Genomic DNA, 144179 nt, shown 5'->3' on the forward strand with positions numbered 1-144179 from the left:
CCACTGTCACTTTATGAGGTCATAACTCTGAAACGCTTCAACGGATCCTGGTGATTCTGAGATAGTTTTCTCGTGACATATTGTACTTCATGATAGTGGTAAAACTTCTTCGATATGACTTGCATTTATTTGTGAAAAAAAACAAAATTTGTCGAAAATTATGAAAATTTAGCAATTTTCAAACTTTTAGTTTTTATGCCCTTAAATTAGAGAGTTATATCACATAATATAGGTAATAAACAACATTTCCCACATGTCTGCTTTACATCAGCACAATTTTGGAAACATAATTTTTTTTGTTAGGGAGTTATAAGGGTTAAAAGTTGACCAGCGATTTCTCATTTTTGCAACAAAATTTGCAAAACCATTTTTTAATGACTACTGCAGGCTCAATGAGGTGTCCAGTGTTGACGTGTACCCAATGTCCCGCATGGACGAACTCACATGGGATGTTATATACCTGGTCATGAGAATCAGGCAGTGTCTCTTAGGAGAGCAGGAACTCCAACTGTGCGGGTCAACTGCAGGGGAATCCTGCAGGGAAAGGACTCATATGGGCTGTGTTTTCTTGGTTTTACCTTTATGCCAGCAAGGCTCGGTTCATTTTGCTGAACCCGCCAAGGTTAATGCTATCCACAATAAACCAGCAGGTGATCATCTACCAGAACATTTCCTCTGTCTACCTGGGAAAGCAGCGGAGTGTGTCAACCCCTCACAACATGTACAGAAAGCTGCACACACACTGTACTAATTGTATATGTCACGGACATCTATATATCTATCTATTCTATGTGTATAACCCATATATCTGTATCTATGTGTGTAATCCATCTCTTCTAGACTGTCGGGTCCCCGTGTCATTTTAGAGTACGTGGCTGCTGAATTGCAGACTTTTCTTCTATCTATATAATATATATACATATATATGTGTGTGTCATTGACATCTATATATCTACAGTCATGGCCAAAAGTATTCACACCCCTGCAATTCTGTCAGATAATACTCAGTTTCTTCCTGAAAATGATTGCAAACACAAATTCTTTGGTATTATCTTTATTTAATTTGACTTAAATTAAAAAACACAAAAGAGAATGAAGCAAAAAGCAAAACATTGACCATTTCACACAAAACTCCAAAAATGGGCAAGACAAAAGTATTGGCACCCTCAGCCTAATACTTGGTTGCACAACCTTTAGCCAAAATAACTGGGACCAACCGCTTCCGGTAACCATCAATGAGTTTCTTACAATGCTCTGCTGGAATTTTAGACCATTCTTCTTTGGCAAACTGCTCCAGGTCCCTGATATTTGAAGGGTGCCTTCTCCAAACTGCCATTTTTAGATCTCTCCACAGGTGTTCTATGGGATTCAGGTCTGGACTCATTGCTGGCCACCTTAGAAGTCTCCAGTGCTTTCTCTCAAACCATTTTCTAGTGCTTTTTGAAGTGTGTTTTGGGTCATTGTCCTGCTGGAAGACCCATGACCTCTGAGGGAGACCCAGCTTTCTCACACTGGGCCCTACATTATGCTGCAAAATTTGTTGGTAGTCTTCAGACTTCATAATGCCATGCACAAGGTCAAGCAGTCCAGTGCCAGAGGCAGCAAAGCCACCCCAAGACATCAGGGAACCTCCGCCATGTTTGACTGTAGGGACCGTGTTCTTTTCTTTGAATGCCTCTTTTTTTCTCCTGTAAACTCTATGTTGATGCCTTTGCCCAAAAAGCTCTACTTGTGTCTCATCTGACCAGAGAACATTCTTCCAAAACGTTTTAGGCTTTTTCAGGTAAGTTTTGGCAAACTCCAGCCTGGCTTTTTTATGTCTCGGGGTAAGAAGTGGGGTCTTCCTGGGTCTCCTACCATACAGTCCCTTTTCATTCAGACGCCGACGGATAGTACGGGTTGACACTGTTGTACCCTCGGACTGCAGGGCAGCTTGAACTTGTTTGGATGTTAGTCGAGGTTCTTTATCCAACATCCGCACAATCTTGTGTTGAAATCTCTTGTCAATTTTTCTTTTCCGTCCACATCTAGGGAGGTTAGCCACAGTGCCATGGGCTTTACACTTCTTGATGACACTGCGCACGGTAGACACAGGAACATTCAGGTCTTTGGAGATGGACTTGTAGCCTTGAGATTGCTCATGCTTCGTCACAATTTGGTTTCTCAAGTCCTCAGACAGTTCTTTGGTCTTCTTTCTTTCCTCCATGCTCAATGTGGTGCACACAAGGACACAGGACAGAGGTTGAGTCAACTTTAATCCATGTCAACTGGCTGCAAGTGTGATTTAGTTATTGCCAACACCTGTTAGGTGCCACAGGTAAGTTACAGGTGCTGTTAATTACACTAATTAGAGAAGCATCACATGATTTTTCTGACAGTGCCAATACTTTTGTCCACCCCCTTTTTTATGTTTGGTGTGGAATTATATCCAATTTGGCTTTAGGACAATTCTTTTTGTGTTTTTTCATTTAAGACAAATTAAACGAAGATAATAATAACAAATAATTTGTGTTTGCAATGATTTTCAGGAAGAAACTGAGTATTATCTGACAGAATTGCAGGGGTGTCAATACTTTTGGCCATGACTGTATGTGCTCTATGTGTATACTGTATGTCTATTCTATTCTAACCTGTCACTCTGTGATTTTACTGTATGCGGCACATGAATTACCGGCTTTTTATCTATCTATCTATAATCTATCATCAATCTATTATCTATGTACCTATCTCACTATCAATTATCTGGTATTTATCTATTTTCTATCTATCTATTATCTATCTATTATCTATAATAATAATCTTTATTTTTATATAGCGCTAACATATTCCACAGCGCTTTACAGGTTGCACACACATTATCGTCACTGTCCCCGTTGGGGCTCACAATCTCAATTCCCTATCAGTATGTCTTTAGAATGTGGGAGGAAACTGGAGTACCCGGAGGAAACCCACGCAAACACGGAGAGAACATACGAACCCTTTGCAGATGTTGTCCTTGGTGGGGTTTGAACCCAGGACTCCAGCGCTGCAAGGCTGCTATGCTATCCACTGCGCCACCGTGCGTCTATCATCTGTTATTTATCTATTATCTATCATCTATTTATTATCTGTTATTTACAGTGGGGCAAAAAAGTATTTAGTCATTCAGCAATAGTGCAAGTTCCACCACTTAAAAAGATGAGAGGCGTCTGTAATTTACATCATAGGTAGACCTCAACTATGGGAGACAAACTGAGAAAAAAAAATCCAGAAAATCACATTGTCTGTTTTTTTATCATTTTATTTGCATATTATGGTGGAAAATAAGTATTTGGTCAGAAACAAACAATCAAGATTTCTAGCTCTCACAGACCTGTAACTTCTTCTTTAAGAGTCTCCTCTTTCCTCCACTCATTACCTGTAGTAATGGCACCTGTTTAAACTTGTTATCAGTATAAAAAGACACCTGTGCACACCCTCAAACAGTCTGACTCCAAACTCCACTATGGTGAAGACCAAAGAGCTGTCAAAGGACACCAGAAACAAAATTGTAGCCCTGCACCAGGCTGGGAAGACTGAATCTGCAATAGCCAACCAGCTTGGAGTGAAGAAATCAACAGTGGGAGCAATAATTAGAAAATGGAAGACATTCAAGACCACTGACAATCTCCCTCGATCTGGGGCTCCACGCAAAATCCCACCCCGTGGGGTCAGAATGATCACAAGAATGGTGAGCAAAAATCCCAGAACCACGCGGGGGGACCTAGTGAATGAACTGCAGAGAGCTGGGACCAATGTAACAAGGCCTACCATAAGTAACACACTACGCCACCATGGACTCAGATCCTGCAGTGCCAGACGTGTCCCACTGCTTAAGCCAGTACATGTCCGGGCCCGTCTGAAGTTTGCTAGAGAGCATTTGGATGATCCAGAGGAGTTTTGGGAGAATGTCCTATGGTCTGATGAAACCAAACTGGAACTGTTTGGTAGAAACACAACTTGTCGTGTTTGGAGGAAAAAGAATACTGAGTTGCATCCATCAAACACCATACCTACTGTAAAGCATGGTGGTGGAAACATCATGCTTTGGGGCTGTTTCTCTGCAAAAGGGGCCAGGACGACTGATCCGGGTACATGAAAGAATGAATGGGGCCATGTATCGTGAGATTTTGAGTGCAAACCTCCTTCCATCAGCAAGGGCATTGAAGATGAAACGTGGCTGGGTCTTTCAACATGACAATGATCCAAAGCACACCGCCAGGGCAACGAAGGAGTGGCTTCGTAAGAAGCATTTCAAGGTCCTGGAGTGGCCTAGCCAGTCTCCAGATCTCAACCCTATAGAAAACCTTTGGAGGGAGTTGAAAGTCCGTGTTGCCAAGCGAAAAGCCAAAAACATCACTGCTCTAGAGGAGATCTGCATGGAGGAATGGGCCAACATACCAACAACAGTGTGTGGCAACCTTGTGAAGACTTACAGAAAACGTTTGACCTCTGTCATCGCCAACAAAGGATATATTACAAAGTATTGAGATGAAATTTTGTTTCTGACCAAATACTTATTTTCCACCAGAATATGCAAATAAAATGATAAAAAAACAGACAATGTGATTTTCTGGATTTTTTTTTCTCAGTTTGTCTCCCATAGTTGAGGTCTACCTATGATGTAAATTACAGACGCCTCTCATCTTTTTAAGTGGTGGAACTTGCACTATTGCTGACTGACTAAATACTTGTTTGCCCCACTGTATCTATTATCTATGTTATTTATCTATTATCTATCATCTATCTATCATCTATTTATTATCTATCTATATTCTATCTATCTATTAGCTATCATCTATTATCTATCTGTTATTTATCTATTATCTATTTATCATCTACTTTAAAATACTTTAGTGACAATACAATTATTTTCCCGCACTTTTACTGAATTTTACATGTAAAAGAAAAATGCTCGTGTTCCCGATCACGAATCCGCATGAGCCACATTCGTGCCCAATTTATGTTTGTCGATCGTTTTACAAACATATTAGCACATGTCCTGTCATCACTTCTATCATGGAAATGCCCCTTTGACTAATGTTATCATCCATCCAATAGACTGTATGAGGACATGAGGTCCTGGTGATGGTCGGCCTGGAATCACATGATGACAATTCCCAGAACACTGCCCCCTATCAGTGGAAATGTGAGAAAATCCAATAATGACACCAAATGCTTGAAGACTTTATCCTGAGCACTAGATTATATAGTTCAATGTATCTTTCTACACAGAATGAGAAGATAAAAGAAACTGTCAAAAAAGATGAAATATGTTATAATGTCATATGATGAGAATTGGAAATGGGAAACGCTCAGCCAAACCTCTGTAACCACCGGCTGTAATCTAACACCTGGAAACTGCCAGGATTTTATTTCATTCATCCCTATTTGTGCCTCCATCATTATCAGCTGCTTTATAAGGGGCAGATAGTGAGAGAAAAAGTATTGGTTATTCCGCTGCATTGTGACATCATCACTTACCTTATATGGAAGCGGGCAGTGATGTCACAGGTGAGTGATGATGTCACAATAGAGCGGAACCTATCTAACCCTCCGTTCCATCTCACTGGCTCAGACTTGGTATTTGTGTCTCCTGACAACACTTACCTAGTTTTTCTCCTTGTGAGATTAGCGATTTACTTGCGATTTAGTTGTGGAATAGCTAATTACATCTCTATTAGTGGATTTTTTAAATCTGCATTAGCGGAATACTTCTGGATTTTCCTGAAGATTACTGACTGAGGACTTCTCCATCTGGAGGTAAATCTATTTTGTGTTATTTATGAAACTAGAAGCTTTCTTCTCATTATTTTTTCATGTATTTATGAAATTTGTATGAAAAAAAGTTTTTGCCTTTGTTGCCATTTTTCGTGATACAACAGAAAAAACATTTTCATGAATTTTTATTTATTTACAAATCATGAAACAAATCCAGTCCTCAGTGGCCGGATATAAGAGTAGGAATGGCCGAGAGAAAACCAGGGAGCAAATATCAGTGTCCAGCAATTTACAGGGGGAGGAGGGGAGATTTCCTTTATTAATAAATAGTAGTAATAATAATGGCAGCCAGCGCTCTACTTGTATGGGGCAGGGCGGGCTGCACCAGGGATTATAACGTGTAATATGGCTCCAATGTTATCTTCTCCCCTTCAGATCTCCCTCCTGACTCTGTCTGGTCCAGGACCACAGAGGGGACGTCAGCTCCTGACTCTGTCTGGTCCCGGACCACAGAGGGGACATCAGTCACCACCTACATAAGCTGAGAAGAGAACATCAGCGTGCACAGGACCCCGCAGAGCCGGACATCTGTAGAGTGAGTATAATGGCTGCCGCCAGGGTCCATCTTCTTACACTAATTAGATAAGTGGAGGAGGCCGGACCACGGCTGTCAGCACCGACTACTGAGTTAGGCCAAAATTGCACCTGACAACCTCCCGCATTTAACCACTATCATTCGGCTACTTGTTGGCTGATTGTCGGGTGTCTGATGCCATTAAGGCAGTTCTTACTGCTGGAAAATACTGACCAAATACTGAGCATGTGAACATGGCCTAAAGCTGAAAATTATTTGGTTTAGATCTGAAATAAAACTTGTGTCAGAGTATAATGTAGCCCCCCCCTCATAAAATATGTAGCTCCCCTCATAAAATATAATGCAGCCCCCTCATAGAGTATAATGCATCCCCTCCCATAGAGTATAATGTAGCCCCCTTAAATAAAATAATGTAGCCCCCTCGTAGAATATAATGCAGCCCTCAAATAGAATAATGCAGCCCCCTCATAGAGTAAAATGCAGCCCCTTCATAGGGTATAATGCAGTCCCCTTAAAGAATATAATGTAGCCCCCTCAAATACTATAATGCAGCCCCCCATAGAGTAAAATGCTGCCCCTTCATAGGGTATAATGCAAACTCCCATAGAATATAATGTAGCCCCCTCATATAATATAATGTAGCCCCTCCATAGAATATAATGTAGCCTCTCCATAGAATATAATACAGCCCCACAGTCCTACAGTCTTATGGCCACCAGTACTAACATATATATATATATATATATATATATATATATATCCCACAATCCTCACCTCTCCTCCTCATTCCCCCGCGGTTCCAGACTCTGCTCCAGTCTCAGCAGCTGCACTGCCATCTGCCCGGCACACAGTATGAGGTGACGTCATCGCGCACCGGCTGTGTCAGAGGCAGAGGGCAATGATGGAGCAGGGAGTATCATCTGACGCCCTCTCCTCTATTATTGCACCTATGATGCCGATACAGTTGAATGCGGCACATGCTGGGGGCAGCAGCGGTGGAGCAGCAGGCGACAGGAGGAAGGAGCCGACTGCTGCGGCTAAAGCCTGTGCCCGCTGCTAAAGAGAAATGAATATTCACTGCTCCCCACGCCCATGGCCAGTCCGACCCGGGCTCTACACACAGAACTGAGGAATAAAATGGTAAAAACTCATCTGTTCCTTATACTACAGGTGGAATAACGCTCTACTGCTGGAAGGTTCTCAACGTTTTACTTGTTGAGCGTTGAAAACTCCAAGTGTAAACTTTGTTCTGGATTAGGAATCTTATTTCCATCGGGAATTCACCAGATATTACTGTAAGTATTCTGAGGTCATAACAAACATTTCCAGCCTAAAAATAAAAGAATAAAATCTGACCGATCTATTGTTCCTTTTAGGGTTGATAAACGACTACAGAGCTGAAATCTTGACAAGAAGATCCCTGTCGATTACTAAGATCCCAGCTGAATTCTGTAGCACTACTAGTGACATCACATTTCTTGGATTTACAAGAAGAGTAAAGTAGTTAGACGGTAACGATACTTTTCTGTAACATTTAAGTCTAAGTTGCAATGTGTGACCATGATGTGAGGAATAGCGCCATTTCCGGCCATTATATGGCTTGTATGGTATTTTGTATTGTTCTACAGTTTTCACCCTACAGTCACTATCTCTAATTTGCATTTGTCTTTGAATCAGTGTCTCCCGCACAAAAAGTATTTTACCTCTTTCCTTAGGCAGCACAGAGCCATGGAGGAAAGTATATATCAGTACTGAGCATTGCAGCTGTGAATCCAGCTCTGGTCTAAGCTAATATACCTGCTAGAATCCTGCAGGACAATGATTCTGTGCTTCCTCCTGGCAGTGCTCCTCCTCTGCCTCCTAACTTGTGAAATCTCTGTGCAGAGCAAGACGGATTACAGGAGGTTATTCAGAGTTAATGAGCTCAGGAGACGGGAAAGGGGAGGAATTGACCCATAAGAATAGATTAAAGACGATTTCTCTGATATCATATGTTACAAAGTTTCTTATAATCACTTATACTAGTGATTTATACAATTTGTTGCCGGGCAGTTCCCATGTAAACACTTTCTCGATGTTTTGCGGCTTCATCTTCTCGTCCTTCCATACTACTTATGGTCACTACTTTTTGGCTTTTGCGGTTTATTGTCCTATAACTTTTCTCCATTTGTTGATTATTTTGCAGGACTTCTCGCGCACTGAGTGACTTCTGCGTGTTGCTCTGCGCTGTGAGATCTGCGACTATTGTGCGCCGGAAGAGCACTTTACTGAACACTTTTGAGGAGAAACCATGAGTTCTCGGGAATTGAGGCAGCTGATCATGGACAACATTGCATGGATGAACCGGCCAGAAAACCGAAGTAAGTGAACCTTTACAATGTAAGGGGTGTGTGTGGGGGGATTATACCGGGGTCTTTTTGTCGTCACCCCAGTAACAACAGGTTCCACTCTCTAGTTCTTTCCATAAGAGGAGTTAGAAATATTTCTGCCTGTATACTGGGGACAATGTTAGACGGGCAACTAAACTAATAACTCTGGGTATTGTAGTAGTGACGATCGGTGGGGTCCGGACCCTCAGACCAGCACACATCGCTCACAACAGGGGTCAACGTGCTTAGATAATTCTTGGGTCTGTGCAGAGCGGTGTACTGGCCCAGTAAAAAGTTATAGAGAAATAATAGATAGATAATAGATGATAGATACATTTGTACCTGTCATTTATGATATTTTCTGTAATTATAATACATGGTTTTTCTCTTCAGATCAGAGCCCTGTGATCGGAAGACTCAGGTCGTCTCAGACAAGAGGAGGAAGGATTGAAGATGACAGAGATTATTTACCTTCTCCAGAGAGAAGAAGAAGAGTTAGAGACCCATCCAGGCGCTCAGTACGAGAGGAGACCAGACACAGGAGCCGTTCGCCACATAGGCCGCTACCTGACCGTCCCATCTCTCCTGAGCCTTTACCACCGACCACGCGCCCTGACAATCTCAGGCCTGCGGAAGCTTTACCACCGACCACGCTCCCTGACAATCTCAGGCCTGCGGAGGCTTTACCACCAACCACGCTCCCTGACAATCTCAGGCCTGCGGAAGCTTTACCACCGACCACGCGCCCTGACAATCTCAGGCCTGCGGAGGCTTTACCACCAACCACGCTCCCTGACAATCTCAGGCCTGCGGAAGCTTTACCACCGACCACGCTCCCTGACAATCTCAGGCCTGCGGAAGCTTTACCACCGACCACGCTCCCGGACCGTCACAGTTCTCCTGATGCGTCACTACCGAGCAGCAGCAATAACAGGAGTGGTGGAAATGAAGCGGCAACCACCTCCGGGGCCGATCCTCAGCCAAATTTTATTCCACCATCCGTGGGCACAGATGCTGAGAATCAGGCCGGATTAGATTCAGATGAGGATACAACACCACCGCAGGCTGCACCCCTGCGGAGGAGAGGACGGCGGAGAGGAATGACAAGGATACGGCAAATAGAACGCCTTCCTACCAGGAGCGCCACAGGCCAGGAGGAGATTCCTTCTTGTGCCATATGTCTAGGTGATTATGAAGTAGGTGAGCAGCTTATTGTGCTGCCCTGCCGACATCTTTTTCATCAGAGCTGCATTACACCATGGCTCCGCCAAAACCGCTACTGTCCTTACTGCCGCCAAAACTGTTTCCAACAGAACAGACAGAGAAGAGCATAAATCCCAACATCTGCTCGTGTATCCATCCCCTATATATATTTATTTCCTTTATTAATGATTTTTACTAAATAAAATGTATATGTTTTTTATACTTATGAAGTCAGCACTCCATTTTTTCAGTTTTCTATGTTACCAGGAGTTTCTTCGTGTACGGCCATATTGATACATTTATAGAGGAACAGTCACACGATGCAACTACTTTTTACCTATTTATGCATCATTTCCGGAATTTTCTAAACTACATCGGTGATATGTCCGCCCCTGCATTACAGAATCCATTTAGCTCTAGTGGTCCCCATACTTGCCATTATCCGTTCTGCAATTTCTGGGGCAACACCTCTATTAAATCTGTGGACAGTTTGCTCCAATTACAAAACAAGCACTAAATCTATTGTACTACTTCTAATCTGATTTACTATGCTGCACGTGAGTGCCCATATATATGGGGCTGCATTACACTATAGAGGCTGCCTATGGGGGTGCATTATATTAGGGGCTGCATTACACTATAGAGGCTGCCTATGGGGGTGCATTATATTAGGGGCTGCATTACACTATAGAGGCTGCCTATGGGGGTGCATTATATTAGGGGCTGCATTACACTATAGAGGCTGCCTATGGGGGTGCATTATATTAGGGGCTGCATTATACTATAGAGGCTGCGTTATACTATAGAGGCTGCCTATGGGGGAGCATTATATTACATTATACTAGGGGGTGCATTATATTATAGAAGCTGCCTTTGGAGGTGCATTATATTAGGGGCTGAATTATACTATAGAGGCTGCCTGTGGCGGTGCATTATATTATAGAGGCTGCCTATGGGATGCATTATACTATAAAGGCTGCGTTTGGGGCTGCATTATACTATAAAGGCTGCCTGTGGGGGTGCATTATACTATAGAGGCTGCCTATGGGCCTACATTATACTATAGAGGCTGCCTATGGGGGGGGGGCATTATATTAGGGGCTGCCTTACACTATAGAGTCTGCATTATACTATAGAGTCTGCCTATGGGGGATGCATTATACTACTGAGTCGGCCTATGGGGGTGCATTATACTATAGAGTCTGCCTATAGAGGCTGCCTATGGCGGGTGCATTATGCTATAGAGGCTGCCTATGGGGGTGCATTATATTAGGGGCTGCATTATACTATAGTCTCCTTATGGGAGGTACATTATACTATAGAGTCTGCCTATGGGGGGTGCATTATACTATGGAGTCTGACTACGGGGGGTGCATTACACTTTAGAGTCTGCCTATGGCGGGTGCATTATGCTATAGAGGCTGCCTATGAGGTTGCATTATGCTATAGAGGCTGCCTATGGGGGTGAATTATATTAGGAGCTGAATTATATTATAGAATTGTTATCAATAAAAGATCCAAAAATAATTATGTGCTTAAACATTGGGCTTATTAGCCACATCAGCGCCACCAGTCCTTCCTATTTCTTATATTAGGTCGATGTCTGGGAAACAGATTACTGAAAATAAGGTCTTAGAATCTTGATAGAATCGCTGACCGTCTGAAAAACCCAAAGATTTTAATCAATGACCATTTTGACTAGAATCGGAGAATGAAGTATTGCTCGTTCCTGTCTCAGATTCACTTTCTGGTCTTTTCCTTCCTACTGAGATTCAATATTGTGTGTAGCTTACAAAATAAATAGGCCTTTTCACGTTTCTCTTCCTCATTCCCCTTTTTCTTATCTACCACTGTTTCTGGAGAGATGGAATCACTAAGCCGTAGGTCAGAGTGACAGAAAGGAACATGGATCAGCAAGGGCCAGGACCGCAGAGTATGAAGGATAAAAGGCAGACAAGCAAACCAAGAAGCAACAGAAGATACAGAGTCAGGAGTGCGGAGAAACACTCAGCTCCGGCGTGGAGCAGGAGCTGAGCGGGGGGAAAGTGTCCTGAGAACAGATATATAATGTGTCATCAGACGTATAATCCGCACTGATGTGTATAGAGGGGAGACGTGGCCTGTAATAACCATATAATGGACATGTGCCCCCCGTACAGGAGGCAGCGTGGAGCAGGAGCTGAGCGGGGGGGAAAGTGTCCTGAGAACAGATATATAATGTGTCATCAGACGTATAATCCGCACTGATGTGTATAGAGGGGAGACGTGGCCTGTAATAACCATATAATGGACATGTGCCCCCCCCCGTACAGGAGGCAGCGTGGAGCAGGAGCTGAGCGGGGGGAAAGTGTCCTGAGAACAGATATATAATGTGTCATCAGACGTATAATCCACACTGATGTGTATAGAGGGGAGACGTGGCCTGTAATAACCATATAATGGACATGTGCCCCCCGTACAGGAGGCAGCGTGGAGCAGGAGCTGAGCGGGGGGGAAAGTGTCCTGAGAACAGATATATAATGTGTCATCAGACGTATAATCCGCACTGATGTGTATAGAGGGAGACGTGGCCTGTAATAACCATATAATGGACATGTGCCCCCCGTTCTCACCTGCACAGATCGGACACGTGTTGGTGTCGGTCTCGGGGCAGCGCTGCGCGGTGCTCGGACTGTCACGCTCTCCTTGGTGTCCGGTGTCTCTCGCTGGTACGAGTCTGCGCTCTCTTCCTGATAAAGGAGACATTATCAGCTTGTTAGTAACGGTCACACGGCTCCCTGTGAGCGGAGCAGCCCCCCGCCTCGTGCTGCAATGTGCCTGCGGTCAGCAGTGAGGACCCCCGGAGGCGGGCACAGCGCAGTGTAACCCCTGGAGCTGTGCAGCATCAGAAGGCGAGGGACGGGGGCAGCCAGGTGCCGGATCCTCCTGCAAGGGGTCTTTCAACACTGAAAGGTGCCAAGGGAGCAAGTTCTCTCCATATTCTAATCAGCCCCTAATCGCCCGGACCCCCAAAGATCCCGAGATTCCCCGTCAGAATAGAGCTATGGGGGAAGCCATGAATTACGTCCTATGACTGATGTGTGAACACCCGGACAGTACGGGGGGCCGGGGAGGTGACGTGCTGTGGATGGAGACCCCTTTAGGAGCTTGTCACATTGGGGGTGTTAGAGCCCTAGGGGTCTCTGGAGACGTCCTACCTTCTTCGGGCCTCCTCCATTTTCAGTCGGCGATTAGGGGTCTCGTGTTCCTTCTTTGATGGGTGGAGTCTCGTCATGGGGGTCTCGGGAAAAGATCCTGCGGGAGCAGCCAGAAAATGGAGGGTTACGGTAACGTAAATGATCGGGCAGACCCCTGTATAAAAGCCGGGTGGCAGCTGTGATGGGGTCACTGCAGCGTGGAAACAGAAGTTTGCAAAAATGTCTGAATTTAAAGGGGCCGTTCCCTTCTGATCTAATGTGCCAGACAGGTGTTGTGGGGGTCCCACTGATCCCCCAGATGTCAGTCCTCCACAGGCGGATACTTACCGGAGGACACCGGGCTGTCCCCCTGCTGGCTGCCACGGTCCCCACATGGCGGGATGGAGGGGATCGGAACGGCAGTAATTGGAGGGCGGCGTTTTCGGGACTTGGCTGCAGACAGGAGCATGCGCGCGGAGCGTCTCATGGAGGCCGGGGGAGGGGAGGCCACGCTCTGCAGCTTGTCTCGCAGCTTCTGACTCCTACAGGTACAGACACGACATGAGGGGCAGAGGATTAAATCCCAGGACCCCCAGAAATAACAGCTCGCAGATGGCTGAGATTAATCAGAGCTCAGACCAAAGGTGCAGTAACCGCCCTCTCCAGCAAAGCAACGAACCTGAGATCAATGAGTCCGGCTGTACAACACTGTAGAAGAGCTGCAGTGTAAAGAATGGCGGAGGGACAGAGCACCAGAAGGGACGCTGCTGACTGCACCCACAGACCGCGAGATCCCAGGAGCGGGTGAGAATGCGCCCAGCGGGTACGTACCGGGCCTCGGGGTCCTGAGCGTCCAGGGTGGGCTGCTCTCCGGAGTGTAGGGGAGAGACCGGACAGGAGCAGCCGCCCTGTAAGGGAAAAAGAGCAGTGATGGGTAACAGACGGCCTGGAGCTCGACTAACGGCAGCGCTGCCGAGAGCACAACGGAGGAGGGCCGCTGCCGAGAGCACAACGGAGGGGGGCCGCTGCCGAGAGCACAACGGAGGGGGGCCGCTGCCGAGAGCACAACGGAGGGGGGCCGCTGCCGAGAGCACAGCGGAGGGGGGCCGCTGCCGAGAGCACAACGGAGGGGGGCCGCTGCCGAGAGCACAACGGAGGGGGGCCGCTGCCGAGAGCACAGCGGAGGGGGGCCGCTGCCGAGAGCACAACGGAGGGGGGACGCTGCCGAGAGCACAACGGAGGGGGGCGGAGGATCTACAGTCCCCTGCAGTGGATTCAGTCTCCTCCTACGGAGGGAGATCCATCATCCGGGGTCAGATGTGTCAGCCCCTCTGGAAACAAAAGGCATGCTGGGAGATGTAGTTCCATGATGTCATTAATGAGGGAAGTAGCCGGGTCGTCCTTCCTACACCACACGACGTACCCCAGAGCCTTCGAGCCGCTCCTCATCCTCTTCATCCGGGGTGGAGAGGACGCGGATGAACGACAGACCGAACTGCTCCTGCTTGTTGAAGGGCTGCGTGCAGGTGACACGGTCCCACTTCTCCAGGGCGGCTCCTGCGAGGAAGTCTCCTGCCGAGGGGAGTCTGCTCTACAGAAAAACCTGCAGTCCCCCCAGAGCAGCACACACTCCAGTCACCTCCAGAGCTGCATCCACTGAAAATATTCATATACTCCAGCCACCACCAGAGCTGCATCCACAGAAAATATTCATATACTCCAGCCACCACCAGAGCTGCATCCACAGAAAATATTCATATACTCCAGCCACCACCAGAGCTGCATCCACAGATAATATTCATATACTCCAGCCACCTCCAGAGCTGCATCCACTGAAAATATGCATATACTCCAGCCACCTCCAGAGCTGCAGTCTGTAAATTCACACATTATGCTCCACTCACATCTACAGTGGCATGTAACCGTTTATCCCCTGCTGGCCAGAATCACTGTTATTGTGAACAGTGAAGAGAGCTGAAGATGAAATGATCTGTAAAAGGCCTAAAGTTACAGATGACGCCTCTCCTTGGTGTTTTAGGCAATAAAAATATATATTATTTTCATAGTTTACATTTTAAAAATTATAAAAAGGAAAATGAGCAAATGAAAAAGTTTGTGCACCCTGCATGGTTAGTACAAGTATCAGCCTGTAAACGCTTTCTGTATCCAGACACGAGTCTTTCAGTTCTTGTGTGAGGGATTTTCCTCCGTTCTTCCTTGGAGAATTCCTCCAGTTCTGTGAGATTCCTGGGGCATTTTGCTTCCTCTGCTATTTTGAGGTTTCGCCACAGATTTTCAATGATGCTGAGATCAGGGGACTGTGAGGGCCATTGTAAAACCTTCAGTTTGCCCCTTTTCAGGTCTATTGTGGATTGTGACGTGTGTTTAGGACCATTCTCCATATGTAGCAGCCATCCTCTTCCTCTTTTCACCTTCAGCTTTTTTACAGATGTTTTTTTCAAAAATTTGTTGAAATTTCATTGAATCCATTCTTCACTCTACCCTTGAAATTTTCCCCAAGCTATTGGCTGCAACACAGTGCAAAGAATGATCCTCCCCCATGCTTAATGGTTGGCGAGATGTTATTTTCCTGACATTCTGTGCCCTTTTTTCTCCACCTTTTATCATTGTGGCCACACAGTTCTATTTTATCCTCATCGGTCCACAGGACTTGTTTCCAAAATGCATCAGGCTTGTTTAGATGTTCTTTGCAGACTTCTAAAGCTGAATTCCATTGATTGGATGCAGGAGAGGTTTTCCTCTGATGACTCTTCCATGAAGGTCATATTTGTGCAGGTGTCTCTGAACAGTAGAACAATGTACCACAACTCCAGAGTCTGCTCAATCTTTCTGAAGGTCTTTTGCAGCCAAGTGGGAGTTCTGATTTGCTTCTCTACCAATCCTATGAGCAGCTCTTGATTAAATTTTCCTTGGTCTTCCAGACCTTATCTTGACCTCCACTGTTTCTGGTAACTGCCATTTTTTAACTACATTACTAAATGAGGAAAAGGCAACATGGAAACGCTTTTCTATCTTCTTATAGCCTTCTCCTGCTTTGTGGGCTCCACCATTTTCCTTTTCAGAATGCTAGGCAGCTGCTTAGAAGAATTCAAAGCTGCTGTTTTTTGGTTAGAGGAGGCTGGGTTTTTATAAAGCTGGGAAATTTCCATCATCGGCCTTTCCTAACAATTATAGTGAAGAAGCCATAACCTTAACAGGCTAATTAAGGTCTGAAACCTGGGTCAAAGTTATCTGAGCACACATATATCCAAGGGTGCACAAACCTTGGCATCAGCCAGTTGTCCTTTAAGTAATTTTGAAAATCTAAAAGATGAAATTACCGTATATACTCGAGTATAAGCTGAGATTTTCAGCCCACTGAAAGTGCCCCTCTCGGCTTATACTCGAGTCATTGTCCCTTGGGGGGTCGGCGGGGGAGGGGGAGCGGAGGCTGTGACATACTCACCTTCTCCTGGCGTGGTCCCTGCAACTCTGGTCTCCGGGCGCTGACAGCTTCCTCCAGCGTTGAGCGGTCACATGGTACCACTCATTACAGTAATGAATATGGACCCGACTCCACTCCCATAGGGGTGGAGCCGCATATTCATTACTGTAATGAGGGGTACCATGTGACCGCTCACTACAGGAAGAAGCTGCCGGGGTACAGAAGTGCAGGGACCGCGCCAGGAGCAGGTGATATAACGCAGTGCGCTATATTCACCTGCTCCCCGTTCCACCGTCGGCGCCGCTGCCTCCTCTACACTGACGCTCAGGTCAGAGGGTGCGGTGACGCAATTAGTGCGCGCCGCCCTCTGCCTGAACATCAGTGCACAGGATGGGGAAGACACAGCGGCAGTCGGCGGTGGAATGGGGAGCAGGTGATTATAGCAAGTGCAGAGGGCCTGAGAGGTGAGTATGCGATTTTTTTATTCTTTTAATCGCAGCAATAGCATATGGGGCAAATGTCTGTATGGAGCATCTTATGGGGCCATAATCCACATTTGTGCAGCATTGTATGGGGCATATTTTAATATGGAGCATCTTATGGGGCCATCATGAACTGTATGGAGCATTATATGGGGCTCCTGATTCAATATGGACATTCAAAAACACTTAACCTATTGATGTCTCAATTAATTTTACTTTTATTGGTATCTATTTTTATTTTTGACATTTACCAGTAGCTGCTGCATTTCCCATTCCAGGCTTATACTCGAGTCAATAAGTTTTCCCAGTGTCGGCTTATACTCAAGTACATACGAGATATAGATAGATAGATAGAATTTTCCTTCTCACCCCAAATGGGGTCGGTCTTTGTTGTCCTTCCTCATTCTCGAGTCCTCCTGGGAGTTTGAGGGTTCTGCGCAGGATCTTAGCTGTTCCCAGCATTGCGCTTTTCTGGACAGAGCTCAGATGTTGCTCCTTGGATCTGTTGCAGCCATCCTTCCTCTTAGGGGTCACTGCTCCACGTGCTACGATCACCACTGGAATCACTGTTGCCTCCACACCTTCTCCAGTTCTCCTCTGAGGCCCTGGTGTTTCTCCAGCTTCTCATATTCCTTCTTTCTGATGTTGCTGCCTCATCTATTATCATTGCTGTCCTCTGCTCCTTGTCTACTATCACGTCTGGTTGGTTAGCCAACACCTGCTTATCCATCTGGATCTTTAGATCCCACAGGATTTTAGCCCTTTCATTCTCCACCATTTCTCTGGGGTCTCCCACCTGGACTTAGCCCATACACTGTGCAGATGTTCCTGTATACAGTTCCCGCTTCTTGGTTGTGGCGTTCGGTAGACGCTGTTCCTGCATTTCGCATCCTGCCATTGTGTGTTGGATGATATCTGAGGTTTCTTTGCATAGTCTGCGCCTTGGGTCTTGTCTTGTAGATTCCGGCTTCTATGGATCTGGTCCTTGGTGCTCACTCTTTTGCCGCTATGATCAGTGCCTCTGTCTCGGAGTCCTGCTTTCTCCAGCCATTGGTAGGATTTCTCCATGTCAGCCGCCTCCATTATCTGTCGATGGTACGTCCCATGCAGCGGCTTGTCTTGCCATGGTGCTTCATGGTCCTGCTCCTTCCAGATCTGTTGCTGCCTTAGGCTCTCTCAGCATCTCATCTTTTGGAGCCATTTTCCGGATGTATTCCTGGATACTCCTAGTTTCATCCGTGATGGTGGCTTGGATGCTTATCAGGCCTCGACCACCCTCCTTTCTGCTGGCGTACAATCTTTGGGTGTTAGACTTAGGGTGGAGACCTCCATGCATTGTGAGGAGCTCTCGTGTCTTCACATCTGCAGCTTCCATCTCCTCTTTTGGCCAGCACTGTTCACAATAACCGTAATTTTGACCAGGGGTGCACAAACTTTTACATGTTGCTGTACTACAGTCACACCTAAAGCTGCAATAAATAAAAAATTACATTTTCTGCACCAGCCACATCTAGAGCTGTTGTCACCATTTTCCTTTACCCTCTTTGAACATCCGGACCCCTCTGTGGTTCTTCATCAGTCTGGCGTCTGCCGGTGGCATCAGCGTGGTCGTGGGGAGGAGAGTGGTGAACCCCTTATCCAGAGCCCAGATGGAACGTCCCACGTCGATCTGTAGGAAGGCCGAACCACTGTTTCCTGTTCACGGGGGAGGACACAACACATGAGAGCAGAGACACCCAGTCACACACAAGCTGGAACACCAAGATCTGCTCCAACTGCGGCACCTATATCAATGTAGCCGATGTGACAGGCTCGATCCAACTGTAACTCCACCCGGAGCTGCCGGCTGCGGTCCCGGGGACAGCTGAGCCACGCTGGGTGAGGTTGTCTATCAGGAGATTCTCCACCGGATGTTTTGGGTCTTGCAACAGGTGGAAAGAGAAGTGTGTAACCTGCACGTCGAGGATCCTGCAATACAAATAGGAGAGCAGAACGTCGGGGCCACGTGAAGAACGAAACTGGGATCATAAACACAAAAGAAATGCTGTCACAGCAGGCAGTAAAGCGAGCGGGTAATCAGCCTGCAGTGTATGTGCCGCCATCTAGTGGCCAAAGGTAACACACACAAGAAGATGGAAATATTAGGGGGGTTTTGCTCAATTGAAAAACAAAAAAATAAATGAAGCAACAAGTGAGTTGTGTGAGCCCGAGAGACCGAGGTTTAGCCCTAAAAATAAGAATTGTAGAATAAACAAATCATGGACACGTCGGGCGCGGCCTCAGGAGCTGCAGAGGTCAGCTGTGCTACACTGCCGGCATCCGCCTGTACCAGGAGCAGCTCCCGGCCCACTGACATTAGGGCGACCACAATCCCGGCGGGGGAGACAGCGCGCCATGTTGTGCTCACAGTCACTACAGGCAGCCGAGCACTCTGGGGGGGGGGGCGGCGACCGCGCACTCTGGGGGGGGGGGGGAGGCGGCGACCGCGCACTCTGGGGGAGGGAGGCGGCGACCGCGTATTCTGGGGGGGGGGGCAGGGACCGCACTCTGGGGGGGGGCAGGGACCGCACTCTGGGGGGGGGGGGCAGGGACCGCACTCTGGGGGGGGGGGGCAGGGACCGCACTCTGGGGGGGGGGGCAGGGACCGCGCACTCTGGGGGGGGGCAGGGACCGCACTCTGGGGGGGGGCAGGGGCGGCACTCTGGGGGGGGGGGCAGGGACCGCACTCTGGGGGGGGGGCAGGGACCGCACTCTGGGGGGGGGGGCAGGGACCGCACTCTGGGGGGGGGGGCAGGGACCGCACTCTGGGGGGGGGGGGCAGGGACCGCACTCTGGGGGGGGGGGGCAGGGACCGCACTCTGGGGGGGGGGGGGGAGGGCGGCGACCGCGCACTCTGGGGGGGAGGGCGGCGACCGCGCACTCTGGGGGGGGGAGGGCGGCGACCGCGCACTCTGGGGGGGGCAGGGACCGCGCACTCTGGTGGGGGGGGGGGGGAGGCGGCGACCGCGTATTCTGGTGGGGGAGGGCGGCGACCGCGCACTCTGGGGGGGGCAGGGACCGCGCACTCTGGGGTGGGGTCAGCGACCGCGCACTCGGGGGGGGGGGGCAGCGACCGCACAATGAATTGGTCTCCAGCAGAACACCGCACAGAAACCGCCATTCACACCTCGGTAACAAGATGAACCGACCTGGGATGGGTCAGTGACTCCTGCATTGAGCCGGGGGTCGCACACGATTACCCCGGGGGTCCCTGTACCGGAGTCTGCGCCTCCACAGCTTTAAGTCTGAAATCCCCGCGCTGAGCGCGCTCAACCTATAGCCACGCCCCCACGTCCTTTATGCCACGCCTCCACACCCCGCCCACCAGAGCCCGCACTCAGGGTCTCCGTTAACAAGGTGAACCGGCCTGGGTGTACCAACATGGCAGCGTCTACACTGGAGTTGGTTTCTTGAGGGGGAGGAGTGAGTCCTTGGATCATGACGTCACCGGAAAGGGCGGAGCCTCCTTCAGTCCAATGAAGAGCCGATAACAGGAAGCTGCTGGTGGAGAAGAAGAGAAGTGAGGAGAGGACCGAGGAGCCGCAGCACGGAGCCGTGTGAGGAGAGGACCGAGGAGCCGCAGCACGGAGCCGTGTGAGGAGAGGACCGAGGAGCTGCAGCACGGAGCCGTGTGAGGAGAGGACCGAGGGGCCGCAGCCTGGAGCCGTGTGAGGAGAGGACAGAGGAGCTGCAGCACGGAGCCGCAAGGAACACGGACATGCTGCGATCTGAAAAGACGCGCAGCATGTCCGGAGTCGCAGGGCCGCCGCTTGCGTGTTTCCACGCATAGTGGAGAAGGGATTTCAAAAAATCCCCTCCACTATGCTGGAACATCTGGACGCTGCGTGTTTGATGCTGCGGCCCCACACAGTGTCAAACACGCAGCGTTTCCTGACCGTGGACACGTACCCTTAGGGTATGTGTCCACGTTCAGGTTTGCTTCAGGCTTTGGTCAGGATTTTATGCAGGTAAAATCCTGACCAAAAATGCACCTGAGGTCACTGGCAGGTCACCTGCGGTGTTCCTGCGTGTTTTGCTCATTGTAGCAACATGCTGCGTTCTGAAAAAACGCAACGCATGTGCGTTTTTGCGGGAAAAACGTATGCGTTTTTTAATGCACAGTGGAGACGGGATTTCGTTAAATCCCCTCCACTATGCTGTAACATCTGGACGCTGCGTTTTTGACGCGGCTCAACGCTGCGTCAAAAACGCAGCGTTTCCTGAACGTGGACACATACCCTTAGGCTACTTTCACACTAGCGTTAACTGCAATCCATCACAATGCGTCGTTTTGCAGAAAAAACGCATCCTGCAAAATTGCTTGCAGGATGCGTTTTTTCTGCATTGACTAACATTACGCGACGCATTGCGACGGATTGCCACACGTCGCAACCATCGCACGACGGCTGCGCCGTGTTGTGGCGGACCGTCGGCCGCAAAAAACGTTGCATGTAACGTTTTTTGCAGACGGACCGCTTTTTCCGACCGCGCATGCGCGGCCGGAACTCCGCCCCCTCCTCCCCGCACCTCACAATGGGGCAGCGGATGCGCTGGAAAAATGCATCCGCTGCACCCGTTGTGCGGCGGACACAACGCTAGCGTCGGGAACCTCGGCCCGACGTACTGCGACAGGCCGAGCCCGACGCTAATGTGAAAGTATCCTTAGATCCCACAGGATTTTAGCCCTTTCATTCTCCACCATTTATCTGGGGTCTCCCACCTGGACTTGGCCCATACGCTGTGCAGATGTTCCTGTATACAGTTCCCGCTTCTTGGTTGTGGCGTTCGGTAGACGCTGTTCCTGCATTTCGCATCCTGCCATTGTGTGTTGGACGATTTCTGAGGTTTCTTTGCATAGTCTGCGCCTTGGGTCTTGTCTTGTAGATTCCGGCTTCTATGGATCTGGTCCTTGGTGCTCGCTCTTTTGCCGCTATGATCAGTGCCTCTGTCTCGGAGTCCTGCTTTCTCCAGCCATTGGTAGGATTTCTCCATGTCAGCCGCCTCCATTATCTGTCGATGGTACGTCCCATGCAGCGGCTTGTCTTGCCATGGTGCTTCATGGTCCTGCTCCTTCCAGATCTGTTGCTGCCTTAGGCTCTCTCAGCATCTCATCTTTTGGAGCCATTCTCCTGCTGTATTCCTGGATACTCCTGGTTTCATCCGTGATGGTGGCTTGGATGCTTATCAGGCCTCGACCACCCTCCTTTCTGCTGGCGTACAATCTTTGGGTGTTAGACTTAGGGTGGAGACCTCCATGCATTGTGAGGAGCTCTCGTGTCTTCACATCTGCAGCTTCCATCTCCTCTTTTGGCCAGCACTGTTCACAATAACAGTAATTTTGACCAGGGGTGCACAAACTTTTACATGTTGCTGTACTACAGTCACACCTAAAGCTGCAATAAATAAAAAATTACATTTTCTGCACCAGTCACATCTAGAGCTGTTGTCACCATTTTCCTTTACCCCCTTTGAACATCCGGACCCCTCTGTGGTTCTTCATCAGTCGGGCGTCTGCTGGTGGCATCAGCGTGGTCGTGGGGAGGAGAGTGGTGAACCCCTTATCCAGAGCCCAGATGGAACGTCCCACGTCGATCTGTAGGAAGGCCGAACCACTGTATCCTGTTCACGGGGGAGGACACAACACATGAGAGTAGAGACACCCAGTCACACACAAGCTGGAACACCAAGATCTGCTCCAACTGCAGCACCTTTATCAATGTAGCCGATGTGACAGGCTCGATCCAACTGTAACTCCACCCGGAGCTGCCGGCTGCGGTCCCGGGGACAGCTGAGCCACGGCTGGGTGAGGTTGTCTATCAGGAGATTCTCCACCGGATGTTTTGGGTCCTGCAACAGGTGGAAACAGAAGTGTGTAACCTGCACGTCGAGGCTCCTGCAATACAAATAAGAGAGCAGAACGTCGGGGCCACGTGAAGACCGAAACTGGGATCATAAACACAAAAGAAATGCTGTCACAGCAGGCAGTAAAGCGAGCGGGTAATCAGCCTGCAGTGTATGTGCCGCCATCTAGTGGCCAAAGGTAACACACACAAGAAGATGGAAATATTAGGGGGGTTTTGCTCAATTAAAAAACAAAAAAATAAATGAAGCAACAAGTGAGTTGTGTGAGCCCGAGAGACCGAGGTTTAGCCCTAAAAATAAGAATTGTAGAATAAACAAATCATGGACACGTCGGGCGCGGCCTCAGGAGCTGCAGAGGTCAGCTGTGCTACACTGCCGGCATCCGCCTGGACCAGGAGCAGCTCTCGGCCCACCGGCGGTCACTGACATTGGGGCGACCACAATCCCGATGGGTGCAGACAGCGCGCCATGTTGTGCTCACAGTCACTGCCCGCAGCCGCGCACCTGTGAGCTGAAGGACACGATGTGACGGATTGTGACCGGCGCCATCCTGGGGACGCGGCTCCTGGACTCTGCAATAAAAGGGAAAAAGACAATGAGGCCGGAAATCACAGTCACCAGAGAAAAAGGGAAACCAGCGGGAACAGGTCAGGTGTGAACACGGCGCCTACAGCAGTGAGAAGAAACATCTGCAGCCGGGGAAGGAGAGAAAGAACGCGGACAGCTGACACCGACCACACACCGGACCCCCGGAGTCTGAGGACGAGACCGACCACACACTGGACCCCCGGAGTCTCTGAGGACACGACCACACACCGGACCCCCGGAGTCTCTGAGGATGACGCCGACCACACACCGGACCCCCGGAGTCTCTGAGGACGACGCCGACCACACACCGGACCCCCGGAGTCTCTGAGGACGACGCCGACCACACACCGGACCCCCGGAGTCTCTGAGGACGACGCCGACCACACACCGGACCCCCGGAGTCTCTGAGGATGACGCCGACCACACACCGGACCCCCGGAGTCTCTGAGGATGACGCCGACCACACACCGGACCCCCGGAGTCTCTGAGGACACAACCACACACCGGACCCCCGGAGTTTCTGAGGACACAACCACACACCGGACCCCCGGAGTCTCTGAAGACACGACCGACCACACACCGGACCCGGGAGTCTCTGAGGACACGACCGACCACACACCGGACCCCCGGAGTCTCTGAGGACGACGCCGACCACACACCGGACCCCCGGAGTCTCTGAGGACGACGCCGACCACACACCGGACCCGGGAGTCTCTGAGGACGACACCGACCACACACCGGACCCCGGAGTCTCTGAGGACACGACCGACCACACACCGGACCCCCGGAGTTTCTGAGGACACAACCACACACCGGACCCGGGAGTCTCTGAGGACACGACCGACCACACACCGGACCCCGGAGTCTCTGAGGACACAACCACACACCGGACCCCGGAGTCTCTGAGGACACAACCACACACCGGACCCCCGGAGTCTCTGAAGACACGACCGACCACACACCGGACCCGGGAGTCTCTGAGGACACGACCGACCACACACCGGACCCCCAGAGTCTCTGAGGACACCAACTAATGTGGGCGATGAATGAGTAGAACAGGCGGACATGAGAGGTGGTGAGTTCTCTTCCAATCAAAGTCTTCACACAGAGGCTGGACAGACATCTGTCTGGGATGGGCTAAGGCAATGTTCACATTTGCGTTGTTGGGCGTTGCATCAGAGACGCAATGACACAACGCCATGCAAAATGCATTGTTTTGCGACGCATGCGTCCATTTTTGGCTTGATTTTGGACGCAAAAAAAAAAAAGCAACATGCAGCGTCCTCTGTGCCCTGACGCTTGCGCCAAAAATGACGCATGCCTCACAAAACGCAAGACAACGCATGTCCATGCGCCCCCATGTTAAATATAGGGGCGCATGACGCATGCGTCGCCGAACCTGCGCCCGGCGCAAGGCAAATCTAAACGTAGCCTAGTGACTCCTGCATTGAGCCGGGGGTCGCACACGATGCCCCCGGGGGTCCCTGCACCGCTCACACTCCAGGACCCTGTTATTACGCACCTGCACCGGAGTCTGCGCCTCCACAGCTGCAGAAGTGTGAAATCCCCGCGCTCAGCCGCAGCCACGCCCCCGACGTCCCTTATGCCACGCCTCCACACCCCGCCCACCAGAGCCCGCACTCAGGGTCTCCGTTTGTCTCCTGACTCGGCGCCATGATGCAGAACACAGTCCGGCTGATTGTACAATGAATTGGTCTCCAGCAAAATACTGCACAGAAACCGCCATTCACACCTTGGTAACAAGGTCTGGGTGTACCAACATGGCTGCCTCATGACGTCATCAGTCGTGGTCAGGGGTCACGTGCCGGGAACCTGCTCTGTGTCCTGTGATTGGATGCGCGGCGGCGCCGGAAGATGTTCTCTGATTGGTTCATGTCTCCCGGAACAAGCAGTCGTGGCGAAAGATGGCTGCGGCGGTGCTGGAGGTGGAAGTCGGGGAAGCCGGGCTGAGGGAGGCAGCGGAGGAGGTGAGGAGAGGCCGGGAGGGCACAGACCCCCGCAGCAGTGGCGTAGGAAGGGGGTTGCGGCACAATGCGGGGGTGAGTCAGTGGTGTATCTAGGGGGGAGCAGCCGGCAGGGGGGCACATTCGGGCCGCCTAAAGCGGCGGTCCGCAGTGTCTCCCCCGCCGGCTGCATTCTGTCACCCCCCGCACTGGGAGTCGGCTGTTCTCTGTGCCGACTGTCAAGCTGCAGCGCGCCGGCTCCCAGTGTTCAATTGTACTCGGATCTGTGATGCGAGTACAATTGAAGCTCTGACTGCCGGGTCAGAGCGACGCCAGCAGCGTGATCAGGTCATGTGATCAGGTCATGTGATCACGCTGCTGACGTCACTCACCTGCGCGGCAGAGCAGGAGCTGCAGATCGACCAGGAGACACAGAGCGGTGGTAAGTGCTCCAGTGGAGCTGAAGACACCGAAGGTGCAGGGGGGGAATTTACTGTGAGTGGGAAAGGGGGGCATATATTGTGGGGGGGATTTACTGTGAGTGGGAAAGGGGGGCATATATTGTGGGGGGGATTTACTGTGAGTGGCGATGGGGGAAAATATTGTGGGGGGGATTTACTGTGAGTGGGGATGGGGGGCATATATTGTGGGGGGGATTTACTGTGAGTGGGAAAGGGGGGCATATATTGTGGGGGGCATTTACTGTGAGTGGGAAAGGGGGGCATATATTGTGGGGGGGATTTACTGTGAGTGGCGATGGGGGAAAATATTGTGGGGGGGATTTAATGTGAGGGGGGATGGGGGGCATATATTGTGGGGGGAATTTCATGTGAGTGGGGATAGTGGGATATATTATTGGATTGGGGATATTTAATATGAGTGGAGATGGGGTATTTATTGTGTGTGGGGGGAGATTTGTCATGGGGATGGGGGGATTTAATGTGTGGGGGAGATCTGAGGACACAAAATGAAGAGCAAAGGGGGAGATGGGGGGGCATATATGAGGAAACAGTATGGGGGATGGGTGCAGACAGTTTGGGGTCAAACGGGGGAATGTATGCGGACACAGTATGAGTAGCGATGTGAAAAACGTATGTGGACAGAGTACGGGGAGTGAGGGTGTTGGGATGTGTGCATGCGTAGCATGGGGGGACAGTGTAAGGGCACAGCCAGGAGGGGATAGTATACAAAGGAGGGGGAGTGTGATGAGAGAACAGTATAAATACTGGGCCCTATAGGGGGGACACAGTGTGAGAGGTCAGTGTGAAGAGGGGTCCGGTATGGAAATGAGAGGTCAGTGTGAAGAGCGTGTGTCGGGGCCGTAATAACGACAATTAATCCTCATTCACCAGTCATTCCAAATTAATATGTGTGCAGGGCATCTGGTACCGGATAAGAATAAATCAGACAGGTAGCTGGTTCAAACTTAGTTAATGCCCCGTGCATTCACACATGTCTGCAGCGATGGCACCAACTGCTTTATTCTAAAATACAAAACACTATATTGAGTGTTAGGGGAAGGCGTGCATTAGGCGGGGTTTAAACTAGCATCCAGTCTTTCTGATTTGTTCTGACATCTTCTGGTGGATCCTCCTTTTCTTCACATTCCTGAGTTATCTTTTTCAAGAGAAATAAACTTAACTCTTCACATTCTAAACTGAAATAAACAATGAACATTGGCAGCCATCTTTAGATACAATTACATTTGCATTAGCTAGCAGATAGGAAAAACTTATTGTTTCACAGTATAAAAGTATATCAGTACAAAAAGTGTATAAAGATTTATAAAAGTATAAAAGGTATATAAGAAAATACATTTTCACCTTGACAATCCCCCCTAAACACTAAGTTTTTTCCCTTAAAGAAGGATCCTTCGAGACTGTCCATGTGATGGGAAAAGGGGAGGTGGATTTCTTCATCCAGACACCTCAGAAACTCTCCCCTAGCGAGAGGCCTCCAGGCAGCTGAACCCTTCACTAACCTCACATGAAGTTCTCCCACTGTCCCTAAACTAAATCTCTTGGCATCATCTGAGAATGGGGGGTTTGTCTATTCTCTTGAGAGGAATATACTTCGGGATCTCCCCTGGATCAGTACCATCGTACTTTGGTGGATCTACTTCTTGATTGAGGAAGGTGCCAGTCGGAGTTGCTTTGGCAATAACCTTTTTATACAAGGGAATAACACAACAGAGAATTATCGATTCAACTATGAGGAGGGCAATCAATACTAAACAAACTTATTGAAGGAATCCCTTGATCCCACCTAACCAACTGGAGAAGAAAGATGTGTCTGCTCCAGCATACATGACACGTCGTCTTATTGTCCTAATTCGTTCAACTTCTTTAGAAACCTTCAGGTCTTTTGGATCTGCATTTCGCCATTCAGGTCTGGCTGTCTATATTTCGTCTCGTAAGTCTTTGGTCATACCGTCAATGAATGTATTTACCAATACTCTAACATCAAGTGGGTTTATGGGACTGTACTCCATGTCTTCCTATTTCAGCTGTAACCGTCCAACGTATAGCTCTACACTCTCTCCTTTGTCACATCTGTAAAAAATCTTAATTTGCGTCCTAGCACGTCACCTGTTTTTGTGCTCACTAACTACCTAGGCCTGCCTAGGTGCACTTAATACGTCCATCATATGGTCATTATTTGTCTGTAGAATGAGAAAGGTTGGTTCTCAGGGTCAGCCAATTGTTCCAGCATAGCTAGCTAGTCAGAGGGCCTCCAGGGATAATACTCCTGTATCTGTCTTACCCTACCTGATGTGGTTGGTTCTCTGGTGGTGGGGGCGACATGACATGCTGGTCTACAGCTCCTTCCCAAAAGGACTACTGTCAGCCTACTCCTAAAAGTTGATGTCCCCACTATCCACCAACCACAATCCTGTGTCAGCTTCTTATATCACTGCATGTGATCTTGTCTGGACAGGATTCAGTGTAATTCTCTTAGGTCGGGTTGCAGCACGGGTCATACAAGTATTAGGGCCCAAATCCTCAACTATACCCTGGAAGGCATCACAGCTATAACTGACAAATCTTTGTTCACTGTAATATATATAATTGATCCATTCAACATTTTTATTAATCTGCACCTGTGGGATTATAGAAGCAAAGTCAGCATAAATCTGGTTCTGGGCTTTAAACTGGTCAGGCACCCCCCTTGGCACCCCAATAGCATCAATATATATTATTGGATCTTCTTCATAACTCATGTAGAGCTGATCAAAACTTCTCTTTCTGGTAGGTTCATCAGGTATCTTTGGTGTACATATATTGTGTATGTTTAATTAGCAAATCAGTATCTAGAGAACTGTTCTCTTTGCAGAAACCTGTCTCGAAGATCCCTACTAGTGTACCTGTGGTGTCGTGGGAATTATAGCAGGTGTAATTGTCAGCTAATACGGTTACTTCTCCTGGGACCTTTAGTTTAGGTTCCTTATGAAATAGTGGGACATAATCTGGGCAATCAGTGGGCTTCAAACCTTTCAACAGATTCATGACACAGGCAGTAGTGTTGTCATCAGGAAAAAGCAATGCATATGTGTAGAGATGTGTATTCCCAGCAGCACAAGCAATACATCCTACAGAGATATTCTGGACTCTTACATTGTATCTCACCCATTCTAACCATAGGTTTTTCCTTGGGGCTGTTTGTGTTTCTATGGAGAAAACCTCTTGCCAACTGAGACCTGGAATGGGGATCACTTCATTGACTACATTTTGCAAACGCTCACCTGGGCCTAAATTCCCATGGTATCCACTACTAAATACATAATTATAATATCTTCCCAGTACAAACGTCTGCAGATCAGCAGATTGGGGGCTTTCAAGATTCAGGAGGAGGGGGTGACAACTTTTACCCCATTTACAGCCCCTAAGTGGTTGCGGAAAGGCTGTTAGATGCATTCTCTCACGAAGACTCCTACCCATCCTATCCTTAGAGAACATGGCTTCACTAGATTTATATCCCCAATCATCTCCCGTATTCCAGGCAGCATCTGACCAATAATAACAGTTATTGTTGTCATTTCTGGTAACACACATATAAAACTGGATGATCCCCTCTACCACCCGTCCAGTCTCAAGGCACTTGACTACATCACAGAAATCAAATCGCCAGATATTCACCGGGGCTGTCAGGTTTACCCAGAGAATAGTGGGGCCAGAATTCTTATTTACAATAGGGGCCGAAGAGGTAGGGGCGAGGATGGCCCTCAGTTCCAGGATCAAAAACAACAGCAACATTTCCCTTCAGTCACTACTGTGACTAAACACTGGTTCGGTCTCTTTTACAGTGTGAAGCGTGAATCCAGGTGCTCTTTCCTTCAAGTTTTACTGCAGTGGGGGTGACCAGGATCACCGTGTGAAGTCCTTCAAATCTCGGCTGGAGACAATCTCTGCACACAAACTTTTTCACATACACCAGGTCTCCTGGCACAAAGGGATGGTGTCCAGGAACCTTGTCTGGGTCTGGAAGAGAACTGAAGACAGTTAAATGCACTTTGGCAAGGTGTCCATGTAAGGCCTGCACATAGCTAGTCAAGTCCTGGTACTTGAGCTGCAACTGTTATGGAAAGAAACATTCAAGATTGGGGCCCCTGCCAAACAGAATCTCATACGGTGACAGTCCTGTCTTCCTGTTTGAGGTATATCTTACTGAAAACAAAGCTAGAGGAAGGCATTCTGTCCATGGTTTACCAGTCTCTGCCATTGCCTTCTGGATTTTAAGCTTAAGAGTTCCATTTAGTCTCTCCACTTTTCCACTACTCTGCGGATGGAGTATGCAATGCTTGACTTACCCCCAGTGCTGCCATTACCTCTGACATGATCTCTCCAGTAAAATGGGAACTCCGATCGCTTTCAATGACTTCAGGAACTCCATACCTGCATATGATCTCAGCCATCAGTTTCTTCGCCGTTGTCTTAGCCGTAGCTTTGGCAACTGGGTAGGCTTCTGGCCAACCTGAAAATAAATCAATGCAGACCAACACATACTCATACGTCCTTACCCTAGGCAACTGAATATAATCATTCTGCAGTCTCTGGAATTGGTTAAAGGGGCCGGGGAGTGTGTTTGGATGGGGTTTTCACTGTCCTACTCTGATTATGTGTGGCACATATCATGCAGCTCTGTACCTGCCTTTCTGCGCAGGTGGAAAACCCGGGGGCAATCCATTGTTTCTGTAGGGTGTCACACATGGCCGTCTTCGAGTGGTGCACATTCCCGTGCAGAACCTGTGCCATCATTGGGTACAGTACCTGTGGTAGGCAGACCTTTTCACCCCTCCCCCATAGTCCGGTAACGGTATCAGAGCAAGCCCCTATCCTTTGCCACCTATCTTTCTCCTCCTTACTTGCCTGTTCTTGTAACCGGGCTAAGATGTCTTTCAACACAAGTGGAGATGGTGGGGTGTCTAGGTGATGTACTTGAGAGGCCACAGGCGTGCTTGCTGCTTTCTTGGCAGCCTGGTCTGCCAGTGCTTACCCTTTTGTCCGTCCATCAGTGCCTTTGCTATGTGCCTTTACCTTTATGATGCCTGATTGGGTGGGAAACTGTAGTGCATTCATAAGTTGCTGGACTGCCTCAGCATGTTTAAAGGGGTGGCCATTTGCTGTCAGGAAAGTCCTGGCTCTCCAGATAGGCCCATAACCGTGTGCAATGCCAAAAGCATACCTGGAATCAGTGTAGATATTTACAGTCTTACCTTCTGCTTCTTGTGCAGACATATGAGCTGGCATTAACTCTGCCTTGATTACCTCATGTTCTGAGACCACAGCATATCTGGTACAGTAGCATCCTCGGTCATCTTGGTGACGGGATCCATCTACAAAAAGCTCAAAATCAGCATTAGAATAGGCACACTAGAGACCAGCCGTTTCCTGAGAGATCAATTCTAGACAATCATGTGGTTTGGAAACCTAATCTTGTTCCTCTGGATCCATTCTAGAAAGAAAAAGTGTCCTTTTTCATGTCACCTTCATGTCACCTACTCCTCCCCCCTTTGGATCCAGGGGAACTAGGAGAAAAGTAGCGGGGTTCAGCACAGTGCACCTTTTCGAAGTCACATTAGTAGGCATGAGAATAACACACCGAAGTCGCAGCTGTCCAGCCATGGACATGTGGCCAGGTTGTACTTGGTTAAGGATACTATATACATCGTGTGGGGTGGCCATAGCCTCTCCTGGTTGCAAGGGGCCATAAGTGGCAAGGTAGGCCTGACACTCTTGGGCTATGACTGGCCCCCCTTTGGCATAACTGTCCACGTCAATTGTCATCCCTGATAAATGAATGCAAACAGAACTGGCAATCTGGGTGTAATGGAATGCTGAAAAAGACATTGGCAAGATCGATAACCATGAACCAAGCAGCATCCTGAGATATCTGGGACAAAAGAGTATGTGGCTTAGGCACCACCGGAGTTTCTGGAACAGTAACCGCATTAAATACCTGTAGATCTTGTACCAGCCGGTACACAGGGGATTGGCTGGGTGGGGTCTTTTTCAAAGGGTATTGATGGACTTTAGAAAAAAAAAAGGGCACCAGGTTTGAGAAACACTTTTACTGGTTCTACAGGCATTATTGGGGGAGAATCTGTGTCTATCAGGACCATCATCTTGGAATTGTATCCTGGAGCAGAACTGTAATAATAAATCTGCCCCCAGTAAATTTACCGAACATATAGAAGAGATTACGAACTGAGCAGTAACTTCAGGGAAAGGTCCCACAGGGATAGGTTTTATAAGAGTATATTTATTGGGTCTGTCATCCACTCTAATTAAAACAAGCTCTTGATCTGGGAATTTGCATGGCGGGGCTGGGGAGATAATGAAATTCCCATACGGGGTTAAAGGCGTATTGGAATGTGAAGCTGGACTTGCATGTACAATAGGAGGGGGCAGTGGTGTTTGCCCATGGAGATAAGAAACACTGATCTCGCAGCTGCAAAGGTGGGGGCTAGTGATTTAACCCCTTGTCTTTTCTGCTGGGCTAAATTCTTTTGAAAACCTTTTACTATTTTCAATACATCATCCGGAGTGGAAATCTCAATATCGGATCTACTACAAAAAGGTATGAATGGGCTTTTTATTACAATGGGAATCCCAGATCTCTAAACACTACCATAAGACGCCCATAGAACTTCTCGGCAATCCAGGATATATATTGCTGTAAGGGGCACAGGGTTTACAGTCGGGAGTAGAGGTTTAATTTCCTGGGGAGGGACCATATTATCCAGCAGGGAGACCCCCCCCCCCCCTATCCCAAATTTTTAATTGCTTGCTTTACTCAACTCTTTTACCAATCTTTCAATTACACTGATACAAATCTCCTTATAAAACCAGGCAATATATTTCACTTTCAAATTCCAGATTATAATATTTCTTCATACTTCAAAACAATGTTGTCGCTTTAAACCAGACACAGATCCACCAGAGAAAATACAGAGAACACCGTTACAGTATGTGCTCTCTCCATTCCAAGGACACAGAGATAAGAGATCACAGCATTCCTCTACACAGAGAAAGGAGACAAGCAATTAGCGCAGCTACGCGTGTGACCCCTCCCTGCTAGACAGCACAGAATTCCTCAGCGTACAAGGGAGAATATTGAGCCCAGCTCTTTGCCCCCCTTGTCTCTAGCACGTAGCGTAGATAAGGAGAAGAGAGGAGAACTGACAAAAATCTTGCAGCGGTCTGCTCAGCCCCCTACAGTACACAGCACTGATACAAAGCTCCGTATCTTCTACAGTCACAAACGGCAGCAGCTTTCAGACTTAATTTCAACAAAACTTTCCTATAATCCTCCGTGGTCTGGGCGGAGCCCCAAGGACGGTCCGTACACACACACACAAGGCAGGTCTCCACCCAGGTTGGATTCTGCACAACACAAACAGGACACACCTACGCTTCTGGAGATCTCTTTCCGCCGCCATTACAGGGCGGTGGCTGGGACTACATTTTCATCATCAGTGGCACGGCGGCCATTTTACAATCTGTAAAATCACAGTTCACAGGCATTTTATAACCAAACACGGGCTCTACATTGTCTGATCCTCCCCTCCATCAACCTATTTTCATCCTTTGTTCTTTAAGCTTCACGCAACTCGCAGATGAGCTTCTGCTTGTTCTAACAATCCTTTATCTTTCAACATGCCTCGTTTGTTCTCTACGAGATTATTCCACATAGCCGGCTGTAGTCTCCCTGACGAGGGTAATCCTACATGCTTATACAATCTCTCAACATTCTTGACTGCCTTCTTGCCCTCCCGTGACCATTGTCTTGACTTCCACGGCATCCTCATCTAACTTGTGGGGCACTGACTTCTTCTGCTTTAAGAGACGCAACATGACTCACAGAATACTGTGATTTCCTGCAGTAAAACCACTAGCAGCGATATCAACGGTGGTGTCCCATACGGAAACTCGCTCAACGTATTAGAAAAAGATTTTCTGTCCCTAACTTGAACACCAACGATTAACAGACTATCCTGCTACGATATTCTAAACAGTCGGGAGGCGGTCTCCTAGTGAGAGCCCTCCACAGAAATACAGGTGGTCCCTGCTCGGGACGTCTTAATTACCTAGCTGGTACAATATCACAGAGGCTGCGTCTCCTATCCCTTCTCTAAGCCGCCCCACAATCTACAACTAGCTCAATTTTTCACTCCACTTCACTACTAGACAATAGTCACGGGTAGGATGGTTGAACGGAGTACAATGACCGGTGAGGGAGGTGTGGTGTACAGAGGTCGCACAGGATGCGACGTCTCTCAGTTGGTTCAGAGCGTGGCACAGGATCACGTTTGATCTCACCACTGGATCATTCACCTCCCGGACCCAAGGAGACTACAGACAAACCAATAACGGCTGAGACACTAGCAAGTGTGACACATACAATGTATATGATCGCCACTTACCGCGTGCAGAGGGTGATCAGTCCTCGAGGTCAGCCACTACGGGTATCATCCACAGACATCCAGGCATGGGTCCAGGGGGCCTCGGATCGCTGGCCACGCCCCCCGTTGGTCGCGCCAAAATTGTCGGGGCCGTAATAACGACAATTAATCCTCATTCACCAGTCATTCCAAATTAATATGTGTGCAGGGCATCTGGTACCGGATAAGAATAAATCAGACAGGTAGCTGGTTCAAACTTAGTTAATGCCCCGTGCATTCACACATGTCTGCAGCGATGGCACCAACTGCTTTATTCTAAAATACAAAACACTATATTGAGTGTTAGGGGAAGGCGTGCATTAGGCGGGGTTTAAACTAGCATCCAGTCTTTCTGATTTGTTCTGACATCTTCTGGTGGATCCTCCTTTTCTTCACATTCCTGAGTTATCTTTTTCAAGAGAAATAAACTTAACTCTTCACATTCTAAACTGAAATAAACAATGAACATTGGCAGCCATCTTTAGATACAATTACATTTGCATTAGCTAGCAGATAGGAAAAACTTATTGTTTCACAGTATAAAAGTATATCAGTACAAAAAGTGTATAAAGATTTATAAAAGTATAAAAGGTATATAAGAAAATACATTTTCACCTTGACACGTGTACCATAAGAGGGACAGTGTGGGGGTCATATTTTATGCAGACAATATAGTGAGGGGCAATTTCTTATTCCGGAGCATTATAATGACACTTGTATCTTTTAGGGCGTCATGTGGAAATTTTCTGCAAAAGAGCGGAGAAGATGGAAGTCTGCAGAGACGGCTGTGGATGAGAAAACTCATCATGGGATCTGGACAAGATGAAGAAAAGAAGGAGATCGGCTCCAGAGGCGACGTCATCTATAAGGTACCTGGATGTAAATGTTATTTGTGATACTAACTCTCATGTTTTTATTTATGTTAGGAGCATTAAAGGGGATGTCCAGATTTGTAATGAGTCTGCAGTCATTCTTTGTGACTGCAGACTTCTGACTTCTCACAGTGCGCCCTGCACACTGTCAGGATTCTCTCATGCCGGCGATTTACATACATGCGGTCACGTGCTGACTAGACATATGTGGCCTCACTCTATGAAAATGAACTGAGCGAGGCCGGGCACGTCTAGTCGGAATGTGGTCAGAAGTATACAAATCACATACTTGTGCTGACATGACCGTCCACCGGCAAGGGAGAATCCTAAAGGTGTGCAGTGCATTAGTTGTGAGAATTCAGAAGCTGCGATGTCAGGATTCAGCTCTGCAGGTTCCAGTCGTCGACACATGGACACGTCACTCATATGCGATTTTCTTAACAACGAGCTTCTCTTCTGCTTCTCTCAGTTTTTCTCTGAACATTGGGAGCTTAAGGGAGAGGAGCTCGTCGGTACATGACTGAGTGTGCAAATCGCATACGTTCTGGGGGGGGGGGAGGGGGCGCCAAACTCGGGAACAGCCCCGGGCGGCAAAAGCTGTAGCTACGCCCCTGCCCCGCAGACCACCATGTCTGTCACACTGCGCCCCCTCCTCCATCTACTTCACCTCAAGACCACCCAATGCCATATGCTGTCACCTCTTACTGACCCCTCATCCCCCTCCCCCGGTCCTGTCACTCCCCACTGACCCCTCATCCCTCTCCCCCGGTCCTGTCACTCCCCACTGACCCCTCATCCCCCTCCCCCGGTGCTGTCACCTCTTACTGACCCCTCATCCCCCTCCCCCGGTCCTGTCAATCCCCACTGACCCCTCATCCCCCTCCCCCGGTCCTGTCGCTCCCCACTGACCCCTCATCCCTCTCCCCCGGTCCTGTCGCTCCCCACTGACCGCTCATCCCTCTCCCCCGGTCCTGTCACTCCCCACTGACCCCTCATCCCTCTCCCCCGGTCCTGTCACTCCCCACTGACCCCTCATCCCTCTCCCCCGGTTCTGTCACTCCCCACTGACCCCTCATCCCTCTCCCCCGGTCCTGTCACTCACCACTACACCCTCATCCCCCTCCCCCGGTCCTGTCACTCACCACTGACCCTTCATCCCCCTCCCCTGGTCCTGTCACCTCTTACTGACCCCTCATCCCCCTCCCCCGGTCCTGTCACTCACCACTGACCCTTGATCCCCCTCCCCTGGTCCTGTCACCTCTTACTGACCCCTCATCCCCCTCCCCTGGTCTTGTCACCTCTTACTGACCCCTCATCTCCCTTCCCCGGTCCTGTCACTCCCCACTGACCCCTCATCCCCCTCCCCCGGTCCTGTCACTCCCCACTGACCTCTCATCCCCCTCCCCCGGTCCTGTCACTCCCCACTGACCCCTCAACCCCCTCCCCCGGTCCTGTCACTCCCCACTGACCCCTCAACCCCCCCCGGTCCTGTCACTCACCACTGACCCCTCATCCCCCTCCCCCGGTCCTGTCACTCACCACTGACCCCTCATCCCCCTCCCCCGGTGCTGTCACCTCTTACTGACCCCTCATCTCCCTCCCCCGGTCCTATCACTCCCCACTGACCCCTCCTCCGGTCCTGTCGCTCCCCACTGACTCCTCATCCCTCTCCCCCGGTCCTGTCGCTCCCCACTGACCCCTCATCCCTCTCCCCCGGTCCTGTCGCTCCCCACTGACCCCTCATCCCTCTCCCCCGGTCCTGTCACTCCCCACTGACCCCTCATCCCCCTCCCCGGTGCTGTCACTCCCCACTGACCCTTCATTCCCCTCCCCTGGTCCCGTCACCTCTTACTGACCCCTCATCTCCCTCCCCCGGTCCTGTCACTCCCCACTGACCCCTCTCCCCCGGTCCTGTCACTCCCCACTGACCCCTCATCCCTCTCCCCCGGTCCTGTCACTCCCCACTGACCCCTCATCCCCCTCCTCCGGTCCTGTCGCTCCCCACTGACTCCTCATCCCTCTCTCCCGGTCCTGTCGCTCCCCACTGACCTCTCATCCCCTTCCCCCGGTCCTGTCTCTCCCCACTGATCCCTCATCCCCCGGTCCTGTCACTCACCACTGACCCCTCCTCCAGTCCTGTCACTCTCCACTGACTCCTCATCCCTCTCCCCCCGGTCCTGTCACTCCCCACTGACCCCTCATCCCCCTCCCCTGGTCCTGTCGCTCCCCACTGACCCCTCATCCCTCTCCCCCGGTCCTGTCGCTCCCCACTGACCCCTCATCCCTCTCCCCCGGTCCTGTCGCTCCCCACTGACCCCTCATCCCTCTCCCCCGGTCCTGTCGCTCCCCACTGACCCCTCATCCCTCTCCCCCGGTCCTGTCGCTCCCCACTGACTGCTCATCCCTCTCCCCCGGTCCTGTCGCTCCCCACTGAACCCTCATCCCTCTCCCCCGGTCCTGTCGCTCCCCACTGACCCCTCATCCCTCTCCCCCGGTCCTGTCGCTCCCCACTGACCCCTCATCCCCCTCCCCGGTGCTGTCACTCCCCACTGACCCTTCATTCCCCTCCCCTGGTCCTGTCACCTCTTACTGACCCCTCATCTCCCTCCCCCGGTCCTGTCACTCCCCACTGACCCCTCATCCCTCTCCCTCGGTCCTGTCACTCCTCACTGACCCCTCATCCCTCTCCCCCGGTCCTGTCACTCCCCACTGACCCCTCATCCCTCTCCCCCGGTCCTGTCACTCCCCACTGACCCCTCATCCCCCTCCTCCGGTCCTGACGCTCCCCACTGACTCCTCATCCCTCTCCCCCGGTCCTGTCGCTCCCCACTGACCCCTCATCCCTCTCCCCCGGTCCTGTCACTCCCCACTGACCCCTCATCCCCCTCCCCGATGCTGTCACTCCCCACTGACCCTTCATTCCCCTCCCCTGGTCCTGTCACCTCTTACTGACCCCTTATCTCCCTCCCCCGGTCCTGTCACTCCCCACTGACCCCTCATCTCTCTCCCCCGGTCCTGTCACTCCCCACTGACTCCTCATCCCTCTCCCCCGGTCCTGTCACTCCCCATCCCCCTCCCCTGGTCCTGTCACCTCTTACTGACCCCTCATCCCCCTCCCCCGGTCCTGTCACTCACCACTGACCCCTCCCCCCCTCCCCTGGTCCTGTCACCTCTTACTGACCCCTTATCTCCCTCCCCCGGTCCTGTCACTCCCCACTGACCCCTCATCTCTCTCCCCCGGTCCTGTCACTCCCCACTGACCCCTCATCCCCCTCCCCCGGTCCTGTCACTCACCACTGACCCCTCCCCCCCTCCCCTGGTCTTGTCACCTCTTACTGACCCCTCATCCCCCTCCCCTGGTCTTGTCACCTCTTACTGATCCCTCATCTCCCTTCCCTGGTCCTGTCACTCCCCACTGACCCCCCATCCCCATCCCCCTCCCCCGGTCCTGTCACTCCCCACTGACCCCTCATCCCCCTCCCCCGGTCCTGTCACTCCCTACAGACCCCTCATCCCCCTCCCCCGGTCCTGTCACTCCCCACTGACCCAAAAGTGACTAATACAAGACTGCGCAATTTGCCCGGAGTAGTTATTGGGAGACACAACCCTCCTCACTTTGCGCTTCTCATAAATGAGGAGATAAGTGACGGATGGTTCCTCCTTGTACGATGTTCTGCAGCGTCATCATCATTTTAGCCTAACGCTCATGATCTCTGCTTGTAGTGAATAGTGGCAGAACCTGAACAGTCCTGATGCTCCTCACAGCTGAGGGTTTGTTACAGGTGGATGCACAGCTCCGACAATCCTCTTGGAGGGTTGGGGGTCCATTCACTGCGGGGGAGGGTGACCCTGCACCTGTCTGTCAGCGGGGAAGGAGATACATGTTCTCCTAGTTTAGCTGTTTGTTACAATGTATCAGTTTGTGACATTAGAGGATTATCCAGACTAGATACAACTGTAACAAACCCTCAGCTGAGAGCAGGATTTGGACAGGAAGGATTTTCAGCCTCTGGATGTCAGCTGGAACATTTTCATTTGCGGACAGCAAGCAGAGATCTAGTCAGCGCTGAGAAGGTTAAATCTACAGCATGAAGTTAGATGTCCATTCCCTGGTCGAGCTGTGAGCGGATGAGGGTGGTAGTGAGGACGCTGCTGGTTGTGCTCCGATCTCTGCTGTGTCTGAGCAGATGAGGGTGGTAGTGAGGACACTGCTGGTTGTGCTCCGATCTCTGCTGTGTCTGAGCGGATGAGGGTGGTAGTGAGGATGCTGCTGGTTGTGCTCCGATCTCTCGGCTGTGAGCGGATGAGGGTGGTAATGAGGACGCTGCTGGTTGTGCTCAGATCTCTGCTGTGTCTGAGCGGATGAGGGTGGTAGTGAGGACGCTGCTGGTTGTGTTCCGATCTCTGCTGTGAGCGGATGAGGGTGGTAGTGAGGACGCTGCTGGTTGTACTCAGATCTCTGCTGTGTCTGAGCGGATGAGGGTGGTAGTGAGGACGCTGCTGGTTGTGCTCAGATCTCTGCTGTGTCTGAGCGGATGAGGGTGGTAGTGAGGACGCTGCTGGTTGTGCTCAGATCTCTGCTGTGTCTGAGCGGATGAGGGTGGTAGTGAGGACGCTGCTGGTTGTGCTCTCATCTCTGCTGTGTCTGAGCAGATGAGGGTGATAGTGAGGACGCTGCTGGTTGTGCTCCGATCTCTGCTGTGAGCGGATGAGGGTGGTAGTGAGGACGCTGCTGGTTGTGCTCTCATCTCTGCTGTGTCTGAGCGGATGAGGGTGGTAGTGAGGACGCTGCTGGTTGTGCTCCGATCTCTCTGCTGTGAGCGGATGAGGGTGGTAGTGAGGACGCTGCTGGTTGTGCTCCGATCTCTCGGCTGTGAGCGGATGAGGGTGGTAGTGAGGACGCTGCTGGTTGTGCTCAGATCTCTGCTGTGTCTGAGCAGATGAGGGTGGTAGTGAGGACGCTGCTGGTTGTGCTCTCATCTCTGCTGTGTCTGAGCGGATGAGGGTGGTAGTGAGGACGCTGCTGTTTGTGCTCCGATCTCTCTGCTGTGAGCGGATGAGGGTGGTAGTGAGGACGCTGCTGTTTGTGCTCCGATCTCTCAGCTGTGAGCGGATGAGGGTGGTAGTGAGGACGCTGCTGGTTGTGCTCTGATCTCTCTGCTGTGAGCGGATGAGGGTGGTAGTGAGGACGCTGCTGGTTGTGCTCCGATCTCTGCTGTGTATGAGCGGATGAGGGTGGTAGTGAGGACGCTGCTGGTTGTGCTCAGATCTCTGCTGTGTTTGAGCGGATGAGGGTGGTAGTGAGGACGCTGCTGGTTGTACTCAGATCTCTGCTGTGTCTGAGCGGATGAGGGTGGTAGTGAGGACGCTGCTGGTTGTGCTCTCATCTCTGCTGTGTCTGAGCGGATGAGGGTGGTAGTGAGGACGCTGCTGGTTGTGCTCTCATCTCTGCTGTGTCTGAGCGGATGAGGGTGGTAGTGAGGACGCTGCTGGTTGTGCTCCGATCTCTCTGCTGTGAGCGGATGAGGGTGGTAGTGAGGACGCTGCTGGTTGTGCTCCGATCTCTCGGCTGTGAGCGGATGAGGGTGGTAGTGAGGACGCTGCTGGTTGTGCAGCGCCCCAGAGTCCTGGTCGTTGCAGTACTGTGGCTCCGCCACTAAGGGGAGCTATGGTACGTCCGATGGCACTGAAGGAGTTCATCTGACCAGGTATCACAGACACCAATACATTTCACAGCTGGGCCTCCGGGGGGAGCTAAGGGTTCTATTCATTAGGCCACTCCCCACCATTGTGGGTAAACTGGGGGTCAGGCAGGAAGTTAGTTCAGAAAGCTGACTGGATTGAACGAAGCAACACCTTGTGGCAGAGGGTGTTGTAGAGGAAGAGACAGTAGGGTCTCTGCCAGGGGTGGGACCCTGACAGAGGCTTGGCATTGGAAAGAACGTAACGGGTCCGCGCCAGCTCCTGGAAGCGGCGGGACTCAAGGAAGGACTAGAAGAGAGATATATTGTGCTGAGTGAGAAACGAAGTCAAAGCGAAAAGGAGAATACCAGTAGGGGTTATGCTGAAAGAGGCAGCACCTTACTGAGGCGCATTACCGGTGGCCGGAACGCCGAGGGAGTATTACAATATCTAGCTTCAAGCAATACTCTAAACAGCGGCAGGACAGTCAGTCTCAGGCGGGCTGTCTACCACATATCACCTACGAAGTCTTGGGAGGCAATTGCGGGAGAGGGGCGTCTCTAGGGTCCCGGAAGAACTCCAGGCCTATCCGACAAACGGGTGCCGTTCCAACCTGAATAACAGGGGGGGATGGAATACTAGAAGAACATCATTTAATCGAGTTGTGAGGGAACTTAAGAAACAGACACAACCGTTGTGGGGTACTTTCCGTGAGCACAGCAGGGAAGGACTACAACACATAGCGCTAGAAGGAAGGCACCGATTTCCACCTGGGAGGAGAACTCTGGAAGTGCCATTGGACCGGCCGGACTTGCGCAGCCTGGTGAACCGTATTCTGGACTGAGGACCCAGAGATCTCCAGTAAAGAGGTAAAGAGACTGCAACCTGGTGTCCTCGTTATTTACCGCGACCTGCACCCCACAACTGCACCACCATTATCACCACTAACTGTACCGGACGTCCCCCACTGACAGACAGGGCCACGGACCGGGTCTAGCCACCGTGACAACCCCAGGACTGAGACCTAGAGGCCCGGCTCCGGGTACCCCTCGGCCCTGCGGCGGTGTGGGGGCGCTCCAGTTGTGCTCAGATCTCTGCTGTGTCTGAGCAGATGAGGGTGGTAGTGAGGACGCTGCTGGTTGTGCTCCAATCTCTGCTGTGTCTGAGCGGATGAGGGTGGTAGTGAGGACGCTGCTGGTTGTGCTTCGATCTCTCGGCTGTGAGCGGATGAGGGTGGTAGTGAGGACGCAGCTGGTTGTGCTCAGATCTCTGCTGTGTCTGAGCAGATGAGGGTGGTAGTGAGGACGCTGCTGGTTGTGCTCAGATCTCTGCTGTGTCTGAGCGGATGAGGGTGGTAGTGAGGACGCTGCTGGTTGTGCTCCGATCTCTGCTGTGTCTGAGCGGATGAGGGTGGTAGTGAGGACGCTGCTGGTTGTGCTCCGATCTCTGCTGTGTCTGAGCGGATGAGGGTGGTAGTGAGGACGCTGCTGGTTGTGCTCCGATCTCTCTGTTGTGAGCGGATGAGGGTGGTAGTGAGGACGCTGCTGGGTGTGCTCCGATCTCTGCTGTGTCTGAGCGGATGAGGGTGGTAGTGAGGACGCTGCTGGTTGTGCTCCGATCTCTGCTGGGTCTGAGCGGATGAGGGTGGTAGTGAGGACGCTGCTGGTTGTGTTCCGATCTCTGCTGTGTCTGAGCAGATGAGGGTGGTAGTGAGGACGCTGCTTGTTGTGCTCCGATCTCTGCTGGGTCTGAGCGGATGAGGGTGGTAGTGAGGATGCTGCTGGTTGTGCTCCGATCTCTGCTGGGTCTGAGTGGATGAGGATGGTAGTGAGGACGCTGCTGGTTGTGCTCCGATCTCTGCTGGGTGTGAGCGGATGAGGGTGGTAGTGATGACGCTGCTGGTTGTGCTCCGATCTCTGCTGTGTCTGAGCGGATGAGGGTGGTAGTGAGGACGCTGCTGGTTGTGCTCCGATCTCTGCTGTGTCTGAGCAGATGAGGGTGGTAGTGATGACGCTGCTGGTTGTGCTCCGATCTCTGCTGTGTCTGAGCGGATGAGGGTGGTAGTGATGACGCTGCTGGTTGTGCTCCGATCTCTGCTGTGTCTGAGCGGATGAGAGTGGTAGTGAGGACGCTGCTGGTTGTGCTCCGATCTCTGCTGTGTCTGAGCGGATGAGAGTGGTAGTGAGGACGCTGCTGGTTTTTGTCTTGACGCTGGGGATGTTTGTTCTCCCACTGCTGATTGCGGAGTGTGAACTGCGCTGTAACCTTCACTCTGCAGCCAGGACCTGGCTCCGGAGCTTGTGATGATCCTCTGTTGTAATGTGCCGCGTCTTATTACTGGGCCGTGAGGTCTCATGTACGAGGACGCTCGGCCCTCTCTGTTTCGGGGGCTTCACTGTCGCTTTCTTCCCAGCAGGTGGACCTGTCTGACCTCGCCCCGGAGGAGCGATGGAGGTGAGACGTCATTACTGCCTTTATATGCGGCAGTGACGGTGCGGACCAGGCCGTGGTGGACGTTTGTATGGGACTGACAGCCTCTTGCGCAGGATGTACAGGGGTTGTCGGCAGTAGTAGATGCTGTGCTATTATGTCTGTCTGGTTGCAGGGTGGAGCACGCCAGGATGCACGCCAAGCACCGTGGCCACGAGGCGATGCATGCGGAGATGGTCCTCATCCTCATCGCCACGCTGGTGGTGGCGCAGCTGCTGCTGGTGCAGTGGAAGCAGCGACACCCGCGCTCCTACAATGTAAGAGCTGACGTACGGTAAGAGGGGGGTGTCTGCAGCGCTGTGCGGCTCACGGACCCCCGTCACTGCCCGCACCGGCCCCAGGAGGTGACGCGTCCTGTGCCAGTCTGGGGCAGGAGTCAGAGCAGTGGTCTGCAGCCTGGACACCGCCGACAGCTGTTATACTCCAGTCACATCCGGAGCTGCAGCTTCTATTCAGCTGGAGGTTTGCCCCAACTGCAGCTGTGGATGTGACTGGTTGGTTGATCACATCTTGGGCTCTGTGTGTTCTCGCAGATGGTGACGCTGTTCCAGATGTGGATCGTTCCTGTGTATTTCACAGTGAAGCTGCACTGGTGGAGATTCCTGGGAATCTGGATCCTCTTCTCTCTGGTCACCGCATTTATTACCTACAAAGCCACAAGGAAACCACTGGAACAAACCACCCCCAGGTGAGCGCCACAGGCTGCAAGCAGAGACCCATAGGCCGGCGTCACACTCAGCGTAAGACAATACGGTCCGTTTTTTACGGCCGTAATACGGAGAAATGTTCCCAAAATATTGATCCGCAGGCAGGGTGTGTCAGCGTATTTTGCGCATGGCATCCTCCGTATGTAATCCGTATGGCATCCGTACTGCGAGATTTTCTCGCAGGCTTGCAAAACCGACATCTAATGGATTTATGTGCTCAAATGTTCGTTAAAACATATATACAGTGTGTGTGTGTATATATATATATATATATATATATATATATATATATATATATATATATATATATATATATACTAGATTGTGGCCCGATTCTAACGCATCGGGTATTCTAGAATATGCATGTCCCCGTAGTATATGGACAATGATGATTCCGATTGTGCCCGTCGCTGATTGGTCGAGGCAACCTTTTTGACATGATCGTCGCTATGGCAACCATTATGACATCTACATCGATACTGTGCCCGTCGCTGATTGGTCGAGGCCTGGCGGCAGAATGTGCCCGTCGCTGATTGGTCGAGGCAACCTTTATGACATCATCGTCGCCATGCTGTGCCCGTCTCTGATTGGTCGAGGCCTGGCGGCCTCGACCAATCGGAGACGCGGGATTTCCAGGACACACAGAAAGACAGACAGACAGACAGACAGACAAACGGAAAAACCCTTAGACAATTATATATATAGATATCCCTAAACCAAAAACGCCCTCTCGGCCAGCAGAGGGCCTACCTCTAAGCCACAACATATAAACCTATAAAAAACCTGCCAGGTTGCAAAATAAAGAACCCAAATGTAAATAAAATTTCGCAACCACACAGAAGAGGTAGCAAAGAACAAATGATTTTATTAAGATGACATAAACATAATAATGCAGAACTTTTAAATATGGACAAAAACGGTGAAAGGGAGGACGTGCCACTAATACCACCAGCAAAAGGAGATGTAAATGGGTTGCTGGGGGCGGACACAACACGTTCAGGCTTCCTGACCCCACCACCACGCTGGGGAATGCCCACAAATGAGACCAATGGCAAACAGTGATATACCTAAATAGCTAGAACCTCCAAATGGATGAATAAGAGTAGTATACAACCATATGTGTAGTGTTCAATAATAAAAAAGTCACTGCGCCAGGTCAAAGACAGGGCATAAAGATGTAACTAGCACCGGTACCTCCAGGTCTGAGGGAAAATGTATGCATGCTAAAGATGGTAAAGAACATTACCTTGAGACATGGTAGCGACCGGGCACCAGCGTGGTGTGGGCAGGAAGAGACCTCGACGTACGTTTCGCCTTAAGGGGCTTCGTCAGGAGGCGTGAATAAATGCTGGGTAGGTTGGGAATTATATAGGAGTGAGGGATAATATACTATCCAATCGGCGCGCACCCATCATGATGCGGAAGTCCCCGGCCGGCGGGTGCAGCGGCGCACCATGTGGCGTGGGCGGGAGGACGAACGTCATCTCCGCCCATCCCCATGGCAACGCCGCAAACACCCGGCCCGGCCGGGGGCACCGCAGCGCATGCGTGGGGCGCGCTCAGGATGAAAAGCCGATGCCGCCACTATAATAATGCAGCGGACTAGATGGGAAGGAGTGAAGAGGATGGGAGGGAGGTATAATGCCAGCTCGGCACACATCCATCATGATGTGGAAGTCCCCGGCCGGCGGATGCAGCAGCGCACCATGGGGCGTGGGCGGGAAGACAAACGTCATCTCCGCCCATCCCCACGGCAACGCCGCAAACACCCGACCCCGCCGGGACCACCACAGCGCATTCGTGGGGCGCGCCGAGAGAGAAGAGCCAAAACCGAAACTGAAATACAGCGGACTAAATTGGAAGAAGAGAAAGAAGTGGTATGCTGTCAGATCCATCATAATGTGGAAAACCTCGGCCGGCGGATGCAGCAGCGCACCGTGGGGCGTGGGCGGGAGGACGGCGTCATCTCCGCCCATCCCCACGGCAACGCCGCAAACACCCGCCACGGCCGGGGGCGCCACAGCGCATGCGTGGGACGCGCTCCGGACCGAAGGATAGATAAATAAGGCTAATATCACAGATGGTAAAGCGGGCTATACAAGCAAAGAAAGAAATAAGACAGGCAAGAAAATGCACAGGCACACCACTACCGAGAGGCAATTAATAGAGCCACAGGGTAAAATACATTTCAATTACAAAATAATAATATACTAAGGTGTGCCCTGCCTAACATGGGATTGCAGAGTATGAACAAAATATGAAAATCACTAATAAAGAAAGAAAATAGAGGTAATGCCAAAATTTCACACTCTGCAAAACCACGCATCACCACATCAGGAAACTATAACAAAAATATACACTACTAAATAGGTGGCGTACAGAACAGCATAATAATACTGGTGGTGATGACACCACTCATTGTAACCCGATTAGCTGAAGTCCATAATAGATCATGAAACATTAAGATAGAATGGGACCCAGACAATGGTTAATAAGAAACAATAGTCCCAAAATTGATGAAATACTTCTTCTTCCAATAGGCACGGCATCCCGCTCGGCAAAATCCACCACGAGATCCCACCGTATAGAACAGATCACGAACAGAGAACAGGTAAGTATCTGAATAAAAATATGAAAGAGTAACACTCAATACCAGTATGAGACACACAAAAATAACTTCAAAAAAGCAAACAAAAAAAGACCCAGCACACATAAGGAAATTAACATTAAAAATTAATTAAAAACAGCCTGAAGTTATAGAAAAGGCTTGAAACTGATAGCCTCGTTGAGGCCAATTGGTGAAAGGGTGCACAGGTTAACCATCCAGCGTGTCTCCTTTTGGAGGAGCCTCTGTCTGATGTTGCCACCACGAATCCCCATATAGACGTGGTCAATGCCACAAAAGCTCAAACCCTTGGGGTTACTGTGGTGGAACTCAAAAAAATGTCTAGGAATAGACTTCAACAAAAGAGGCTCAGAACATGTAGCCGAATTTCTAATGTCCCTGATGTGTTCCTGAACACGAATTTTGAAGGCCCTCGTTGTCATGCCAATGTAAATGCGTTCACACGGACATTTGGCATAGTAAACAACGGCTTCTGTGTTGCACGTAATATGGTGCACAATCTTGTATGTCCTATTCCCAGCGGAGTTAGTAAACTCCTTAGTTTTAGGGATATATTTACAGGCTGAGCAGCTACCACACGGGAAGCAGCCCCAAGGGGGGCCCTTGGAAGTAACACCAAAAGAATCAAACGGGCTACTTTTAGGGGGAACATAATGACTACTGCAGAGTGTATCACGCAGCGTGCGGGACCTCCGCCATGTAATGAGTGGATGCGGAGTCAATTGTCCAGACAGGTCCTTATCTGTCAGGAGAACCGGCCAGTGTCTTCTGAAGATATCATTAATTTTTGACCAGTTCGAATTGAACTGAGTAATGAAACGTGGTGTTGAAGCGTCATTAGTTCCAGATCTCCTAGATGATCCTGCCAGAAGGGAAGCCCTGTCTGAACGTAAAGCCCGCAAGTGCCCTCGCTGGATATCCGCCTGTTTGTAGCCCCTATCCTTAAACCGACGTGTGAGCTCACCCGCCTGCCTAGAGAAAGTAGCATCACTGGAACAGATTCTGCGGGCCCGCAGAAACTGTCCAATGGGTATGGAGCTCTTAAGTTTAGGAGGATGGGATGAGGAGAAATGTAACAATGCGTTGGTGGAGGTGCTCTTGCGAAAAACATCAGTGGCTATAGAACCGTCCGACAACTTGGAGATGGCCAGATCCAAAAAGTCAATGGAAACCTGCCTATACTTCCAAGTCAGTCTAATATTCAGTGTGTTAATATTAAGGCGGTTAAGAAAGATATCTAGCTGCGACGTGGAGCCCTGCCAAATAAAGAAAATATCGTCGATATACCGTAGCCACGAGATGACGGATATGTCATTGATACACATATATATATATTCTGTATTTATATTTAATTCAGCGCGAGATATGTGAAAAGCCGGTAATTTAATTGCCGGCTTTTCATTTCTCCTTCACAAACCCGACAGGATATGAGACATGATTACATACAGTAAACCATCTCATATCCCCTTTTTTTTTTTGCATATTCCACACTACTAATGTTAGTAGTGTGTATGTGCACAATTTGGGCGCTGTAGCTGCTATTGGATTAATAATGGATAGGTGACATAATTGACACCTCTCCATTATTAATCTGGCTTAATGTCACCTTACAATAGCAAGGTGGCATTAACCCTTCATTACCCCATATCCCACCGCTACACGGGAGTGGGAAGAGAGTGGCCAAGTGCCAGAATAGGCGCATCTTCCAGATGTGCCTTTTCTGGGGTGGCTGGGGGCAGATGTTTGTAGCCAGGGGGGGCCAATAACCATGGACCCTGTCCTGGCTATTAATATCTGCCCTCAGTCACTGGCTTTACCACTCTGGCGGAGAAAATTGCGCAGGAGCCCATACCAATTTTTTCCGCCAATTAACCCTTTATTTTACAAAATACAGTGCCCAAATTTTGCACATACACACTACTAACATTAGTAGTGTGGAATATGCAAAAAAAAAAAGGATATGAGATGGTTTACTGTATGTAACCATGTCTCATATCCTGTCGGGTTTGTGCAGGAGAAAGAAAAAGCCGGCAATTGAATTACCAGCTTTTCACTAACACCGCTGCGTATTTCTCGCAAGTCACACTGCTGGTCCGTGTGGAATCCGTATTTTTCTCGCCCCCATAGACTTTCATTGGCGATTTTTTTATTTTTTATTTTTTTTGCGCAATACGGTGACAAACGCAGCATGCTGCGATTTTCTACGGCCGTACAAGACCATATATTACGGATGCGTAATATATGGCTGATAGGAGCTGGGCCATAGAGAATAATTGGGCCGTGTGTTATGCGTATTTTACGGACGTAGTTTATGCGCTCATACGTCCGTAAAACTCGCTAGTGTGATGCCGGCCTTATAGGTACAGGGTGGTGCAGGGACCAGGCGAGGCCCTGTGCCGACCAGAAATGAGATGGGTCATTCAGCGGCATGTCCACCTCTCTGTAACATTACACAGCACATGAAGGGTTAATGAAAAGTGGAGTCACTGTCTCCATACATTACTTATACTGATCCTGTATTACAGTCTCCAGTGCTGCACTCACTATTCTACTGGTGCAGTCACTGTGTACATACATTACATTACTGATCCTGAGTTACATCCTGTATTATACTCCAGAGCTGCACTCACTATTCTGCTGGTGCAGTCACTGTGTACATACATCACATTACTGATCCTGAGTTACATCCTGTATTATACCCCAGAGCTGCACTCACTATTCTACTGGTGCAGTCACTGTGTACATACATTACATTACTGATCCTGAGTTACCTCCTGTATTATACTCCAGAGCTGCACTCACTATTCTGCTGGTGCAGTCACTGTGTACATACATTACATTACTGATCCTGAGTTACATCCTGTATTATACTCCAGAGCTGCACTCACTATTCTGCTGGTGCAGTCACTGTGTACATACATCACATTACTGATCCTGAGTTACATCCTGTATTATACCCCAGAGCTGCACTCACTATTCTACTGGTGCAGTCACTGTGTACATACATTACATTACTGATCCTGAGTTACCTCCTGTATTATACTCCAGAGCTGCACTCACTATTCTGCTGGTGCAGTCACTGTGTACATACATTACATTACTGATCCTGAGTTACATCCTGTATTATACCCCAGAGCTGCACTCACTATTCTGCTGGTGCAGTCACTGTGTACATATATTACATTACTGATCCTGAGTTACCTCCTGTATTATACCCCAGAGCTGCACTCACTATTCTGCTGGTGCAGTCACTGTGTACATACATTACATTACTGATCCTGAGTTACATCCTGTATTATACCCCAGAGCTGCACTCACTATTCTGCTGGTGCAGTCACTGTGTACATATATTACATTACTGATCCTGAGTTACCTCCTGTATTATACCCCAGAGCTGCACTCACTATTCTGCTGGTGCAGTCACTGTGTACATACATTACATTACTGATCCTGAGTTACATCCTGCATTATACCCCAGAGCTGCACTCCTATTCATAGATAACATAGTTATTAAGGTTGAAGGAAGACTTTAAGTCCATCTAGTCCAACTCATAGCCTAACCTAACATGCCCTAACATGTTGATCCAGAGGAAGGCAAAAAAAACACACGTGGCAAAGAGTAAGCTCCACATTGGGGAAAAAAATTCCTTCCCGACTCCACATACGGCAATCAGATTAGTTCCCTGGATCAATGCCCTATCAAGGAATCTAGTGTATATACCCTGTAACATTATACTTTTCCAGAAAGGCATCCAGTCCCCTCTTAAATGTAAGTAACGAATCGCTCATTACAACATCATACGGCAGAGAGTTCCATAGTCTCACTGCTCTTACAGTAAAGAATCCGCGTCTGTTATTATGCTTAAACCTTTTCTCCTCCAGACGTAGAGGATGCCCCCTTGTCCCTGTCTCAGGTCTATGATTAAAAAGATCATCAGAAAGGTCTTTGTACTGTCCCCTCATATACAGTTAGGTCCATATATATTTGGACAGAGACAACATTTTTATAATTTTGGTTATAGACATTACCACAATGAATTTTAAACAAAGCAATTCAGATGCAGTTGAAGTTCAGACTTTCAGCTTCCATTTGAGGGTATCCACATTAAAATTGGATGAAGGGTTTAGGAGTTTCAGCTCCTTAACATGTGCCACCCTGTTTTTAAAGGGACCAAAAGTAATTGGACAATTGACTCCAAGGCTATTTCATGGACAGGTGTGGGCAATCCCTTCGTTATGTCATTCTCAATTAAGCAGATAAAAGGCCTGGAGGTGATTTTAGGTGTGGTGCATGCATTTGGAAGGTTTTGCTGTGAAGTAAACATGCGGTCAAAGGAGCTCTCCATGTAGATGAAACAAGCCATCCTTAAGCCGCGAAAACAGAAAAAACCCATCCGAGAAATTGCTACAATATTAGGAGTGGCAAAATCTACAGTTTGTTACATCCTGAGAAAGAAAGCACTGGTGAACTCATCAATGCAAAAAGACCTGGGCGCCCACGGAAGACAACAGTGGTGGATGATCGCAGAATAATCTCCATGGTGAAGAGAAACCCCTTCACAACAGCCAACCAAGTGACCAACACTCTCCAGGAGGTCGGCGTATCAATATCCAAATCTACCATAAAGAGAAGACGGCATGAAAGTAAATACAGAGGGTTAACTGCACGGTGCAGCCACTCATAAGCATCAAGAATAAAAAGGCTAGACTGGACTATGCTAAAAAACATCTAAAAAAGCCAGCACAGTTCTGGAAGAACATTCTTTGGACAGATGAAACCAAGATCAACCTCTACCAGAATGATGGCAAGAGAAAAGTATGGTGAAGGCGTGGTACAGCTCATGATCCAAAGCATACCACATCATCAGTAAAACACGGCGGAGGCAGTGTGATGGCTTGGGCATGCATGGCTGCCAGTGGCACTGGGTCACTAGTGTTTATGGATGATGTGACACAGGACTGAATTCTGAGGTCTTCAGAGCCGCCATACTGTGTGCTCAGATCCAGCCAAATGCAGCCAAACTGATTGGTCGTCGTTTCATACTACAGATGGACAATGACCCAAAACATGAAGCCAAAGCAACCCAGGAGTTTATTAAAGCAAAGAAGTGGAATATTTTTGAATGGCCAGAGTCAGTCACCTGATCTCAACCCAATTGAGCAGCATTTCACTTGTTAAAGACTAAACTTCAGACAGAAAGGCCCACAAACAAACAGCAACTGAAAACCACCGCAGTGAAGGCCTGGCAGAGCATCAAAAAGGAGGAAACACAGCGTCTGGTGATGGCCATGAGTTCAAGACTTCAGGCAGTTATTGCCAACAAAGGGTTTTCAACCAAGTACTAAAAATGAACATTTTATTTAAAATTATTGAATCTGTCCAATTACTTTTGGTCCCTTTAAAAACAGGGTGGCACATGTTAAGGAGCTGAAACTTCTAAACCCTTCATCCAATTTTAATGTGGATACCCTCAAATGAAAGCTGAAAGTCTGAACTTCAACTGCATCTGAATTGTTTTGTTTAAAATTCATTGTGGTAATGTCTATAACCAAAATTAGAAAAATGTTGTCTCTGTCCAAATATATATGGACCTAACTGTATTTATACATTAACATAAGATCACCCCTTAGTCTTCGTTTTTCCAAACTAAATAGCCTTAAGTGTAATAACCTATCTTGGTATTGCAGACCCCCCAGTCCTCTAATAACCTCGGTCGCTCTTCTCTGCACCCGCTCCAGTTCAGCTATGTCTTTCTTATACACCGGAGACCAGAACTGTGCACAGTATTCTAAGTGTGGTCGCACTAGTGACTTGTATGGAGGTAAAATTATGTTCTCCTCATGAGCATCTATGCCTCTTTTAATACATCCCATTATTTTATTTGGCTTTGTAGCAGCTGCCTGACACTGGCCACTGAATATGAGTTTGTCATCCATCGATACACCCAGGTCTTTTTCATTGACGGTTTTGCCCAAAGTTTTAGAATTAAGCACATAGTTATACATCTTATTACTTCTACCCAAGTGCATGACCTTACATTTATCCCCATTGAAGCTCATTTGCCATTTATCAGCCCAAGCTTCTAGTTTACATAAATCATCCTGTAATATAAAATTGTCCTCCTCTGTATTGATTACCCTGCAGAGTTTAGTGTCATCTGCAAATATTGAAATTCTACTCTGAATGCCCCCTACAAGGTCATTAATAAATATGTTAAAAAGAAGAGGGCCCAATACTGACCCCTGTGGTACCCCACTGCTAACCACGACCCAGTCCGAGTGTGCTCCATTAATAACCACCCTTTGTTTCCTATCCTTGAGCCAGCTCTCAACCCACTTGCACATATTTTCCCCTATCCCCATTATTCTCATTTTATGTATCAACCTTTTGTGTGGCACCGAATCAAAAGCTTTTGAAAAGTCCATATACACTATGTCCACTGGGTTCCCTTGGTCCAGTCCGGAACTTACCTCTTCATAGAAGCTGATCAGATTAGTCTGACAGGACCGGTCCCTAGTAAACCCGTGCTGATACTGGGTCATGAGGTTATTCCTCTTCAGATACTCCAGTATAGCATCCCTTAGAATGCCCTCCAGGATTTTACCCACAGTAGAGGTGAAGCTTACTGGCCTATAATTTCCGAGTTCAGTTTTTGTCCCCTTTTTGAATATTGGCACCACATTTGCTATATGCCAGTCCTGTGGTACAGACCCTGTTATTATGGACTCTTTAAAGATTAAAAATAATGGTCTATGGGGGGGCGAGGCCTAGAGCGCTATGTGAGCGGACGTGTGTCGGATCCCTCTCCCCGCACCGCTCTCAGTGATACCCTTTGTAGGCGCCGCCGAACGCTGAAATAGGGCAGGGTTGTGACGCAAGACCCGGTGAGCGGAGGAGAATACCCGGTGCTGTGTGGAGTGAGGAGCGGTGATGCCACGCCGAAAACAGTCGGCGCCTGCGGTTGGCGCGAAAATCCAAGATGGCGCCATGGCCGAGGAGGAGGTGGCAAGTGCCAGCGCTGCATACCGCAAGAGGCTGGAGGTAATAGCCCGGCTGGAGCGGTTTGCCCGCACAGAGGAGGGGGGGGTGCCCTGTTACTGGAGGCTGATGTTGAGGGTCCTGGAGCGAAGGGGGACCCACAGAGGCAGCGGAGAGGAGGGGATGATGATATCAGTGAGGTGGAGGAGCAGAGGTCCCCGTCGAGGGAGCAGGAAATGCATGGAGCTGAATGTCGGACATCTGCTGCTAGACCAGTGCAGGCTAATGTTTCTGCTGATGTGGAGCAGACCAATGCAGAGGAACCAACGCTGCAGAATATTTTTTCTGTTATATACTGCAAATCTGCTTTGGCCGCATTAAACCTAAGGGTGGATGACTTAAAAGTTGAAATGCAGTCCCTTAACTCTGCCATGCGTAAGGTGGAGAAAAGAGTTGAGGTGGTTGAGGAACGTGTGGGCGGTGTGGAGGACCAAACAAATGAACTGCTAAAAAGGGAAAAGAAATATATCCAACGCATTGCAGAATTGGAATTTTAAACTGATGACTTGGAAAACCGCTCCCGAAGGAACAATTTGAGAATAATCGGAGTGCCAGAAAAAGTGGAAGGGAGTAATCCCACTGAATATATTGAAGCATGGCTTAAAAATTCGGTGGGTGGTGATGGCCTCACTGATCACTTTGCGGTGGAAAGGGCTCATAGAGTCCCCACTCGGCCCCTGCCGCCTGGCTCTGCTCCTCGTGCTATACTGGCAAAAATTTTGAACTACCGTGACCGTGAAACCTTGCTAAGGAAGGCTAGGATCAGCGATGGCCTAAGTATAAATGGAAATCGGATCTCGGTCTACCCGGATTACTCGTCGTCAGTGCAAAAACTCAGAATGAAGTTTGGTGAAGTCAAGCGACGGCTCCGAGAACTGGACTTGAAATATTCGATGCTTTTTCCGGCTAAGCTCAGGGTAGTGGCGCTGGACCGTGTACACTTTTTTCAAAGTCCGGAGGAGGCAACGCAGTGGCTGGACATTAATGCTAAGAAAATTGTCACAGAACGGAACCGATGAGAATGATCTTGAGGATCCGTAATTTTGCTGTTTTTCCACTTATTGATATTTGAACGAGTTTCGTGGTTATCAGATAGAATGCACCCAAATGTTAAAGTGTTGTGTTCGGCGGCGCAGTAAATAATCTATATCAAGTGTGGTGGGAGGGGGTGAGATGGACGGTTAAGGGCATAGTTCTAGGTTGTTAATTAGTGCTCTCAGTTCTCATATAGAGAAAGAAAGTTCGGTTTATTTGAATTCTATTGAGTTTTAGATGGGGGGGAGTTGGGGTGGTACAGGGGGGGGAGGGAGGGGGATATTGGCAGAGACCTGGGGGAGACCTTGTCCATTTACTATCTTTTCTTGAAGAAACGGGAGGTGATGCTAATATTTTAAGTTGGAATGTTAGGGGGCTAGCGGACGCTACTAAGCGGGCAGCAATATTTCAGTACTTATTGAAACAGAGGCCTTCGGTGATATGCTTACAAGAAACCCATCTGGTAGAGGAGAGAGTGGATATGCTGCAGAAGCGATGGGTGCGAAAGGCGTATCACTCGACGTTCTCTAATTATGCAAGAGGAGTGTCAATTTTGATTCATATAAATATCCCATTTGAGGAGATTGAGGTTAACGTTGATAAGGATGGTCAATATAGATTGTTAGTGTGCAACATTTTCAGTCGTTCAATCTGTATTGCTTCATTATATATACCCCGGCCATACTCTGGCAGGAAAATTCAGGAAATACTGGAACTTATGAGAAGATGGGATGGGGTTCCCCTTCTAGTGGTTGGAGATGTGAATAATATAATCAATGACCACTGGGACAAGAGTAATCACGCACTGATGCGTAGAGATGGGAATGACACTCCTTTTGGTAACTATCTCAGTGAAATAGGGTGGATTGACTTATGGCGGGTACGCAATGTTAACACATATTCTTATTCTTGTTATTCGACTACATACGGCTCTATGTCCTGGATTGATGTTGCTCTGGGGAAGGATGTGATGAACGAACTGATACGTGGGGTGGAGTATAGTCCCAGGATCTTATCAGACCATAGCCCAATGCAGGTGTCTCTGAAGCTGGCTGATCAGGCTGGATCGGGGAGGACGGGATGGAAAATTCACCCCTCCTGGTTACAGCTCTTAGACATGGAAAAGGTGGGGGCAGAGATTGAGGAGTTTTTTAAGATCAGTGAAGGTAGTGCAGAAAGCCACGTAGTATGGGACACTATGAAGGCGTATTTAAGAGGAATTTTGTTTCGTGACATCTCAAGACATAAGACGAAGTCTAGATTACAGGATAAGGCGGTCTTTCAGGGGCTGAAGGCAGCTGAGGTGGCATTGGGTGTCCAATGTACACACTGTAACACACACACACACACATTCAGCATACTGAGGTAACAGATGAGTGGAAAAACCAAAGTGCGACTCCCGATAAGAATGATCAGCCCCATGATAGGGCGGTTCACATACAATCATTAAAAGGGTTGTCCACTACTTGGACAACCCCTTGATCAAAATGTTGGCCCCCATAAAATAACACTTACACTCCCCTCCAATGCCGGCTCCGTTCCCATGGTGTCTGCAGTCGCTCTCTGCGGGACTCTCGTTCGGTGTGGTGAAACATGACGCCGGCGCCCAATCAGCACAGGTGTCACTGCTCCCGTCTTTGGACAAATCGAACATCAGAGGAAGTCCGGGCTGCAGCTGATCTCCGACTTCCTCTTCATGTTCAATTTGTTTGCAAACATTGGACTAATCTTAAAAATGACCCATTCTAAGAGGGATAATCATAAAAAAAACCCCTGTATCTCTTACCGTAAATGTAAGGAGCTCAGAGACAGAATTGTGGCAAGGCACAGATCTGGCCAAGGTTGCGACAGAAATTCAAAAGTACTCAAGGTTCCTAAGAGCACAGTGGCCTCCATAATCCTTAAATGGAAGAAGTTTGGGAACACCAGAAGTCTTCCTAGACCTGGCCGTCCAGCCAAACTGAGCAATCATGGGAGAAGAATCTTAGTGAGAGGTAAAGAAGAACCCCAAGATCACTGTGGCTGAGCTATAGAGATGAGTAGGGAGATGGGAGAAAGTTCCACAAAGTCAACTATCACTGCAGCCCTCCACCAGTCAGGCCTTTACGGCAGAGTGGCCCGATGGAAGCCTCTCCTCAGTGCAAGATATATGAAAGCCGCATAAAGTTTGCTAAAAAAACACATGAAGGACTTCCAGACTGCGAGAAATAAGATTCTCTGGTCTGATGAGATGAAGATAGACCTTTTTGGTAATAATTCTAAGCGGTATGTGTGGAGTAAACCAGGCCCTACTCATCATCTCCCCAATACAATCCCAGCAGTGAAGCATGGTGGTGGCAGCATCATGCTATGGGGGGTGTTTTTCAGCTGCAGGGACAGGACGACTGGTTGTCATTGAAGGAAACATGAATGCGGCCAAGTACAGAGATATCCTGGATGAAAACCTCTTCCAGAAGTGCTCTGGACCTCAGACTTGGTCGAAGGTTCACCTTCCAACAAGACAATGACCCTAAGCACACAGCTAAAATAACAAAAGAGCAGCTTCAGAACAACTCTGTGATTATTCTTGACTGGCCCAGCTAGAGCCCTGACCTAAACCCAACTGAGCATCTCTGGAGAGACCTGAAAATGGCGTCCACCAACGTTCACCATCCAACTGACGGAACTGGAGAAGATCCTCAAATCCAGGTGTGAAAAGCTTGTTGCATCATTCCCAAGAAGACTCATGGCTGTACTATCTCAAAAGGTGCTTCTCCTCAATACTGAGCAAAGGGTATGAATACTTATTCTTATAACCATGTGATATTTTGATTTTTCTTTTTAATAAATTTGCAGAAATTTCTACATTTCTGTTTTTTTCAGTCAAGATGTGGTGCAGAGTGCACATTAATGAGAAAAAAAAGAACTTATTAGAATATACCAAATGGCTACAATGAAACAAAGAGTGAGAAATTTAAAGGGGTCTGAATACTTTCCGTACCCATTTTATATACATCCTCTCCTTCTCAAGCACTCCTCTTTGACCCACAGTCATATACAGCTTGGCCAAGGAGCTGGTCATTCATATTAATCGCACTTTGTTTTTTCTCTCATCTGTTACAGCAGCACATTAAGTCATTCATTCCTACACATATGATTTCCCGTCACATGGCAGGACGGGCTCCACGCATGCACAGAGTAGCCTCTCATTGTCTAATCTCTTATTACACATGCTGCAGGCGTCGTGTCGCCTAGGATAACGAGTCTCTCGTGTCTCTTCCGATCGTTCCCGTCACCACTGGTCTTCAGTTTAGTTCTGCGCAGACGGGAGCTGGGTTGGCGACTCGCCCTTAAAATCAGTTAATGCACAAGACTGCCTCTTTATAGGAAACCTCATGTCTCCTAAGCTGGGTCATTGAATCATCCTGGTTAGTGTTCCACCTCCATGGTGACACGTTTCACACATTTAAGCACTTAACTTTTTGATCTATAATTATATAGTTTTATTGTATATCTTGGTATTTGTTATTCGGATATTTTGGTCGATACTGATGCCCCTTTGTAAGTATTTAAAGTCAAATACTGTGATGATATAGGTGTCTTGATACAGCGGTCCAAGAGCCTCAAAATGCAATGTGTTCATTGATACCTTGTCAGTAAAGGAGAAAGAGACAGCGTCCAATTCAGGTGGAAAAAAACTTCAAGGTTCCATTTACTCTGCCGTAGATGTGATGTTTCGACCAGCAACGATGAAGCATGAAATAGACAAGGCTGGTCCAAATGTTGCATCTATGGCAGAATAAATGTAACCTTGAAGATTTTTTTTCACCTGAATTGGATACTGTCTCGTTCTGCTTTTGAATTTTTTCCAAGTGGACTCCTTGGAACTCCTTTTGATGGTGCGTCCTTTCAGTGCCTATGTGCCCTTTGTAATTGTCCAATATTTGAATGCTGCCAGCTACCTTCCTTTTTATTCTTGCCAAAAAATAAATCTTCCCCAACTTTTTGCATTGTTATATAGTCAACTATTCTGATTATAGTTGTGAGGGTATTCCTTGTTATGGGGTTTTCATCTATATCCTTCCTACTTTGAAGAAGACAATCCCGACATCATTACTGCAACTTCATCAGGCTAGCAGGAAGGGCTCATCCATCCACAGGTATCAGAAGAGCCAGGGTGTGCCAGGAAAACATTCCCGACACCATCAGCCTGCGAGAAAGGGTTAATCCGTCCACAAGTATCAGTAGCCAAGGTGTGCGAAGTACACATTTCCAACACCATCAAGCTGGTAGGAAGGGCTTATACACAGGTATCAGAGGAGCCAGGGAGTTCCAAGAAAACATTCCATACACTCAAACTCCAACTTTACCAGCTTGCACTGTTTCCACCTGAAGAAGGGTTTATAGCTTTACGCTGCTTGCTACTGATGTTTTACCATCAGTAGGGCGCATCAGAACTCTGGATTCATCTGACCAGGTGATGTTTTTCCACTGCTCGGTAATACTGTGTTTTAAGTCCTTTTCCCTCTGAAGTGCTTTGTTTCTGTTTTGCTTGACTTCACTGAGACTCCATGCTAAGAAAGGACGTTGTGCGTTCAAACAAGTTGGAGCACAAGCTGTATTTAGCTGCAATTTTCTCTGCTGTTCACTATTTGTTAGATTCTTGACATCTTCCTCCAACCTCTTTCTTGACTGGTTGTTTATGTCCACAAATTTTTTTTGTGCTGGATGTTTTTCTATTCTCATTACAGTCTTGACGGAAATTTGACTGTATATGTTCAACACCATTGCAGGAGGAAACCACACAAGGTCGACAGGTTTTCAGCTATTGACCCCACTAGTCTATCATCGTTGAGTTTTGCAAGAATGAATGCATGCATAAATCTTTACAACTACATTTTTCACTAATGCAACTAAAAAAAATACAGCATGGAAGCAGTAGATACAAAACATGATTTTTTTTTTAATGAAGCCTGTTTTCAAAATTGCTTTATTCATTCCGTATAGATGTATTATAGCAATAAATATTGGTTTAGGAGGTGAATAGAGCCTTTAATTAGAATAACAGTGTGATGGTGTGATATGTTATGGGGGTATCATTTTGTGTATATTTATATTTTACTGAGTTTCATAGTGTTCTCTTGTTGCCCTGTATCATTCGGTGTATTCCCCATATTGTCTAGCATCTCAATTACCTTCCAAAAGGCTGATAATTGGATTAGCTCACTGACTGTCTGCAGCCTGACTGTATCTATGCCTCTTGATGACCCCCTGTAGTGCCTTAATCCCCGAGGCACCTTTGTCAGGTCTGGGAGGCCTGAAAACCACCCCAACCTGTTTGACTACCCCTGGACATAAGGAGGGGGCTGGGGAGGACAGGAGCTGGGAAGTCAGTTCTCATGTGGTGAGGATGGTGTGAACACAGCATGTAAATAGAGAAAGGGAAGCTTATGGATTTTTTATCCTCTGCTGGATTATTGGACTCTCATCTCCTTGGACATTTTATCCTGTAACTGAACTGCATTCGTGTTCTGGACTATTGTATCCTCAGTGTGGTGGATTGTTTATGGACCTTTTAGTTTTACCTATAATAAAGGTCTTGGGATTGTTCACACTTCCCTCACTCTGTTGATTGTGTGGTATCGGAGAAGGACCCTGTGACAAACAGATTCTGTAATATTTAAGCATTATATTATACCAAGATCTGTTCAACAAGACTAACCCATAATAAATATGGAGACAAAAAGTGAGACGAAAAAACTACAGGCCCTGCAACTTTCCATACATCATTGGGGAAATGTGTGGTGTGCAAGACGTTCTCCTTGATAGTCCCTGATGATAACCTTCTCACCCAGTGTCCGCTTAGGCTCAACAGTGACCAAAACTAATCTGGTTAGCTTCTATGATCAGCAACTTCCTGCACTACAGCTGCTTTCAAACTACAACTCCCAACTTGCCTGGACAGCTGCGTGACAGCCAGATAATGCAGGGAGTCATCGTTTTACAATAGCTAATGTGTCAAATGTTTCAGATTTCTTTTCAGGGACGAGGTATGTCCCAGATTAGCCTGGGGTAAAACTGTCAATGTTGTGTATCTGGATTTATCATGGGCGTTGGATACTGTGACACATAAAATGAGCATGCCGCTCATTTTCTCATGAAGATGGCCTAAATCCATGCGGCTCTTAGGGGTAATTACATCATAGACTTTTGCTCGGGCTCCACATCTTGGCAGATGTTTTTGTTAGTAAATAAAGGGGTTATGCACTACCAGGACAACCCGCTTCTTGATCAAAATGTTTGGTCACCATAAACTAATGCATGTACTCGCCTATTGTGTCAGCAATATTCCCGAAGTGTCAGCACTCACTCTCCCCTGGGCTCTCGTGCGGTGTTGTAACATGACGCTGGCGCCCAATGAGCGCTGGCATTACTGAACCCGCCTTCGGACAAATTCGAACATGAAGAGGAAGTCTGGGCTGCAGCTTTTCTCTGACTTCCTTTTCCTGCTCAATTCGACAAGAGGCAGGGACAGTGACGCCAGCACCGATTGAACGCCGGCGTCACATGTCACAACAACAGCACGGGAGAGCGAGTGCTGGTACTATTGGAGCGGCGCCATCACAGGAGGTGAGTATAAGCATTATTATTTTAAGGGGGCCAAGCATGGGGTATGAGAAGAAGTTGTCCAAGTAGTGGACAACGTCTTAGAGGTAAATACAATTGATTTGAGTACATTTGTTTAGGTATGTATAGATACAAATTTGATTAGATTTCATTGACTACTGGTTTATTTGATACTTTTGTGTGTAACTAAAAAAAAGAAAAGCCATCTTGATTTGTTGATCACTGATACATGCTTTGTTCCCTTTCTGGATGTTTTATATAGAAATTAGTAAGGTGTGAAATAATTTATGGAATTGTTTTCTATTTTCAGATGAAGACAGTAGGAAAGATTCACAAATAAATGTCCTTTTACCTCTCCGCGATGAAGTGGAAGATAAGGAATCACCGATTGAAAAAAAAGGAACTGAACATGGACTGGATAAATCTTTTGCATGTTCTGAATGTGGACAACATTTTAAAAAGAAGTCTCATCTTTCCAAGCACAAGTGCATTTACAAAGATATAAAGACATTCTCATGTTCAGAATGTGGGAAATGTCTTGCCTATCAATCTCTTCTTGCTATACATGAGAGAGTTCACACAGGAGAGAAGCCATTTTCATGCTTGGAATGTGGGAAACGTTTTACGCAGAAGGCAAGTCTTAGTATGCATCAGAGAACTCATGCAGGGGTGAAGTTTTCTTGCTTACAGTGTGGAAAACCATTTACTCGTAAATCAAAATTAGTTGATCATTTAAGAACGCACACAGGGTAGAAGCCATTTTCATGCTCAGAATGTGAAAAAAGTTTCACCCGGAAATCATATTTGGTTGATCATGTAAGAACTCACACAGGGGAGAAGCCATTTTCATGTTCAGTATGTGGAAAATGATTTAGCCAGAAAACGTCTCTTACCCTACATCAAAGACTTCACACTGGGGAGAAGCCATATTTATGTCCTGAACGCAGCAAACATTTTAGACATAACTCCGGTTTAGTGGAACATCTGATAAATGAAACACCGGAGAGGCCATTCCCGTGCTCGGAATGTGAGAAAATTTTTACTCAGAAATCAAGTCTTTTGGAACATGTAAAAATTCACACGGGGAGAAACCATATACATGTACAGAATGTGATAAATGTTTTAGGCTCAAATCAAGTCTTGTAAAGCATCTAAGAACTCACGCAGGGGAGAAGCCATTCTCATGTCTACAATGTAAGAAATCTTTCGCTTATAGAAAAGGTTTAGTCTTACATTAGAGAACTCACACAGGAGTGAAGCCATTTTCTTGCTCAGAATGTGGAAAACGTTTTACCTACAAATGCAATCTCATTAGACATCAGAGAAGACACATGGAAGAGAAACACCTTTAATGTTTGTTAGAGATGGGGCAAGTGCTTGGCTAAAATATAGAAAATCATCACTGCTTAACATCAAGAGATTGTTGTGGTGATTTCACTTGCCAAGTCTTGCCATGGCTGGCTATCAGTCTAAGAAAGGCAAAGAGTAAGGCCGTTTTCACGCATCCATGAAACATGAACTGTTCTTGCATCTGAAGACCTCGTCTCACCCCTCAATCTGAGTGAACTGTTTTATATAGATCTATGACTCAATTAGCTCAGGTCAGGAAACCCGGATTTGGGTCAAATCTTTTGGGTCGAATGTTTCACAGATGTGCGAAACTGAACCCAAATATTGCCTGTCAGTTTATTAGTGACTGACAATAATACTTTCTCGTACAAGGTACATCGAAGCATTTTAGAAGTGATCAAGTGATCACACTGGGTGCTGCCCTAGAGGGAAATAAAGAATTAAAGAATTTAAAAATTCACTGTAAATAAAAAATAAAATAAAAATATATATTTATCATAGGTAATTTTATATTTCAAGAATACAAAAATGTTTATAGTATAGCTGCACGTGTTATTTAAATCGCACAATAAACAACTAAAAAACCCGCCTTTTGTTGTTAATGCTGTTTTTTTTGTCACGTTAATATCTCCAGCAACCCCTTCCTGAAAAAAAAAATAATGTACCAAAATATGTGTGTAATAAAAATATTATAAGTTCCAAAAAAATGACAAAATCGTTGGCACCTTTTTTAAAGTAAGAAAAACTCCCGATGGTCACTGAAATCATTTGAAACTGACAACAGTAATTTTCTATTTAATTTTAGGAAATAATAATAATTATAATCAGACTTTGTGGCAGAATTCTGGTTCTACAGGAACATTTTAAAGAGGGCTGTTCACAAAATTTTTCATGTTGAACTGGACTCTCCGTGTAATAGTGGCTGCAGAGTTGAAAAAAAACTGGTTGTTTTTGCCTCTGTTGTAAAGATATTAGCAATCAAATATTTGGCAACTAATGAGTTAACTTTAGTTTAACCAAATGTTTTTTTTTCAGATAGTTTTCAGTGGGGGAGTGTACGTCTTTTCCCAGTATGACGCTGACCAATCATATGCAGGCATCATCACGCGTCCTGCAGTTCTATGTTACTAACTGCATATGATTGGTCAGCTTTACACAGGGAGAAGAAGTAACTGCGCCTAGTGAAAACTGTCTGATAACACTCACTTGGATTTAACTAAAGTTAACTCATTAGGTGTTAGATATTTGATTGCTCGTATCTAAACAATAGAGAGACGAAATAAAAATTATAAAGAAATATTCTCTGCATCCCATATTACATGCTTTGTCTAATTCAACATGAAAAAAACTGATGAAAGGCCTCTTTAAAAGAAAACAAAACTATTAAAAATGCCCTGGAATAAAATGATGGGTTACCCTAGAAAAGATTGAAATTAATTTGACCATGTGGAGAAGTGAAACTACAGAGCATCCTGTAGTTATCACAAGTGTCTGCAGACTTGTAATCAGTCAGTCGCCTATTTACAGGGTACAAAGTAGTCACTGTGCTGTTTGTTGTCATGGCGTTTACCACACAGAACATGGGGCAAAGAAAGCTAAGAAGAGAGTGGTCTCAGGAGATTAGGAACAATAGTATAGACAAACATGTTCCAGATAAAGGCTATAAGAATAAGACGTTTCCTACAGCCGGATGTTCCTGTTATTACTGCTGCACATATCCAGAAGTGTAAGGTCTATGGGGCTGTAGCCGTCTTCCCTGGAGGCAGCCACACGAGGAAATAGGTCACAAATTGAAGAGATGGATAATACAAAGGGGAACCACAAAACCCAGAACAACTTTGAAAGAGATTAGAGTAGAACTCCAAATCCAACAGTGTCAGGTTGCGCCAAGTGGCGAGAAAATTCAACTCGGACACAGTCACCATAACATTTAATTTCACCCCCCAAAATTTTTTTAAATGTGAGTTTGCAGTATCAAAAAATTATCTCCACGAAATACAATACATTTGGGTTAAAAAAATTGTGCTCAAACCTGGTGGGGAAGGCTTTTTGGTACAATAAATAATGGCGGCTATGTATCTTCCATAGAGCCTGAGTTCACACAATTCTTTCTCAAAAGGAGGCCTGGCACCAACTGTAGTGAACTTGGACATATGGGAGTACCATTTCCATGTAACTGAACGATTGAGCGCATGTTTCTTGGACACATAAAATCAGAACTGACAATGCACTGGTGATAGAGGAGGGAGTGTGTGGAGCAGACTGGTTAGGAGGAAGATGATCAAGAGGAGAGGATGGATATGTGTGTGTGAAATGGCCAGCGTCCCCCCTCCCAACTCGTTCCTACTAGGAGGTGCTCCCTGGGTCCATGTGTGACTACCACTGACAGTGTCCCTACCACTTCAACACAGATTGGCATTAAAATTGTCATGCCCATCTCCTCCATATCATTTTATGACAATAAAGGCTGACTGGTCATGTCTTCCAAAATCTCAACTAGAAGAAGATGTTTTTGGTGTATTATGTTCCTTAACCTCCAGGGTGCTGTTGGCGTTTGGACTTTGGGGCAGAATAGAAACAGGTGTCATTAACAGATTGGACATTTTGCTCTGCACAACATTAAATGATGTGATGGCTGAGGAGCTAAACTCAGCAGAAACGCTGACTCCAGCTGATGATGTCACTGTCAGAGGCTACATTATCCTGCTGTGCTTAAGATGAGCAATAGCACACATACGCCATCACATCCTTCACGTTCTCCTCGCTGATCTGCCAGAATTTGCAAAAGAGGCCAAATGTGACTAGTGTTTGGTAATACTGAAGGTTTCTAACAGCACTGCCAGTGGTGTGAGAACATCTGCTGTCCTTGATATTGTTATTTTTTCTATCTCCCTGCCATGGCCATTCCCTATATTTTGTTTAGGTTTAGCATACATTTTTTGTGAAAGTATAAGGTTTTATTTGTTTCTAAGCTTTTCGCAATTTTCAAGTTTTACAATCTTATTCCCTTAAGCCATAGAGATATGTCACACAAAATAGTTAATAACTAACATTTCCCACATGTCTATTTTACATCTGCATCATTTATGAAACATATTTTTTTGCTTGGAAGTTAGAAGGGGTTGATCAGCGATTTCTCATTTTTCCAACAAAATGTACAAAAGCAATTTTTCTTTGACCACATCATATTTGAAATGACTTTGAGGGGCCTAGATGATAGAAAATACCCCAAAGTGACAACATTCAATATAACTGCACCACTCAAAGTGCTCAAAATCACGTTCAAGAAGTTTATTAACTCTGCAGGTGCTTTACAGGAATTAAAGAAATGTAGAAGGAAAAAAATTAACATTTTATTTTTATTTCATAAAGTTGTTGGTTTTTACCCAAATTATTTATTTTTACAAGGGTAACAGGAGAAAATGGACCCCAGAATTTGATCCTCCTTTCTCCCACAATGCCAAGTGCTCTGAGACAACTGATCTCACACTTGGACACGTCGAAGAGTTCACATTTTCCATTTAGAGCTTCTGGCCTCTCTCCCGGTCCACTTGAAGTGGGGTAAGAGGAGATAGCATGTAGTGATGTCCAAATATTTGAACAGCCACAGTCACACAAAGGCAACGGTGGAAATGTGTCACAAGAGGTGGACGGTGATGAGAAACAATTGCCAGAAAGTCAGGAGGAGGAGCAGGGTGCGGATGTGGAAGATGAGGTGGTGGATGACATAGTGACTGAACCAACCTGGCAGGAGGACATGCAGAGTGAAGACAGCAGCACACAGGGGGAGGGAGGCGTAGCACCCCAACAGGCAGGAAGAAGCAATGTGGTGGCCGCAGACAGAAGGTGGGCAACTGTTACTCGTAACATCAACAGTACAGAAGTTGGAAGTACAACTGTTAGGTCTTCCCGAGTCTGGTTGTTTTATAAATACTCTGCCAATAACCCCAAACAGGCAATTTGCACCACCTGCCATGCCCGTGTAACACCCCAGGTAACCGGTTGTTACAATGATGTTGCCTTCCTTTTGGGGAGGGCGATATGCTTGGAGGCAAGGAGGATTCTCTTTACCAGTTAAGCACCTACACACAACATATTCTGAATCCAGGCCATAAGGGGGAGCTCAGGACCCGGATTCAGGGGAGATTCCCTAAGCTTTAAGTGTTCTGGCCTGGAGGAGGAGTTAGTTAGTTGGTCCAGGGAGACCAAGGAGTTCAGTTGGAGAGAGACACTGAGGAGAAAGGCAGTCTGGAGCAGAGAGCAGACTACGGAGCCGTGCAGCCAAGACTGAGCTGCGGCTCCAGGAAGGACGAAAACCCGAGGGGTTGTATGTAATGGAGCAATTGAGGGAAGAAGCACAGGAGTGAAAAAGAGCTCAGAGGGGAACTGTGACCGGGCACCCTCTGCCGAAGCACCGAAACCGGGCACCGTGAACCCGAGTCTTTAGTAGGACACTTAGCAGAACCGGAGGGCTTAGAACTGTATGTGATTTGCCCACACACCTGGAGGTGAAGCAGCATCTGAAGAGCCCGGGTTATGTTTTTTGGAAGTGCATTTGAACAGCAAGGAGGATTGATGTTAAGGGGAAATAGAGAAAAAAAATCTATAAATCTTCAGCTTAGCGAGTGTGAGCGAGCTGAGTGTGACCTGAGTGTAAGTGTGAACGGCGGTAAGTGTGACTTGTGATTCAGTGACTTTGGAATCAGGGAGTTTCCAAGGGAGGAATTGCTGTCTGTTTTTTATTAATACTTTGTATTTATTTTTTATTTAACGTTCTGTGTGGTGCAATCCCCATTAGGAAATGTGCTCCACTATTGTTAATGCCATCCAGTGCACATCTTGCCACATGTATGCAGTCCTTGATCAGCCGGTCGAGGGTGCATACTGCTGTGCGAGATGTGAGCATGTTGAGCATTTAGAATCCCAGATTCTGGATCTAAATGTGCAGCTGGCAACACTGAGATCCATAGACAATATGGAGAGGAGTCTTCTGCTCACTGAGCAGACGCTCAATGGGATAGATGAGGGGGGGATGGTAGGATGGAGCTGCAGGACAGTGAAGTAGGTAGCTGGGTGACATTCAGAAAGCAGGGTAGAACAGTTAATAATTTTGGAAAGAATAGAGGTACAGAGAGGAACATCAAGTGCATGTATACTAATGCCAGAAGCCTCGCCAACAAAATGGACGAATTAGAATTAATGTTGTTGGAGCATAATTATGACATGGTGGGGATATCTGAGACGTGGCTGGATGAGAGCCATGACTGGGCTGTTAACTTGCAGGTCTATAGTCTGTTCAGAAATGACCGTACAGATAAGCGAGGGGGTGGGGTGAGTCTGTATGTAAAATCGACCTTAAAACCCATCCTGCGTGATAATATAGGTGAATCTAATGAAAATGTAGAGTCCCTGTGGGTGGAGATAAGGGGAGGGGGAAAAAATAATAAATTACTAGTGTTGAGCATTCCGATACTGCAAGTATCGGGTATCGGCCGATACTTGCTGTATCGGAATTTCCGATACCGAGATCCGATACTTTTGTGGTATCGGGTATCGCAACAACATTGATGTAATAATGTGTAAAAGAGAGAATTAAAATAAAAAATATTGCTATACTCACCTCTCCGACGCAGCCTGGACCTCAGCGAGGGAACCGGCAGCGTTGTTTGTTTAAAATTCGCGCTTTTACTTGGTTACGTGAAGTCCCGGCTTGTGATTGGTCAGGGCGGCCATGTTGCCGGGACGCGGACCAATCACAGCAAGCCGTGACGAAATTACGTAACGGCTTGCTGTGATTGGTCCGCATCCCGGCAACATGGCCGCCATTAACCAATCACAAGCCGTGACGTCACGGGAGGCTGGACATGCGCGCATTTTAAAAAACGCGCGTGTCCAGCCTCCAGTGACGTCCCGGCTTATGATTGGTCATGGCGCCATGTTGCCGGGACGCGGACCAATCACAGCAAGCCGTGACGAAACTACGTCACGGCTTGCTGTGATTGGTCTGCGTCCCGGCAACATGGCCGCCATTAACCAATCACAAGCCGTGACGTCACGGGAGGCTGGACATGCGCGCATTTTAAAAAATGCGCGTGTCCAGCCTCCAGTGACGTCCCGGCTTATGATTGGTCACGGCGCCATGTTGCCGGGACGCGGACCAATCACAGCAAGCCGTGACGAAACTACGTCACGGCTTGCTGTGATTGGTCCGCGTCCCGGCAACATGGCCGCCATTAACCAATCACAAGCCGTGACGTCACGGGAGGCTGGATATGCGCGCATTTTAAAAAACGCGCGTGTCCAGCCTCCAGTGACGTCCTGGCTTATGATTGGTCACGGCGCCATGTTGCCGGGACGCGGACCAATCACAGCAAGCCGTGACGTAATTTCGTCACGGCTTGCTGTGATTGGTCCGCGTCCCGGCAACATGGCTGCCCTGACCAATCACAAGCCGGGACTTCACGTAACCAAGTAAAAGCGCGATTTTTAAACAAACAACGCTGCCGGTTCCCTCGCTGAGGTTCAGGCTGCGTCGGACAGGTGAGTATAGCAATATTTTTTATTTTAATTCTTTATTTTACACATTTATATGGATCCCAGGGTCTGAAGGAGAGTTTCCTCTCCTTCAGACCCTGGGAACCATCAGGGATACCGTCCGATACATGAGTCCCATTGACTTGTATTGGTATCGGTTATCGGATTGGATCCGATACTTTCCGATACCGATACTTTCAAGTATCGGACGGTATCGCTCAACACTATAAATTACTGATAGGGGTTTGTTATAAATCTCCCAAAATAATGGAAGCAATGGAGAATATCCTCGTAAAGCAAATAGATGAAGCTGCGACTCAAGGAGAAGTCATTATTATGGGGGACTTCAACTACCCTGAAATAGATTGGGGAATAGAAACCTGCAGTTCCAGCAAAGGTAATCGGTTTTTGACAACTATGAGAGACAATTACCTTTCACAACTGGTTCAGGACCCAACAAGGAGGAGGACACTGCTAGACCTAATATTAACCAACAGGCCAGACCGCATATCAAATATAAGGGTTGGGGGTCACTTGGGGAATAGTGATCACAAAATAATAAGTTTTCATGTCTCCTTTAATAAGATGTGTAGTAGAGGGGCGACAAGGACACTAAACTTCTGAGAGAGGATCTTGGTGCAATTAACTGGGACGATATCCTAAGACACAAAAATACACAGAGAAAATGGGAGACGTTTATTAGCATCCTGGATAGGACCTGTGCACAGTATATACCGTATGGGAATAAACATACTAGAAATAGGAGGAAACCAATATGGCTAAATAGAGCTGTAAGGGGCGCAATAAGGGACAAAAAGAAAGCATTTAGAGAATTAAAGGAAGTAGGTAGTGAGGAGGCATTAAATAAATACAAAAAAATTAAATAAATTCTGTAAAAAGCAAATCAAGGCAGCAAAGATTGAGACAGAGAGACTCATTGCCAGAGAGAGTAAAAATAATCCAAAAATATTCTTTAACTACATAAATAGTAAGAAACTAAAAAATGAAAGTGTTGGCCCCCTTAAAAATAGTCTGGGTGAAATGGTGGATGAGGATGAGGAAAAAGCCAATATGCTAAATGACTTTTTTTCATCAGTATTTACAAAAGAAAATCCAATGGCGACAATATGATCAGTGATAACAAAAATTCCCCATTAAGTGTCACCTGCTTAACCCAGCAGGAAGTACGGCGGCATCTAAAAATCACTAAAATGGACAAATCCCGGATGGGATACACCCCCGAGTACTGCAGGAATTAAGTACAGTCATTGATAGACCATTATTTTTAATCTTTAAAGACTCCATAATAACAGGGTCTGTACCATAGGACTGGCGTATAGCAAATGCGGTGCCAATATTCAAAAAGGGGACAAAAACTGAACTCGGAAATTATAGGCCAGTAAGCTTAACCTCTACTGTGGGTAAAATCCTGGAGGGCATTCTAAGGGATGCTATACTGGAGTATCTGAGGAGGAATAACCTCATGACCCAGTATCAGCACGGGTTTACTATGGACAGGTCCTGTCAGACTAATCTGATCAGCTTCTATGAAGAGGTAAGTTCCGGACTGGACCAAGGGAGCCCAGTAGATGTAGTGTATATGGTCTTTTCTAAAGCTTTTGATACGGTGCCACACAAAAGGTTGTTACATAAAATGAGAATAATGGGGATAGGGGAAAATATGTGTAAGTGGATTGAGAGCTGGCTCAGGGATTGGAAACAAAGGGTGGTTATTAATGGAGCACACTCGGACTGGGTCGCGGTTAGCAGTGGGGTACCACAGGGGTCAGTACTGGGCCCTCTTCTTTTTAACATATTTATTAATGACCTTGTAGGGGGCATTCAGAGTAGAATTTCAATATTTGCAGATGACACAAAACTCTGCAGGGTAATCAATACAGGGGAGGACAATTTTATATTACAGGATGATTTATGTAAACTAGAAGCTTGGGCTGATAAATGGCAAATGAGCTTTAATGGGGATAAATGTAAGGTCATGCACTTGGGTAGAAGAAATAAGATGAATAACTATGTGCTTAATTCTAAAACTCTGGGCAAAATCATCAATGAAAAAGACCTGGGTGTATGGGTGGATGACAAACTCATATTCAGTGGCCAGTGTCAGGCAGCTGCTACAAAGGCAAATAAAATAATGGGATGCATTAAAAGAGGAATAGATGCACATGAGGAGAACATAATTTTACCTCTATACAAGTCACTAGTGCGACCACACTTAGAATACTGTGCACAGTTCTGGTCTCCGGTGTACAAGAAAGACATAGCTGAACTGGAGCGGGTGCAGAGAAGAGCGACCAAGGTTATTAGAGGACTGGGGGGTCTGCAATACCAAGACAGGTTATTACACTTGGGGATATTTAGTTTGGAAAAACGAAGACTAAGGGGTGATCTTATGTTAATGTATAAATATATGAGGGGACAGCACAAAGACCTTTCTGCTGATCTTTTTAATGATAGACCTGAGACAGGGACAAGGGGGCATCCTCTACGTCTGGAGGAAAGAAGGTTTAAGCATAATAACAGACGCGGGTACTTTACTGTAAGAGCAGTGAGACTATGGAACTCTCTGCCGTATGATGTTGTAATGAGTGATTCATTACTTAAATTTAAGAGGGGACTGGATGCCTTTCGGGAAAAGTATAATGTTACAGGGTATATACACTAGATTCCTTGATAAGGCGTTGATCCAGGGAACTAGTCTGATTGCCGTATGTGGAGTCGGGAAGGAATTTTTTTCCCCAAGGTGGAGCTTACTCTTTGCCACATGGGTCTTTTTTGTTAGGGCATGTTAGGTTAGGCTATGGGTTGAACTAGATGGACTTAAAGTCTTCCTTCAACCTTAATAACTATGTAACTATGATAGACACCCTGTAAAATGGCTCAAGATGCCCATCATATGGGTACCTGTTCTAGGACAGGAGTGAGAGGACTTGCCGGCAAGCTACAGGCAGCTCTCATGTTAGCTTGAGTAGGAAGGCTTACGGACCTCACCTGGGAGAGGGATCACCTTTGCCTCCATGCCGGCCGGACCACATCACCACCCGTGCATGGTATCCTGGACTGTGGACTGCTTCTACCAGTTAACCAGGTAAAGACTTAACAACTCTGTGTCCTCCACTTATTTGCCAGCATACACGATCCTTGCCATACACCTTGGGAGTCCTGGGGACCCGCTTCACCTGTGGGAAGCATCACGATCTGGCTGCAACAACATCACCCCAGAGGACCCCTGTAAGCAGCATTGGTCCCACTGACCAAGAACCACAGGTGGCGACACGAATAGACTTTACTAATTTCCCTTAAATGAGCGCCCAGGGCCACAGACCGGGTTGCAGCCACCGTGACATCCCCAAAAGCGACCGGACCCGGTACTGAGTATCCCCATTGCCCTGGTGGGCGACTCACCCACATCAGCAGGGGTAGCAAAACTACCAGTCTGACCACCACCAGCATGATCAGGCACATAGCAGCAAAGCACATGACTTAGTGGCCCATGTCCCAGGAACACTGTCTACAGGTGACATCACTGCTTCTTCCACTGTTGTGCGTGCAAGCCAATCCTCTGTCCATGGTGCATGTGAAAATGCCTCCTGCCCTGCACCTTTAATTGCACACACTCAATTAGCACCATCATCAAGCACGCCCTCATCCTTGTCCCAGCGCAGCGTTCAGTTGTCCATACCCCAGTCCTTGAAACACAAGTGCAAATACGCTGCCAATGCTTCACAAGCCACACTACTAAATTCACACATTTTTCGTCTGCTTGCGCTCGAAATGTTGCCTTTTAGGCTTGTGGAGACGGAACCTTATGGTGGCGGCTGTCCCAAGGTACTCGTTCTCCAGCTGCCACTATTTTTCCAGGGGTGCCGTCCCCGCTTTACACAACCACATGTCCCACAACATTAGCTGTGTCCTCAACAATGCTGTTACTGGGAAAGTACACCTAACCACGGACACATGGAGAAGTGCCTCTGGGCATGGACGGTACATCTTGCTGACGGCAGACTGGGTTAACATACTGGAAGCCAGGACCCACTCAGACCTTGGGATGGAACACATCCCCACGACACCGAGGATTGTGGGCTCTACGTCAATCAGGGTTGCCCTCACAGTGTACAGCTCCTGCACCTCCTCTTCAGATCTGTGGCTGACACCGCTGAACCTCCAGCCAGGCATGGTCGTGTATGACAATGGCTGTAATCTGATGGCGACTCTGAGGTGAGGCGAGCTAACATACGTACCATGCCTGGCCCATAATAATAATAATTTTTATTTATATAGCGCCAACATATTCCGCAGCGCTTTACAACTTATAGAGGGGATTTGTACAGACAATAGACATTACAGCATAACAGAAATCACAGTTCAAAACAGATACCAGGAGGAATGAGGGCCCTGCTCGCAAGCTTACAAACTATGAGGAAAAGGGGAGACACGAGAGGTGGATGGTAACAATTGCTTTAGTTATTTGGACCAGCCATAGTGTAAGGCTCGGGTGTTCATGTAAAGCTGCATGAACCAGTTCACTGCCTAAGTATGTAACAGTACAGACACAGAGTGCTATTAACTGCATAAAGTGTATGAGAACATGATGCGAGGAACCTGATTATGTTTTTTTTTTTTGTTTTTTTTAGAATGGGCCACACAGGGATGGTTAGGTTAATGCATTGAGGCGGTAGGCCAGTCTGAACAAATGAGTGTGGCCCATGTGCTTAACCTCCCTTTTCAATGGCTTCTCAAAAGCTACCCGGAGCTTCCGTATCTCCTTGTCAAGGTACACAGGCTGTGTGCCCATTTCATAAAGTCAGCTACAGATTCCGCCACACTTGCTCTGCTTCAGCAGCGTTTGCAGCTTCCAGCTCACCGACTGTTGTGTGATGTCCCCATGCATTGGAACTCTACACTGCAGATGTTGGAAAGGTTTGTTAGCTGAAGAGGGCAGTTGTTGACTATCAGAATCAACAAGGTCATTGGTATTCAGACTCCACACATAAGACCTCGGGAGTGGACATGGATGTTAGACATATGTACTATCCTCCAAAACTTTGATCAACCAAGATGGTGAGCGGCGATGACACCATAATTAGCATCACCATCCCACTTCTCTGTGTTCTGAAATGCTCTCTGCTCACTATCAAAGAGGATGCATTGCAGACGGAGATTGATGAGATTGAGCAAGGAACCATACGTGGTGAATACACACAGCCCACCCACATCTCATCCCAATGTGGATTGGGTGACAATGAGGAAGAGGAGGAGGAGAAAGAACAGGAGCTATTTTCATGCACTATAGACGGTACTACAAACACAACTGTCATACCATCTGTTCAGCGTGGATGGCCTGAGGACAGGGAGGAGGGGAGGACAGCATGGTCAGTAGTCCTCTTGGTGAGGACACGGAAGTCTTGCCTGTTAGCAGTCTGGCACGCATGGCTGAGTTTATGTTACGCTGCATTTTCCGTGACCCTCACATTCTCAAAAGTTTGGGTGACAGTCATTACTGGTTGGTGACACTTCTAGACCCACACTACAAGAAGAACTTTCTATCTCTTATTGCAGAGTCAGACAGGTGTACTAAAATGGTGCAGGACCAGAGAGCCCTTGTTGCAGAATTATTAAAAAAATTCCCATCTGAAAACGCTGGCGACAGAGGTCACAGTTCGTTGGCCAACCAAGGAGTACAGACAAGAGAATCAGAACTCCAATCCAGCAAAGGCAGGGGAAGACTATAAAAGTTCTGGTACAGTTTTCTCAGAGCCCCCATCGCACAGGTCCTGAGGCGCGAGGTACTCTCACAAGGAGTGCAAAGTTTTGGAAGATGCGGAGGGAGTACCTTGATGACTATACCAACATCCTCCTTGATTCCTCCGTGCCTTACAATTATTGCGTAACCAAGCTGGACACGTGGCATGAACTGTACGCCTTGGACGTCCTGGCCTGCCCTACGGCTAACATTTTGTCGGAGCGGGTATTTAGTGCCGCTGGGGGAATTATAACTGATAAGCGCATCCGCCTGTCAACTGAAAATGCTGACAGGCTGACTCTTATAAAAATGAACAAGGGCTGGATTGGGCCAGACTTCTGTACACCACTGAATGTTCAGTGAAAGAACTCTACTCCAGTGTCTTTTTTTGTTAACTCTATTACCATGCACCTCTTTACACCCACACATGGGTATACGCTTCGTGATTTCGCCTTTTTTTCTGTTGTCGTCCTCCTCCTTTTACTCATCCTCATCATCCACCACCATTACATCACCATGGTGACCGTGGTCCGTGATGGAACTGCCATTTTATTGTGTCAAAGGGTGTTTTCTATGCCCGTAAAAAAATGTTTACATATTATGTTGATGTGTATCCCCCAGGGGTAAATGTTTGTCAGCCCATACACTTAGTGTATGGGCATTACAAGTATAGAAGACCCGCTCCTTTAAATTGGGAAAATAATTTTTAGGAGGACATCCTCCACATCTCTTCAGACACTACCAATAGATCACCAGGCTGAACGTGTTCCGTGATGCAACAGCCAAGTTATTGTGTTAAAGAGTGTTTATGATGCCCGTAAAAAATATATTTACACAGTATGTTGATGTGTACCCCCCACGTCCCTCCTCCTCGTCTCTTCCAAGGGGGATTAGGGTGCATGCAAATTTGGAGCAGGCCTTGCATTCACTGCATAGCCAAACAGTATGAGAGTTCCTAATAATGGGAACTGTAGGGGTTCGTTACTCTGCTTCAACAATGTGGAGCGCCCCCAGAAGCAGGGCCGCGGGGTACTCGGTACTGGGCCTCTCTGTCTCGATCTTGGGGTTGTCACGGTGGCCTGACCCGGTCCGTGACCCTGCTAAGGGGCGTCCAATTAAAGGTGGTGGTGTGTGATGCGATGAATAACGAAGACACAGGGTTGCAGTCTCTTTACCTCTTTACTGAAGGCTTTGGGATCCGCAATCCAGAACACTGCTAACAGGGCTGGCTGAGACCGGCTGGTCTGAAGGCACATCCAGAGTTCCCTTTGCAGGTGGAAATCAGTGCCTAGCTACTAGCGCCTGGGTGTTGTAGTACTTCCCTGCTGAGCACCACGGGATAGTCCTCACAATTGTCGTGTCTGTTTCTGATGTTCTTTCTCTCTCCGTCCCCCAGATGATATGGATAGGATGCACCCGTATGACGGGGTAGGCCTGGAGTTATTTTATAGGGACCCTAGAGACGCCCCTCTCCCACAATTGCCTCCGTTGTCTTCATTAGGTGATTTAGGTGAGGCAGCCAACCTATAATTAACTGCCCTGCCATTGGTTTGAAGTAATGCTTAGAGCCCAATACTTCCTCGGTGTTCCGGCCACGCGCCTCAGTAGGATGTTGCCACGATCTTAGGGCACGACTCCTACTGGTTCTCTCGCCTTTGTGCTGTGATCTCGTTTCTCACTTCTCCACAATATACTTCGCTTCGTGTCCTTTCTTAAGATGCCGCCACAAGGTAGTGCAGGCGCGGCTCCGTAACAATCTGTCCTATTCGCTAGGCCACTGTCAGGATCCCACCCCTGACAGGGACCCCCCTGAATCTTCCCAAGCAACGCTCTTCTCTCACTAGATGTTACCTGGGCAAAACCCAGTCAGCTTCTCCCTAACTTCCTATCCAGCCCCCAGTTTTACCAGAGTGTGAGGAGTGGCCTAATACATAGAACCCTTTGCTCCCCCTGGTGGCCGGAGTGTGAAGTGTAATGTGTAACTGTGATACCTGGTCAGGTGAACTCCTTTAGTGCAATCATCGTACCATCACTCCCCTTAGTGGCAGAGCGACATTACTGCAACGACCAGGTCTCTGGGGCGCTGCAAATGCAATTCTCCATTTTTGGTTCTTCATCCTCAACACTGACATTCTCCAATACAGGTTCTTCAGGCTTAATACCGCAATTCACTGCATAGTCAAACAGTATGGGAGTACCAACTTCCTAATAATGGGAACTTTGGTGTCATGTGGCCATCCACTGCGTCGGTTCAAAGGGTTATTGGGGTGCATGTAACTTTGGGGCAGGGCAGGCCTTGCATTGAATGCATAAGCTAACATTATGGGAGTAGCAAATTAAGAAAAATTGGAACTTTGGTTTCATGTGGCCTTCTAGGACGTCTGTTCAATGGGTTATTGGGGTGCATCTAAATTTGGGTCATGCCTTGCATTCAATGCGTAGGCAATAACAGTACAGGAGACACACTGTTTAATAATGGGAACAACAAAGCCCAGCCAGCTGATGGCTCTCTAAGAATAGGGAGGACAAACTGCTGTCCCTTTAAGAAGATTAAAGTCCGCCTGATGGCCCTCCTCCTTTAATAGTCCCACCTTCATAAATGAAACAGGATGTGTCTGATGATGTGTCACACACCACATGGCCAGCTAAGGTTGTTCAATGTTACAATGACATTTCCCAGTGAATGCATTTGTCTTGGCTGAAAACAATGCTAAAGATGAAAAACGCATCAAAAACGCTGCGTGTGAACATAGCTCAAGTGGTGGAGGAACATTTTTGTTTTGGGTTATTTATTTTGCCTTAGGCTACTTTCACACTAGCGTTTTTCTGCAGATGTCAAAATGCGTCGTTTTGTGTAAAAAACGGATGCGTCAAAAATAGTGAAAAACGGATGCAATGCATACAGCATTTCGACAGATCCGTCGCAAATCTGCTAAACGGTTCCATCTAAATACTGTATGCGTTGCATCCGTTTTTACCAACCGTTGCATCCGTTTTGACAACGGATCTGTTTTTAAAATGGGAGTCTCCCAAATTTGATTGGCTACTGGAAAATAGGGAAAACTATATACTGACTGTTTTTACAGCCCATCTTTGAAAGGGTTTAGTTTAGTGGCAGAGATGGAAGGTGTACTTGGTAGGATTGCGAGTGTGGTAACTGGTGTGATATTTGAGACAAATCGCCTGGATATTATAGTGCGGGAGGAGGAGGCGGCAGAAAGACGGAGGATGCTTCTACAGCAACGTAGACGGAGACGACTATGGATACATCCTATAAATGAACTGCGGATGACCAGGGGTGTCCAGTCCACTCTCTACCTGGAGTTGCGGCAAAACCCAGACAAATTTTTCAATTATGTACGGATGAGGATGGAGCATTTTGATTATTTGCTGGAAAAACTTGGGGATGTCATCCAAAGGCAGGACACACGGATGAGGCTTGCCATCACACCGGCGGAGCGGCTGATGGTTACACTGCGGTAAGCCTCTGTTTTTTATGTCATAGCTCATATTTAATGTCATATAACATACTCCCGGTACTTACCTACACGCAACCTCCGATCCTCACAAGATCTCCTTCTCTACTCCCCTCTTCCCACAATCGTATACAAGATTTCTCTCGCGTATCACCCCTACTCTGGAACCCTCTACCACAACACATCAGACTCTCGCCTACCATCGAAACCTTCAAAAAGAGCCTGAAGACCCACCTCTTCCGACAAGCCTACAACCTGCAGTAACCACCGATCGACCAAACCGCTGCATGACCAGCTCCATCCTCACCTACTGTATCCTCACCCATCCCTTGTAGATTGTGAGCCCTCGCGGGCAGGGTCCTCACTCCTCCTGTACCAGTTATGACTTGTATTGTTTAAGATTATTGTACTTGTTTTATTATGTATACCCCTCCTCACATGTAAAGCGCCATGGAATAAATGGCGCTATAACAATAAATAATAATACTGCAGAAATTACTGCGCTGAAACATTGCGTTGCATTTTCTGCAGCATGTTATTTTTTTTTTGTTTGCGGACATTCCACTGCCTTTTTTTATGTCATTGCTCATATTTAATGTCATATAACATACTGCAGAAATTACTGCGCTGAAACATTGCGTTGCATTTTCTGCAGCATGTTATTTTTTATTGTTTGTGGCCATTACAGTTTTACACCTGTTTCATGCAGTTTTTATTGTGCGTCCCATCAGAACAAAAATTTCCACAGTGCTATTTATTGAAACTTTACCATGAAACAAAAAATTTAAAAATGTTGTTGGTCTGTGCAATTTTTTCTAACATATATTTTTTTTTCACAGCTTCCTTGCTACGGGTGAATCCCTAACTTCACTCCACTATCAATTCCGGCTTGGCATTTCTACAATTTCCGGAATAGTGAAAGAGACCTGTCGGGCTATCTGGGATACTTTACAGCAGGAGTATATCCCCCAACCAACAATGGACATCTGGCTGACAAGTGCAGAACTGTTTGAGGAACTGTGCCATTTCCCAAGTTGTGTTGGTGCCGTCGATGGGAAACACATCAGGATTGCTAAACCGGCAGGAACAGGCTCTGAGTACTACAACTACAAGAAATACTTTTCCATTGTACTCATGGCTATAGCAGACGCCAACTGCAAATTCCTGGCTGTGGACATAGGAGCCTATGGCCGGTCCAACGACTCACAAGTATTCAAAAACTCTCCGATGGGCCGTTGCTTGTATGCAGATACATACGATTTCCCGCCAGCCAGACCACTCCCGGGAACAAGTGGACCACCCATGCCATATGTATGTGTAGGTGATGAGGCTTTTCAGTTATCGCCGCACCTACTTAAACCATATGGTAGCCAAGACTTAAACAGAACAAAACCGGTATTTAATTACCGCCTTACTCGAGCCAGAAGAGTGGTCAGTGTGCTTATGGAATATTGACGGCAAAGTGGAGAGTTCTGCTGACTGCAATAAAACTGCAAACCCAAACAGTAGACGAGGTTGTTAAGGCCTGTGTGGTGCTCCATAACTTTGTACTGTCCAAGGAGCCTGTTTCCGTTGATGATGAAGAATTGGAGACAACCTTGTAGGATTACCGCAGCAGCTCTGTTCGCTCCACAGGTTCTGTTACCAGGATGAGGGACCATTTTGTGGAGTATTTTGTGTCACCTGTTGGGCGGGTTCCATGGCAAGACAACATTGTGTGACATCTTTATTTCATGGATTTATGTTTCTGTACAAATTGTGTTTCCCAAAAAAAAAAACAGTTTCCAAAAGTGTGGTTTTCTTGGTAATAAACCCAATATGTTATACCTTTAAACGTGTGGTGTTTATATATTTTTTACCTTTTTTTTAGTTACCATATTACCTAAATGAAGGCACATACACAAAAAGAGTAGAGTTTAAATCAAAATGAATTTTATTTGAATTATATATTTTTTTTTAAAATAATCAGTTCTTTCTAACTTTTTTTTTGTAAAATTCTAAACATTAAAAACAACACATTAGTTTTACAGGTCTTCAAAGTGTGGGGTGGAGATACTAGCGGAGGGGCTGGAAGGTTGGACCATGTCAATAGGTGGGGAAAGCCTACTGGGTTGGGGTGCAGTGGAAGGGGGGGTAAAAGCAGGAAGCTGACCAGAGGGGGGTGGTGTTGGGGTAGGTGGCATACTTAATGGGGAAGGAAAGCTGGGCAAGGAAGAAAACAGTGGGGAAGACATTTGGTTTGGGGGCCGGGTTGGGAATTGGGACTGGCTTGGGTATTGGGACTGGCTTGGGTATTGGGACTGGCTTGGGTATTGGGACTGGGTTTGGTAATGGGGGGCCTGGTGTGGAAATTGTGAATGGGATGGGGCCTGGTGTGGAAATTGGGAATGGGATGGGGCCTGGTGTGGAAATGGGGCCTGGGGTGGAAATGTTGTAGTGGCTGTGTGGGGAGGTGTGGGGGTAGTTTGGGGTTCGGACAGGGCCTTAAGTAGAGCATCATGGCAGCTATTCATTACCCGCATCTGCTGCTCAAAAGAAAGCTTTTCCATGCTCCTGAGCATGGATTGAAAAAAAAGGTTGGCTGGAGACTGACTTACATCTGAATGCAGCCTATCCAAGTGACTGCTGGTTTCACGGCTGGTTTCACTGATGCGTGCTTGCACCATGCTGAAACCAGCAGTCACTTGCTCTCCCAAAATTTTGAAAGAGCTTTGGAAGGCTGCATTCAGATGTAAGAACTTAGGAGCATAGCTCCTTTCCTGACCCCTCTGTCGCTGCCGCCACGAACCTAATGGTGGTCTAGAGGTGGCAGGATCAGAGGGGTGGGGTAAAGGGAACTGTCATGATCTCCATGGCCAGAGAACTTAGCAAGCCTATATAGGAACAAGCTCTTGGAAGATGGTAACTGTACTGACCATGAACTAAACCTACCGCACAACTAGAAGTAGCCAGGTAGCATGTCCTACTTTTTATCCCTATATGCCCAGCGCCGGCCGGAGAACTAAATAATGCTAGCAGAGGGAAATATAAGACCTGACTCACCTCTAGAGAAATGCCCAAAAAGGAGACAGAGGCCCCCCACATATATTGGCGGTGATTTTAGATGAAATAACAAACGCAGCAGGAAAATAGTTTTAGCAAATTTGAGGTCCGCTTTCTAGATAGCAGAAGACAGAAAGCACACTTTCATGGTCAGTAGAAAACCCTAACAAAACACCATCCAGAAATTACTTTAGGACTCTGGCATTAACTCATAATACCAGAGTGGCAATTCCTGATCAACAAGAGCTTTCCAGACACAGTAACGAAACTGCAGCTGTGAACTGGAACCAAAATACAAAAACAAACAAGGACAAAAGTCCAACTTATCTAGTAGATGTCTGGGAGCAGGAACAAGCACAGAGAGGCTTCTGATAACATTGTTGACCGGCAAGCAACTAACAAAGAAGCCAGGTTATATAGCGACACCCAGATCTGATGAGAACAGGTGAACAGGGAAGATGATGACACAAGTTCAATTCCACCAGTAGCCACCGGGGGAGCCCAGAATCCAAATTCACAACAGTACCCCCCCCTCAAGGAGGGGGCACCGAACCCTCACCAGAACCACCAGGGCGATCAGGATGGGCCCTATAAAAGGCACGAACCAGATCGGAGGCATGAACATCAGATGCAGTGACCCAAGAATTATCCTCCTGGCCGTATCCCTTCCACTTGACCAGATACTGGAGTCTCCGTCTGGAAACACGGGAGTCTAGGATTTTCTCCACAACGTACTCCAACTCACCCTCAACCAACACCGGAGCAGGAGGCTCAACGGAAGGCACAACCGGTGCCTCATACCTGCGCAATAACGACCGATGAAAAACGTTATGAATAGAAAAGGATGCAGGGAGGTCTAAACGGAAGGAAACAGGGTTAAGAATCTCCAATATTTTATACGGACCGATGAACCGAGGCTTAAACTTAGGAGAAGAGACCCTCATAGGGACAAAACGAGAAGACAACCACACCAAATCTCCAACACGAAGCCGAGGACCAACACGACGGTGACGGTTGGCAAAAAGCTGAGTCTTCTCCTGGGACAACTTCAAATTGTCCATCACCTGCCCCCAGATATGATGCAATCTCTCCACCACCGCATCCACTCCAGGACAATCCGAGGATTCCACCTGACCGGAGGAAAATCGAGGATGGAACCCCGAATTACAGAAAAACGGGGACACCAAGGTGGCAGAGCTGGCCCGATTATTGAGGGCGAACTCCGCCAATGGCAAAAAAGCAACCCAATCATCCTGGTCAGCAGACACAAAACACCTCAGATATGTCTCCAGGGTCTGATTAGTCCGCTCGGTCTGGCCATTAGTCTGAGGGTGAAAAGCAGACGAAAAAGACAAATCTATGCCCATCCTAGCACAGAATGCCCGCCAAAATCTAGACACAAATTGGGTTCCTCTGTCAGAAACGATATTCTCAGGAATACCATGCAAACGAACAACATTTTGAAAAAACAGGGGAACCAACTCGGAAGAAGAAGGCAATTTGGGCAGGGGAACCAAATGGACCATCTTAGAAAAACGGTCACACACGACCCAGATGACAGACATCTTCTGGGAAACAGGCAGATCTGAAATAAAATCCATCGAGATGTGCGTCCAAGGCCTCTTAGGAATAGGCAAGGGCAACAATAATCCACTAGCCCGAGAACAACAAGGCTTGGCCCGAGCACAAACGTCACAAGACTGCACAAAGCCTCGCACATCTCGTGACAGGGAAGGCCACCAGAAGGATCTTGCCACCAAATCCCTGGTACCAAAAATTCCAGGATGACCTGCCAATGCAGAAGAATGCACCTCAGAGATGACTCTACTGGTCCAATCATCAGGAACAAACAGCCTATCAGGCGGACAACGATCCGGTCTATCCGCCTGAAACTCCTGCAAGGCCCGCCGCAGGTCTGGAGAAACGGCTGACAAAATAACTCCATCCTTAAGGATACCTGTGGGCTCAGAGTTGCCGGGTGAATCAGGCTCAAAACTCCTAGAAAGGGCATCCGCCTTAACATTCTTAGAACCCGGTAGGTATGACACCACAAAATTAAACCGAGAAAAAAATAATGACCAGCGCGCCTGTCTAGGATTCAGGCGCCTGGCGGTCTCAAGATAAATCAAATTTTTGTGGTCAGTCAATACCACCACCTGATGTCTAGCCCCCTCAAGCCAATGGCGCCACTCCTCAAACGCCCACTTCATGGCCAAAAGCTCCCGATTCCCAACATCATAATTCCGCTCAGCGGGCGAAAATTTACGGGAAAAGAAGGCACAAGGCCTCATCACGGAGCAGTCAGAACTTTTCTGCGACAACACTGCCCCAGCTCCGATCTCAGAAGCGTCGAATCACAAATAGCTTGAACCTTGACTGGATCCATCTCAATGGAAGAGGGAGAAAAAATATATCCCAAAAAGGAAATTCTCTGAACCCCAAAAACGCACTTAGAACCCTTGACACACAGAGAATTAGACCGCAAAACCTGAAAAACCCTCTTGACTTGCTGGACATGAGAGTCCCAGTCATCCGAAAAGATCAGAATATCATCCAGATACACTATCATGAATTTATCCAAAAAATCGCGGAAAATATCATGCATAAAGGACTGGAAGACTGAAGGGGCATTAGAAAGACCAAAAGGCATCACCAAATACTCAAAGTGGCCCTCGGGCGTATTAAATGCGGTTTTCCACTCATCCCCCTGCCTGATCCGCACCAAATTATACGCCCCACGGAGATCAATCTTAGAGAACCACTTGGCCCCCTTTATGCAAGCAAACAAATCAGTCAGCAACGGCAATGGGTATTGATATTTAACCGTGATTTTATTCAAAAGCCGATAATCAATACATGGTCTCAAAGAGCCGTCTTTTTTTGACACAAAGAAAAAACCGGCTCCTAAGGGAGATGACGATGGACGAATATGTCCCTTTTCCAAGGACTCCTTTATATATTCTCGCATAGCAGCATGTTCAGGCACAGACAGATTAAACAAACGACCCTTTGGGTATTTACTACCCGGAATTAAATCTATAGCACAATCGCACTCACGGTGCGGAGGTAGTGAACCCAGCTTGGGTTCTTCAAAGACGTCACGATAATCAGACAGGAACTCAGGGATTTCAGAGGGAATAGATGATGAAATGGAGACCAAAGGTACGTCCCCATGAGTCCCCCTACATCCCCAGCTCAACACAGACATAGCTCTCCAGTCAAGGACTGGGTTGTGAGACTGCAGCCATGGCAATCCTAGCACCAAATCATCATGTAGATTATACAGCACCAGAAAACGAATAATCTCCTGGTGATCCGGATTAATACGCATAGTTACTTGTGTCCAGTATTGTGGTTTATTATTAGCCAATGGGGTGGAGTCAATCCCCTTCAGAGGAATAAGAGTCTCCAAAGGCTCTAAATCATACCCACAACGATTGGCAAAGGACCAATCCATAAGACTCAAAGCGGCGCCAGAGTCGATATAGGCGTCCGTGGTAATAGATGACAAAGAGCAAATCAGGGTCACAGACAAAATAAATTTAGACTGTAAAGTGCCAATGGAAACGGATTTATCAAGCTTTTTAGTACGCTTAGAGCATGCTGATATAACATGAGTAGAATCCCCACAATAGAAACACAACCCATTTTTCCGTCTAAAATTCTGCCGCTCGCTTCTGGACAGAATTCTAACACACTGCATACTTTCTGGCGTCTTCTCAGTGGACACCGCCAGATGGTGCACTGGTTTGCGCTCCCGCAGACGCCTATCGATCTGAATGGCCATTGTCATGGACTCATTCAGACCCGCAGGCACAGGGAACCCCACCATAACATCCTTAATGGCATCAGAGAGACCCTCTCTGAAAGTAGCCGCCAAGGCACACTCATTCCACTGAGTAAGCACAGACCATTTACGGAATCTTTGGCAGTAAATTTCAGCTTCATCTTGCCCCTGCGATAGGGACATCAAAGTTTTTTCTGCCTGAAGTTCCAAATGAGGTTCCTCATAAAGCAACCCCAAGGCCAGAAAAAACGCATCCACATTGCGCAACGCAGGATCCCCTGGTGCCAATGAAAAAGCCCAGTCTTGAGGGTCGCCGCGGAGCAAGGAAATCACAATCCCAACCTGCTGTGCAGGGTCTCCAGCAGAACGAGATCTCAGGGACAAAAATAACTTGCAATTATTTCTAAAATTCTGAAAGCCAGATCTATTCCCCGAGAAAAATTCCGGCAAAGGAATTCTCGGCTCCGATACCGGAGCATGAACAACAAAATCTTGCAAACTTTGTACTTTCGTGGCGAGATTATTCAAACCTGCAGTTACACTCTGAAGATCCATTATAAACAGGTGAACACAGAGCCATTCAAAGATTAGAAGGAGAGAGAAAAAAAAGAAAGACTGCAGCATAGACAGACTGGCAAGTGATCCAATTAAGAGCACACAAAAAAAAAAAAAAACTCTCAGCAGACTTCTTATTCCTCTCCTTTCTCAGCCAAGGATTTTAACCCTTTAGTGGGCCGGTCAAACTGTCATGATCTCCATGGCCAGAGAACTTAGCAAGCCTATATAGGAACAAGCTCTTGGAAGATGGTAACTGTACTGACCATGAACTAAACCTACCGCACAACTAGAAGTAGCCAGGTAGCATGTCCTACTTTTTATCCCTATATGCCCAGCGCCGGCCGGAGAACTAAATAATGCTAGCAGAGGGAAATATAAGACCTGACTCACCTCTAGAGAAATGCCCAAAAAGGAGACAGAGGCCCCCCACATATATTGGCGGTGATTTAAGATGAAATAACAAACGCAGCAGGAAAATAGTTTTAGCAAATTTGAGGTCCGCTTTCTAGATAGCAGAAGACAGAAAGCACACTTTCATGGTCAGTAGAAAACCCTAACAAAACACCATCCAGAAATTACTTTAGGACTCTGGCATTAACTCATAATACCAGAGTGGCAATTCCTGATCAACAAGAGCTTTCCAGACACAGTAACGAAACTGCAGCTGTGAACTGGAACCAAAATACAAAAACAAACAAGGACAAAAGTCCAACTTATCTAGTAGATGTCTGGGAGCAGGAACAAGCACAGAGAGGCTTCTGATAACATTGTTGACCGGCAAGCAACTAACAAAGAAGCCAGGTTATATAGCGACACCCAGATCTGATGAGAACAGGTGAACAGGGAAGATGATGACACAAGTTCAATTCCACCAGTAGCCACCGGGGGAGCCCAGAATCCAAATTCACAACAGGGAACGCTAACTGTTGAGCGTCAGATTCAAGTAAGGAAGGCTGCAATGATGCTCCAGTGCTTGGGGTGGCGGAAGTGGAGGGGACAGAGGGGTCAGATGAGGGGTCAGAGGTGTGGGGCCTACCGACGTGGCCCTCGGTGGCGGACTCGTGAGAGATCGCTCCAGAGGGCGCCGAGGTAGATGCAGGCGCCCGATGGCTGAAGAAGGTGCTGTGAAAGAAAAAACAAAAACAATTAATATATTGATAGTAAAAAGCCCTGACTGAAACCAAACAAAGTTAGACAGGCTAACATGGTTATTAGTGGGCTGTAGAATACTTACGCTCTACTCAGCATGGTTTCCGTGAGGAAGGACAGGGCCGGGCCATACTTGTATTTAGTCCTTCTCCTTCCTGCTGAGCCACTCGGGGCCTGCATCTCCAGTTTAAACTCCCTCTTGAAGCGATCCCTCAGTGACTGCCACCGCTTCCTAACCTTTACACCTGTGAAGACAAGAATGAAAAGAAAAAAAAAATTGTTAATTATAATACATTACATTCAGCTCAAAACATCACTGAAAAGTGAATACTTACATTCTGTACTCTGCTGCTGTGGATGAAGGTCCTCCCTCCTCGGCAATACATTCTGGCATACTTCCTCCCAGAGCCGACGGGTCACATGGGTATCAGCATGCCTGCGGTCAGCCATGTTCCACAGCGGCTCCTGCTCGCGAACCTCCTCAATGAGGCGGTCCACATCAATACTGTCATCCATATCTGCATCGGGAGCACGCTGTGTGGACTGTGAAAATAAAGAAAAAAAAAATTAGTACACTGAAACAAAAAACAACCAAGAGAAGAAATAAAATATTACAACTCACCAGTGGCCGACCGCGGCGACGATTACGCCGACTCTGGGAACGGCAGGGAGAACCTTCACGGTGTTGAGAATGTGCAGCAGCAGCAGGAGACTGAAAAAAAAGGAAAATAATTATCTTTAATGTAGGCATATGTTTTATGTGTTCAGTTATGTATGAAGATCTGTTTTGTGTTTGGTGCAGTGTGATGTGTGAAGCAACTGTTTCGCCACAACTTACACTCGGTCCCTCCGCTACTTGCATCTCTCCACCGTCTCGTCCCCTTCTGATAGCTCCTCATCTGATTCAGCTTCCTGTTTAAACATAATTAATGCATGTAGTGATTATCAAAAATGAAAAGTCTAAAAACAAAACCATTTTAATTTTTTTGTTAACTTACCAATACACGCTGTTGCTCTGGAGTAGGGCTGTCAGAAGAGGACATTGTGGCTGTGGTCCCTGGTGGTGGTCCCTGGTGGCTCTGTAAGTAAAAAGACACTTGCAATCTGCTATACACATTGAATTGGCAGATTTAGGGTCTTCAAAACTTACTTAAACAATTCCAGATGTGTGCACGTCTGGGTGGGTCTGGGTGGTCACTGTGGGATAGCTTTGGTACCTGGTGGATCTGTAGGTATAATGAATTTATAGTTAGACCACCCCCCGAAATAGGTAATGTTTAACGATAACCACCCTGCTAAAATGATGTGAGCAATGTTCATGCAGGCGAACACCCAAACCCAAAAACAAACACACCCGGTGCACCTAACCATTTCCACGCACAAAAAATAAATAAATAAATAAATTGAAATGTGAACCCACCATGTTAAAAGATATTTGCCACATATTTTATTTTCAGATATCCCTTGAAAAATTCCCCTCCCCCCAAAAAACCTTTAAAGTATTACCTTTATTAAAAAATAAACCCTCAACTGTTATGATCTGGTGACCTTGGAGCCGCATGAGACTTTCTCTGGAGTAGGTGGTACCTGTACTGACCGCAAACCCTAAACTGACACCGCAACTAGAAGTAGCCGTGGGGTGTACCTAACACATCCTAGACACCTCGACACAGCCGGAGGACTAAATACCCCTAAAGATGGAAATGGGAATTCTATCTTGCCTCAGAGCAGAACCCCAAAGGATAGGCAGCCCCCCACAAATATTGACTGTGAATATAAGAGTAAAGACACACACAGGCAGAAAACAGGATTTAGCAAAAGAGGCACCTCTAGCTAAATAGAAAAGGATAGGACAGAGTACTAAGCGGTCAGTATTAAAATCCTAAAAATATCCACAGCAGATAATACCAAAATACCACATCTAACTAAAGACATGGAATGTATATCTGCATCTCCTGAGAATCCAACATGACTGAAAAATCCAAACACAGTCTAAGCTGGACAAATAAACACAATGAATTGCACTGAATAATAAAGCACACAGCATGTGTGCTGCAGAGACAAAAACAGAAACTTATCTTAGCTGAATTGGCAGCAGAGCAGGAGGAACCAGACAGAGATGTAACACCTCCAAGAACAATGGACAACTGGCAAGGGCTAATGGATCCTGCACACCTAAATAGCCCAGTCAGAGCTGCAATCAGCAGAAACACCCACCCAGGATTGCAGCCCAGAGGCAACTGCACTACCACCAACAACCACCGGAGGGAACCCAAGAGCAGAATTCACAACAGTACCCCCCCCCCTTGAAGAGGGGTCACCGAACCCTCACCAGAGCCCCCAGGCCGATCAGGACGAGCCAGATGAAGGGCACGGACCAAATCAGCAGCATGGACATCAGAGGCAAAAACCCAAGAATTATCCTCCTGACCATAACCCTTCCATTTGACAAGGTACTGAAGCCTCCGCCTCGAAAAGCGAGAATCCAAAATCTTCTCAACCACATACTCCAACTCCCCATCAACCAACACAGGGGCCGGAGGATCCACAGAGGGAACAACGGGCACCACATATTTCCGCAATAAAGATCTATGGAAGACATTATGGATAGCAAAAGAGGCCGGAAGGGCCAATCGAAAAGACACCGGATTAATAATCTCAGAAATCCTATAAGGACCAATAAACCGAGGCTTAAACTTAGGGGAAGAAACCTTCATAGGAACATGACGGGAAGACAACCAGACCAGATCCCCAACCCGAAGCCGGGAACCAACACACCGACGACGGTTAGCAAAACGCTGAGCCTCTTCCTGAGACAACACCAAATTGTCCACCACATGAGCCCAAATCTGCTGCAATCTGTCAACCACAGAATCCACACCAGGACAGTCAGAAGGCTCAACCTGCCCCGAAGAAAAACGAGGGTGAAAACCAAAATTACAAAAGAAGGATGAAACCAAGGTAGCCGAACTAGCCCGATTATTAAGGGCAAACTTGGCCAATGGCAAGAAAGCCACCCAATCATCCTGATCAGCAGACACAAAGCATCTCAAATAAGTTTCCAAAGTCTGATTAGTTTGCTCGGTCTGGCCATTTGTCTGAGGATGAAATGCGGAAGAAAAAGACAAATCAATGCCCAGCCTAGCACAAAAGGCCTGCCAAAACCTAGAAACAAACTGGGAACCTCTGTCGGACACAATATTCTCCGGAATACCATGCAAACGATCCACATGCTGAAAAAACAACGGAACCAAATCAGAAGAGGAAGGCAATTTAGGCAAAGGCACCAAATGAACCATCTTAGAGAACCGGTCACAAACAACCCAGATAACCGACATCCTCTGGGAAACCAGAAGATCCAAAATAAAATCCATAGAAATATGCGTTCAGGGCCTCTCAGGGACCGGCAAAGGCAAAAGCAACCCGCTAGCACGGGAACAACAAGGCTTGACCCGCGCACAAGTCTCACAGGACTGCACAAAAGAACGCACATCACGCGACAAAGAAGGGCACCAAAAGGATCTACCAACCAAATCTCTGGTACCAAAAATACCAGGATGGCCCGCCAACACAGAACAATGAACCTCAGAAATCACTCTACTAGTCCATCTATCAGGAACAAACAGTTTCCCCACTGGACAACGGTCAGGTTTGTCAGCCTGAAATTCCTAAAGAACCCGTCGTAAATCAGGGGAAATGGCAGAAAGGACCACCCCTTCTTTCAGAATGCCGACCGTTTCAAGGACCTCAGGAGAATCAGGCAAAAAACTCCTAGAGAGGGCATCAGCCTTAATATTCTTAGAACCCGGAAGATACGAGACCACAAAATCAAAACGGGAAAAAAACAGAGACCATCAAGCCTGTCTAGGATTCAGCCATTTGGCAGACTCGAGGTAAATCAGATTTTTATGATCGGTCAAGACCACAATACGGTGCTTAGCTCCCTCAAGCCAATGTCGCCACTCCTCAAATGCCCACTTCATAGCCAACAACTCCCGATTGCCGACATCATAATTGCGTTCAGCAGGCGAAAACTTACGGGAAAAGAAGGCACACGGTTTCATCAAGGAACCGACAGAAATCCTCTGAGAGAAAACGGCCCCTGCCCCAATCTCAGAAGCGTCGACCTCAACCTGAAACGGAAGAGAAACATCCGGTTGACGCAACACCGGGGTAGAAGTAAATCGGCGTTTAAGCTCCTGAAAAGCAGAGACAGCCGCAGAGGACCAATTCGTCATATCAGCGCCTTTCTTCGTCAAATCGGTCAAGGGTTTAACCACACTGGAGAAGTTAGCAATGAAACGGCGATAAAAATTAGCAAAGCCCAAAAATTTCTGAAGGCTCTTCACGGATGTGGGCTGAATCCAATCATGAATGGCCTGAACCTTAACCGGATCCATCTCTATAGATGAAGGAGAAAAAATGAAGCCCAAAAAAGAAACCTTCTGCACTCCAAGGAGACACTTAGACCCCTTCACAAACAAAGCATTATCACGAAGGATCTGAAATACCATCCTGACCTGTTCCACATGAGACTCCCAATCATCGGAAAAAATTAAAATGTCATCCAAATATACAATCATGAATGTATCAGGATAAGTCCGGAAGATATCATGCATGAAGGACTGAAAAACAGATGGAGCATTAGTCCGAATGGCATCACAAGGTATTCAAAATGGCCTTCGGGCGTATTAAACACAGTTTTCCATTCATCACCCTGCTTAATACGAACAAGATTATATGCCCCCCAAAGGTCAATCTTAGTAAACCAAGTAGCTCCCTTAATCCTAGCAAACAAATCGGAAAGCAAAGGTAAAGGGTATTGAAACTTGACAGTGATCTTATTCAAGAGGCGATAATCAATACAGGGTCTCAAGGAGCCATCCTTCTTACCAACAACAAAAAAATCCCGCTCCCAACGGTGAAGAAGATGGCCAAATATGCCCTTTCTCCAAAGACTCCTTAACATAACTCCGCATGGCGGTATGTTCAGGCACAGACAGGTTGAAAAGTCGGCCCTTAGGAAACTTACAGCCTGGAATCAAGTCAATAGCACAATCACAGTCCCTATGCGGTGGAAGGGAACTGGACTTGGGCTCATCGAATACATCCTGAAAATCAGACAAAAACTCTGGAATTTCAGAAGAGGAAGAAGAGGAGATTGACATCAAAGGAACGTCATTATGAACCCCCTGACAACACCAACTAGTCACAGACATAGACTTCCAATCCAACACAGGATTATGTACCTGCAACCATGGAAAACCCAGCACAATAGCATCATGCAAATTATGCAACACCAGAAAACGACAGTCTTCCTGATGGGCTGGCGCCATGCACATGGTCACCTGTTATGATCCTTAGTGGTTGAGGATCATAAATTACTCCAGCTAAGTAACAAACATAGGACAAGCTCTAGGGAGGTGGCAAGCTGGACTGACTGCAAATCTGAACCTAACCAAACACACTAGAAGTAGCTGGTGAACGTGCCTGAATTCCTAGACGTCTCGAGCCAGCCAAAGGAACTAACTACCCCTAGAGAGAAAGAAAGACCTCTCTTGCCTCCAGAGAAATAATCCCCAAAGATATAGAAGCCCCCAACAAATAATAACGGTGAGGTAAGAGGAAGGCACATACACAGGGGTGAAAGCAGATTCAGCAAATGAGGCCCACTAATACTAGATAGCAGAAAATAGAAAAGGGAATCTATGCGGTCAGTAAAAAAACCCTTACAAAATATCCACTCTGAGATTTCAAGAACCCCCACACCAACTAACGGTGTGGGGGGAGAAACTCAGTCCCCTAGAGAAACCAGCAAGCGAAGAAATCACATTTTAGCAAGCTGGACTAAAAACATAATGAACACTGATAATCAAAAAATTATCAAACAAAAACTTAGCTGGTCTTGGAGAGACTGGGAGCAAGGTAGACACACGGAATCTGAAGAGCACTGAACACATTGATAGCAGGCAAGGAACTGAGTATCCAGGTGGGCTAAATATAGAAAACCAACCAAGGATAACGAACCAGCTGATGAAGCCAACCTGCAGAAAGACAACACTACACAGTACCGCTTGTGACCACTAGAGGGAGCCCAGAAATAGAGTTCACAACAGTACCCCCCCTTGAGGAGGGGTCACCGAACCCTCATCAAGACCCCCAGGGCGATCAGGACGAGCTGCGTGGAAGGCGGGAACCAAATCGGCCGCATGAACATCAGAGGCGACAACCCAGGAATTATCCTCCTGACCATAGCCCTTCCACTTAACCAGATACTGAAGTCTCCGTCTAGAGATACGAGAATCCAAAATCTTCTCCACCACGTACTCCAATTCGCCCTCAACCAGCACCGGAGCAGGAGGCTCAACAGAAGGAACCACAGGTACCACATACCTCCGCAACAAAGACCTATGGAACACATTATGGATGGCAAACGATCCCGGGAGATCCAAATGAAAAGACACCGGGTTAAGGATTTCCAAGATCTTATAAGGACCGATGAAGCGAGGCTTAAACTTAGGAGACGAGACCTTCATAGGAACATACCGAGAAGACAGCCACACCAAATCCCCAACACGAAGTCGGGGACCCACACCGCGGCGGCGGTTGGCAAAGCGCTGAGCCCTCTCCTGTGACAATTTCAGATTGTTCACCACATGGCTCCAAATCTGCTGCAACCTATCCACCACAGAATCCACCCCAGGACAGTCAGAAGACTCAACCTGACCTGAGGAAAAACGAGGATGGAAACCAGAATTGCAGAAAAAAGGCGAAACCAAGGTAGCAGAACTAGCCCGATTATTAAGGGCAAACTCGGCCAATGGCAAAAAAGTCACCCAATCATCCTGATCAGCAGAAACAAAACATCTCAAATAAGTCTCCAACGTCTGATTAGTTCGCTCGGTTTGGCCATTAGTCTGAGGATGGAAGGCCGACGAAAAAGACAAATCAATGCCCATCTTAGCACAAAAAGTTCACCAAAACCTGGACACAAACTGGGATCCTCTATCAGATACAATATTTTCAGGAATGCCGTGCAAGCGAACCACATTCTGAAAAAATAGAGGAACCAAATCGGAGGAGGAAGGCAACTTAGGCAAGGGCACCAAATGGACCATCTTGGAAAAACGATCACACACCACCCAGATGACAGACATTCTCTGAGATACTGGCAGGTCCGAAATAAAATCCATGGAGATGTGCGTCCAAGGCCTTTTCGGGACAGGCAAAGGCAAAAGCAACCTGCTGGCACGAGAATAGCAAGACTTAGCCCGAGCACAAATCCCACAAGACTGCACAAAGGAACGCACATCCCGCGACAAGGAAGGCCACCAGAAGGACCTAGCCACCAAATCTCTGGTACCAAAAATCCAAGGATGACCCGCCAACACCGAAGAATGAACCTCGGAAATAACTCTGCTGGTCCATCTATCCGGGACAAACAGTCTCTCTGGTGGACAACGGTCAGGTCTATCCGCCTGAAACCTCTGCAGTACTCGTCGCAAATCTGGAGAAATGGCAGACAAAATCACTCCCTCTCTAAGAATACCAGCCGGCTCAGAAACTCCCGGAGAGTCAGGCACAAAGCTCCTAGAAAGTGCATCAGCTTTCACGTTCTTCGAACCAGGCAGGTATGAGACCACGAAGTTGAAACGGGAGAAAAACAACGACCAACGAGCCTGTCTAGGATTAAGGCACTTGGCCGACTCGAGGTAAATCAGATTTTTGTGATCAGTCAGGACCACCACACGATGTCTAGCTCCCTCGAGCCAATGACGCCACTCCTCAAATGCCCACTTCATAGCCAACAACTCCCGATTACCAACATCATAATTTCGCTCGGCAGGCGAAAACTTTCTTGAAAAGAAAGCACACGGCTTCATCACAGAGCCCTCAGAACTTCTCTGTGACAAAACAGCCCCTGCTCCAATCTCGGAAGCATCAACCTCGACCTGAAAGGGGAGAGAGACATCTGGCTGACATAAGACTAGAGCTGAAGAAAACCGGTGCTTAAGCTCCCGAAAGGCCTCCACGGCCGCAGGAGACCAATTAGTCACATCAGAGCCCTTCCTGGTCAAATCCGTCAAAAGTTTAACCACGCTAGAAAAATTAGCGATGAAACGACGGTAAAAATTAGCAAAACCCAAGAACTTCTGAAGACTCTTAACAGACATGGGCTGAGTCCAGTCATGAATAGCCTGGACCTTGACTGGGTCCATCTCCACAGCAGAAGGAGAAATAATAAAACCCAAAAAGGAGACCTTCTGTACTCCGAAGAGGCATTTTGAGCCCTTCACAAATAAAGCATTGGCACGCAGGACCTGAAACACCATCCTGACCTGCTTCACATGGGACTCCCAATCATCAGAAAAGACCAAAATGTCATCCAGATAAACAATCATAAATTTATCCAGATATTCACGGAAAATGTCATGCATGAAGGACTGAAACACAGAAGGAGCATTAGAGAGTCCAAAAGGCATCACCAAGTACTCAAAATGGCCTTCGGGCGTATTAAATGCTGTTTTCCATTCATCTCCCTGCTTAATGCGCACAAGATTATACGCACCACGGAGATCTATCTTGGTGAACCAACTCGCACTCTTAATCCGAGCAAACAAATCAGATAATAGTGGCAAAGGATACTGAAATTTGACTGTAATTTTATTCAGAAGGCGATAATCTATACACGGTCTCAAAGAACCGTCCTTCTTGGCCACAAAAAAGAATCCTGCACCAAGAGGGGAAGAGGATGGGCGAATATGTCCCTTCTCCAAAGACTCCTTTATATAACTCCGCATCGCGGCATGCTCTGGTATAGACAGATTAAAAAGTCATCCCTTAGGGAATTTACTACCAGGAATTAAATTTATAGCACAGTCACAATCCCTATGAGGGGGCAGGGCACTGGACCTGGGCTCATCAAATACATCCTGGTAGTCAGACAAAAACTCAGGGACCTCAGAAGGAGTGGAAGAAGCAATAGACACCAATGGAGTATCGCCATGAATTCCCTGACAACCCCAACTAGACACAGACATAGCTTTCCAATCTAAAACTGGATTATGAGCCTGCAACCATGGCAGACCCAAAACGACAACATCATGTAAATTATGCAGAACAAGAAAGCGAATCACCTCCTGATGAACGGGAGTCATGCACATGGTCATTTGCGTCCAATACTGAGGTTTATTCTCAGCCAATGGCGTAGCATCAATTCCCCTCAGAGGAATAGGAAATTCCAAAGGCTTCAGGACAAAACCACAGTGCCTGGCAAATGACAAATCCATCAGATTCAGGGCAGCACCCGAATCCACAAAGGCCATAACCGAGCAGGATGACAAAGAACAAATCAAAGTTACCCACAAAATAAACTTAGGCTGTATAGTACCAATGGTGACAGGTTTAGCGACCTTTTTTAAGCGTTTAGAGCATGCTGAGATAACATGAGCAGAATCACCACAGTAAAAGCACAACCCATTTTGACGTCTATGACTTTGTCGCTCAATTCTGGTCAGAGTTCGATCACATTGCATAGACTCAGGTCTCTGTTCAGAAAATACCGCCAACGGATGAGCAGATCTGCGCTCCCGCAAACGCCGATCAACCTGAATGGCTAAAGCCATAGAATCACTCAGACTTGTAGGGGTGGGGAACCCCACCATAACATCCTTAATGGCTTCAGAAAGACCTTCTCTGAAATTTGCAGCCAGGGCACACTCATTCCATTGAGTAAGCACTGACCATTTCCGAAATTTTTGACAATACACCTCTGCTTCATCCTGCCCTTGAGAAAGGGCCAGCAACGCTTTTTCTGCCTGATTCTCAAGATTAGGCTCCTCATAAAGCAGTCCAAGAGCCAGAAAAAACGCATCCACATTAAGCAATGCAGGATCTCCTAGCGTCAGAGAGAAGGCCCAATCCTGAGGGTCGCCACGTAACAAGGAGATAACAATCTTTACTTGCCGAGCGGAATCACCAGAGAAACGAGGTCTCAGAGATAGAAAAAACTTACAATTATTCTTAAAATTCTGAAACCTAGATCTATCTCCAGAAAACAACTCAGGAATGGGTATCTTTGGTTCTGACATAGGGCTATGAATAACAAAATCCTGAATACTTTGCACCCGTGCAGCAAGATGATCCACACTAGAAGTCAGAGTCTGAACATCCATGTCTGCAGCTGAGCTCAAAACCACCCAGAGTTCAAGGGGCTGAAAGAAGCTAAACAGACTGCAGCAAAGGAAAAGCGGGAGGAGGAGAAAAAAAAATAAAATGTATTCAGGTCTTCTTTTTATCCCACTTCTGCGATGCATTAAACACTATTTGGCCTGCTATACTGTTATGATCCTTAGTGGTTGAGGATCACAAATTACTCCAGCTAAGTAACAAACATAGGACAAGCTCTAGGGAGGTGGCAAGCTGGACTGACCGCAAATCTGAACCTAACCAAACACACTAGAAGTAGCCGGTGAACGTGCCTGAATTCCTAGACGTCTCGAGCCAGCCAAAGGAACTAACTACCCCTAGAGAGAAAGAAAGACCTCTCTTGCCTCCAGAGAAATAATCCCCAAAGATATAGAAGCCCCCAACAAATAATAACGGTGAGGTAAGAGGAAGGCACATACACAGGGGTGAAAGCAGATTCAGCAAATGAGGCCCACTAATACTAGATAGCAGAAAATAGAAAAGGGAATCTATGCGGTCAGTAAAAAAACCCTTACAAAATATCCACTCTGAGATTTCAAGAACCCCCACACCAACTAACGGTGTGGGGGGAGAAACTCAGTCCCCTAGAGAAACCAGCAAGCGAAGAAATCACATTTTAGCAAGCTGGACTAAAAACATAATGAACACTGATAATCAAAAAATTATCAAACAAAAACTTAGCTTGTCTTGGAGAGACTGGGAGCAAGGTAGACACACGGAATCTGAAGAGCACTGAACACATTGATAGCAGGCAAGGAACTGAGTATCCAGGTGGGCTAAATAGAAAACCAACCAAGGATAACGAACCAGCTGATGAAGCCAACCTGCAGAAAGACAACACTACACAGTACCGCTTGTGACCACTAGAGGGAGCCCAGAAATAGAGTTCACAACAGTCACCTGTGTCCAAAACTGGGGTTTATTTTTAGCCAAAGGTGTAGCATCAATGCCCCTCAAAGGAATAGGGTTCTGCAAAGACTGCAAGGGGAAACCACAACGCCTGGCAAACTCAAAGTCCATTAAGTTCAAGGCGGCGCCTGAATCCACAAACGCCATGACAGAAAATGATGACAATGAGCAGATCAAGGACACAGATAACAGAAATTTAGGTTGTACAGTACTGATGGTAACTGAACTAGCGATCCTCTTAGTACGCTTAGGGCAGACTGAAATGACATGAGAAGTATCGCCACAATTAAAACACAACCTATTCTGACGTCTGAATCCTTGTTGTTCCGTTCTAGACAGAATTCTATCACACTGCATTGGCTCAGGCATCTGCTCTGAGGACAACGCCACAGCGCGCACAGTACTGCGCTCCCGCAAGCGCCGATCAATCTGAATGGCCAGAGACCTAGAATCACTCAGACCGATAGGCGTGGGAAACCCCACCATAACATCTTTAACGGATTCAGAAAGACCCTTTCTGAAAATTGCCGCCAAAGCATCATCATTCCATTTAGTCAACACAGACCATTTTCTAAACTTCTGACAATACAATTCTGCCGCTTCTTGACCCTGAGACAGGGCCAACAAGGTCTTCTCCGCTTGATCCACAGAATTTGGTTCATCATATAATAATCCTAAAGCCTGAAAAAAGGCGTCTACATTAAGCAAGGCCGGATTCCCAGATTCCAGGGAAAATGCCCAATCCTGAGGATCGCCAGGCTGCAGGGAGATGACAATTTTAACCTGCTGAATGGGATCACCAGAGGATCGAGGTCTCAGAGAAAAAAACAGTTTACAGTTGTTTTTAAAACTCAAGAATTTGGACCTGTCCCCAAAAAACAAATCAGGAGTAGGAATCTTCGGCTCTAAAACCGGAGTTTGAACAATATAATCAGAAATACCCTGTACCCTAGCAGCAAGCTGGTCTACATGAGAAGATAATCCCTGAACATCCATGCTAGCACAAAACTCCTCAGTCACCCAGAGGAAAAGAGGGAAGGAAAGACAAAGCAGACTACAGAAAAAAAAATGGCTCAGAACCTTTCTTCCCTTCTTCTGAGATGCATTTAACTCATTGTTGACCAGTTGTACTGTTATGATCTGGTGACCTTGGAGCCGCATGAGACTTTCTCTGGAGTAGGTGGTACCTGTACTGACCGCAAACCCTAAACTGACACCGCAACTAGAAGTAGCCGTGGGGTGTACCTAACACATCCTAGACACCTCGACACAGCCGGAGGACTAAATACCCCTAAAGATGGAAATGGGAATTCTATCTTGCCTCAGAGCAGAACCCCAAAGGATAGGCAGCCCCCCACAAATATTGACTGTGAATATAAGAGTAAAGACACACACAGGCAGAAAACAGGATTTAGCAAAATAGGCACCTCTAGCTAAATAGAAAAGAATATGACAGAATACTAAGCGGTCAGTATTAAAATCCTAAAAATATCCACAGCAGATAATACCAAACTACCACATCTAACTAAAGACATGGAATGTATATCTGCATCTCCTGAGAATCCAACATGACTGAAAAATCCAAACACAGTCTAAGCTGGACAAATAAACACAATGAATTGCACTGAATAATAAAGCACACAGCATGTGTGCTGCAGAGACAAAAACAGCCATAAGCAAATACACAGATGCACCCACATAAAAGCACACAGGCTTTATGCAAACACACACAGATGTACAAAAGCACACAGGCGGACCCAAACACAAGACGCATACAGACATGCACACATACACACGTAAAAAGGCACAAATCACACCATCTGGGATGCTGGCAGGCCTCCGGCTGGAGCTGGATGTCTTCACAGTGGCAGGCCTCAGGGTGGATCTGGACACTGGCTGTTGCAGGACGATGGCAGGCCTCTGGCTATATTCAGCTTTTTAGCTCTTGCTGTAGTCAGTACATCATACAGACACAAATGCACACGCGCACACAGACGCACACAAAAATGGCAATACTCACACTGGCTCTAAGGTGGCTGGAGTTTGGGTGTGGCAGGAGTCTAGCTGGCAGGCTGGAGTCTTGATGGCAGACAGAAGTCTTGCTGGCAGGCTGGGGTCTTTTGTGGCAGGCTGGGGTCATGCTGGCAGGCTGGGGTCTTGCTGGCAGGCTTCTTCTATGTAGGGTTCTTGCTGGCATATGTGGGGTTGAAGGCCCAGGCCAGGTTTATATAGATTTGGGGGTGTCTGGCCAATTTGCAAGAAAATCCTGCTTCTGAGCATGCTCAGTGTAAAAAAACGTATTGCAGCACTGCATTGCGTCGTATGACGTATCTCGACGGATCCTGCGTCCATAGGCTTGCTTCCACTGTAGCCAACGACGCATGCCGCAGGATGCGTCGCGACACGTTTTTTAGGCGGAGATAAAAAACGTTACAATCAAAGTTTTTTCCAATTTTCGACGCATACATCGTACGACGTACACGACGTATGACAATCTGTCGCAATGCGTCGCCAATACAAGTCTATGGGAAAAAAAACGCATCCTGCGGGACATTTTGCAGGATGGGTTTTTTCCACAAAACGACGCATTTCGACGTCTGCAGAAAAACGCTAGTGTGAAAGTAGCCTTATATACAAGTCATTACCCTGGAAAGGATGTACCTCAACATATTTCCCAGGAAAATCCATTTTGGTTTCATTTCTGTATGTTTTAATGTGCGCCTGTAAAAATGGCGTAAGACTCTGACAACATTGTTCACAACAGTGACCTGGGGGTCAGAAATGCTTCTAGGAGTCTTCCCCACTATGTTCCCGTGTCATTTGAGAACTGTTCCCATAGATTTCCGATGTTTTGATACCCTAAAAAGACCTCTGGGGGTTAAGGCAAAAAAGCTCAGGTTTCCTATAGACTTACATTGGGCTCGTTGCTCAGGTCGAGCACCCAAGCATTCCAATCTGCTCGACCCGAGCAACAAGCACCCGAGCATTTTAGTGCTCGCTCATCACTAGTCCTAGTATTTCTGGTACCTGAGAAAATGGTGCTAGAGATGTCAGTGACATATACAATTATCACAGCGTGTGTGCATCTTACTGTACATGCATTTAATTATTAAAGATTACCGTATATACTCGAGTATAAGCCGACCCGAGTATAAGCTGACCCCCCCTAATTTTGCCACAAAAAACCTGGAAAAACTTAATGACTCGAGTATAAATGCAGCAGCAACTGGTAAATTTCAAAAATAAAAATAGCTACCAATAAAAGTAAAATTAATTGAGATATCAATAGGTTAAGTGTTTTTGAACATCCATATTGAATCAGGAGCCCCATATAATGCTCCATACAGTTCATGATGGGCCCTATATAATGCTCCATACAAAATACACCCCATATAATGCTCCATACAGTGTATGATGGGCCCCATAAGATGCTCCATATTAAAATATGCTCCATACAATGCTGCACAAAGGTTAATAATGGCCCCATAAGATGCTCCATAGAGATATTTGCCCCCATATAATGCTGCACAAACATTGATTATGGCCCCATAAGATGCTCCTTAGAGATATTTGCCTCATATAATGCTGCACAAACATTGATTATGTCCCCATAAGATGCTCCATAGAGATATTTGCCCCATATAATGCTGCACAAACATTGATTATGTCCCCATAAGATGCTCCATAGAGATATTTGCCCCATATAATGCTGCACAAACATTGATAATGGCCCCATAAGATGCTCCATAAAGATATTTGCCCCATATAATGCTGCACAAACATTGATTATGGCCCCATAAGATGCTCCTTAGAGATATTTGCCTCATATAATGCTGCACAAACATTGATTATGGCCCCATAAGATGCTCCATAGAGATATTTGCCTCATATAATGCTGCACAAACATTGATTATGGCCCCATAAGATGCTCCATAGAGATATTTGCCCCATATAATGCTGCACAAACATTGATAATGGCCCCATAAGATGCTCCATAGAGATATTTGCCCCATATAATGCTGCACAAACATTGATAATGGCCCCATAAGATGCTCCATAAAGATATTTGCCCCATATAATGCTGCACAAACATTGATTATGGCCCCATAAGATGCTCCTTAGAGATATTTGCCTCATATAATGCTGCACAAACATTGATTATGGCCCCATAAGATGCTCCATAGAGATATTTGCCCCCATATAATGCTGCACAAACATTGATTATGGCCCCATAAGATGCTCCATAGAGATATTTGCCCCATATAATGCTGCACAAACATTGATAATGGCCCCATAAGATGCTCCATAGAGATATTTGCCCCCATATAATGCTGCACAAACTTTGAATATGGCCCCATAAGATGCTCCATAGAGATATTTGCCCCATATAATGCTGCACAAACGTTGATTATGGCCCCATTAACCCCTTCACCCCGAAGCCTGTTTTCACCTAAGTGACAGGGCCCATTTTTACAATTCTGACCACTGTCACTTTATGAGGTCATAACTCTGAAACGCTTCAACGGATCCTGGTGATTCTGAGATAGTTTTCTCGTGACATATTGTACTTCATGATAGTGGTAAAACTTCTTCGATATGACTTGCATTTATTTGTGAAAAAAAACAAAATTTGTCGAAAATTATGAAAATTTAGCAATTTTCAAACTTTTAGTTTTTATGCCCTTAAATTAGAGAGTTATATCACATAATATAGGTAATAAACAACATTTCCCACATGTCTGCTTTACATCAGCACAATTTTGGAAACATAATTTTTTTTGTTAGGGAGTTATAAGGGTTAAAAGTTGACCAGCGATTTCTCATTTTTGCAACAAAATTTGCAAAACCATTTTGTAATGACTACTGCAGGCTCAATGAGGTGTCCAGTGTTGACGCGTACCCAATGTCCCGCATGGACGAACTCACATGGGATGTTATATACCTGGTCATGAGAATCAGGCAGTGTCTCTTAGGAGAGCAGGAACTCCAACTGTGCGGGTCAACTGCAGGGGAATCCTGCAGGGAAAGGACTCATATGGGCTGTGTTTTCTTGGTTTTACCTTTATGCCAGCAAGGCTCGGTTCATTTTGCTGAACCCGCCAAGGTTTATGCTATCCACAATAAACCAGCAGGTGATCATCTACCAGAACGTTTCCTCTGTCTACCTGGGAAAGCAGCGGAGTGTGTCAACCCCTCACAACATGTACAGAAAGCTGCACACACACTGTACTAATTGTATATGTCACGGACATCTATATATCTATCTATTCTATGTGTATAACCCATATATCTGTATCTATGTGTGTAATCCATCTCTTCTAGACTGTCGGGTCCCCGTGTCATTTTAGAGTACGTGGCTGCTGAATTACCGACTTTTCTTCTATCTATATAATATATAGACATATATGTGTGTGTCATTGACATCTATATATCTACAGTCATGGCCAAAAGTATTCACACCCCTGCAATTCTGTCAGATTATACTCAGTTTCTTCCTGAAAATGATTGCAAACACAAATTCTTTGGTATTATCTTTATTTAATTTGTCTTAAATTAAAAAACACAAAAGAGAATGAAGCAAAAAGCAAAACATTGATTATTTCACACAAAACTCCAAAAATGGGCCAGACAAAAGTATTGGCACCCTCAGCCTAATACTTGGTTGCACAACCTTTAGCCAAAATAACTGCGACCAACCGCTTCCGGTAACCATCGATGAGTTTCTTACAATGCTCTGCTGGAATTTTAGACCATTCTTCTTTGGCAAACTGCTCCAAGTCCCTGATATTTGAAGGGTGCCTTCTCCAAACTGCCATTTTTAGATCTCTCCACAGGTGTTCTATGGGATTCAGGTCTGGATTCATTGCTGGCCACCTTAGAAGTCTCCAATGCTTTCTCTCAAACCATTTTCTAGTGCTTTTTGAAGTGTGTTTTGGGTCATTGTCCTGCTGGAAGACCCATGACCTCTGAGGGAGACCCAGCTTTCTCACACTGGGCCCTACATTATGCTCCAAAATTTATTGGTAGTCTTCAGACTTCATAATGCCATGCACAAGGTCAAGCAGTCCAGCGCCAGAGGCAGCAAAGCAACCCCAAAACATCAGGGAACCTCCACCATGTTTGACTGTAGGGACCGTATTCTTTTCTTTAAATGTCTCTTTTTTCTCCTGTAAACTCTATGTTGATGCCTTTGCCCAAAAAGCTCTACTTTTTCTCATCTGACCAGAGAACGTTCTTCCAAAATGTTTTAGGCTTTTTCAGGTAAGTTTTGGCAAACTCCAGCCTGGCTTTTTTATGTCTCGGGGTAAGAAGTGGGGTCTTCCTGGGTCTCCTACCATACAGTCCCTTTTCATTCAGACGCCGACGTATAGTACGGGTTGATACTGTTGTACCCTCGGACTGCAGGGCAGCTTGAACTTGTTTGGATGTTGGTCGAGGTTCTTTATCCAACATCCGCACAATCTTGTGTTGAAATCTCTTGTAAATTTTTCTTTTCCATCCACATCTAGGGAGGTTAGCCACAGTGCCATGGGCTTTAAACTTCTTGATGACACTGCGCACGGTAGACACAGGAACATTCAGGTCTTTGGAGATGGACTTGTAGCCTTGAGATTGCTCATGCTTCCTCACAATTTGGTTTCTCAAGTTCTCAGTCAGTTCTTTGGTCTTCTTTCTTTTCTCCATGCTCAATGTGGTGCACACAAGGACACGGGACAGAGGTTGAGTCAACTTTAATCCATGTCAACTGGCTGCAAGTGTGATTTAGTTATTGCCAACACCTGTTAGGTGCCACATGTAAGTTACAGGTGCTGTTAATTACACTAATTAGAGAAGCATCACATGATTTTTCCAACAGTGCCAATACTTTTGTCCACCCCCTTTTTTATGTTTGGTGTGGAATTATATCTAATTTGGCTTTAGGACAATTATTTTTGTGTTTTTTCATTTAAGACAAATTAAACGAAGATAATAATACCAAAGAATTTGTGTTTGCAATGATTTTCAGGAAGAAACTGAGTATTATCTGACAGAATTGCAGGGGTGTGAATACTTTTGGCCATGACTGTATGTGCTCTATGTGTATACTGTATGTCTATTCTATTCTAAGCTGTCACTCTGTGATTTTACTGTATGTGGCACATGAATTACCGGCTTTTTATCTATCTATCTATAATCTATCATCAATCTATTATCTATCATCAATCTATTATCTATGTACCTATCTCACTATCAATTATCTGGTATTTATTATCTATCTACTGTATATTCTATCTATCTATTAGCTATCATCTTTAATAATAATCTTTATTTTTATATAGCGCTAACATATTCCGCAGCGCTTTACAGGTTGCACACACATTATCGTCACTGTCCCCGTTGGGGCTCACAATCTATATTCCCTATCACTATGTCTTTAGAATGTGGGAGGAAACCGGAGTACCCGGAGGAAACCCACACAAACACGGAGAGAACATACTAACTCTTTGCAGATGTTGTCCTTAGTGGGGTTTGAACCCAGGACTCCAGCGCTGCAAGGCTGCTATGCTATCCACTGCGCCACCGTGCGTCTATCATCTGTTATTTATCTATTATCTATCATCTATTTATTATCTATTATCTATCTATCTTCTATCTATTAGCTATCATCTATTATCTATCATCTATCTGTTATTTATCTATTATCTATTTATTATCTATTTATTATCTATCTATCTTCTATCTATTAGCTATCATCTATTATCTATCATCTGTCTGTTATTTATCTATTATCTATCTATCATCTATTTATTATCTATCTATCTATTAGCTATCATCTATTATCTATCATCTATCTGTTATTTATCTATTATCTATCTATCATCTATTTATTATCTATCTATCTTTTAGCTATCATCTATTATCTATCATCTATCTGTTATTTATCTATTATCTATCATCTATTTATTATCTATTTATCATCTACTTTAAAATACTTTAGTGACAATACAATTATTTTCCCGCACTTTTACTGAATTTTACATGTAAAAGAAAAATGCTCGTGTTCCCGATCACGAATCCGCATGTGCCACATTCGTGCCGAATTTGTTTGTCGATCGTTTTACAAACATATTCGCTCATGTCCTGTCATCACTTCTATCATGGAAATGCCCCTTTGACTAACGTTATCATCCATCCAATAGACTGTATGAGGACATGAGGTCCTGGTGATGGTCGGCCTGGAATCACATGATGACAATTCCCAGAACACTGCCCCCTATCAGTGGAAATGTGAGAAAATCCAATAATGACACCAAATGCTTGAAGACTTTATCCTGAGCACTAGATTATATAGTTCAATGTATCTTTCTACACAGAATGAGAAGATAAAAGAAACTGTCAAAAAAGATGAAATATGTTATAATGTCATATGATGAGAATTGGAAATGGGAAACGCTCAGCCAAACCTCTGTAACCACCGGCTGTAATCTAACACCTGGAAACCGCCAGGATGTTATTTCATTAATCCCTATTTGTGCCTCCATCATTATCAGCTGCTTTATAAGGGGCAGATAGTGAGAGAAAAAGTATTGGTTATTCCGCTGCATTGTGACATCATCACTTACCTTATATGGAAGCGGGCAGTGATGTCACAGGTGAGTGATGTCACAATAGAGCGGAACCTATCTAACCCTCCGTTCCATCTCACGGCCTCAGACTTGGTATTTGTGTCTCCTGACAACACTTACCTAGTTTTTCTCCTTGTGAGATTAGCGATTTACTTGCGATTTAGTTGTGGAATAGCTAATTACATCTCTATTAGTGGATTTTTTAAATCTGAATTAGAGGAATACTTCTGGATTTTCCTGAAGATTACTAACTGAGGACTTCTCCATCTGGAGGTAAATCTATTTTGTGTTGTTATTTATGAAACTAGAAGCTTTCATCTCATTATTTATTCATGTATTTATGAAATTTGTATGAAAAAAAGTTTTTGCCTTTGTTGCCATTTTTTGTGATTTGGGGCTGGGTGATGGATTATTTTTTGCACCCTGAGCTGTCGTTTTTACTGATAACATGATGGAGAACATACGATTTTTTGATCGCCTCTTATTGAACTTTATTGCAATGTTGCAGTGGCCAAAAAATGTAAATTTTGCATTTAGATATAAATTTTTGTTACGCCGTTACAGGAGATTCACAATGACAGGTGTGGGGGTCTTCTGCAGACCCCCGGCTCTTATAGCAGCCAATTGGTGCCTCTCGATCGCGTAACACGGGCGCTGATGGGGGCGTTGTATTGTGACATCATTATTTACTACCTTATATTGAAGCGGGCAGTGATGTCACACAGGTGAGTGATGATGTCACAATAGAGCGGAACCTGTAAACACTCCGTCCCATCTCACGGCCTCAGACTTGGTATTTTGTCTGTCTCCTGACAACACTTACCTAGATCTTCTGCTTGGATTAGCGATTTACTTGCGGATTTCTTCTGAATTAGTGGATTCATTCTGGATTAGAGGATTATTTCTGGATCTTCCTGGAGATCACTGACTGAGGGCTTCTCCATCTGGAGGTAAATCTATTGAGGCTGTTAGGAATCTAGAAGTTTTTCTCCTGATTCCTTCCCTTGTATTCTGGTAGATGGGAAGCGGCCACTGCCCCTGGAGATGAGTAACTCGTCCGGCACAAATCACGGCACAATACAACAGAAAAAACGTTCATGAATTTTTATTTATTTACAAATCATGAAACAAATCCAGTCCTCAGTGACCGGATATAAGAGTAGGAATGGCCGAGAGAAAACCAGGGAGCAAATATCAGTGTCCAGCAATTTACAGGGGGACGAGGGGAGATATCCTTTATTAATAAATAGTAGTAATAATAATGGCAGCCAGCGCTCTACCTGTATGGGGCAGGGCGGGCTGCACCAGGGATTATAACATGTAATGTGGCTCCAATGTTTTCTCCTCCCCTTCAGATCTCCCTCCTGACTCTGTCTGGTCCAGGACCACAGAGGGGACGTCAGCTCCTGACTGTCTGGTCCAGGACCACAGAGGGGACATCAGTCACCACCTACATAAGCTGAGAAGAGAACATCAGCGTGTACAGGACCCCGCAGAGCCGGACATCTGTAGAGTGAGTATAATGGCGGAGGAGCCGCCTCTGGGGTCCATCTTCTTACACTAATTAGATAAGTGGAGGAGGCCGGACCACGGCTGTCGGCACCGACCACTGAGGCCAGAATTGCACCTGACAACCTGCCGCATTTACCCACTATCATTCGGCTACTTGTTGGCTGATTGTCGGGTGTCTGATGCCATTAAGGCAGTTCTTACTGCTGGAAAATACTGACCAAATACTGAGCATGTGAACGTGGCCTAAAGCTGAAAATTATTTGGTTTAGATCTGAAATAAAACTTGTGTCAGAGTATAATGTAGCCCCACCCTCATAAAATATAATGTAGCCCCCCTCATAAAATATAATGAAGCCCCCTTCATAGAGTATAATGCATCCCCTCCCATAGAGTATAATGTAGCCCCCTTATATAATATAATGCAGCCCCCTCGTAGAATATAATGCAGCCCTCAAATAGAATAATGCAGCCCCCTCATAGAGTAAAATGCAGCCCCTTCATAGGGTATAATGCAAACTCCCATAGAATATAATGTAGCCCCCTCATATCATATAATGCAGCCCCTCCATAGAATGTAATGTAGCCTTTCCATAGAATATAATAAAGCCCCACAGTACTACAGTCTTATGGCCACCAGTACTAACTGATATATATATATATATATATATATATATATATATATATAACCCACAATCCTCACCTCTCCTCCTCATTCCCCCGCGGTTCCAGACTCTGCTCCAGTCTCAGCAGCTGCACTGCCATCTGCCCGGCACACAGTATGAGGTGACGTCATCGCGCACCGGCTGTGTCAGAGGCAGAGGGCAATGATGGAGCAGGGAGTATCATCTGACGCCCTCTCCTCTATTATTGCATCTATGATGCCGATATAGTTGAATGCGGCACACGCTGGGGGCAGTAGCGGTGGAGTAGCAGGTGACAGGAGGAAGGAACCGACTGCTGCGGCTAAAGCCTGTGCCCGCTGCTAAAGAGAAATGGATATTCACTGCTCCCCACGCCCATGGCCAGTCCGACCCAGGCTCTACACACAGAACTGAGAAATAAAATGGTAAAAACTCATCTGTTCCTTATACTACAGGTGGAATAATTCTCTACTGCTGGAAGGTTCTCAAAGTTTTACTTGTTGAGCGTTGAAAACTCCAAGTATAAAGTTTGTTTGGATTTGAAATCTCATTTCCATCGGGAATTCACCAGATATTACTGTAAGTATTCTGAGGTTATAACAAACATTTCCTGCCTAAAAATAAAAGAATAAAATCTGACCGATCTATTGCTCATTTTAGGGTTGATAAACGACTACAGAGCTGAAGTCTTGACAAGAAGATCCCTGTCGATTACTAAGATCCCAGCTGAATTCTGTAGCACTACTAGTGACATCACATTTCTTGGATTTATTGATTAACTTAGAGAAGTAACCCCGGAGATGAACAACCTGTCTCCACAGCTCTTAACCATCCTGCAGAGCAAAGGGAAGAAAGGCTACCTGAGTGACGATATCATCATCATGGCCCAGGACCTACTGCAGAGTCAGTTTGTGGGTTTTGATGGCCTGCAGCCCCCCTGCGCTCTTATGGTACCAGGGTACGGCGTACTGCAGAATGCTGTACAAATCCACTATGATCAGGAGAGGGAGCACTGGCTGACAACCTGCTATAAAAATGGCCAAATCTTTGTGGCCGACAGCTCGAAGTCCAGGAATCTGTCTCCATCCATCAGTCAGCAGATTATCAACATGTACAGTGCAGTGGTCAACAATCCCCTGGAAGATCTGAGGTTTATCAATGTGGCTCAGCAGAAGAACAGCTACGACTGTGGCTTATATGCTATAGCATTTGCCTACGAACTTATGGCAGATGGCGGTGAACCCAGAGCTGAGTTCCAGCATCAGAAGATGAGGACTCATCTAATATCCTGCCTGCAGAACGGCAGGATCAGCGGATTTCCCAAAAAGGCCCAGAAGTGACTCCATGTCTATAAACGGCATGTAGAGTCTATGATCCAGCACCGCCCTAGGGAAGGGCACGTCATGCATGGTTCCCTAGAGGTTTCCTCCACTGGGGGTTTTTCCTCTCCTGAGCATTGACGGACGACTCTCTGTGAGTCCAGGACTCATCATCATCATAATCATGGTGGGAATGTCTACATGTGATATCTTGTATGAAGCCAATAAAGAATTCAATTAATATCTAGCAGCTATGTATTTGTGTCGTATGTCTGAGCCGTGTATCACGGCCATGTATCTGAGCCGTGGGTCTCAGCGGTGTATCTGAGTCTATTATGTATAATCACAGAATATTTAGTATAGGAGGTGAGGAACGCCGGGGGGTGTATACAGGGGTGCAGTATTATATTGTTATATTACTCTCATGTATAAACAGTATTTGACCTAAGCTTGTTCCCAGCTGTAATTCGCAGGTTTCTTGCTCTCTATATGCAGTATACGCCTTATAAATTAATGTATATACTGATCTGTATGAATATTACACAGCTATGATTTTCTTCCAACTATAGACATTGATGGCAGATCCATGACATTTGTCATTATCCCCTTACCGACATCGGGCATAATAGGACGTCCACGTCAGAATCCCTCCTGTTGATGTGGGCTCCGGCGCAGGGCCCACATCTTTTCTGGCACATGTCAGCTGTTTTGAACAGCTGACATATGCCTCTAACAGCCGTGAGTAGAATCGCAATCCACCCACAGCTGTTAACTAGTTAAATGCTGCAGTCAAGCTCTGACAACAGTATTTAACATGGGTTTCTGGCAAGTGCACCGGAAATCCCTTCCATCGGTGCCCGTGTCATATGACTGTGGGTCGTCGATGGATTGGCATGACAAGCAGAGGTCTCCAGTAGACCTCTATGGTTGTCACTACCGGATTGTTATGAGTACCGCCCGGTAGTCGGCGCTCATACCAAGTGGGAACTCTGCTACATACAGGCGATCTGATCACAATATCACGAAAAATGGAGACGCTACAGGTATCGAAAATAGAGCAATTTTTAATTTTTTTAACAAACTTTGAAATTGTTTTCACCACTTAGGCTACTTTCACACTTGTGTCGGTACGGGTCTGTCGCTATGCGTTGGGCCGACGTACCGATGCACGTTGTGAAATTTGTGCTCGACGTGGGCAGCGGATGCAGTTTTTCAACGCATCCGCTGCCCATTCTGAAGTCCGGGGAGGAGGGGGCGGAGTTTCGGCCGCATAAGAGCGGTAGATAATGGCAGACGCGACGGAGAAAAAAACATTCACTTGAACGTTTTTTTGTGCCGACGGTCCGCCAAAACACGACAGATCCGTTGCACGACGGACGCGACGTGTGGCTGTCCATCCGTCGCTAATACAAGTCTATGGGAAAAAAACGCATCCTGCGAGCACATTTGCAGGATCCGTTTTTTTCCCAAAACAACGGATTGCGACGGATGCCAAACGACGCAAGTGTGAAACATGCCTTAAATAAAAAAGAACCTAGACATATTTGGTGTCTATGAACTAGTAATAACCTGGAGAATCATAACAGCGGGTCACTTTTAGCATTTAGTGAACATGGTAAAAAAATAACAACTGTGGAATTTTTGCAATTTCACCACACTTTGATTTTTTCCCCGTTTTCCAATACATGATATGTTAAAGCCAATGGTGTTGTTCAAACGTATAACTTGTCCTGCAAAAAACAAGCCCTCACATGACCATATTGACCGAAAAATCAAAAAGTTATGGGTCTGGCAAAAAGGGGAGCAATATACGAAAACGGAAAAACTGAAATACCCCTGGTCGTTACAGGGCTAAGCCACTGGCCAGGTTAAACACACGGACCAAGGGCAACAGCACATCAACGATGACCAGGACAACGGGTTATGCAGGATGTCAATAAACCATGCAGAGTAGAACACACCGGAAGCCACAGAACCAAGGCTGTAGCATACACTGGAGAGCAGGCGATGAGTTAAACGGTAGAACCAGAATGTAGATTTTAGAACAGTTTCTAGATAGCAGTTTGTAATGCTTACAGCAGATGATGGATTATTATTATTTATTACTAGCTGAAGAGCCCGGAGTTGCCCGGGCATAGTAAATTAACTGTGGTTAGATAAAACAAATTATAAAGATTATATATATATATATATATATATATATATATATAAAGCTGAGTGTATAGCCCCACCCATGCCGCATAGCCACACTCACTCTAGTATCCCACATCATCCCGTCAACCAGAGCCACCGGACTACTACCCCTAATATCCCTAGTTGTTCCCTTACTGAATTCCTTTTTTTTTTTGTTACTTTGCTGTTATATATGTATTGATTGGGTTTAATAAAAATATATTTATATCTTTTTTACAAAAAAGATTTGGACGTGTACTCTGTTATTTTTATGGTATTTATCTATGGTTGTAGCAGTGTTCTTGTTATGTGTAGGTGATATGATCTCTGTTTATGATACATATAACACATTGCTATGAGCGTGTGGATGAGACCGTATTTTGTTTGGTCCATACTGGGCTGTATGTAGTATATTACCCCTAATATCCCACATCATTCCATCAGCCAGAGCCACCGGACTACTACCCAGAATATCCCACATCATCCCTTCAGCCAGAGCTACCGGACTACTACCCCTAATATCCCTTCAGAGTCACTGGACTACTACCCCTAATATTCCACATCATCCCGTCAGAGTCAACATTGTCAGGTTGGCGCTGTTAAAATGATACCTGGGTTGGAGAAAGCCGCCTTGAAGTTATGAGTTAATGAGATGCTTCATGCCAGAAAAAGAAGTTCCTGATTTTTTTTTTTTAATTTTTGTAACATTTCTGATATTTTTTATAAATAAACGCAGAAAATATTAACATCAATTTACCATTATTATAAAGTACAATAAGTCATGAAAAAACAGTCTCAAAATCAATGAGATATGTTGAAGCGTTCCAGAGTCATTACCACATACGGTGACACTGGTCAGATTTAAAAAACTTTTGCTCGGTCACTTAGGGGTTAAATCTTCCACTGGTTTAATAAAGGTACTACATAAACCAGTGCTGCGCTAGCAAAACAAACACGGCCTTCCTGGGCTAACAGGAAAACAAAAACATAATGCATGGCACAGTCCGTGTTGCTGCGGGGAATCACCCACTCAGGAACAAACAACAAAAAGTTCAGCTTTCCTTATCATGAAAACCCAGCTCTGGAGCCTGCACCTCCAGGCACATCTAATACTGAACGAGCCAGAAGTCTGAGTATTTATCCTCTTTACTCTACAGCTGTTCATTCAACCTAGCCCTAAACATGGTCGATTAACCCCTCTCAGTACTTAGTATGCTGGAGCGTTTTCCTAGGCTCGTATCGCTGCAGTCAACAACCGCAGTGACACATACTGTATCTCTCCTCGCGCACTTTGCCAGTGACTTTGTCACAGTTCCCAGTGGATGGTGCAGAGTGAAAATTGTAAATATCTCAGCCTAGTGGCCATTTTGTGCTTCTAGAGACTCACACCCCATCAGTTAGGCCAGGTTCACATTACGTTTTTGACGTCTGTTAGACGGACTACGTTACATTGCAGCATAACGCGGTGTAACGTAGTCCGTTAACGCCGCCATGTAGTCCAATGTCGGACGCACAATGGGCGTGCGCTAGCGGTGTGCGGTCATTGAGTGACGGACCCTAGGACGCGGGTTGCAGCATTTTCGGGTCCGTCACTGCTAGCGCGACAACATATCGGCACTTGCGTTAACAGCAGCCAGTTAACACATGTGTTGAACGGGCAGCTGTTAACGCAATGTGAACCTAGCCTTAGTAAAGTGCTTCCTGCTACAGTAATACAAACATGGAAGGTAGCTGTGGTTTTGGCACACTGGGTTACAGAAGGATGGGGGCATTTGGATTCACTAGCGCATTTTTTTTTGGGGGGGGAGCCATGCCACATTTCCAGAGTCTTATGATACAATCCGCTCTTTACTTTTGAAAGATGAAGCACCTGAGTGAGGGATTGTTTTTTTGTGGAATGAGCTGATACTATTTTGGGGTGTAAAACATGTTTTGATCTCTTTAGAATCACATTTATCCTGTGCTCTATGCTGAGCCCTTATGTCGGGGTTTTCATTCCAAGTCCCCAAAAAACGTGATCTAAACTAAACCCCCGATGCAACCATTCACTATAATGAGGGAAGAGTGAATCACTTGGACTCCCGTTTGTCTTCTGTTCCAGTGATTTCCCTTCCTCTTAGTCATGTACACTATGGTTGCTCACACTTTTGTCCGTCGTGTTGATGAACGCCAATTAAACAGAGAGTAGACAAAGTCACTCCACTGTTGCCTTGTTATAATGAATCTGAGTTGCATTTTTGGGGGCTTTAGGCAGAAACTTTAAGGTAAGTGCTCAGAATGTGATCAGAGCCTTATTCTGATATTTGGGAAAAAACTATTTACCTCCATTCACCGTGTGGTATAAGTGACTGATGACGGCTTCACTCTTCAGGTCAGCGCCATTACAGCGATGACAGATTTCTGTAAGGTTTTATTTTATGTATTGCTACTTTTGCATACTAAACTAAATTTTATAAAAAAAAAAATATTTTTTTCGTTGCCCTATTCTAAGAGCTGTAGCTTTTTTTTTTTTGCCTGACATAATTGAATAAGGGCTTAGTTTTTGTTTTTGCAGGACTAGATTAAGTTTTTATTAGTGATGATCGAATATACTCGGTACTCGAGATTTCCCGAGCACACTCGGGTGTCCTCCGAGTATTTGTAAGTACTCGGAGAATTAGTTTTTAGCGCCGCAGCTGAATGATTTACATGTGTTAGCCAGCATAAATCTCGTGTACCGAGTATATTCGCTCATCACTAGTTTTTATCCATAAAATTTTGGGGGACGTAATATTATATTTACATTTTTAATTTTTTGGAATCAAAACAAAGTCCAGATCTTTTTTATGGCAGTCATTGTGCAGTAACTGTGGTAAGACAGCTTTATTATTCAGGTCAGTACGATTACACCGATATCACACATATAGGTTTTTTTCTCCTTTGTTACTTTTGCACGCGAAAAACAATATTTTACAAACTATAATCTCCATATTCTGAGAACTGTAACTTTTTATTTTATTGCTTAAAGAGCCACAGGAAGCCTGCATTTTACAGATTTTCTTTTAACATACAAAAGCTTCTTATTTCTTTTTTCTTGTGTAGGTGTGAAGGAGAAAATGACTAATGAAATCAATTATTAAACCTTATATAAGTCAGTTCAGATATGGTGTAGCAAGATGGAGTCTATTTCCTGATCAGCAGCACACTGGAACAAATTTTTGGAATGTGAAGAAGTCACTGGACATTGGACACTGGACTGAATACCATATATGGAAGTGAAGTTGGAAATGAAGTTGGAATGAACCAATCAGAGTGACACTAACTATTCAGAAGTTGTGCAACCCCCCATTTCATGTTTCTAGTATCTTCCTTTGTGTCTCTCTACATCGGTATAGTAAAAAAGTTACATTTTTGGAGAGTTTTTATTTTTTTTATGACGTTTGTTAGATAATCTAACAGTGTAAGAATTTTTCTAATTTTGATAATTAGGTGTAGTGATACCAATTGTTTTTATGTCTTTCTGTTTATGTTTTTACATAACAGTGGTGTTATTTGAGGTGAAAGTTTTAATATTTTCTTTTACTTTCTTGCATTTTTTTCTCTTTAAGAAGTTTTTTATTGAAGGGTATAACATTCATGTTCAAAAAAATCATGCAATACATTAATCAATGCATTAATATACAATTCTACATCTCTAGGACATCATATAATTAAGACAAATGAAGTTGCAGTCAGAGTCCATGAGATCCATAAGCTCAACAGTATCACACAATCAAAAGGAAAATGACCTTCATTTTAAACTTATTTTGTTACTTTTGATTTATTTTTTAGACAACAAAATAAAGATTATAAAACAAACAAATAATAACTTTTCATTATTGAACTCACATTAATTCTACTAGTAGTAATTATTAAGTGTATTGCCACTTCAGTCACACCCTACCTGTCTGCCAGATCGGATCGGGGGATCTCCTGCTAGTATCCTATTAATATACCATGATGACTGTTCAAAGCAAGCTATAAGATGGGTTCTCATCTCATCAGAGAACACATCAATGAAACTCTCCCAAGTATCAAAAAAACGAGACACCGCGCGATCCTCCCCCAATTGCGCCTCTATCCATTCCATGCGAAACACATGTTTTAATTTATTTAAGAACATTCTCAGCGTAGGAGGTTCCGCTGTAATCCACTGTTGTAAGATACATTTTTTCCCTACCATGGATACTATAGATATCAGACGTTTGGCCCCTCTTGTGATTCTTGCTCCCTCCCCCTGCCATATTCCCAATATCGCCCACTCTGGCGTGTAAGGTATATAATTGAGGAGATGGCCTAGGCAAAAGTTTTTAACCTCACTCCAAAACCCCTTGATCACCGCACAATCCCAAAACTGGTGGTAAAGGTCAGCCCCAGGAGCCACACATTTCAGACAATTCGCCGATTGGGACAAGCCCATGAGGAACGAACGGTGTGGGGATATATATGTTCCATGGTATAATCTAAGCAACATTTCCCGATAAGAAGAGGCCGGTAAAGCCTTCCAAGCATAAAACATTGCTTTAAGGATATGTTCTAAAGTTAAATCTGGAAAACGAATAAGCCATCTTGGGAGGCCTGTTTTTCGTTTAGCATAGTCCATCTCCCCTCTCAGCATATGATAAAATCTAGAAGTAGAGTGTAATAATGAAGATCTATCTCGTAACATGGTGTCTAATGGGTTTTCCCAATCAAGCTCCGATAACCGCTCTCCTACTCCTGTAGCGTAAACCTCCAGAATTGCACAATTCGCAAGACAACCCATAGTCAAAGGAAGGTACCTCCGAGTGTGTGACCATGAGTAAGGTCTACGAGTCGAAGAATCCATTATAGAACCCACTGTCACCGTCCGAAACCGCGTGCTCCAACTCTCTACCCCCCGTCTCAACCCCACGTCTCGATTCCCAAATATTGGCAAGAAAAGTGAGGAATGTGCATTCAAAAAAAATTTATGACGTATCCTATGCCATATCGTCCACATCACCATTATCAAAGGATTATCCATCACTGAGGAGGGTAACAGTTCCTTGTGTGTATGTAGGAGATATAACAAGTTGGTATGGGGTATCAAATTCTGGTCTAATTGAGTGTTAGTGTATATGGAAGTATCTTGAATCCAGTCTTTAAGATAACGAAGCAGCGCCGCTAAATTGTAATTCTCCAAATTTGGAAAATTAATGCCTCCATTCTGTATGTGCTGTTCCAATATGGCCATGCTAATAGCATGATGCTTCTTTCCCCAAATAAAAGAGCGAAACATACCATTTATTCGCCGCAATTCACTAGAGGAAAGCAATATTGGAAGAGATTGTATAAAATATAAAATCTGCGGAATAACAACCATTTTTAACAAATATGCCCGACCCAGATATGAAAGGGTTAAATGCTGCCATCCTTCTAATTCTCTTTTAATTTTCTGTATAAGAGGAAGGAGGTTACTTCTCTGGAGATCATGAGGGTTCCTAGTTATAAGGACCCCCAAATAAGGCAAAGCATCTTTGCACCATTCAAAAGTATATAACCCTGCCCATGGTTGTTTGCGCGAGGCACATAAATTAAGTGCCTTAGACTTGATTGGATTAATCGAATATCCAGACATAGTTCCCAATTTATTTATAAGGGCCATAATTTCAGGAAGGGCTTCCTCTGGGTTAGCAATGTATAGCAAGATGTCATCAGCAAATGCCGTAAGCTTCAAACTCAGTCTCCCAACCCGTATCCCTCTAAACAATGGCAGGGACTCCAAAGCACGTATAAGAGGATCAAGGGCAAGATTGAATAGAATGGGGGAAAGTGGGCAACCCTGACGGGTACCTCTAGTTAACTCCACCCCCTCTGTTAGTTGTTGATTAACTATAATTTTGGACGTAGGTGAATTATATAATAATCTGATCAGTGCCGCAAATCTCTCACCAAATCCCTGCTTTTCTAGCACCGCGTGTATCCAATGCCACTCTACACTATCGAACGCAGCCTCTGCGTCTAGGCTCAACAAAATGTTAGAAGAGTTCCTATTTCTGGCTGAGACTATAGTTGCCGCAATTGCGGTGCGGACAGCAATAGTCGAGTGTCTGTCTCTGGTGAAACCATATTGACTAGATGACAGAATCTCAGCGAGAAACGTCTGTATTCTATTAGCCATAATTTTTGCCAGTAGTTTGTAATCCAAATTTAACAAAGATATGGGTCTGTATGATGTTATCTGTGTTGGACTCCTACCTGGCTTTAAAATTAGGGAAGTCAATGCGGAATTAAAGGAAGTTGGGGATGTGCCCCCATACAAATAATAGTTAAATAAATCCTTAAGGAGAGGGTCTATATCAGGAGAGAGCATTTTATAATATTCCGCAGATAAACCATCCGGTCCTGGTGATTTATGATTTGCCATTGCTTTAATAGCAGAACTTACTTCCATTAGTGTAATAGGCATCTCCAGAGTTGCGCGCTGAGAGTCTGTCAACATAGGTAATTGCAAAGAATTTAAAGAATGTGTTATGGAAGAGATGTCTCCTCCCCGTGTGGAATAGAGAGCTGTATAATGAGCATGAACAGCCTGTAGTATGTCTTTGCTGTTAGTCAAATGGCTACCTGAGATGGGGTCTACTAAAAGCGGTATTTTCTGTCTGGGACCTTTTGGATTTGCCAGCCTGGCCAGTAATGTACCTATCTTATTACCCCATCTAAAGAAATGCTGCCTGTTAAAGTCTACTTTCTGTTGGGCTATCTTAGTCAAATGTGCATTTAATAATGATAAAGCATCCTGCCATTGTGACCAATCTTCTGGATCATTAGTTCCCAGATATCGTCTGTAGGCCAATATAGCCAAACCCTGGAGGTCTCTCGTTTCTTGTCCCGCTTTACGCTTTTTCCCCGCCACATATGCGATTATTCTCCCTCTCATGACTGCCTTACCCGTCTCCCACATAAGTACAGAGTCATCCCAATGCTGTATGTTGTCATCCACAAAATTGCCCCACTCTTGTTTGAGGAATGTCTCAAACTCTCTGCTTTTGAACAAGTAGGCTGGAAATCTCCATGAGCCCGACTGACGTGGGTCACGTCTACAGCGAAGTGATAAAGTAATAGGAGTATGATCAGAAATCCCAGCGTCCCCAATAGTCGCCTCCATCACCCCCGTCAAAAGAGACTCACCTATCAGAAACATATCAATACGTGAGAGGGACTTATGTGCCTTAGATATACAAGTGTAGTCTCTTTCCGTCGGATGTAATACTCGCCATATGTCTACCAAAGGAGTGTCACGCATGAGATTAGTTAAACCAGATCCCGATCCGAAGTAGGGAGTAGGTAGGACCACAGACCTATCTAATTGCGGATCTAGCACAGCATTAAGGTCACCCCCCACCACCAAGTTAGGCAAGTCCATTGTTAAAATCATCTGAGAGACCGATGCAAAAAAGGCAGCATTATCAACATTGGGGGCATAGATGTTCAACAACGAGTAGGGGGTATCTTCAATGATCACTTTCATAAGAAGGAACCTGCTCTGAGGATCGATCACCACCTCCCCCGGAGTCACCTGCAAATGTCTAGCAAAAGCTATGGCCACTCCCCGCTTTTTCGAAGAATATGTAGTAGCATAAGTCTGACCCAACCAATTATCTCGCAAATGTAATGTATCCTTGTGTGACCAATGAGTTTCCTGCAAAAATATAACATCCGGTCTAGCTCGTTTGAGTGCCTGTAAAACACGACGCCGTTTTACCGGCGAGTTGAGGCCCGCTACATTCCATGACAAGATTTTTAAAGGATTACCTGTCTCTTTCCGGCTAGGCATGCGCGAAGTTGTCATCATGGTGGATAGAAGTGGCATAGAGGCAGAGCTTTTCCAATGTTTAGTAGCACATAGGGTCTCGGAGTCCCAGCCGCTCCGCAACCCTCTAAAGTAAATAGGTGTGTGACATCATTAGCAACAATACACTTATACAAAAAGATAACAACCAGTTTCTTGTATACACATAAAATTAATTTTAACCAAAGTATAGTCAAAATCACTCTGTAACTCATGTTCCTTATCATTTTGACTTATTAAAGGAAAGACCTATCAGTTTCACATCTAATCTCGCCCCAAATGTTGGAATGCATCTTCAAGTATCTGGGGGGACAAGATCTCGTCTCAGCTGGTCTAAAGCAATCTTAGGGTCCTCAAACAACTTTGTCTCTGTACCCAGCGTTACTCGGAGTCTGGCCGGGTACGCCAGAGCAAAACGGACTCCTTGATCAATGAGGAACCGACAAACCGGGCCAAACTCCTTTCTTCGCCGGGAAACAGCTACTGAAAAGTCCTGAAACACCAGGATCTTTGTCCCTTGAATAGTAACATCTCTAAGTTTTCTGGCTGCTGCCAGTACTCTCTCTTTATCATGATAGTGGAAATATTTAGTAATGACCGGGCGAGGTCTCACACCAGACTCCCTCCTCTCTGGTCCCACCCGGTGTGCCCTCTCAATTTGTCTGGAAGAACCGGGCTCTAACTGAAGGGCCTCCATCAGGTCAACCGTTAAGAACCGAATAAGATCCGCCCCCTTACAACTCTCAGGAATGCCGATAAATCTGAGGTTGGATCTCCTACTACGATTCTCAAGGTCTTCAACCTTATCCAGTAAAGAACCAATAAGAATCTTTTGTGCCTCCACCGTAGTTTGGGTATTTACTACATTGTCCTCCATATCACTAATCCGCTGTTCAGCTTCCGTAATCCGAGATGTATTTGCCGACACAGCAGTCACTGTTGCCTCAAGGGCCTTATTCCAAGTTTCGAATTTTTTGTCAAAATATGGAAGAAGAATTTTAGATACTGCTTGAGCCGTAGCAGTATGAGGTTCAGGTGTAGACTGTGAATCAGAGGTGTCCTGTGACCCCTCCCCCAGCCACATCCGATCTAGGGACCCCCCAGCTGAAGATCCACCCTCTAATCTATTTTTATTCTTATATTTGGTGCGCCTAGGTGTGGTCCCCTTCTGTAAGGGAGCCTGTGTTTTCTCCAAATATTTTTCCATGATGTGGTAGCACGAAGACTTCTCCACCACCAAGGGACTCAATAATAGGGTTTAGTTATGAATCCACTATTCTTAGATCTCACTATCACTGAGGCTTGTAAAATTGAGGTTCGAGATAAATGAGTGTGAGAAACCACAGCAAAAGTGAGGTTATGTATATAATAAAATGCCTCCCAAAGAGTTTCAGTAAATGTGAACAGCCTGTAACTATAATCAGTATGACAAATGTTATTGAGTATATATATTATAACAGAAAAAGAAAGAAAAATAACATTCAGAACAATAAGCTTGTGCAACGCATCAACTAAGATTTATGGTGCCACTAGATGGCGTAATTTGGTTGTAAATCTCAAAATTGCTGTTCTAAAAGAAAAGGACCACAAGATGGCGCTGTTAGGTTACAACACTTAAATTGCGACTCTAGGTGCTGTCTTAAAAGGGCGGGAAAAGGAGAGGACAGAATCAATGTGGGCTAACGGCTATTGCCTCTCTGCTTCTCTTATTTTTCTATCACAAAGCAGAATATAGAAAAAACTGTCCTTCCCCTATACAGAAAGCCACCCCCTACTCACTCAAGGGGGAAAATAGTATTATACGGTAAGGTACTACAGCCACAAAAATGAGAAGAGAAAAAGGAAAAGAAAGTTAAAAAAGAAAAAGTTCAATAAAAGATATATATATATAAAAAAAAAAAAAAAAAAAAAGAAAAAAATATGAAATCAGCTCTGCCTATGCTTCCCAATATTGAGGAAGTCCGTATCCTTCTTCCAGGTAAACTTCAAAGAGTCCACACTCTAGGCTGGGGCAAGAATCCAGTTGAAATGGCAGGTCCCCGGGCCAACACGGGCAGTCAGTAAACTAACAAGGGCTCAACAAGCCAGAGGGACCCCTCACTGACCGGAGCCTCAGTATATAGTCAGCTTAGTAAGTCAGCTCCGCTTACCTCCACCCCACTAGCCACTGCGCCCCCAATGCCACCCACCGGCTCAGGGCAGACTCCGGAATCAGCCGCCACACCAGAGGGCTAGACGTCCAGTCCCAGACTCAGGCTGAATATGGCGGGAAGGCGTCTCCGCACCACGGCCACAATGTCATTCCGCCTTCAGTTCTGGCAGAGCCTCTCACCGCTTCCTCGCCTGTCAGGCACTCCGCTCCAGAGATCACACCCAGTGTCAGCCAGGTCCGACCGGTAAGTGCGCCACTCCGGCACAACAGCCTCGTGTCTTCCGACCCCCGTTTGTTCCTCTGCAAAGCCTCGGTTCCTCCACGGCTCTCCCGATCGTTTTCTGGTCACAACTGGCGCACAGTCACTTCAGGACCATGGGTCGTGTCCCGCAGCCTGGTATCTCTGGGCACTCTAAGAAATGTAGTCAGGGTGACTGGAAAGGACCTCTTCTCCGCGTGTTTCACTTTCAGGCCTCAGGTCGGGTCTCTCTCCCCGGGAAGGATAGTAAACAGCAGGGACTCCCGGGCTAAAAAAATGCGCATACCCCTATGATCCTCCTTTTGCAGTGGATCACCGCCAATATACTCAGCCGGTATCAGGGGACTGTAATCAGGGATGATCCCAGATTTAGTTTCTCGATGTTAGGGAGCGCTTCTAAAATGCGGCCATCACTGTTGGCTCCGCCCCCGGAAGTCCTCTTGCATTTTTTTAATTTTTTTAAAAATGTTATTAAAACTTGTTTTTACATTACTACATAGCACCACTTCACGACTTGAATATTTTTCACATTAAATGTCTAATACTTTGCAGTACTTCTGAATTGCAGTGCTTGAGACCTGTCCGTTTTACAATGACACAGCTTGTTTCACACTGCCACCTTACCCAGAGGCCATTACTCCACCTTGGGTTGCCATTACAACGACTGGGATCCACAATCGTGGGAACCTGATAGGGTTAAAAAGAAAAGGCCTCTTTCTTTGTTAACCATCTAGATATCACGGTGGTGATTGCAACAGAATCTGGTGAACTAAACGGACATGATTGGTGCTAAAACCGATGGTGACTGGTGCAGCAGGTAGTCAACGATAATATACAGCTCATGCCCGTTGCATTTTCGGCCCTTTCGGGACACTAGTTTCTAGCATAAAAATCAGCGCTGAGGATTAAGGCCCCTTAATGATGGCCACTGAGAGGTTACGATGGTTTCTCCAATTTGTGAGTTCCCTTATGTCTATCAAGATTAAACTTTTTGGCTAAACATTTCCCAGATTCTGAGCACAAAAATGGCTTCTCCCCTGTGTGACTTCTTAGATGTCCCAAAATGTGTGATCTATTACTAATGCATGTAGAAAAGCCGCGGAGACACCATCACGTGTTTCTCAACGCAAGCAATGAATAGCCAGGTCTTTCACCGGGAAGGAACAACCACGGGAAGGGCAGCATCCAATAAAGGAAAACTACCTATGCCAAAACATGGTATCCATCCACAGACAGCTGTTTCGGGGTATTTGCCCCACATCAGTGTGGAGTAGGAAACTGGATATTAGGAGCAGTGCCTAGTGAAAAGGCTATGAACATAAGGGTGAATGACCTCGGGCAGATCAAAACATCCAACACCGCGGAGACACCATCACGTGTTTCTCAATGCAAGCAATGAATAGCCAGGTCTTTCACCGGGAAGTAACAACCACGGGAAGGGCAGCATCCAATAAAGGAAAACCACCTAGGCACTGCTCCTAATAGCCAGTTTCCTACTCCACACTGATGAGGGGCAAATACCCCGAAACAGCTGTCTGTGGATGGATACCATGTTTTGGCATAGGTGGTTTTCCTTTATTGGATGCTGCCCTTCCCGTGGTTGTTCCTTCCTGGTGAAAGACCTGGCTATTCATTGCTTGCGTTGAGAAACACGTGATGGTGTCTCCGCGGCTTTTCTACATGCATTTGCATATTTCCCTTTAGGGATGGGGGCAGTGTTCTGGATCACTGCGTTGAGAAACACGTGATGGTGTCTCCGCGGTGTTGGATGTTTTGATCTCCCCGAGGTCATTCATCCTTATGTTTATATGATCTATTACTAAAACATTTCCCACATTCAGGACATGAAAACGGTTTCTCCCCCGAGTGACTTCTGAGATGGACTAAAATATGTGACTTGTGAATAAAACGTTTCCCACACTCTGTACATAAAAACGGCTTCTCTCCGATGTGGATTTTTAGATGAGTCACAAGATAAGATTTCCGGCTAAACATTTCCCACATTCCGAGCATGAAAATGGCTTCTCCCCTGTGTGTACTCTTAGATGGTCTATGGCGTGGGATTTCTCACTAAAACACCTCCCACATTCAGGACATGAATACGACATCTCTCCCCTGTGTGAGTTTTTTTACGTTTCTTAAGATGAAATTCCTTGGCGAAACATTTCCCACATTCTGAACAGGGGAATGGCCGCACATCTGTCATTATTCGTAAGATTAGATTTATTTCTAAAATGTTTCCATCTCTCTCCAGTTCTTTGTTTGCCCATCAGCGATTGATCAGATGAAGGCAATGTCAGAGAACATACCTTTGCAATGAAGATATGCCGGTGCATCAGTCGTTATTGATGGGACTTGTATGATATTGCCATCTTCTACTTCATAACCTGAGGATAGGTGGGGATATCCCTGGAAGCCTCTTATCCCGTCTTCAACTGGAAAAAGAAACAAAACCTTGTAAATTTTACTAAATAAAACAATAAAGTTACGGCAATAGCTACAAGCGACTTCGGCTTCAACACTTGACTTGTAGCCAAAGATAGTTATGCATCACGGCACAATACAAACAAAATGGGGTTGAACTGTGCCCCGTAGGGTACCGCGAGCGCCATAAGCAAATTATGAAAAATCAGACCCAGGTGGATTTTTTACTGACTTGCTTATCGTGGTCATTGTACGCAGAGGTCCAACGGGACCCTGATTATTGTAGCATATACACATCACAATCTTTGGTTGCGTAACTTATGTCACAGCCAAGGCCGCTGTGTAGCCCTAGCTTTACTGAGATGATAAAGTAAAATGGACGTGGAAGAAAATAACACATGGAAAGGTCCCATGATATAAACCCTTTTTCATGGCCACACCCGGTTTTACAGATCACACCCCTCTACAAGGCCCTTCACCTAAATATTCTTGGAAAAGAGAAGGAACGTTAATAAAAATGGTTGCAAAGAAGTCATTTTTGTGACCCTCCAATGAGTGAAATAAGATTTATACGCCGATCTTACCGGTCACTGACACTGACGTGGGTTTTACAAATCCCTTTGTCGTTTCACCAGAACTTTCCTGCAAGAATCCCACATTAAAGACATAAGAAAAATAAAACAGAACCTGACATTTTTAGATCTATCATGACTGGGATACAACTGGCCCCCGGGTAATTGGTATTGATAGAATTATTACAGATCTACATGGTGGCAATATTAGCTGCAGACTCGCTCAAAAAGAAACTAGGTGGATTTGGACTCTCCGTACACTCCAACCTCTGGGTCTCAATGAGACTTTAAGTTATTCACCATTTCTCTGATCATCTTCAAATGTAAAAAAATAGTTTTTTATTGATATGATGTATGCATATTTTAGGTTTTATAATATATCACATATTGATTTATTTTATTTATTTTTTAGCATATTGGGCTGTTGTATTCTTCACTCTGGGACCAACTTCAGTTGAAAGAATAATAAGAAGATTCTGAATATCAATGGATGGATCTGTTGAATGGATTTCAATGAAATAAGAAAACTGAGAGCACTCACCATCCTAAAAATCAGGTAGGACCTGTGGAAGCGCAGTAGCGCGAAACGGCCGTCGTCTGTCACTATTCACATTCTCCCCTGCTGAAGAGTCTTCCGTTTCAATAAAGGACTGATTTTTAGGACGGTGAGTGCTCTCAGTTTTCTTATTTCATTGGAATTTTTTTGCACACTTTTTTCAGATTGAGCACCCGATCCTCTTGGGGCGTTTACGGCATGTGGCTGGTTTGAGTGTGAGGTGCAGTGAACCTTTGCTGCAGTGGTGCGGATTCTTTGCTCTTTTTTATTGTGTTGAATGGATTTATTTTGATGGATTTTACTTTGATGGACACTTTTTGATATACTTTGACACATATGAAATAAGAAGTATTTGTATAATTCCTGGATGTAATTGTGATTACTGGTAATTTATAATAATTTATTATTATTTATTTTTTCATTTATTTATTATTTTTATATATTTTTTTTATTTTTATATTTTTTATTTATTTACTTTTCTTCATTTCAGTATTATTTTTTGTATTATCTATTATTTATTTACTATTTATTATTTAATATATCTATTCATATATTATTAATTACCATAATTCATAATTATCATTACTATTTTTCATTCATTATTTATATATTTTTATTTTTCGTAATTTTTTATTTTCCATTTTTACATATTTGTTTATTATTTATTTATTATTATTTATCTTATTTTTGTCCAATTGTTTATTTATTCTTATAACAGGTTCATATAAATTGCTCTATTCATTGATCTGGCGCCATCCGAGTTATATTCCAATTCTATGCAGGTGGTGGCGCACATTGATTCTCAGTTAATTCTATGCGTCTTTTATGTGTGTTATACCCAAGTTTCATGCGGGTGCTGGTGCGCTTGCGCGGCTTTCCCTGTCGCTGTTTGCATTCACTCTGGCGTCTATCTCCTTGGCGACGCACTCTCGGCCGTTCACATGATTCATGTGGGCGGGGTTACGGGCCTTGTTGTGTGTTGTCAGGGTGACGCCGGGTGCATGTGATTGGTGGTTCTCTTACATCGCTCTGCGTGCATTACTTAGTACTGATTGGCCCACTGCTGTATAAATCTGCATGCCTCCCTGTTACTTTGTATAAGCCCCGGAAGAAGGCAAGTGCTGAAACACGCGGTGACCAGGAGCACGATCGGTATGAGGAGCCCTTCATTTATTTGCACATTCACCTGCTATCTAAATGTGTATTTATTCTCTTGGCACTGCAGCACTTTACATTACTTCTTGCATGGTAGTGTTCTAGATTACTGCCTTTGTAAAGCGATTCTTATCTGGGATATACTCAGTATAATCTTTAGTATTAGCACCATTGCACTTTTTTATTTGGGACACACCCATTACGACCTTTAGTATTAGCACCATTGTACTTTTTTATTGGGACACACCCATTACGACCTTTAGTATTAGCACCATTGTACTTTTTTATTGGGACACACCCATTACGACCTTTAGTATTAGCACTGTTGCACTTTTATATTGGGACACACCCATTACGACCTTTAGTATTAGCACTGTTGCACTTTTTTATTTGGGACACACCCATTACGACCTTTAGTATTAGCACCATTGTACTTTTTTATTGGGACACACCCATTACGACCTTTAGTATTAGCACTGTTGCACTTTTTTATTTGGGACACACCCATTACGACCTTTAGTATTAGCACCGTTGCACTTATTTATTGGGACACACCCATTACGACCTTTAGTATTAGCACCGTTGCACTTTTGTATTGGGACACACCCATTACGACCTTTAGTATTAGCACCGTTGCACTTTTTTATTGGGACACACCCATTACGACCTTTAGTATTAGCACCGTTGCACTTTTTTATTGGGACACACCCATTACGACCTTTAGTATTAGCACCGTTGCACTTTTTTATTTGGGACACACCCATTACGACCTTTAGTATTAGCACCATTGCACTTTTTTATTGGGACACACCCATTACGACCTTTAGTATTAGCACTGTTGCACTTTTTTATTTGGGACACACCCATTACGACCTTTAGTATTAGCACCGTTGCACTTTTTTATTTGGGACACACCCATTACGACCTTTAGTATTAGCACCGTTGCACTTTTTTATTTGGGACACACCCATTACGACCTTTAGTATCAGCACCATTGCACTTTTTTATTGGGACACACCCATTACGACCTTTAGTATTAGCACTGTTGCACTTTTTTATTAGGACACACCCATTACGACCTTTAGTATTAGCATTGTTGCACTTTTTTGACAACATTCATCAATTATTATTATTTACGTAGTGTGGTTTGGTTTGTTACTTATTCAGGTTTATACACTAGACATTAAAATATAAATATAATTTATAGTGTATGATATTTTGTTTTTTTCACATTGTTTTCTGCGTATTATCCACATTCTTTATACACATCTTTTAGTATGGTATATTGGTATATGTATTATTAATTGTTGTGCTTGCTTTGCAATATTATTCTATGTACTCCTATTATCAGCTGTATAATAATATTAATAATTTTTTAATATTTGGTATTATTTTCAATAAAGTAAAAAAAAATTTTAAATATTGTCTTTTATTGCAGTCTTTCTTTTGGGGGATTTTATTGGTCACTACAATGGCAGTTTGCAATTTTCACTCAGCAACATCCATTGCCGCTTGTTTCTGGAAAACACCCATAAAGTCAAAATCATCACTAGATCTGTAGATAAATTCCCAAAGGGTTATAATATTCAAAATGGGGTCACTTGAGGAGGGATTCTGCTTTTCTATCACTAAGGGGCTCTGTATATGGAATCCGCAAACTATTGTAGGAAAGTCTGAGTTCCAGGAGGCAAATAGCGCTCCGTCCCTCCCGAGTCTATCCGTATGGCTAAGTAGTATTGTGCAGCCACATATGGGGTATTACCATGTTCAGTAGAAATTGTGGGACAAATTTTGATGCCATTTTTACCCATTTCCCAGTATGTAAATGTAAAACTTGGGGCTAACACGCAATCTTGGTGGTAAAGATGTAAATGATTTTTTCTTCATTAAACAATGGTATATAAGTCTGTGACACACCTGTGGTGTCAATGTCATCACTGCACCCCTAGATGAATTCATGGAGAGGTCTGCTGTGTTGGCACCACAGGGGCTCTGCCAATGTAACATGTCACCCTCAAACAAGTGCAGCAAAATCTGCACTATAATATAGCGTTTCTTCCCTTCTGAGCTGTGAACTGTGCCTCAAAAGTAGTTTTTGAGGACATATGGGATATCGGTAAACTCAGGAGAAGTTGCACAACAAATTTCGTGGTCCATTTTCTCCTGTTACCCTTGAGAAAATTCAAAATTTGGAGGTAAAAAAGATTTTTGTGGGAAAAATGTGATTTTTTTTCATTTTCTCGGCTTAACATTATAAACTTCTGTGAAGCACCTGGGGGTTCAAGGAGTTCAATATACATCTACATCAGTTCCCAAAGGGGTCTAGTTTCCAAAATGAAGTCACTTCTGGGAGGTTTCCACTGTTTACGCACATCAGGTGCTCTCCAAACGCGACATGGTGTCTAATTATTCCAGACAATTTTGCACTCAAAAAGTCACATGGCTCCTTCCCTTCCAAGCCCTGCCGGGCACCATCACAGTTGTTTTCCTCTACATATTGGGTAAAAAAGATTTATCTAGGAAAAATGTGATTTTTTTTATTTTCACGGCTCTACGTTACAAACTTCTGTGAAGCACCTGTGGGTTCAAGGTTCTCAATACACATCTAGATAAGTTCCCTAAGGGGTCTAGTTTCCAAAATAGTGTCACTTGTTGGTGATTTCCACTGTTTAACCCCTTTCTGCCAGCTGACGGAATAGTACGTCAGCTGGCAGAACCCCCGCTTTGAGGTGGGCTTCGGTGGGGAGCCCACCTCAAAGCCGCGACATGTCAGCTGTTTTGTACAGCTGACATGTGCGCGCAATGAGCGCGAGCGGAATCGCGATCCGCCCGCGCTCATTAACTAGTTAAATGCCGCCGTCAAATGCTGACAGCGGCATTTCACTAGCGCTCCCGGCCGAGCGGCTGGAAATAGTCGCAGCGCTGACCCCCGTCACATAATCGGAGGTCATCGCTGCATTGCTATAACAACGAGAAGTCTCCTTGAGACCTCTATGGTTGTTGATGGCCGATTGCTTTGAGTGCCACCCTGTGGTCGGCGTTCAAAGCAACCCTGCATTTCTGCTACATAGAGATGTTCTGTGCTTCACCTCTATGTAGCAGAGGCGATCGTGTAGTGCATGCTTCTAGGCTCCTATGGAGGCTATTGAAGCATGCCAAAATTTTTAAAAAAAAGTGTTTAAAAATATAAAAAAAATAAATTTCGCCTCAATCAAAATAAAAAAAAAAAAAAAATCAAACATACACATATCTGGTATTGCCACGTTTAAAATCGCCCGGTCTATCAATAAAAACATAGGATTAACCTGATCGCTAAATGGCGTAGCGAGTAAAAAAATCAAAACGCCAAAATTAAATTATTTTGGTTGTTGCAACATTGAATTAAAATGCAATAACGGGTGATCAAAAGAACGCATCTGCACCAAAATGGTATTACTAAAAACGCCAGTTCGGCACGCAAAAAATAAGCCCTCACCCGACCCCAGGTCACAAAAATTAGAAACGCTACGAGTATCGGAAAATGGCGCAATTTTTTTTTACCACTTAGATAACAGAGAACCTAGACATGTTTGGTGTCTATGAACTCGTAATGACCTGGAGAATCATAATGGCACATTAGTTTTAGCATTTGGTGAACCTAGCAAAAAAGTCAAACAAAAAACAAGTGTGAGATTGCACTTTTTTTGCAATTTCATCGCACTTGGAATTTTTTTCCAGTTTTCTGTTACACGGCATGGTAAAACCAATGGTATCGTTCAAAAAATAAAAATAAGCCCTCACATGGCCATATTGACAGAAAAATAAAAAAGTTATGGCTCTGGGAAGGAGGGAAGCGAAAAACGAAAATGAAAAAAGCTCCAGGGGTGAAGGGGTTAAGCATATTAGTGGCTCTCCAAACGTGACATGGTGTCTGCAAATTATGCCAGCAAATTTTACATTCAAAAAGTGAAACGGCGCTCCTTCCCTTCCAAGCTCTGCCATGCGCCCAAACAGTAGATTTCCCCCACATATGGGTATCTGTCATGTTCCCAATGGCAGGGAAATAACAAAAGAACATGGGCAAAAAACAGGACGAGCTCTAGGGTGATGGAACCTGAGCTGACCGCGATCCTGAACCTCAACACTCAACTAACAGCAGCCGGGGAACGTTCCTGGGGGGGACTCTAGACGTCTCGCGCCAGCCGGAGATCTAGCTACCCCTATCAGAAGAACGATAGACCTATCTTGCCTCCAGAGAAATATTCCCACAGAAATAGCAGCCTCCCACATGTAATGACGGTGAAATGAGAGGAAGGCACAAACGTAGTTATGAAAATAGATTCAGCAAAATGAGGCCCGCTAAAGCTAGATAGCAGAGGATACAAAAGGTGAACTGCGCGGTCAGCTTAAACCCCTTCAAAATACCATCCTGAAATTACTTGAACTCATGTGCCAACTCATGGCACATGAGTGGTAATTTCAGCCCACTAGAGCAACCAGCAACAGAGAATTACATATCTGCAAGCTGGACAAAAAAACATGAAAGCAAACATGAAACAGGGGAATCAGACTTAGCTTGTCCTCAAGGCTTTAGGAGCAGGTAGCAAAGGTAACAGAGACACACTGATACATTGATAGCCGGCAAGGGAATGACAGGAAAGCCAGGTTAAATAGGAAACACCCAGCCTCAGATGGACAGGTGGAAACCAGAGGCCGCAACCCACCAAAGTCACCCAGTACCAGTTGTAACCACCAGAGGGAGCCCAGAAACAGAATCCACAACAGGTATCGGCATGCTCAGGACAAATTGCACAACAAATTATATGGTCCATTTTCTCCTGTTTAACTTGCGAAAGTAAAAAAAATTAGGTCTAATGGAAAATTTTTGTGAAATAAAATTAAATGTTTATATTTTCCTTCCACAATCCAAAAATTCCCGTGAAGCACCTGAAGGGTTAATAAACTTCTTGAATGTGGTTTTGACTGCCGTGATGGGTGTAGTGGTTAGAATGGTGTCACTTTTTGGTATTTTCTGTCACATAGGCCCCTCAAAGTCACTTCAAATGTGAGGTGGTCCCTAAAAATAATGGATTTGCAAATATTGTTGTAAAAATGAAAAATCGCTGGTCAACTGTTAACCCTTTTAACTTCCTAACAAAACAATGTTTCAAAAATTGTGCTGATGTAAAGTAGGCATGTGGAAAATGTTATTTATTAACTATTTTGTGCATTATGACTCTGATTTAGGCTGGGATCACACATACGCGAGATAAGTCCGAGTGTCGCAGTTGAAAATCCAGCTCTGGCGCTGGCACTCCGGAGCGGAGCATGCAGCCGCACAGCAATACATGGAGATGTACGCTCCGCTACGGAGTGCCTGCGCCAGAGCTGGGTTTTCACCTGCGAGAGTCGGACATATCTCGCGTATGTGTAATCCTGGCCTTAACCCCTTTCTACCATTGGACGTACTATTCCGCCCATGTGGGGTGGACCCTACTTCCCAAGGACGGAATAGTACGTCCAGAGCGATCGGCCGCGTTCCCGGGGGGAGCACGGCCGAGTGTCAGCTGACTATAGCAGCTGACATCCAACACTATGTGCCAGGAGCGGTCACGGACTGCCCCCGGCACACTGCGATCAAACATGATCGCAGTGTTCCGGCGGTATAGGGAAGCATCGCGCAGGGAGGGGGCTCCCTGCGTGCTTCCCTGAGACCCTCGGAGCAACGCGATGTGATCACGTTGCTGCAAGGGTCTCTTACCTCCTTCTCCCTGCAGGCCCGGATCCAAAATGGCCGCGGGGCTGCATCCGGGTCCTGAAGGGAGGTGGCTTCACAGCGCCTCCTCAGAGCAGGCGCCGGGAAGCCTCCCTGCTGTGCATGTCAGATCGCTGATCTGACACAGTGCACAGCAAAGTGTCAGATCAGCGATCTGACACTTTACAGTGATGTCCCCCCTGGGGCAAAGTAAAAAAAAAATAAAAATTACACGTGTGAAAAAAAAAATAATTCCTAAATGAATAATAAAAAAAATATTGTTCCAATAAATACATTCCTTTATCTAAATAAAAAAAAAACAATAAAAGTACACATATTTCGTATCGCCCATAACGACCCGACCTATAAAACTGTCCCACTAGTTAACCCCTTCAGTGAACACAGTTAACAAAAAAAAACAAGGCAAAAAACGCTTTATTATCATACCGCCAAACAAAAAGTGGAATAGCACGCGATCGAAAAGATGGATATAAATAACCATGGTACCGCTCAAAACGTCATCTTGTCCCGCAAAAAATGAGCCGCCATACAGCATCATCAAGGAAAAAATAAAAAAGTTATAGTCCAAAGAATGAAGCGATGCAAAAATAATTATTTTTTCTATAAAATAGTTTTTATCGTATAAAAGCGCCAAAACATAAAAAAATTATATAAATGAGATATCGCTGTAATCGTACTGACCTGAAGAAAACTGCTTTATCCATTTTACCAAACGCGGAACGGTATAAACGCCCCCCCCCCCCCCCAAAAAAAAAAAGAAATTCATGAATAGCTGTTTTTTGGTAATTCTGCCTCACAAAAATTGGAATAAAAAGCGATCAAAAAATGTCACATGCCCAAAAATGTTACCAATAAAAACATCAGCTCGTCCCACAAAAAACAAGACCTCACATGACTCTGTGGACCAAAATATGGAAAAATTATAGCTCTCAAAATGCGGTAACGCAAAAAATATTTTTTGCAATAAAAAGCGTCTTTTAGTGTGCGACGGCTGTCAATCATAAAAATCCGCTAAAAAAAACGCTATAAAAGTAAATCAAACCCCCCTTCATCACCCCCTTAGTTAGGGAAAAATGAAAAAAATGTATTTATTTATTTTCCCATTAGGGTTAGGGCTACAGTTAGGGTTGGGGCTAAAGTTAGGGTTAGGATTACGTTTACGGTTGGGATTAGAGTTAGGGGTGTGTCAGGGTTAGAGGTGTGGTTAGGGTTACCGTTGGGATTAGGGTTAGGGGTGTGTTTGGATTAGGGTTTCAGGTAGAATTGGGGAGTTTCCACTGTTTAGGCACATCAGGGGCTCTCCAAATGCGACATGGCGTCCAATCTCAATTCCAGCCAATTCAGCGTTGAAAAAGTATAACAGTGCTCCTTCCCTTCCGAGCTCTCTCGTGTGCCCAAACAGGGGTTTACCCCAACATATGGGGTATCAGTGTACTCAGGACACATTGGACAACTTTTGGGGTCCAATTTCTCCTGTTACCCTTGGGAAAATACAAAACTGGGGGCCAAAAAATAATTTGAGGAAAAAAGATTTTTTATTTTCACGGCTCTGCGTTATAAACTGTAGTGAAACACTTGGGGGTTCAAAGTTCTCACAACACATCTAGATAAGTTCCTTGGGAGGTCTAGTTTCCAATATGGGGTCTTGTGGGGGGTTTCTACTGTTAAGTTATATCAGGGGCTCTGCAAATGCAACGTGACGCCTGCAGACCAATCCATCTAAGTCTGCATTCCAAATGGCGCTCCTTCCCTTCCGAGCTCTGCCATGCGCCCAAACGGTGGTCCCCCCCTCACATATTGGGTGTATCAGCATACTCAGAACAAATTGGACAACAAATTTTGGGGTCCAATTTCAACTGTTACCCTTGGGAACATACAAAACTGGGGGCTAAAAAATAATTTTTGTGGGAAAATTTATTTTAATTTTTACAGCTCTACATTATAAACTTCTGTGAAGCACATGGTGGGTCAAAGTGCTCACCACACATCCAGATAAGTTCCTTAGGGGGTCTACTTTCCAAAATGGTGTCACTTGTGGGAGGTTTCAATGTTTAGGCACATCAGTGGCTCTCCAAACGCAACATGGCGTCCCATCTCAATTCCAGTCAATTTTGCACTGAAAAGTCAAATGGCGCTCCTTCCCTTCCGAGCTCTCCCTTGCGCCCAAACAGTGGTTTACCCCCACATATGGGGTATCAGCGTACTCAGGACAAATTGTACAACTTTTGAGGTCCAATTTCTTCTCTTACCCCTGGGTAAGTAAAAAATTGGGGGCGAAAAGATCATTTTTGTGAAAAAACATGATTTTTTTATTTTTACGGCTCTGCATTGTAAACTTCTGTGAATCACTTAATGGGTCAAAGTGCTCACCACACATCTAGATAAGTTCCTTAGGGGGTCTACTTTCCAAAATGTTGTCACTTGTGGGGGGAGTCAATGTTTAGGCACATCAGGGGCTCTCCAAACGCAACATGGCGTCCCATCTCAATTTCAGTCAATTTTGCATTAAAAAGTCAAATGGTGCCCCTTCGCTTCCGAGCTCTGCCATGCTCCCAAACAGTGGTTTACCCCCACATATGGGTTATCGGCGTACTCAGGCCAAATTGTACAACAACTTTTGGGGTCCATTTTCTCCTGTTACCCTTGGTAAAATAAAACAAATTGGAGCTGAAATTAATTTTTTGTGAAAAAAAGTTCAATGTTCATTTTTATTTAAACATTCCAAAAATTCCTGTGAAACACCTGAAGGGTTAATAATCTTCTTGAATGTAGTTTTGAGCACCTTGAGGGGTGCAGATTTTAGAATGGTGTCACACTTGGTTATTTTCTCTCACATAGACCCCTAAAAATGACTTCAAATGAAATGTGGTCCGTAAAAAAAAATGGTGTTGTAAAAATGAGAAATTGCTGGTCAACTTTTAACCCTTATAACTCCCTAACAAAAAAAAAAATGTTGGTTCCAAAATTGTGCTGATGTAGACATGTGGGAAATGTTACTTAAGTATTTTGTGTGACATCTCTGTAATTTAATTGCATAAAAATTCAAAGTTGGAAAATTGCGAAATATTCGCCAAATTTCCATTTTTTTCACAAATAAACGCAGGTAATATCAAAGAAATGTTACCACTATCATGAAGTAAAATATGTCACGAGAAAACAATGTCAGAATCACTGGGATCCGTTGAAGCGTTCCAGGGTTATAACCTCATAAAGGGACAGTGGTCAGAATTGTAAAAATTGGCCCGGTCATTAACGTGCAAACCACCCTTGGGGGTAAAGGGTTTAAGGACATAAAACTTAAAAATTTGAAAACTGCTAAATTTTCTCAAATAAAGGCAAGTCATATCAGAGAAATGTTACCACTATCATGAAGTACAATATGTCACGAGAAAAGAATCTCAGAATCAGTGGGATCCATTTAAACGTTCCAGCGTTATGACCTAAAGTGACAGTGGTCAGAATTGTAAAAATTAGCCTGGTCAGGGAGGTAAAAGCAGGCTTTGGGGTGAAATAGTTAAAATTGGGTCCCTTTTGTTTGTTTCTGCTGTTGGCACCTTAGGGGCTTGCAAACGTCACCCGCAAATGCCACTTGCAAAGTAGTCCTGCAAAATCTATAGCCTAGAATTTCTGGAGCAAGCTTGGTCGCTGAGAAATGGTGCAGCCCGTGGGCCGCAATTTTCTCAGTCCACGTGCCAGACAGGAACAGCCAGAGGGCCGGAGCTCCAGAGTGCTGCACTATGCCCAGGTCTGATGTGTACTGTGTGTTAGGGTGGGCGGAACACACTAAATAAATTATAATAATAAAGTGCGTTCGCCACCCGGGGTCCACCGTGCAGATGGAGCTCAGAGGACAATGGCGGGACTAGCAGCGAGCGTAACAGACTCGCACTGAGTTAATGTCACTCAGTAGAGTAGCATGTGGCTGTGCCAATCGCACACAGCAACGGAAAGATGCTCTGCAGCAGAGCTGTGATTAGACGCTAAACGTGAACCCCATTGACTTCACAGGAGCTTCCTATCTCACTGAGGCAAGGGAACTGGTAGTGGACTCAGACACAGCACGTGCACACATGGAACTCCTCTCCAGAGAAGCTGGACTTCTAAAGGCTAAACGCCAGCACTGAACTCACACAAAAAATCTCCTCTCCGGAGGTGCCGGAATTCTAAAGGCTCTAGGCCTGCCCTGTGCACATGCAAACAAGTCACACTACCGTTAGGTTCCACACTCTCACAGAACATAAATGATCTTAGCGCACCGAGAGGCGCGCCAAATATTTTTTTATAGATTTAATCAATCAGAGAGGACCTTGCTCACAGGACAATCCAGAGCTAGACCAGGACCTGAGCATGTGACGGCCGACCACCAATGAGGAGTCGCCTCACGGGCATGCCCAGAAGAGCGAATCTTGGACTTAGTCCCAGGAGTGATTTCTCGCTGCAGTCTATTATTGATTACCATAGCTGACCCTAGAGAGTCAGCAGTAACCATGCTCACAGACTGAGTCTGAGCAAGACCGACATCTTTGCTGAGCAGCATCCACTGCAGTTGGAACTGAATGGGAGACCACAGAGGAAGACAAGGCCTGGGATCTATCCTGTGCAGAGGAAGAATCCCAGCACCTAACACTATGTACATAGATTTGTGTTACTGCAAATTATGTCCTTCTTGGCTAAAAATACTCTTCAAAATTATTAAGGGGAGTATTTTTACCCCTCTGTAACATATGTAATGTGACCTCTGCCAGAGTCTGTGCTATGGAGCAGTGGGGGCACCCGCAGTCAGACCCTCAGAGACTGATGGCCCTTTTATAAACAGCCATTATATAGTGTTGTCCTATAGGACCTAAAACGGACCAGGCTGTATGGGTGACAGAGAATGGTAAGTGGCCACAGGAGGCCGACGTACACCGAGAAACATCGCTAGGAACTAAGAAATTGGATACATAAGCGATCTTCATGGGTTTTTTTTACTGTATTTTTGAACTGTAAGAAGCACCCCAAATTTTGGTGAGGAAAAAAAAAATTGATAACATTTGGATATTACAGTCCGTATTGACAATAGCCAACATAGGGAGCAGTGGATTGGGGTGACAGGAGGCAGGGTCCATGCTGCATGAAACCGGCGGCGCTGCTGCAGACCCTGGGTGGGAGGAGAGGACGTCCCAGCGCTGCAAGTCCTGGGCTGGAAGAAATGGTCGGGCTTCAGGAAAACGGCTGCGTGCACAGATTGGGATCTTGGCTGAGGTCCTTCAGCCTCACTCCACTTCTGCTACTGGTTTCCTGCAGCGGTGACCCTGCCCCTGTGACCCTGCTCCACAACTGTGCCGCCCCCCCCACAAGCTATATTCAGACTATAAAACACACCCCAATTTTCCTCCCAGATGTGGGGGTAAAAATTGCCTCTTCTAGTCAGAAAAATATGCTAAATGCTGCTGAGGACCGGAAATAAATTGTCAGTGAGATCTGAATTATTTAGTGCAGGTCTACTGGTGAGGACTTTGCTGCAGATTGTTTCCCCAACAAATTGCAATGTGTGAACAGACCCCGAGCTTTAGAAATAAAAATTCAACCCATAGTTCTCAAACAGTTTTATTAAAAACAAATAAATAAGTCTTAACAAAAGGAGAAAAATATACATATATTTATACATACAAGTCTAACAATAAACTTTACAAACCAATATGTACAACTAAAGGTACCTTCACACGAAACGACTTTGTAACGATATCGCTAGCGATCCGTGACGTTGCAGCGTCCTCGCTAGCGATATCGTTTAGTTTGACACGCAGCAGCGATCAGGATCCTGCTGTGATGTCGCTGGTCGCTGAATAAAGTCCAGAACTTTATTTGGTCGTCCGATCGCCGTGTATCGTTGTGTTTGAAAGCAAAAGCAACGATACCAGCGATGTTTTACACTGGTAACCAGGGTAAACATCGGGTTACTAAGCGCAGGGCCGCGCTTAGTAACCCGATGTTTACCCTGGTTACCAGCGTAAAAGTAAAAAAAACAAACAGTACATACTCACATGCGTCCCCCAGCGTCTGCTTCCTGACACTTACAGAGCGCCGGCCCTAAAGTGAAAGTGAAAGCACAGCGGTGACGTCACCGCTGTGCTGTTAGGGCCGGAGCTCAGTCAGTGTCAGGAAGCAGACGCTGGGGGACGCGCAGGTGAGTATGTGCTGTTTGGTTTTTTTACTCTTACGCTGGTAACCAGGGTAAACATCAGGTTACTAAGCGCGGCCTTGCGCTTAGCAACCCGATGTTTACCCGGGTTACCCGGGGACCTCGGCATCGTTGGTCGCTGGAGAGCGGTCTGTGTGACAGCTCTCCAGCGATCAAACAGCGACGCTGCAGCGATCGGCATCGTTGTCGCTATCGCTGCAGCGTCGCTTCGTGTGAAGGTACCTTAAGGCTACTTTCACACTTCCGTCGGTACGGGGCCGTCGCAAACTGTCGGACGGTGTGCTAAATTTAGCACAATGTGGGCATTCGCTGCCCATTGTGATGAGCGGGGAGGAGGGGGCAGAGTTCCAGCCACGCTTGCGCGGTCAGAAATGGCGGACAAATCGCACAAAAAAATGTTACACTGAACTTTTTTTGTGCATCGCGTCCACCAAAACACGATGGATCTGTGGCACGACTGATGCGACGTGTGCCCATCCGTTGCTAATACAAGTCTATGGGCAAAAAACGCATCCTGCAAGCACATTTGCAGGATCCGTTTTTTGCCCATAACGACGGATTGCGACGGAGCCCAGATGACGGAAATGTGAAAGTAGCCTAAGCCACGTTAGAGATAAGTAACAAAAAGCACAGGAGTGACGGCTTCCCCAACACAGCCCCCAACATGCAGCCTCACGAGAGCGACATCCCCACCTCCCAACACAGGAGAATTACAAATGTAAAGAAAATCCAGCTTCTTGGAAATTGCTACATTTATTGGAATAGAGATATAAAATGAAAACGTGCTAAATTGCAGAGACAGCATAGAAACGCGCATTTCAGACGCACATGGCCTCGTGTTGCTATGCTCTCTGCAAATTAACACATTTTCATTTTTCATCTCTTTTCCACTAAATTGTTTCATTTCCTATCAGCTGGACTTTCTTCAGATTTTATTTACACTTGGTCCCAGGGACTCTGCTTCTGAGCTCCGGTAAGCTGTTTTTTTTCTATTTTGTGTACACGGGAGTTACATCACCCCATTCACTTTACAGCAAACCAGTACGTATGATCCCCCCCACAACCCCTCATCATCCTCCCATCCCCAACACAGCCCCTCATCATCCCCCACACACGGCCCCTCATCATCCTTCCATTCCCCACAGCCCCTCATCATCTTCCTTTTGCTCAATTGACACCAACCCCTTTCCACATTACATCCTCAGCGTATCACACCGAGTCCCAATTCCCTTGTACAAGGGTCCACGGTGCAGCTCCTCGGTCCTCTCCTCACACGGCTCCGTGCTGCAGCCCCTCGGTCCTCTCCTCACACGGCTCCATGCTGCAGCCCCTCGGTCCTCTCCTCACGGCTCCATGCTGCAGCCCCTCGGTCCTCTCCTCACACGGCTCCATGCTGCAGCCCCTCGGTCCTCTCCTCACACGGCTCCATGCTGCAGCCCCTCGGTCTTCTCCTCACACGGCTCCGTGCTGCAGCCCCTCGGTCCTCTCCTCACACGGCTCCGTGCTGCAGCCCCTCGGTCCTCTCCTCACACGGCTCCGTGCTGCAGCCCCTCGGTCCTCTCCTCACACGGCTCCATGCTGCGGCCCCTCCATCCTCTCCTCACACGGCTCCATGCTGCGGCCCCTCGGTCCTCTCCTCACACGGCTCCATGCTGCAGCCCCTCGGTCCTCTCCTCACACGGCTCCATGCTGCAGCCCCTCCATCCTCTCCTCACACGGCTCCATGCTGCAGCCCCTCGGTCCTCTCCTCACACGGCTCCATGCTGCAGCCCCTCGGTCCTCTCCTCACACGGCTCCATGCTGCAGCCCCTCGGTCCTCTCCTCACACGGCTCCATGCTGCAGCCCCTCGGTCCTCTCCTCACACGGCTCCATGCTGCGGCCCCTCGGTCCTCTCCTCACACGGCTCCGTGCTGCAGCCCCTCGGTCCTCTCCTCACACGGCTCCGTGCTGCAGCCCCTCGGTCCTCTCCTCACACGGCTCCATGCTGCGGCCCCTCGGTCCTCTCCTCACACGGCTCCATGCTGCAGCTCCTCGGTCCTCTCCTCACACGGCTCCATGCTGCAGCCCCTCGGTCCTCTCCTCACACGGCTCCATGCTGCGGCCCCTCGGTCCTCTCCTCACACAACTCCGTGCTGCGGCCCCTCGGTCCTCTCCTCACACGGCTCCATGCTGCGGCCCCTCGGTCCTCTCCTCACTTCTCTTCTTCTCCACCAGCAGCTTCCTGTTATCGGATCTTCATTGGACTGAAGGAGGCTCCGCCCTTTCCGGTGATGTCATGATCCAAGGACTCACTCCTCCCCCTCAAGAAACCAACTCCAGTGTGAGTGTAGACGCTGCCATGTTGGTACACCCAGGCCGGTTCACCTTGTTACCGAATACCGAGGTGTAAAAGGCGTTTTCTGTGCGTTACTTTGCTGGAGACCAATCCATTGTACAATCAGCCGGACCGTGTTCTGCATCATGGCGCCGAGTGCACGGTCCCTGCCCCCCCAGAGTGCGGTCCCTGCCCCCCCCCAGAGTGCACGGTCCCTGCCCCCCCCCAGAGTGCGGTCCCTGCCCCCCCCCCCCAGAGTGCGGTCCCTGCCCCCCCCCCAGAGTGCGGTCCCTGCCCCCCCCCAGAGTGCACGGTCCCTGCCCCCCCCAGAGTGCGGTCCCTGCCCCCCCCCCCCAGAGTGCGGTCCCTGCCCCCCCCCCCAGAGTGCGGTCCCTGCCCCCCCCCCAGAGTGCACGGTCCCTGCCCCCCCCCCAGAGTGCGGTCCCTGCCCCCCCAGAGTGCACGGTCCCTGCCCCCCCCCCCAGAGTGCACGGTCCCTGCCCCTCCCCCAGAGTGCACGGTCGCCGCCCTCTCCCCCCCCCCCCCCAGAGTGCGGTCCCTGCCCTCCCCCCCCCAGAGTGCGGTCCCTGCCCCCCCCCCCAGAGTGCGGTCCCTGCCCCCCCCCAGAGTGCACGGTCCCTGCCCCCCCCCCAGAGTGTGGTCCCTGCCCCCCCCCCCAGAGTGCGGTCCCTGCCCCCCCAGAGTGCACGGTCCCTGCCCCCCCCCAGAGTGCACGGTCCCTGCCCCTCCCCCAGAGTGCGCGGTCGCCGCCCTCCCCCCCCCCCCCCCAGAGTGCGCAGACGCTGCCCCCCCAGAGTGTATGGCTGCCTGTAGTGACTGTGAGCACAACATGGCGCGCTGTCTCCCCCGCCGGGATTGTGGTCGCCCCAATGTCAGTGGGCCGGGAGCTGCTCCTGGTACAGGCGGATGCCGGCAGTGTAGCACAGCTGACCTCTGCAGCTCCTGAGGCCGCGCCCGACCTGTCCATGATTTGTTTATTCTACAATTCTTATTTTTAGGGCTAAACCTCGGTCTCTCAGGCTCACACAACTCACTTGTTGCTTCATTTATTTTTTTGTTTTTTAATTGAGCAAAACCCCCCTAATATTTCCATCTTCTTGTGTGTGTTACCTTTGGCCACTAGATGGCGGCACATACACTGCAGGCTGATTACCCGCTCGCTTTACTGCCTGCTGTGACAGCATTTCTTTTGTGTTTATGATCCCAGTTTCGTTCTTCACGTGGCCCCGACGTTCTGCTCTCCTATTTGTATTGCAGGAGCCTCGACGTGCAGGTTACACACTTCTCTTTCCACCTGTTGCAGGACCCAAAACATCCGGTGGAGAATCTCCTGATAGACAACCTCACCCAGCGTGGCTCAGCTGTCCCCGGGACCGCAGCCGGCAGCTCCGGGTGGAGTTACAGTTGGATCGAGCCTGTCACATCGGCTACATTGATATAGGTGCCGCAGTTGGAGCAGATCTTGGTGTTCCAGCTTGTGTGTGACTGGGTGTCTCTACTCTCATGTGTTGTGTCCTCCCCCGTGAACAGGAAACAGTGGTTCGGCCTTCCTACAGATCGACGTGGGACGTTCCATCTGGACTCTGGATAAGGGGTTCACCACTCTCCTCCCCACGACCACGCTGATGCCACCGGCAGACGCCAGACTGATGAAGAACCACAGAGGGGTCCGGATGTTCAAAGAGGGTAAAGGAAAATGGTGACAACAGCTCTAGATGTGGCTGGTGCAGAAAATGTAATTTTTTATTTATTGCAGCTTTAGGTGTGACTGTAGTACAGCAACATGTAAATGTTTGTGCACCCCTGGTCAAAATTACTGTTATTGTGAACAGTGCTGGCCAAAAGAGGAGATGGAAGCTGCAGATGTGAAGACACGAGAGCTCCTCACAATGCATGGAGGTCTCCACCCTAAGTCTAACACCCAAAGATTGTACGCCAGCAGAAAGGAGGGTGGTCGAGGCCTGATAAGCATCCAAGCCACCATCACGGATGAAACCAGGAGTATCCAGGAATACATCCGGAAAATGGCTCCAAAAGATGAGATGCTGAGAGAGCCTAAGGCAGCAACAGATCTGGAAGGAGCAGGACCATGAAGCACCATGGCAAGACAAGCCGCTGCATGGGACGTACCATCGACAGATAATGGAGGCGGCTGACATGGAGAAATCCTACCAATGGCTGGAGAAAGCAGGACTCCGAGACAGAGGCACTGATCATAGCGGCAAAAGAGCGAGCACCAAGGACCAGATCCATAGAAGCCGGAATCTACAAGACAAGACCCAAGGCGCAGACTATGCAAAGAAACCTCAGAAATCGTCCAACACACAATGGCAGGATGCGAAATGCAGGAACAGCGTCTACCGAACGCCACAACCAAGGAGCGGGAACTGTATACAGGAACATCTGCACAGCGTATGGGCTAAGTCCAGGTGGGAGACCCCAGATAAATGGTGGAGAATGAAAGGGCTAA

General features: G+C 46.3%; 5 protein-coding genes, 1 long non-coding RNA gene and 2 pseudogenes across 13 annotated transcripts in view; 4 read left to right on the forward strand and 4 right to left on the reverse strand.

The window, feature by feature from the left end:
* Positions 1–5652: 5652 nt before the first annotated feature.
* Positions 5653–10067, forward strand: LOC143817412 (uncharacterized). Of its 2 annotated transcripts, XM_077298806.1 has the most exons (6): positions 5653–5781; positions 6175–6334; positions 7505–7629; positions 7711–7845; positions 8520–8694; positions 9097–10067. In XM_077298806.1, exons 5-6 carry the CDS (start codon positions 8625–8627, stop codon positions 10035–10037), a joined length of 1011 nt encoding a protein of 336 aa, XP_077154921.1. In that variant the 5' UTR covers positions 5653–5781; positions 6175–6334; positions 7505–7629; positions 7711–7845; positions 8520–8624; the 3' UTR covers positions 10038–10067. The 2 variants fall into 2 exon arrangements, with proteins under 2 accessions (XP_077154921.1, XP_077154922.1); XM_077298807.1 differs by lacking the exons at positions 5653–5781; positions 6175–6334; positions 7505–7629 and having other exon boundaries at positions 7706–7845.
* Positions 10068–10592: 525 nt separating this feature from the next.
* LOC143817411 (uncharacterized) lies at positions 10593–21897 on the reverse strand. 2 transcript variants are annotated; one of them, XM_077298804.1, is made up of 8 exons: positions 21769–21897; positions 18794–18977; positions 18549–18704; positions 13762–13990; positions 13431–13624; positions 13104–13200; positions 12519–12635; positions 10593–12258 (listed from the first exon to the last, which is right to left on the reverse strand). In XM_077298804.1, the coding sequence occupies exons 1-7, from the start codon at positions 21868–21870 to the stop codon at positions 12581–12583; spliced, it is 1017 nt and encodes a 338-aa protein (XP_077154919.1). In that variant the 5' UTR covers positions 21871–21897; the 3' UTR covers positions 10593–12258; positions 12519–12580. The 2 variants fall into 2 exon arrangements, with proteins under 2 accessions (XP_077154919.1, XP_077154920.1); XM_077298805.1 differs by lacking the exons at positions 10593–12258; positions 12519–12635; positions 13104–13200 and adding an exon at positions 14506–14654 and having other exon boundaries at positions 13436–13624.
* A 405-nt stretch (positions 21898–22302) lies between these two features.
* Positions 22303–25264, reverse strand: LOC143817415 (protein XNDC1N-like). The gene is made up of 5 exons (XM_077298810.1): positions 25021–25264; positions 23415–23482; positions 22757–22895; positions 22512–22667; positions 22303–22441 (listed from the first exon to the last, which is right to left on the reverse strand). Exons 2-5 carry the CDS (start codon positions 23457–23459, stop codon positions 22329–22331), a joined length of 453 nt encoding a protein of 150 aa, XP_077154925.1. The 5' UTR covers positions 23460–23482; positions 25021–25264; the 3' UTR covers positions 22303–22328.
* Positions 25265–25286: 22 nt separating this feature from the next.
* LOC143817409 (uncharacterized) lies at positions 25287–63396 on the forward strand (annotated as a pseudogene). Its single transcript, XR_013224136.1, has 6 exons — positions 25287–25486; positions 43374–43411; positions 43563–43704; positions 43981–44135; positions 46695–46765; positions 61771–63396. The product of XR_013224136.1 is annotated as an uncharacterized LOC143817409 (transcript).
* A 651-nt stretch (positions 63397–64047) lies between these two features.
* On the reverse strand, positions 64048–88346 carry LOC143817815 (uncharacterized). Its single transcript, XM_077299279.1, has 7 exons — positions 88268–88346; positions 88116–88196; positions 87740–88029; positions 87453–87660; positions 87203–87362; positions 86893–87090; positions 64048–64069 (listed from the first exon to the last, which is right to left on the reverse strand). The coding sequence occupies exons 3-7, from the start codon at positions 87977–87979 to the stop codon at positions 64048–64050; spliced, it is 828 nt and encodes a 275-aa protein (XP_077155394.1). The 5' UTR covers positions 87980–88029; positions 88116–88196; positions 88268–88346.
* An 18398-nt stretch (positions 88347–106744) lies between these two features.
* On the forward strand, positions 106745–110574 carry LOC143818622 (uncharacterized). Of its 3 annotated transcripts, none has more exons than XM_077299879.1 (4): positions 106745–107114; positions 108197–108354; positions 109450–109573; positions 109655–110574. In XM_077299879.1, the coding sequence occupies exon 4, from the start codon at positions 109795–109797 to the stop codon at positions 110332–110334; it is 540 nt and encodes a 179-aa protein (XP_077155994.1). In that variant the 5' UTR covers positions 106745–107114; positions 108197–108354; positions 109450–109573; positions 109655–109794; the 3' UTR covers positions 110335–110574. The 3 variants fall into 3 exon arrangements, with proteins under 3 accessions (XP_077155994.1, XP_077155992.1, XP_077155995.1); XM_077299877.1 differs by lacking the exon at positions 106745–107114 and adding an exon at positions 107362–107791; XM_077299880.1 differs by lacking the exons at positions 106745–107114; positions 108197–108354 and having other exon boundaries at positions 108385–109573.
* A 13798-nt stretch (positions 110575–124372) lies between these two features.
* Positions 124373–127617, reverse strand: LOC143818623 (uncharacterized; annotated as a pseudogene). The gene is made up of 2 exons (XR_013224641.1): positions 125736–127617; positions 124373–125162 (listed from the first exon to the last, which is right to left on the reverse strand). The product of XR_013224641.1 is annotated as an uncharacterized LOC143818623 (transcript).
* A 15142-nt stretch (positions 127618–142759) lies between these two features.
* Positions 142760–144179, forward strand: part of LOC143817406 (uncharacterized) — a 4613-nt gene continuing 3193 nt past the window's right edge. The window contains exons 1-3 of one of the 2 annotated variants that reach the window (XR_013224132.1): positions 142760–143150; positions 143240–143395; positions 143466–144179. The exon at positions 143466–144179 is cut by the window's right edge and continues 349 nt beyond it. This is a non-coding gene — a long non-coding RNA (uncharacterized LOC143817406). The remainder of the gene's footprint in view (positions 143151–143239; positions 143396–143465) is intronic. The other variant, XR_013224133.1, reaches the window with a different exon arrangement.

This window comes from Ranitomeya variabilis, chromosome 3 (assembly GCF_051348905.1).
Source record: "Ranitomeya variabilis isolate aRanVar5 chromosome 3, aRanVar5.hap1, whole genome shotgun sequence".
In the NCBI taxonomy this organism is placed as follows: Eukaryota; Metazoa; Chordata; class Amphibia; order Anura; family Dendrobatidae; genus Ranitomeya; species Ranitomeya variabilis.

Coding starts and splice junctions, on each gene's coding strand:
- LOC143817411 (XM_077298804.1), bottom strand. CDS start 21,870: ATGGCAGGATGCGAAATGCAGGAACAGCGTCTACCGAACGCCACAACC. Junction 18,978..21,768: donor AGCGTATGGGCCAAGTCCAG/GTGGGAGACCCC, acceptor TTTGTATTGCAG/GATCCTCGACGTGCAGGTTA. Junction 13,201..13,430: donor GGACAGCCCGGTGTCCTCCG/GTAAGTATCCGC, acceptor CTGCTCCCGCAG/GATCTTTTCCCGAGACCCCC.
- LOC143818622 (XM_077299879.1), top strand. CDS start 109,795: ATGAACAACCTGTCTCCACAGCTCTTAACCATCCTGCAGAGCAAAGGG.
- LOC143817815 (XM_077299279.1), bottom strand. CDS start 87,979: ATGCAAGTAGCGGAGGGACCGAGTGTAAGTTGTGGCGAAACAGTTGCT. Junction 87,661..87,739: donor GTCGCCGCGGTCGGCCACTG/GTGAGTTGTAAT, acceptor TTATTTTCACAG/TCCACACAGCGTGCTCCCGA. Junction 87,363..87,452: donor ACAGCAGCAGAGTACAGAAT/GTAAGTATTCAC, acceptor TTGTCTTCACAG/GTGTAAAGGTTAGGAAGCGG.
- LOC143817412 (XM_077298806.1), top strand. CDS start 8,625: ATGAGTTCTCGGGAATTGAGGCAGCTGATCATGGACAACATTGCATGG. Junction 8,695..9,096: donor GAACCGGCCAGAAAACCGAA/GTAAGTGAACCT, acceptor TTTTCTCTTCAG/ATCAGAGCCCTGTGATCGGA.
- LOC143817415 (XM_077298810.1), bottom strand. CDS start 23,459: ATGGCGCCGGTCACAATCCGTCACATCGTGTCCTTCAGCTCACAG. Junction 22,896..23,414: donor TCGTGTCCTTCAGCTCACAG/GTGCGCGGCTGC, acceptor CACCTGTTGCAG/GACCCAAAACATCCGGTGGA. Junction 22,668..22,756: donor CATCGGCTACATTGATAAAG/GTGCTGCAGTTG, acceptor CCCCGTGAACAG/GATACAGTGGTTCGGCCTTC.